The sequence below is a fragment of the Medicago truncatula genome, chromosome 2, assembly GCF_003473485.1.
Source record: "Medicago truncatula cultivar Jemalong A17 chromosome 2, MtrunA17r5.0-ANR, whole genome shotgun sequence".
NCBI classification, from domain to species: Eukaryota; Viridiplantae; Streptophyta; class Magnoliopsida; order Fabales; family Fabaceae; genus Medicago; species Medicago truncatula.
This window is the reverse complement of record NC_053043.1, coordinates 41,071,191-41,215,369: the sequence shown is the minus strand read 5'-3', so window position 1 is coordinate 41,215,369 and position 144,179 is coordinate 41,071,191. Positions and strand designations below refer to the sequence as shown.

At 33.4% G+C, this 144,179-nt stretch overlaps 12 protein-coding genes, 1 long non-coding RNA gene and 2 pseudogenes across 15 annotated transcripts; 9 read left to right on the top strand and 6 right to left on the bottom strand.

Moving 5' to 3' along the window:
• The first annotated feature begins 3,975 nt into the window (after positions 1–3,975).
• LOC11410695 (disease resistance protein RPV1) lies at positions 3,976–10,003 on the top strand. 2 transcript variants are annotated; one of them, XM_024775921.2, is made up of 7 exons: positions 3,976–4,237; positions 4,360–4,930; positions 5,285–6,386; positions 7,065–7,337; positions 7,675–8,565; positions 8,800–9,543; positions 9,671–10,003. In XM_024775921.2, the coding sequence occupies exons 1-6, from the start codon at positions 4,213–4,215 to the stop codon at positions 9,493–9,495; spliced, it is 3,558 nt and encodes a 1,185-aa protein (XP_024631689.1). In that variant the 5' UTR covers positions 3,976–4,212; the 3' UTR covers positions 9,496–9,543; positions 9,671–10,003. The 2 variants fall into 2 exon arrangements, with proteins under 2 accessions (XP_024631689.1, XP_003596687.2); XM_003596639.4 differs by having other exon boundaries at positions 8,800–10,003.
• A 1,295-nt stretch (positions 10,004–11,298) lies between these two features.
• Positions 11,299–12,590, bottom strand: LOC120578247 (uncharacterized). The gene is made up of 4 exons (XR_005644190.1): positions 12,448–12,590; positions 12,190–12,362; positions 11,824–11,933; positions 11,299–11,485 (listed from the first exon to the last, which is right to left on the bottom strand). It is a non-coding gene; the product is annotated as an uncharacterized lncRNA (long non-coding RNA).
• Positions 12,591–52,435: 39,845 nt separating this feature from the next.
• Positions 52,436–60,391, top strand: LOC11409492 (disease resistance protein RPV1). 2 transcript variants are annotated; one of them, XM_024776557.2, is made up of 6 exons: positions 52,436–52,688; positions 55,277–55,850; positions 56,133–57,255; positions 57,842–58,123; positions 58,557–59,483; positions 59,580–60,391. In XM_024776557.2, exons 2-6 carry the CDS (start codon positions 55,279–55,281, stop codon positions 60,255–60,257), a joined length of 3,582 nt encoding a protein of 1,193 aa, XP_024632325.1. In that variant the 5' UTR covers positions 52,436–52,688; positions 55,277–55,278; the 3' UTR covers positions 60,258–60,391. The 2 variants fall into 2 exon arrangements, with proteins under 2 accessions (XP_024632325.1, XP_013464813.1); XM_013609359.3 differs by having other exon boundaries at positions 55,266–55,850.
• A 1,132-nt stretch (positions 60,392–61,523) lies between these two features.
• On the top strand, positions 61,524–66,301 carry LOC11405885 (disease resistance protein RUN1-like; annotated as a pseudogene).
• Positions 66,302–67,549: 1,248 nt separating this feature from the next.
• On the top strand, positions 67,550–69,703 carry LOC112419270 (uncharacterized). Its single transcript, XM_024776559.2, has 2 exons — positions 67,550–68,600; positions 68,913–69,703. Exons 1-2 carry the CDS (start codon positions 68,499–68,501, stop codon positions 69,321–69,323), a joined length of 513 nt encoding a protein of 170 aa, XP_024632327.1. The 5' UTR covers positions 67,550–68,498; the 3' UTR covers positions 69,324–69,703.
• Positions 69,704–72,679: 2,976 nt separating this feature from the next.
• On the top strand, positions 72,680–75,051 carry LOC11405556 (cyanidin 3-O-galactoside 2''-O-xylosyltransferase FGGT1). Its single transcript, XM_003596628.4, has 2 exons — positions 72,680–72,986; positions 73,448–75,051. The coding sequence occupies exon 2, from the start codon at positions 73,533–73,535 to the stop codon at positions 74,910–74,912; it is 1,380 nt and encodes a 459-aa protein (XP_003596676.2). The 5' UTR covers positions 72,680–72,986; positions 73,448–73,532; the 3' UTR covers positions 74,913–75,051.
• A 772-nt stretch (positions 75,052–75,823) lies between these two features.
• LOC11407444 (cyanidin 3-O-galactoside 2''-O-xylosyltransferase FGGT1) lies at positions 75,824–77,483 on the bottom strand. The gene has a single exon (XM_003596627.4). The coding sequence runs from the start codon at positions 77,433–77,435 to the stop codon at positions 76,059–76,061; it is 1,377 nt and encodes a 458-aa protein (XP_003596675.1). The 5' UTR covers positions 77,436–77,483; the 3' UTR covers positions 75,824–76,058.
• A 5,361-nt stretch (positions 77,484–82,844) lies between these two features.
• On the bottom strand, positions 82,845–84,726 carry LOC11408686 (cyanidin 3-O-galactoside 2''-O-xylosyltransferase FGGT1). Its single transcript, XM_003596623.4, has one exon. The coding sequence runs from the start codon at positions 84,438–84,440 to the stop codon at positions 83,064–83,066; it is 1,377 nt and encodes a 458-aa protein (XP_003596671.1). The 5' UTR covers positions 84,441–84,726; the 3' UTR covers positions 82,845–83,063.
• A 6,119-nt stretch (positions 84,727–90,845) lies between these two features.
• Positions 90,846–92,623, top strand: LOC11416616 (cyanidin 3-O-galactoside 2''-O-xylosyltransferase FGGT1). Its single transcript, XM_024775616.2, has one exon. It carries the CDS (start codon positions 91,073–91,075, stop codon positions 92,447–92,449), a length of 1,377 nt encoding a protein of 458 aa, XP_024631384.1. The 5' UTR covers positions 90,846–91,072; the 3' UTR covers positions 92,450–92,623.
• Positions 92,624–97,978: 5,355 nt separating this feature from the next.
• On the top strand, positions 97,979–99,604 carry LOC11426356 (cyanidin 3-O-galactoside 2''-O-xylosyltransferase FGGT1). The gene has a single exon (XM_024777531.2). The coding sequence runs from the start codon at positions 98,099–98,101 to the stop codon at positions 99,482–99,484; it is 1,386 nt and encodes a 461-aa protein (XP_024633299.1). The 5' UTR covers positions 97,979–98,098; the 3' UTR covers positions 99,485–99,604.
• A 455-nt stretch (positions 99,605–100,059) lies between these two features.
• LOC11415616 (cyanidin 3-O-galactoside 2''-O-xylosyltransferase FGGT1) lies at positions 100,060–101,754 on the bottom strand. The gene has a single exon (XM_003596619.4). The coding sequence runs from the start codon at positions 101,751–101,753 to the stop codon at positions 100,323–100,325; it is 1,431 nt and encodes a 476-aa protein (XP_003596667.4). The 5' UTR covers position 101,754; the 3' UTR covers positions 100,060–100,322.
• Positions 101,755–110,830: 9,076 nt separating this feature from the next.
• Positions 110,831–112,891, top strand: LOC11412019 (cyanidin 3-O-galactoside 2''-O-xylosyltransferase FGGT1-like; annotated as a pseudogene).
• Positions 112,892–114,237: 1,346 nt separating this feature from the next.
• LOC11409984 (homeobox-leucine zipper protein ROC1) lies at positions 114,238–117,860 on the bottom strand. Its single transcript, XM_003596617.1, has 7 exons — positions 117,462–117,860; positions 117,037–117,138; positions 116,150–116,350; positions 115,878–116,049; positions 114,967–115,229; positions 114,779–114,874; positions 114,238–114,669 (listed from the first exon to the last, which is right to left on the bottom strand). Exons 1-7 carry the CDS (start codon positions 117,858–117,860, stop codon positions 114,238–114,240), a joined length of 1,665 nt encoding a protein of 554 aa, XP_003596665.1.
• Positions 117,861–122,513: 4,653 nt separating this feature from the next.
• LOC11409491 (homeobox-leucine zipper protein MERISTEM L1) lies at positions 122,514–125,803 on the bottom strand. The gene is made up of 7 exons (XM_003596615.1): positions 125,417–125,803; positions 125,022–125,111; positions 124,514–124,714; positions 124,253–124,424; positions 123,358–123,638; positions 123,174–123,269; positions 122,514–122,924 (listed from the first exon to the last, which is right to left on the bottom strand). The coding sequence occupies exons 1-7, from the start codon at positions 125,801–125,803 to the stop codon at positions 122,514–122,516; spliced, it is 1,638 nt and encodes a 545-aa protein (XP_003596663.1).
• A 12,788-nt stretch (positions 125,804–138,591) lies between these two features.
• Positions 138,592–141,221, top strand: LOC11405555 (vascular-related unknown protein 4). The gene is made up of 3 exons (XM_003596613.4): positions 138,592–139,028; positions 139,119–139,163; positions 140,791–141,221. Exons 1-3 carry the CDS (start codon positions 138,696–138,698, stop codon positions 140,932–140,934), a joined length of 522 nt encoding a protein of 173 aa, XP_003596661.1. The 5' UTR covers positions 138,592–138,695; the 3' UTR covers positions 140,935–141,221.
• The last annotated feature ends 2,958 nt before the right edge of the window (positions 141,222–144,179 follow it).

The following is a 144,179-nucleotide window of genomic DNA, read 5'->3' as shown; positions in this document are numbered from 1 at the left end:
CAACTTTCAAATGATGAGTACTCTTCTCCTTCCATGAAGCAATAACCTTAATCCCAAAATTCTATCCAAATCTCACTTGTACTTTGAAATAGCTTAGCTTAGATGTATAATTTTCTTTATGGGTGCTTGATTTGTTGAATAGATTTCATGATTTGAAAGAAAATTGAAGAAAGAAGAAGTGAAGGATATAAGGAACAGGAGGCTGATGAGGGGAGTTTATGGAGGAGAAATGAATAAATGGAGTGTGTTTGTAGAAAGTTCCACCGTGTTCTATTTTTACTATTATTACTATTTAACTATTTTTTTTTATATTATTATTATTATTATTATTATTATTATAATATATGTGGTATAATGAAACGGTGCGTTTCAGTCTTCCCCCCTTAAAAAAATTCGTCCTCGAATTTTTGCTATATTGCAAACTCTATTAACCTTGATTTTCAAATAAGTGTGGATACTTGACGCGTATAATTTCTTCGGGTTCCCAAGTGGTTTCTTCACCTGACGGACCTTTCCAAAGAACTTCCACTGACACAATATCTTTTGAGCGTCAACGTGTCACTTGCTTATCAACTATAGCTACCGGATGTTCGGTGTATGACAAATTTTCATCCAATTGCAAATCTTCATGACTAGTCACATGATAAAAGGTATAAAGATACTTCCGAAGCTTAAAATTACGAAAGATGACAAACTCTTCAATGGAAGTAGCAAATGATAAGCTACATTTCGACTTTCCAAAATTTCAAACTCTCCAATGAATGTCTAACTAGCTAGTCCCTTGTTGCCAAACCATATAACACTCCACATTACTGAAACACGTAAGAAAACCTGCTCTTCCACCATCAACTCTAAGGGATGGTGCCTCTAGTTAGAAGAAGATCTTTCCTACTCTAAGTTGTTACTAAACAAAAGAGATTAATTCGACCTTTTCAATGGAACTTTTAATCAACTCTAGACTCACTGGTTCAAACTCTCCAATTTCAACCTATCCTATTGACGGCATATATCACCTATCGTACAATGCCTCAAGAGGTGCCACTTGGCTACTGAATTGGTAGCTATTTCTATGCAAATTTCATCATAGACAAACGTATGCCCCACTCTCTCCAATAACAAGACCACAAACACAACATATTCTCTACGATTTGTATAACTTTCCTAGATTGACCATTTGTCTTAGGATGAAAGTTGTAGTGAGGTTCTATTGGGTATCAAATTCATATTCGAAAGACTTTCAAAACGTAACAGTGAATTGAGCCTTATAATCACATGTAGTAGAGATCGGCACACCCAATACTTAGAGATAATTATTTTATTTTATTTTACATCCTCATTCATCCTTTCCCATCAATAAAATCTCCTTAAGTCTATATATATCTTACTAGAACCTAAAATATAAGAAGAATAATGACTCTCATATAATATTATTCTCCTTAATTTAGCGAACACACAATCAAGGCTTCAACCGCAAAACACCCTTAAAATTAACTAAGAAGCTTATAACTTTATCGTTCCACACATTATATACCACCTATCCCAAGTCTAAATCAAATAAGAAGTTTGTAACTTTACTATTCTTCTCATTATCTATCAACTTTACCAAGTCTAAATCTTATTCCTCTCATGAATAAATTTTGAAGACGTATAATAGTAAATAATAATGACCCAATCTCAGAACATGATCGGCGTACATGTTAACATTAACTCGTCATAAGTTTAACCTACCAAACCTAACATATATACACTTTCATAAAACACAGCTATTGAAATATGACAATTTCTCATATATTTTTATGACATCCCTTAACACAAATTTATGATCAAGAAATATATAAAACCATATCCTAATTTGTATAACTCAAAATAGAAGAACAAATCTTATCTTATTCCTATAGTTGTATCAAATTAAGTCACAAACAATGCCCACCGTTCAAGATAAGGACCTACCATAAAGAATAAACTTTTGGCTACATATGAAAATACCAAAAGATTCCTACACTTGTGAATCTAAAAAATAAAATAAAAGACGTGTCACAATGACTTAGTGAGAGCTTACTAAAGATTGTGAACAAAAGAAGAAGAATTAATAAATGAATCTTTATCCAAACAACTATAAAACTAAAAATCTCATCCTTGAAAACTCAGTCATACTTATAAAATAGTTACAATATTCAAGATAGCATTTTTCAGTAAAATGCACGTCATGAACCAATCATTAGTCATACAATTGAAAATATCCCTATGTGCACTTATAGAAATGAAGAGAAAGTTTTTATATATTTTCTTGATAATAAATTTGCATTCTGAGATATCATGAAACTATACGAGAAATTGTCAAATTTTAGTAGCTTTATTTTAGAAAAATATAAATGTTATAGTGTACTTAAACTTGTTAGGCTAAACTTATACCAACGCCCCCCTACGTACTCCTTTTGTCGTATGATGCATAATTAATGAAATATTCCTTTGTTCTGCAAATTTTGATTTTTTAATACCAAAACACACGAATAATATTTTTTTAAAAATGTTGGCTGTGATCCCAATACATAAATAAATGTTGATAGATCGTGTAGTTAACCAACGGGGCAATAAACAAGTCTTGTCCTATGGTTACGTCAAAAAAGAGAATATTGTCCTTTGGCATGCATTTAACAAAGAACATTACATCAACTTCTCCCAACCTTTTTTCCCTTAAAAAAAAAATAACACTACATCAAGAGTTGTTTTATTTTAATGTGAGAGTAGTGTACATATATTATCAAAATATCAAGGACATTTTTAATGATATTGTTACTTTGTGTATTATAATTTTTTTTTTCATTTAAAATTGATTATTTCGTAGTATATGTGGATGATAATGTGAAATTATTGGTTCATGCATGCTTATTGTGAATTCGTTGAAAATCACACCAATAAATACTTGATATGTGGTGCAAGTAATAATCAAGCAATTAAAATAAGTGAGTGACAATTATAAACATAAGTAAAGGTAGAAAAAACAGCGAGAGAAAAGAAAGAGAGAACACAAAAATATTTGTTTACCTATTTCGGTCCAATACTGACCTAGTCTGGGAAAGAGAACAACCATCCGTTCCACTATAATGATGAGTAACATTACAAAAGAGATAACAAAGGTTACAAGAATAAGTCTTCAAAATCTAATTCTACCCAAAGTCACAATCTCTTCCCGTGACCAAGAGACTCAATCCTAATAATGTTTCTCAAGGTGAATCAATCCCAACCCTGTTTGTTGCCAAGAGCAAACTCTATACAAACCCTAGTTTTCTTGTTGACTTCTAAACTCTTGGTTTTAGACTCTCTACCTCAAGGTTTACTATGATACAATGTCTATATTTATAGTAAAAGTATCCCTTAAAATTTGGAACAAATCTGCATTGAAAAATACGATTATGTTATTCGCCTTCAGCGCACCAATGTGACACGTTACGATCCCATCGTGACACGTTTTTTCCAGTAACTTGCTTCAGGAATCTCTTCAACAAACTGACACGTTGTTTCCAAACATGACACGTTTTCTCCATAACCTAATTTTAAGTTAACTCTCACACTTATCTTGATATTAAAAATAATTTGGATATATTTTTATTTATTGTAAGTTGTCAAAAGTTCATAGCGAAAATTATAGAAAATAATAGTAATTTTGGTTCACCGTTTATTTCTATCTATATGAAAATGAAGTGGAGCCTATTTATAGAGTTTAAGGACTCCATGAAGAATCCCTTATATAGTCTTTGAACTATACGAAGAGACTCCACTTCATTTTATCTAAAGTACAAGAGTAAAAGAGACAAATTTATTTTGCATACTATTATTGATTGATACACTTGTAGTGAGTATAAAATTTATGTAAATAATTTTAGCATCTTAAAAAGAGATTAGCCAATCATCTCATTTGCTTCAAGTTAACACAAATAAATAGAGACGAATCAAACCTAAAGCTTAGTATGTCCACACATTCTTTGTAATTGATGTGTAACCTTCATTATATCCATTTTCATCTTGTTCAATTTATTTAGAACCGTTTCCCAACACAATATCTTGTTTTTTTGGCAAAGCCAACACAATATATAACAGACCTGTATACTAGTTGTTCTGTTATTTTGTTGACTTCCCAGATTAATTTCTCAGAATAGTGAGTGAGGCCTTGGCTTTCATGAGTGTATGTAAGCTCCAACTAAATTATTCAAGATGAATTCAATCTCAAACCTTTCAGGTAACAAGAACAAATTCAATACTATGAGCTTTTTCTTGATAAGATCTTAAGCTATTAGCTGTAAGTTAAGTTGTTTATAATTATTCTTATTGTTGTTGTTGCATTTTTCATTTGTATCATAGATACGTTACTCTCATGGAGTTCCTATCTCCTACAACCGGTTCGTGCCATGTTGGATTGTTTGCCATTTTCAAATTTGAGACAAGGAGCTGAAGCTTCCAATTCTTCCATGGATTTTAATAACGATCAAAGCTATAGATACGACGTGTTTATCAGTTTCAGAGGTCCAGACACGCGCAACACTTTTGTCGATCATCTTTATGCTCATCTAAAAAGAAAGGGTATTTTTGCCTTCAAGGATGATCAAAGGCTTGAGAAAGGAGAATCCCTTTCGCCGCAACTTCTTCAAGCAATTCAAAATTCTCGGGTTTCTATTGTTGTCTTCTCTGAAAGATATGCCGAGTCAACATGGTGTTTGGAAGAGATGGCTACTGTTGCTGAATGCCGTAAAAGATTGAAACAAACTGTTTTCCCTGTTTTTTATGATGTTGATCCATCTCATGTTCGAAAGCATATCGGGGTTTTCAAAGCTAATAATTCACACACTAAGACATATGACAGAAACAAGGTCGTTCGGTGGCAGGAAGCCATGACAGAATTGGGAAATTTGGTTGGATTTGATGTGAGATATAAGTAAGTAAAAAATAAAACCCTCTTTTCTCAGCATTTTTTACACACAATTGTTAAGAAAATATGTAATGTTCTGTTACTTTTTTGCGGTCATACTCATGCTTGCGCTCCTGACTCCAGAAGGAACTAACCGGTCATCTAAGTAGCACTGATATTTTAGATTGAATGCATGTAGTTATATTCGATCACTTTCATTTTCTTAAATTGTTACTAGCGTCTGTTATTTTAAGCAAAATTAGATCAACTTTCATGGTTCAACTTGCACTTTTTCCTCAACAAATTATACATGATGCATTCATATATTCCTTTCAACTTAGGTGATAATTTAGTTTAGTGTTCTTGTTTTTCTTCTTTCAGGCCAGAGTTCACAGAGATCGAAAAAATTGTTCAGGCAGTAATAAAAACATTGAATCATAAATTCTCAGGGTTTACCAATGATCTCGTTGGGATGCAACCTCGCATAGAACAATTAGAAAAGCTTCTAAAATTGAGCTCAGAGAATGATGACTTTCGAGTTCTGGGAATTTGGGGGATGGGCGGAGTAGGAAAGACAACTCATGCTACTGTTTTGTACGATAGAATTTCTTATCAGTTTGATGCTCGTTGTTTTATTCATAACACAAGCAAAATTTATATGGATGGTGGCATTGTTTCTGTACAAAAACAAATTCTTGGTCAAACTCTAGATGAAAGAAACCTAGATTCATACGATACTTGTGAAATAGCTGGGATTATGATAAATAGGCTTCAAAGTGGCATTAAGGTCCTTCTTGTTCTTGACAACATTGATCACTTAGAGCAATTACAGGAGTTGGCTATAAATCCCAAATTGCTTTGTCGAGGTAGTAGAATAATTATAACCACAAGGGATGAGCATATTCTAAGAGTATATGGGGCAGATACAGTACATGAAGTTCCATTGTTGAATAGTAATGATGCCTATGAACTTTTTTGTAGAAAAGCCTTCAAAGGTGAAGACCAAACCAGTGATTGTGTCGAGTTGATTCCGGAGGTACTAAAATATGCTCAACATCTTCCATTAGCAATTAAAGTAGTTGGTTCTTTCTTGTGTACCCGAGATGCTACTCAGTGGAAAGATGCTTTGGCTAGTTTGAAGAATAGCCCAGACAGTAAAATTATGGACGTGCTTCAGATGAGCATTGATGGCCTACAGCATGAGGAGAAGGAAATATTTATGCACATTGCTTGTTTCTTTAAAGGGGAGAGGGAAGTTTATGTAAAGAGAATTCTAGATGCTTGTGGATTGCACCCTCACATTGGAATTCAGAGAATCCTTGAGAAATCACTCATTACCATAAAAAACCAGGAGATTCATATGCATGATATGTTACAAGAATTGGGGAAGAAAATTGTTCGGCACCGATTTCCTGAAGAGCCAGGCTCTTGGAGTAGATTATGGCGATACAATGATTTTTATCATGTCTTGATGACAGAAACGGTAACAAATTCTATTTCCTAAACTAGAGGGTGCAGTGTATGCTTTTTGGCGTATCCTTGATGATAATCATTGATTATTTTATGGAGTGTATGTTCTCTTCCTAATCCATAATTTTTGTTTATGTGATTATTTTGTTCATTAAGGATACACCAACTTCAGCTTCAATTCATAAAATCGTTGTTTGGCCGCTTTATGTTCTTGGAACATTGGAAAAGTTGTCTTTGGTCATCTTTGGTACCCTTGATCTGGGTACCATTTCTTACCATGAGATTTCTATCATAAGAGAACAATGTGTTGCTAAGATTTGTTTTTTGCCATGATTTTTATTTTATTTATCATCATTATGATTATCTTCAACATCAAATTGTACATTTCGAGCCATGCCTTGAACCCTTGTTTTAAAACTTGGTATCTGACCAAAGGGGGGTACCAATCCCACCGTCCACTAGTAGGGGGCCAATTGAAGGCAGAGCAAAGATTTGTATGGACTGACCTAATACAAAAATTGCTAGTATCTGGAGGATTCGAGCATAAGATCTAAAGATTAGCATACTCCTAGGTCTCAAGCCTTCACCACTAGGGGTTAATTTAAACACAATTTGATTCCATGATTTTCTTAGTTCAAGTAACTTCATTCCTTTTTCTTTCTAAATTATGCTCATTCTATTGCTTCCCCAGGGAACAAACAATGTTAAAGCTATAGTTCTGGATCAAAAGGAAAATTTCTCCAAATGCAGGACTGAAGGATTTTCAAATATGAGGAACCTTGGACTTCTCATTTTGTATCATAACAATTTTTCTGGAAATCTTAATTTTCTTTCCAACAACCTGCGATATCTTTTGTGGCATGGATATCCTTTTACTTCTCTGCCGTCAAATTTTGAGCCATATTATCTTGTGGAATTGAATATGCCTCATAGTAACATTCAACGACTGTGGGAAGGTCGCAAGGTACTTCAATAGTTCTTTTCCATTTTTCAATTGCTTTAAAAAATTAATGTCATACTTGTATTACATCCGTCCCTACATAGAAACCCACATCGGAAAAAAATAGTATCCTTAAACCAATTAAAGAGTTAGAAGTAAATGTTACAGAAAAATTGAGAGAGCAGGGTTGACTGACTAATATCAAAATAAAAAAGTGCGACCATGTACAAATAACCAAATTTAGAGATAGAGATGGAAATGGCGAAGCCTGACCAATACTAGTAGCCTGACCAATAGTGTGAAGCCAAATGACCTTTAACTGAAGTGACAAAACTTATGATTGCTAATTCCTTTTTGATAGGATCTCCCTTATTTGAAAAGGATGGATTTGAGCAACTCCAAGTTTCTTACAGAGACTCCAAAGTTTTTCTGGACCCCAATACTTGAGCGGCTAGATTTTACCGGATGCACAAACTTAATACAGGTTCATCCATCAATTGGACATCTTACAGAACTTGTTTTCTTAAGTTTGCAAAACTGCAGCAGTTTGGTCAACCTCGATTTTGGTATTGTATCAAATTTATATTCTTTGAGAGTTCTACGCCTCTCTGGTTGCACAAAACTTGAAAAGACGCCAGATTTTACCGGGGCATCAAATCTTGAGTACCTTGACATGGATGGATGTACAAGTTTATCCACAGTCCATGAGTCCATCGGGGCTATTGCAAAGCTTAGATTCTTGAGTTTGAGGGATTGCATTATTCTTGCTGGAATACCCAATAGCATTAATACCATTACTTCTCTTGTAACTCTAGATTTACGTGGCTGCTTGAAACTTACCACTCTTCCGCTGGGACAAAATCTCAGTTCTTCGCATATGGAATCTTTAATCTTTCTTGATGTAAGCTTTTGCAATCTTAATAAAGTACCTGATGCTATCGGAGAGCTACATTGTTTAGAAAGACTAAATCTACAAGGAAACAACTTTGATGCACTACCTTATACCTTCCTTAATCTTGGAAGACTTTCATATTTGAACTTGGCTCATTGCCATAAGCTTCGTGCTTTTCCACATATACCTACACTAAAAGATTTGTCTCTAGTGGGAAGTTATTTCAAACTTGTATCGGGATCGCGTGATCATAGGTCAGGATTATATGTTTTTGACTGCCCCAAAGTGAAGCTCTTCCTATCCAATACCGAAGACTATTTTAGCAAGTATATTTGTCAATGGTTGCACAAACTTCTTAAGGTCGGTATTTTGCATAACATCCCTCTCTCTCTTTATATTTGTAGGTTAGACTTATACAATTTTTCTCTAGCTTTGATATTTGACTGTTTTTTCTCTGATATATCTTGTGCAATCAAGAAGATCAACATTGCAACATAGTTAAACTTGTGTGCTTGAAACCGAAAGGCACTTGGCACTTTTTCCTGATTAAAACTCTCCTGATCTGATTTACCTATGGTTTTTTACTGTTGCCAGGATCCCCGTACCTTTCGGTGTGGTTTTGACTTTATTGTCCCTTGCCAACGTAAATATAATGACGATCCATTCATTCATCCTATTCCAGAGTGGTTCCATCACCAATTTGGTGGGGATTCAATAATAAGGATAGTACAGTCTAATGTGGATGACAACTGGATTGGCTTTTCCTTTTGTGCAGCATTTGAGGTAAACAACCGTCCTACAAATTCAGGTTCATCGCGTGGTTCATTGTCCTCGGCACTGCCACATCCTTTTTATCTTTCTTTTGAAAGTGAACACACGGAAGAACGCTTTGAAATGCCGCTTAGTTTGGAACTTGAAAAAATCGATGGATCAAAACATCTTTGGATAATTTATATCTCTCGAGAGCATTGTCATTTTGTGAAAACAGGAGCACATATCACTTTTAAAGCCTGTCCAGGTTTGGTGATAAAAAAATGGGGACTGCGCATGTTAATCAAGAAGGCGGGTGCAAAAAAGTTATCTTCTTATAGCCATAGCATTATGTTCTTCAATAATGAATTTGAAGAATCTGATGTGCACCATCTTATGTTTGATTACGTGGAAGAAAGTATCAGCAGGTCTGGACCTAAAATTCAGCTTCCCTACAATTGGTTGATTACCGAGGAAGAGGAAGTTGAGAATTCTGAAGCCAAGTCAAAAGAAATTGATCTTTCTAATCTAGGCCTTTAGATATGCCAACCACAGCCGAAATACCTAACGTCGTCCTTCAGTCTTGAGGTAATTACCTCACCTAAGTTGTGACACTTTATTGAGTAATAATTCATCACAACTGTTAATTAATCATTAATTACTATAATTAATGATACGAACAATGAGGCTAAGGTTCTTTGATGAACTTGATCAGGTGAATGAAGACATGATAGGCACTGGTATTCTATATTTGTGGAGGATGAATGTTTTTAATCAGTTGTAATTCAGTTGGTAAAGGGGGATGAGTGTGGTGTCCCCTCTTCTCTTAATCTGCACCTTCCGTCTCTCACACACTGTAGTCTGTAGCTACCTTTTCGTGGATTAAAGGTGTTGTTTATGGCTTGCAGATTAAGTGGATTTCACAAAAATTTTGATTGCTTTTGTGTAACTAATTATATCGTAGTGTTGCCAGTTGTGCATTTCATTCATACTTTTGGTTTATTTTAGCATGTATTACCACTTAAAATGGTTCATAGTAGACTATGAAATTAACTATGAACTTCTTTTTAAATATAGTTTGTAGTTACATGTTACTTAGCAAAATAAAAATTTGTAGTCAACTTGTTAATTTCATGAACCATAATGAATCACATGAAATGAACCACTTAAGTTACACGCTGTTATTGTGTTCTTACATTAAAACAAATATCAGAATCTGTAAACTTAAGATATAATTTTTGACATGCTTACTCGTTCAAATATTTCAAATCATGTCACGTGACTTTGCAAATTTTGTCATCTTTTCCATCAATCTTGATGTAGTTTGGGTCTATTCAGTTGTGTGCTAGGGCGGTGACTTTTTGTTGTTTGCTCATATCTCTTCTATCTATAATAGAAGGCATCGGGCATGCATCATCACATACACTGAACCATTTGGCCCTTAATCAGGCATGTTCTTGTTTTTTTGACTTTACCTTTGAATTTGTGTTTATAGTTTTTCTTGATCATGCCGGCCATTTCAGTCGGTTTGAAGAGGACTTGTTTTGTGGTGTTATGAGACTATAAGTTCATGAGGGCAGCGCTTGGCACATCGGTAAATTTGTTGCCTTGTGACCTGAGGTCCAAATCTTAGAAAAGAGTTTCTCCTCTTGCGGCTGTGTATATCTACCCTCCTCAGACTCCGCATGTTTAAAGCCTCGTGCACTGGCTGGTTCTTTTTAAATTATCATTATTTTTTTACTGATGTTATTAAAAAAGTAACATGCCGGTATGAATTGTCCGAAACTAATCTTATAGCCTCTACGCTTCAAGCATGTCAAAGATCCTTGTACATATCATAGAATATCATAAGCGGCTCGGTTTAGATAAACAGTATAATAAGAACGCTTATTAGATGAACACCGGAGTATAAACTGTTTCTATAACAAAAGATAAAATAAAATCAAAACTATTTTCATTAAAGTTATAAGCTGCTTTCATAAGCTATCCTTGAGAGCTTATGGAAATCGGTTGAAAACTACTGAACATAGGTTATTTTTATTAGCTCTCTCTCACAAATGCTTATGCTAGTAAATAAATTCAGATAAGTGAATCCAACCAAACTCAAATTCTATCAATCGTAAGAAAAGTCTTATCCATAATGGCATGTAACAAAACTTCACATCTCTATTTGACGATTTCCCACAATTTCCTTTCCCATAACCGTGAAAAAACACAAAATCTTTACTAGTAAGCTACTAAGTTTCTAATACGTTATTTATTAATCTCACAATAATCCTTGAACTTCAGAGCCTCAATGACACTAATCCCATTCATAGTTCATTTTCTTCTTCCTCCCTTCTATCTTCATCCACTTCATTTTCTTCATTGTTGATTCCAGCTTCATCTACTCTCCGTTTTAGATTTTGTTCATGAGATTTTTTTGGCTTTTTGTTTTTGGTGCCTTGATCGATTCTTCCAGTAATCTTTCCATTTCTTCTGTCTCCTTTGCATTTAGGAAAAAGTCCGCATCCTTCTTTATGCATTCAAACTTGTATCATGCACACACAATGCAACATTAATTAATTATATTTAAAAAAGAAAAAAAAATAACAAGTGTACAACAATCATAATCAACGGAATAAAGTACAAGTTATAATTCTCATTTTTTTTTGGTGTTGTATAATTCTCATTCTTTGTCCCAATAAAACTATCAATAAAGTTAATAAACATAAAGGAAAATACATTCTCAATTAAATATCTGAACCATATTTTTAAAGTTTATTTACAAAATAAATTAAAACGAGATATGTTTTTTTTTTTTGACAAAAAAAAGAGATATGTTATATGATAAAGAAAAAATAAATGAGATCAAGAAAAACAATATACCTGGCATGTGAGAGAGCAAAAGTAATAAGTATCCACAATATTTCTTTGACGTATCTTACCAATCTTGTTCATCGTAGATTGGGAATAAGACCACTTGTTTATGAATACAACTGTAAAGTTGCAAATCACACACGTTTGAATTCTTAGGATGTCCAAATGCTTGTAAATTTCAATCGTCTTAATGACGTTAGTACTTAGTATAAGATGCAAGTATCAAGGTTCAAATTTACATCCCAAAGTCAAAAAAATTAAATAAAACTTTTTGAATGTAACAAAAATTAAATAAAGAGAAATGAATATCACATAAAGATACATAGATTATTGGGATATTATATAGATCTAGCTATCACTTTAAACAACACTCACTTGGATTGATCTTTGTGATGAGATTTTATGCAAGATCTATAAAATGGATTGTCATTGCAATAGAGAAAAAACATGTTGCGCTCATTTTTTGACTCGTTTGAGTAAACTTCACATGTTGTGAAAAATGCAGTGATTGCAAGCAGATTTTTTAGCCAAGGCATAACCATCATATCCTAAGTGACAAAAACAACAATTGTAATAAGAAATAAAAATAAAAGAATTAAAATTGGCATTGTAATTGAAGTGGGTATACTTTACCATTCTGATAGCGTTGAAAGTTAATTTCGGAGTTTGAAGTGGGGGGGGGGGGGGGGGGGCGAGAGATGAAAACTTTCAGTGAAATGAGTATTGAGAATTGATAAAGCAAGAGTCTATATATTGATAACGGTTCTTGATGCAAGTGAAATGAGTATTGGGAATCGGCAAAGCAAGAGTCTATATAGTGACAACAGTTCTAGAGGCGGTCAAAGAAGATAGTGGTGGGCCAATATGAAATTGAATCTTTTGGATGTAGGCATTCATGCAAGCACACAAATTAAGATAGTCAAGACAAAATATGATTCTTAGATTAAAATTAGACGATCTAGATTTCAAGTTTAGATTTTTTTTTTTTTAATTCACACATAGTGAGCCAGGTGAAGGATATAGAACCAACTAGATTGCTTGACTAATCTATATTTTCAAAGGATAGACATCAAAATCCAACCATTAGATCTACAATAAACAAAACTGTTTGATTAAGATTTAACAGTTATAATTTTGAAATCACATAATCATATTTAAAAAACAAATTTAAGATCTTGTATTGTGTTCTATAATTAAGATCGTACCATCAGTATTATTGCTTCTATAGGTCCAATTTTTCGGAGAAATGGATTAGAGTACACTACAATGGTACTTTTTCATTTTTTTTAGTTATAACAAGTGTCCTAATCTATACATATTTATCACTTTGGGTTAAGAGTGGTTATTAACACTAAGTTTGGTTGTGAAAAGAAGATGAGAAGAGAGAAAGAGGTAAGAAAGAGTGAAAGAAGAGAAAATAGAAAAGAAATATAGTAGATTTGAAATATTGTTTGGTATAAGAGAAAGAAGAGGAAAATAGAAGAGAAAGAGAAGTTACTATTCTTTTAAAAAGACAATAATATCCTCAAGTTAAAACAACATATAATTTATTAGTTAAATCAATTATTAGTTTGATTTGATTTAATTATTTTTAATTTCAATTTTTAACAAGCAACTGTATATTCAATTTATTATTTATTTAATTTTACGAATCAATAATTTCATTTAACGATTTAATTAATTTAATTATTGCGATGGTTGTAACCGTGAAAACGTGATTTACATGTGTGGTCCTATATTTTGCTTTAGAGTAAAATGGCTCACCCAAATAAATCGTAAAATGAAATATGAAGTAGAACAAAAAAAATAAAATCTAAAGAATTGTGAGGAAAAAAAAAGAAGATAAAATATAAGTAAACTTTAAAACCCAATGGTCAATATAGTCAATTCACCATTTCTTCTCACTTTCTCGCATTCTTTTGGATAAAGTAAAAGATGGAGAATAGTTTTTTTTTATTTTATTTATTTTTTATTTTTTATTTTTTTAATAAAAAAGATAGAGAATAGTTTTTTTTTTAAGGAAGATGGAGAATAGTCATTACTATCTATTTTATTTTTCAATATATTTTCTGCTTTTTTTTTCAATATATTTTCCGCTCTTTTTATTGCGCTAACGCATGTAAATTATAAAAGATATTTTATATAAAATTTTGATTTTGATTAAAATTATAAGTACAAATATTTTTTACTTTCAACGACGTAAAACAATATAACTGATGAAATTTCTGGTTCGGATTATATAATCTGAACCTCACTTGCACCCTACAAAACAAGAGTTTTAAAACAGGTAATTGAATTTCAGCGGCGTGCATTAAATATAACAATTTCAAATACATGAAAAACATAATTCAACAATGTAAAACACGTAATAAAATAAAATATGACAGATCACAGATCAACTAAACTAATTTTTTCGTCTGGTTCCTCTAGCAGAGCCCTGATCTCCTCGTAGTTCTTGTATCGAATCAAACTTTTCTGAATTTCTTCAATAGATCTAACCAACGAAGCATAAAACTCGATCGGTCTTTTAGTACGGTTACTTACTTAGCACTCCTAACTGATGGAAAACGTTTTTGAAAGGGTTTTTACCAGCTTTAAGAGCTAGTCAGGTTCTTTGAACACGTTTTTTGACCCATATTTATGAATCGTTATACTCTATGCAACTCATCCTTCACATATTTTCCCTACAAATAATCCCTCTGTCCATTTTTATACGAGTAGTTTACAAAAAAGTTTTGTTCCTAAATATAAGATCATATACAAATTCTTAGATGAAATGATTACTCTTTTTTCAAATATACCATTTTTAATACTACCAATTTATCTTTTTTTTTTAAAAGGTTAAATGTTCAAATTGACTCTGTAATACACACAAAGTTTGAAATATGACTCCTTTATAAAAATATATTTTACCTCTATAATTTGAAATCCTTTTTATTTTTGACTTTATATTTTTTCCATGTAGACATATGAAGTTTAGAAAACTGACTAATATTTTAAATTTTTTCATGATTTTTTGCATGGATATTTAGAACTTTAAAATATGACTTTTTTTTTTTTTTGACAAGTTTAAAATATGACTTAGGTGTCATGTATTCTAATTTTTTTCAATAAGAGACAAATTAATTATTGTATTTGTCTCAAATTAGGTGTTCTATATTCTAATTTTCTTTGTTTTAAATTATTTGTTCCTTTTGAAATACCAATAAAAAAAGAATTATTATTTTCCATCAACATACAATTTCAATTATCCTTTTGAAATACCAATAAAAAAAGAATTATTATTCTTTTGAAATACAAAACTTGTTTTCTTAAGTTTGCAAAACTGCAGCAGTTTGGTCAACCTTGATTTTGGTAGTGTATCAAATTTATGTTCTTTGAGAGTTCTACGCCTCTCTGGTTGCACAAAGCTTGAAAAGACGCCAAATTTCATGGGGGCATCAAATCTTGAGTACCTTGATATGGATGGATGTACAAGTTTATTCAAAGTTCACTAATCTATCGGGCCTCTTTCAAAGCTCAGATTCTTGAGTTTGAGAGATTGCACAAATCTTGTTGTACTACCTAATAGCGTTAGTACCATGTTATTACTTGAAACTCTAGACTTATCCGGCTGCTCTAAACTTACAACTCTTCCCCTGCAAAGTACTTCCTATTCTTCTCACCCAGCTTTGAGTTGTCTCGGTACAGAACAGTCTTCATATCAGCCTCCTTATCTGAGTTCTTTGATTTTTATAGATGTAAGCTTTTGCAAACTTCTTCAAGTACCCGATGCAATTGGAGAGCTACAACATTTAGAAAGACTGAATCTTCAAGGAAACAGTAGATTTGACTCACTTCCTTCCAGCATCAGTAAGCTTATAAGACTGGTATATTTGAACTTGTCTCACTGCCACAAGCTTCAAACCTTTCCGGAGCTACCAACAACGTCATGTTACCGAAGATATTGCGGTCCCAGGTCAGGAATATATTTTTTTGACTGTCCCAAGATCGTGTTCTCCATAGAACAATCCTCAGAATATTTTGGCCATGATAATAGTCAATGGTTACAATCACTGCTTAAGGTACGTACTTTGATAGACAAATGATTAAGGAGTTGCTACACTTCGTTATTGTTATTAACTTTCTATTGAATGTAATTAACTATATATTTGAATGTATTAGCCATCGAAATTGTTGTCGAATTTTGATGACTATTTTGTGTATCAAAATAACAAAATTCTTATTTTATCATGTGATACCTACTACTCTTATATATTACCTGTCCATTATTATAGGAAAAATTATATTCCCTCCATTTCACAATGATTTTTTTCTTGAGTTGTACCGTTAATTAATACGATGTACATTATTCTTTAAACATTATATTTTTCTTTTCATTTTTTGTAGTGGAAAACACATCATTAATAAGGATAGTTTGATAAGGTGAGTATTCTCTTTCTTTTATTTATTTTTATTTCTTAATATGTGTGAAATGAACAAAATTGTCGGTCTCTATTTTTTGTTGAAGGAAAAATTGATCGTCTCTTATGTGTCTCATGTGGAATGTGCATGTTTTTTTAAAGAAAAATATTACTTATACTGACTTTCAATGCAAAATATTTTTGTACTTCATTTAAATTTTGTCTATCATATACTTGAAACTACATTAATACCCCCTCAATCTCATTATAAGTGTTTTATTTGCACTATTTACTTGTTTCATATAACTTCCTTCTTTATATTACCAATGAAGCAATAATTGTTTTTTCCTGCTAATATACCCTTATTTATTGTATCTTTATCCTCTAACAACTAGTCCATGCCTAAATTTTGTTTGTAAGAAAAAAGAATATTTTAAGTGAAACTCATTTTATTATTGAAATCGACACAACTTATCATTTATTAAGAAATATTCACAATTCAAACAGGACACTTATAATAAGATGGAGGAAATAAATATTCAGGGTATTACATTGGAAAAGAGTAATAAATGTTTTTCTTTTTATTATAAAATGACAAATAATTTTTGACGGGAAAATATTCAATAAAGAAGTTCTTTGATGGTCATAATATAAGTAAATGTTAACTATCTGTATCTTATTTAATGTCATTATTCCTAAATTACCTTTTAATTGATAGTATATTATTTTTTAAACAAAACTTTTATTCTCTTGAAACAACTTTTATATCAGACCGGAGGCAGTAATCCTTGCAATTTTCAACTCATTTTCACCAGTTATAGTAAATGTCTTTCCTTACAATCTGTTTCTAGCGCTGATTTAGGTATTTTATTTTCCCTTGGTACCAGACAACTCGAGCCTTTGGATGTGATTTTGACATTATTATTCCTTGGGATTGGAAAAATATTGATTATCCATTAAGTAGTCCTATTCCAGAGTGTTTCCATGACCAATTTGGTGGGGATTCAATAATACGAATAGTTCGGTCTTATTTGGATGTCAATTGGCTTGGCTTTGTCTTTTGTGTTGCATTTGAGGTAAACAATCTTGCTACTGCAAATTCTGGTTCATCACATGGTCCATCGTCCTCGTCATTGCCACATCCTTTTTATCTTTCTTTTGAAAGTGAACACACGGAAGAACGATTTGATATGCCACTTAGTTTGGAACTGGATAAAATTGATGGATCTAAACATCTTTGGATAATTTATATCTCTCGAGACCATTGCCACTTTGTTGAAACAGGATCACATATCACATTTAAAGCCTGCCCAGGTTTGGTGATAGAGAAATGGGGACTGCGCGTGCTAGTCGGGAAGGAAGATGCAGAAAAATCTGATCATATACATAATTTACTTGATCGCTTTGAAACACTTGCTATTATGTTTCGTAACCAAAAGTATTTTGTTGGCTTTGAAGAATCTGATTTTATATTGGATTATGTGGAAGAAAGTATCAGCTGGTCTGGACCTAAAATTCAGCTTCCCTACAATTGGATGGCTACTATAAGGAAGAGGAAGTTGAGAGTTCTCGAGTCAAGTCAAAAGAAATTGATCTTTTTAATATAGGCCTTTAGATATGCCAACCACAGCCAAAACACCCAACATCTTCCTTGAGCCTTGAGGTAATTATTTCACCTAAGCAGTAACATATTATTATGTAATAACTCATTATCATTTGGTTGCGTTGGCTTGAGACCTTGGAGTGAGCTCCTTCTCAAGATCTCAGGTTTGATTCTCCCTAGTGTTAATTTGGGTGGGCTAGTAACATATTACGTAATTAATAATTAATTACTGTAACTAATGACATCTATTATTAGTATAGGACATCCATCTTTTGCATTTCAACTTTCAAGATTTTCTCTTCAATTAATATGTTGAGACACTTGTAATAATTTGATCATTGTTCAATGTAGCCACTTCCTCCTCGAAGAAGTAAAATAGGAAATCACATTGCAGCTTGGCTAGCTTGGATCTCTATGTTATCACAAGAATCGATGATTAATTATTAATTTTTTGAAGATCATTGATTCGGATCGACATTGTAGCCTGTTTGATTTCCAAATGTTTGCATTAGTTTGTCAAATAGAGCTAATACCGAGGTTATGGTTCTGTCATGAACCTGATCAGGTGAATGAAGATATCCTAGTTACTGTTATTGTATGTTTGTGGAGGGTGAATATTGTTATCAGTTGCAACTCGGGAATTTCTTCAACTTCGTAAGTCTGCGTTCGTAGTCTCATGTTGGACAAATTCAGAATGTGATGCTAAAAATTTCCTACAAATAGGATGTCGGTGAAGCAATTCGAGAGGCTGCTCAAGTTTAATCGTACAATAAGAGGTTCGGGGGGACCTGAGAGGGAATAATCAATTTCTGGAATTATGTTTTATTGTCACATAATAGAGATCACTTTCATTCATTTATTGATGCTGCTACATTGGAATAAGGTGCTCTTTGTCATTCCAAGCTTGTTGTCAAATGTTTCTTGGCTTATTTATACAGCTGTAATGGTTGCTGCTTTTGTTTTCTTTGCTGGCTAGTTTCCTTGTATAGTTGGTCCAGTAGCCTTTTTGCTTTTGGGTTCTTTTGCATTTTTGAAATGCCCCTTCTTTGATTTGTACAACATATTTTTGTATTACGTCACTCTTACTGAACTCAGACACATCTTGTGCCTATGTAAAGAAACTAGTAAAGATTCACTATGTCTTCTCGATAAGAGATATACGTTACATGTCATCCGATTTTTAAGAAAAGTACATGATTAACCGATAAAGGTTAGTTCAGTCAGTAAAGGGGGAGGAGACATTGTGGTTTGTCCCCTCTTCGCTTTACCTACACCTTCTGTCTCTCACACACTTTAGCCACCTTTTGGTGGATTAAAGGTGTTGTTGAAGGCTTGCAGATTAAGTGGATTTCACAAGAATTTTGAATGCTTTTGTGTAATTAATCATATTGTAGTATTGCCGGTTGTGCATTTATCCCTCTCTTCCAATTAGACACCTACATTGAGTTGATCTCTTTTTCAACACAAAATTGGTCAATATTTATGTAACCTCTACGCTAATTTTGACTGGAAAGTAACAACAAAAGATATATATGTTGGAATGTTTTATTATTTAATAATATTCCAATATCATTATGTGGGTAAATATCGTAATAATAATTATATTAGCTATTTATCAATTGTGAGCCTTAATTGATTAGTGATCAAATTAAGTAATAAGGCTAATTAGATTTCTATTTTGGATAATTAATTATTTAATTAGTTGATATAGACTCAACATGAGTGGATGTCCGGATGGCCCATTAACGGAATAATGGGAAACCCTAATGGCTATCCAATATAAAAGAGGCTATGGTCCCCAATATACCGTACACGGCAATACTCTCTCTTCTCCCCATCTGAAGAGAACTTGAGGCATAAAGGTACCGGTTGAGGAAGAACCAAATCAGCCGCCGCTAACCCTATTTATTTATTGTTTGTTTCAGATCACCTCTCTGTTTATTGTTGATGCTGAGAGGGCTGCCATGAAAGCTTTATCCAGGTATTCCTAATACACTAATTGTTAATATTCTTGATAAATCAAACATGTCGTAGATCCGATCATAATCATGTTCAATGTTTTGTTTGCTTCCGCTATTGATTCATAATTGTTGAACATGTTTTATGAAATCTGTTTATATTAAGACCTAAATTTCAACAAGTGGTATCAGAGCGGTCTTCATGTTTGATTTATTGAGATTAATTGAATTTTCTGATTGTTTTTCAATTTTATGAAACCTACTTCCATGAATTTTGAAATATCAATTACTCGATCCAGAATTCATGATTTTATTTTTTTTTTCTATCATGGATCCGAGAATCAATTTAATTGATGATCATAGGTTGTTCTCTATTCGCACGTGTGTGTATATATATTAAATATTCATGTTTCCCATTCCCTAATCATTCAGTATATAAACTTGAATATGACACATGAATAAAGTTGATTTTATTTCATAATCGGTTGAATCGATGCTTTTGAGAAAATATGGGTTTAAAACTGTTTATTTTATCTGATTCAGAAATAGTTTTAAATTGGCTGTTTTCTATCCAGTTCAAACCACTTTGGCATCACTTATTGTTCTTTCTAAGCTGATGTGGTTGTTGTCTCGTTTGAACTTTTTTTTTTCTTTTCAAAATTAACTATTTAAAGAGTAGAATAATAATATGATGTGAGACACTAGCGTGAAATGTTTGCTGTCAATGATTTCCAATATAGTTCTCCTTTGCAAAATTTTACGGGTCCAGTTTTTTTTGTTGTTGTTGGGAGTTTCAGTTGTTTTCCCAATTTTCATGAATCACAATGTATTTTGATTTTCACGTTCATTGATCTCATGTAAAAAAGTTTTGTGCTATCTTGTACGAATTTGTGCTATCACGTATGACCTCTTAGCCATACTGAATATACAGTTGTTGCTTCCAAATATTTGGTAACTATTAAATAAGGATTTGGATATGTGAGTGATAAAGTTTTGAATATTGATTTGGTTATTTGATTTTGAATCAAATCGTTTGGTTAATATAATTTTCAAATATCACTATCATATCTTGCAACTTAATTTCTATTTGAAATTAGTTTTGATTTACAAAGATTTTGTACATAAAGTATATTTTGAAAAGTAAACACAAAGATTAAAATATATCTATGATATATGTGTTGCCTTTTAATAATGAATCTCAAAATATTATGAATAAATTTTTAGTACAGAAAGTAAGAATTTGATTCTTTAAAATTTGGGAAATAATAATTCTAGTTTTGTTCGTTTACTTATAAACATGTAAAGTTTGTTTCCTTTATTTAGGAAATATTTATGCTAGAGTTATATTTTATTTTGTTTAAAGAATCATTCAGTTTATATTTGTGAATCAATTATAGCATGAATATTTTTGGAATTTAAAGATTCAATTTTCATTTGATTTGAAATTGAATATTTTTTATAGTATGATTATGATGTTAGAGTTTATTGTTATTAAGTTTTCTACAATAATATTTTGTCTTATCATGCATTTTGAATATATTTCATGCTATGTTTGTTGTTACTTTTATGTGACTTGCATCTTCTTTCAAATTCGTGATTTTGTCTTCACACTTAAGTATTGTCATACACACATTGGTGTGATTTGTGACTTTCAAATTCGTGAATTTGTCTTCACGCTTAAGGGTTGTCGAGTGACCTTATGGTTACTTAGCAACATAAAGGACTAATTCAGCCTACATTATGTCAGTAGTGCTTTGTAAATTTAAGATCATTCCCATTTAATTTGCTGTGAAATGTCTAGTAATTGCGGTTGTTTTGGTTGAAGCAACATGTTGCCAAAGTAACCTCTGTTGTGTAGATTTGATTCAACTGAACTTGCAAAAGACGTAGTATGAAATTATCCATGTGAGTTGTCGTCGGCCCCAAGGAAGGCACAACTTGACCGGATAATTACATACATATGATAGTAAATTTATGGTGATTATAAAGTAATTATCCATGTGAATAATAGGATACCTGAATGTGACTATTATTTGACAGGACTTATCACCTCATTTAATATATATTAAGATTATCTAGTAACTGCAGTTGAGTCGGTTGAAACAATAATTTTGCCCAAGTAACCTCTGTTGCGTAGATTCGATTCAACTGAAGTTACAAAAGATGTAGTGTGTAATTATTTATGCGAGTTGTCGTCGGCCCCAAGGAAGGCACAACTTGGCCGGATAGTTACATACCTGTGATGGTAAATATGTGGTGATTATAACGTAATTATCCATGTGGATAATAGGATGCCCAAAGGTGACTATTATTTGACAGGACTTATCACCAATGTTTGATCATTACATTGAGAGTACCGCTTGCAGTTAATTCTTAGCAATCCAAAGATTGTGTTTTAATGGTGCGCTTGGTATCTTGTTAAGGTCTTTTATTTACAAATAAAGAAGCACATTTCTTTAATATTTTACTGACATGTATGTTGATGTTGTGTTAGTGTAAACTTATTTAATTATTTAAGAGTTTACATTCACATATATTACGATAAACATATGACAATTATAAGAATTTATTCTTTGTCAAAGTAAATTGTCATTGTTTGATCATTTTTTGTAAACTACCACTAGCAATTGATATTAATGTTTGAAGACTTGATATTGATGGTGCACTAGGTATTTTGGTGAGTACTTTTGCTTCTCTTATTCTCTTTAAACTAATATAGTTTATGTATCTGTTAATTTGAGTTAAATTTTAACTCTTAAAAGTTCTTTTAGGAATTAAAGAATAATATTAATATTGTTCTTGGATCTAGACCTTAGATAAGGGTGGTGAAACTCACATTCTCTCACAAATTCAACATCTAATGTGAGAATCAAGTTTGACAAGTGAGTATACACCAAATCTCATAGGTCATATATGATCATAAAGTTAAAATTTCATATGTATTAGAGGTATTGTTTAAGATGACAATTTTTTTTTGTCATATTTTCTTTGCTTAAACTAAGGTGTTTTTAAAGCAATATAGAGAAAGACAAACTCTCATTGGAGAGGGAGTATTTCATAAAGATTGTTAGGCAAAGAAAATGTAAGAAGCACATTATGTAAATATTTAATCTTGCTAAGACACTATAATTTCGACTATCTATGCCTAGTTCGAAAATTCAGTAATTTCGACTATCATATGACTTGTTCGACAATTAAGTATCTAGTATTCTCTTTGCACAATTAAGTTTATAACTATTTCAGTTAGAAATGATCATTTAAATGATCAATTCATAAAGTGTGCAAATAAGGAAAAATTGAAGCAAAAGAAAATAAAATAGTGCTCATTCGGATAATACCTCAAAAGATAAGGGCAAATAAAGAAAGGTATTCTTGACTGACTTATGTCCAATGATGTTGAAAGATATATCAATTTTGGAATGGACAAAGTCGATAAAGATTTCTTTATTCATTTTTGAACTATTTTTTAGATTGTCATTAATGGATTGTTTTTGTATTTAAAAGACAATTTGGTGAATCATTGCTTAGATTGATTTTTTGTTTTAATTTCCCTTTTTGAATGAACCAATATATTTTACGTTTTTTATTTACAAATGATGATTCAATGTGTCTTTTAAGTTCAATTATTAGAGTCAATCCAGTTATGACTTGTGACAATCTATATTTAAGTAAAGGTTTGAAAACTATAAGTTTTTGTCCCACCGACAGAGGAAATTTCGAGACATAAATTGTTAAGTTTTCTTGAGGATATTGAGTTTGGGGGAGAGATATGGTAATAGAACAAAATTGAATGAGGAAGAATTAGTTCTAAACTAGTTCATATAGTTACTATTATTATAGTATTTTTTGGATCCTCGTAAGTGCATTATTGTTCTTCCTCTCAATCAAGTTAAGAAGTTATTTCATCTAGATCAAACTCAACACCCTCAAGAACTAGGGCTTCTAGTGTCATAAAGAGTTGACTTGAAAGAGAAATTCTATTTAGTGTAATTGAAAGACTCTATTAGGACAGTCATGACGCTAGTTTGCTTGTTATAGTTTTGAAGCTACATAAGATGGATGTCAATGCATTGTTTCTCAATGGTGACATTAATGATACTATATGGCGCAACCACATAAAACTTTGTGTCATTAGATACAAAGTAGATGGTTTGCAAAGTCATGAAATCCACTTATAAGTTAAGAAATTTGTCTCTTTAGTGTTACCACAAATTCTCATAAAGTAATTGTCTCATTTAGTTTTGAGATAATATTAAGTAGAGTTGTGGATTTAGTAAGCTTAGTGGGAGTAATTTTATATTGCTAGTTTAATATGTCAATTTTATTTTATTTAGTCAACGATGATATATGTTTGTTATGTGAAACAAGAAAATCTCTAACAAAAGTTAGTGATGAAAGATCCTGGGGAGACCTCTTTTGTATTAGGCATTTCAATACTTAGAGATTCTTCTCAAGGTATTATTTGGATATCACAAGAGTTATATCAATAAAGTTGAAAATAAAATGACATAATTTTTGGATGACCTCAATCATCGAGAGAGACTTTTCAGTCTCAAATATTGCCCATTAGGAAATTTATGTATTCATAAATTTAAAGTATTTTCCTACACTTTGCCTATAGGATTTTTATGTATGATTTTATTATACACATTTGAAAATAACGTATATAATAAGATTGTTTGACAGATACTTGAGCAATTCAAAGTTTGAATTGTTGAAAAGGCAACCATAAGGATTATTAAAGAGAACAAGAGAGTTATTACTCACATTAGAAATCTGACAATTTGGAGATCATTAGTGTGTCAGACTCTTGCTTTTGGATGTTTGTATATAATACCCATCCAACTCAGGAAATTACTGTAAGTATTTATGTCACTTGATTGCATATTGTTAAAGGTATTGAAAGACCACTAAAGTTATATAGTGACATAATTCAGTTGTATATTTATTTGATAACAAAGTTTACAAGCTTCATTACCTTTTGTTGTTAAATGATAGAAGACATAGAGACAAACTTTATGCTAGCTATACCACTAATCAAAGACACGACACATAAGTTCTTTCACGTGGTTGTTGTCATTAAGGATGTCTTGGATTAGTGGGAGTCTCTTATTTTATGTTCTATACTTTTGTTTTGATATTGATACAGACTTTATGTTATGATTTTCTGCAGAAATAAAGTTCATGAGGTTATTATTGCTATAACCATTTATGTATCATCTGTGCAAATTTTAAATTTGCAAAACTTCAGTTTGATCTCATTAAAGACTTCAGTTGGACCAGTTGGAAATAGACATGATTTAGAGATCACATTACATGAAATTTCCATGTCACTCATCCATATCGATCTATGTCATCAAGTGCATTGATATGGTGGTCGTCGGGGTTCCGTCACGTTATATGTCATTGACGACAGCCGCGGTGGTCCCATTATTAATGTATGAGGTGGACCAGATTGTAAAGTTGAAATCTAAAGATAAATAGCATTCAGTTGCGCGCCTAAAGAATTCTGATATAATTATTAAGATATGTAACCCAAGTGGGAGATTGTTGGAATGTTTTATTATTTAATAATATTCCAATATCATTATGTGGGCAAATATCGTAATAATAATTATATTAGCTATTTATCAATTGTGAGCCTTAATTGATTAGTGATCAAATTAAGTAATAAGGCTAATTAGATTTCTATTTTGGATAATTAATTATTTAATTAGTTGATATGGACTCAACATGAGTGGATGTCCGGATGGCCCATTAACGGAATAATGGGAAACCCTAATGGCTATCCAATATAAAAGAGGCTATGGTCCCCAATATACCGTACACGGCAATACTCTCTCTTCTCCCCATCTGAAGAGAACTTGAGGCATAAAGGTACCGGTTGAGGAAGAACCAAATCAGCCGCCGCTAACCCTATTTATTTATTGTTTGTTTCAGATCACCTCTCTGTTTATTGTTGATGCTGAGAGGGCTGCCATGAAAGCTTTATCCAGGTATTCCTAATACACTAATTGTTAATATTCTTGATAAATCAAACATGTCGTAGATCCGATCATAATCATTTTCAATGTTTTGTTTGCTTCCGCTATTGATTCATAATTGTTGAACATGTTTTATGAAATCTGTTTATATTAAGACCTAAATTTGAACAATATAATCAATTTTTGGTTGATTTTAGCATGTATTACCACTTAAAATGGTTCATAGTAGACTACGAAATTAACTATGAACTTGTTTTTAAATATAGTTTCTAGTCAACTTGCTGCTAATTTAGTTTAGTGTTATTATTTTTCATCTTTCTTTCATGGCAGAGTATGCAGATTGCCGAGATTTGAAAACAAATAAAAATGGTTGCTGATAATGTTGATCTAGAGCCCTTGTTTTAGTGTGTTTTGTTGAGTATTTGTAAATTTGATTTTAACTGATCTTAATATTACAAAATTCACCGAATTTTGAGTTTACTCTAAGGTTTAGGCTGTTAGCAGGCATGTCACATGTGATGGTCATAAACATTTTGATCTCTTGTTTTTTCCCCTTGCTGTTAGTGGTCGAAAATGGAGAGAATCAGAGAATAGAAGAGAGAAAATTCATTATTTCACTAACCGAGTTTGTTACAATGGTTAAGCACTTATTTTATAAGCTACAACAAGACTAGCTTAGTTATCATGCACTAATTGCTCTGTCATACCCCAATTTTTGACCTAAAATGCCACTGACACGTGTCTTTTAACCCCAACCGATATCAGCCTTTTCATTAAAAATTTTGGCAAAGAGATATTTTAAAATACCCCATATTTAGTTTAAATCCGTTTTAAAATACCGATATCAGCCCTCTTCTCTCAATTTTCAATTTTTCATTTAATTTCCATCTTTTATTAACTTTAAATCCGTTTTAAATTTTTATCTCATTTTGATTCACTTTAGTCCTTCTATTTTTTTTTTATTGTCAAATTTGGTCTGATAATATCCAAAGTGAACACAGCACAAAGCAACCTCTCAAGCTTCCTCTCCAAGCCACAAAAACAGCTTCCTCTCCAAGCCACAACAGCCTGTCAATTTCCTCTCCAAGCAACAAAATGTTGCTCAAATCAGCTCTATAAATACAACACACAAACACAGCCAGAAAGGGGGCCCAACAACAAAAAACATTCCAAGGAACAATATCTTCGATTCTCAGGGGAGCTAAAAAATCTAGTTAACAAAACAATTTTCCAGCACCAACTCAAACCAACTAAAACTATCAACAACATTCAAACAACAACTGATCCCAAACCATAACACAATAGGCCATTTCCAACATAACTCAAAACCCTCATTCTCAAATCAACCCAAACCACCACAAATCCATATCCCAACCGAATCAAATCCGTACAAAACCGTCACAAGAACACAAACTGTTCTCACCACAACAACAACAATCGAATCCAAACAACACCATCACCAAACCGTCATAAAAACAGTTCAAATCAAAAAAGGTAGTGTTTTCTAATCTTAGATCTAGGACCGTACGTTCTTTCGTTGGAATTTTGAGGGCAGAATCAAATAGAGGACGAAAAAAGAAGTGGGAAAGTTGAAACTTTTTTAAAAAAAAGGGAGTTTCTTCTTTCCGGCGCGGTGGCGCCGCCTAATTGGCCGGCCAACCACAACGCCGGAAGTACCTCCGACACCACTCTTCTCACCGGAGAAGATGAAGAAAGGGAGGAGAGAGGAGAGAGCTTCTCTCTCTAAAAGAAGTTAGAGAGAGAAAAGGGAAGGAAAAGTGAAAGAAAACCGGCCTTACCCCTATTTATAATATCAGTCCGAGCCGGTTTAGTCTCTGAACCGGCCTGAACCGGCCTAAACCCTTCTCAGAGGCCCAGACGCGCCTGCTGTCTCCTTTGGCCCAATTCAACCTTTTTTTCATTACTGCACCCTCCTTTACTGCTCAGACACCCCCCAGCATCTCATTTTTAATTTCTTTTTCATGCATTTTAATTATCTCTCTATCTGTGAATCCAGAGTGCTCTGGTCCTATGCTTTTATTTTCATTACTCCTTTAGTTTGATTTTCATTTACTATTCAAAAACAACAAAAATATTCAAATATCAAAAATCACAAAAAACATTTTCATAACAAACCTTGATTCTCAAATCAAGTGATCGTTCTTTTTATTTTCTTTCTTAATCAAATTTCAAATCAATTCTAATTCAACTTTAAGTCAATTCTCTTCAATCTAAAAAACACAAATCAATTCTCATTTGCCACTTGGCTTTTTCAAACCTTTTTTCAAAAACTAATAAAAAATACAAAATCAATCAAACGTTAATTTCTACCCCGAACTACGAGGTTTTGATCCCTCATGGGTACGTACGCAGAGGACCTTGTCCTTCCAAATCAACTAAAAAAAATCTTTTTTCTCTTCAATTAAAATCAATTTTCTTTTCCTTTTCAACTCATCATTTATTCCATTTTCATCTCTTTAAAAGCAAGCAAGTTTAAGCACAAAAAGTTAAATAAAATCAAGAGGTTCTCGTAGAGTACTACGAATATTTAGGGTGCTAACATCTTCCCTAAATATAACCAACCCCCGAACCCTAAATCTTTTCAAAATGGGGTGCTAACACCTTCCCTAAATATAACCAACCCCCGAACCCTAAATCTTTTCAAAATGGGTTGTTTGGAACGTTTTCCCCTTAGCTAATCAAATGGCATTGACCTCCGAAAAATGGTGCGACATGCTCTATCATAGTTCTCTCTAACTGCCATAGCAGAATCTAAGCTTATGTGGCAAGTTAGTTAGAGCTATGTCAAGTTACTTGCTTCTCAAGTAATCTTTCTTCTTCTTCTTCTGCTTCCTCTTCTTCTGCTTCCTCTTCTTCTTCTTCTCCTCCTCCTCCTCCTCCTCCTTCTTCTTCTTCTTCTTCTTATTATGATATGATGCTGAAGCTTATAGTGATGATTAAAACCAAGACTGAGTAAGGCACTCTTCATGTTAGGAACACAACATATTTTGGAAAATGATACTCAATACAAGTTATTAAGTGTGGTTTAAATTCAGACTATTGAGCATAAATTCAAAGCAACTGCATTAAGTGATGAGAGTTGGATTTGGCATACAAATATGAACGGAACATTTAAACTTTTGAAACTTGAACATATTGAGAAGCAAAAGTATTGTATTGCTAAAGCTACTGTGTGCTGAACGTTGAGTCCAAGAAACCAAGAAATTCTTCCAAGTAAGAATTCCCATCAACTGTGTGTGGGGTCCCTTTAAAGTGAAGTCACTATAAGGTAATAGTTCCTTTGTGTCGTTTATTGATGAATTTACTTGAATAGTGTGGATTTACCAAATCAAGATATAGAGTGAATGTTTGAATTACTGGTTAAATAAGAAGCAAAAAGACAAGATAGTTAAGTGATGGGATAAAACCGCAAGTGCACGGTCTTATCGAAGTAGTAAAATAAGAGTATCGTTCCGACAGGGAGTTATGAATTCAATTATCTTTTAACAATGATTAGAATTAAAGTATAGGAAGTAGAAAGTTGTATTTTTATATATTTAAAAGAAAATAATAATAAAAGATAAAAGCCTTGGGATTATTGGTTCATCCTAACGACAAGTCCTTCTCAAACCAAACTATTAAACTTATAACTTTATGTTAGACCTAATTTCTCAAGACAGTTTCTCTTTTGTTCCTCTAGCAACCAAGCCTATTTCGCTAACTTGATTACTATTAGATTTTGGTTCCTCTAACAACCAAGCCTATTTCGCTGACTTGATCATTATTAGTTCCCTTGAAGATCGAAACTATATGTCTCAAAGATTGTAAAGACTATTTCGCTGCCTTTACAATCTCTGTCTAAATTCACTTGTTCGAATATCAAAGCTCCACTTTCGTTTTATGAATTGATATTTGGAATAATGGATAAACAATTATCAAACCCTCCACTTTCGTTTCCACAGTTTGATAATGGTTGATCCATGTTAAGACGGTGAATTCAGATAAGAAATTAGGGTTACATAAGATTAAGGTTTAAAGCTTGGTTTGATTAGGATTATGTCATTAGACTTATCCAATAATCCCAAGACAAGAGAAGTCTACTCACTGACGTTCATCGTAGACAAGGAGAAGAAGAGAGAAAGCATAAAAGTAAATAACATGAAAGTAAAGGTGAACTTTTATTAGAAAGACAATTGTCACATATTGTATTCCAAGAAAAGATGAATATTTGTGATGGCTAGCTATTCTATTTATAGCACACATTTGACTTAAAATCTAAGCAAGTATATTCTAAGAATATTGATAGATAATTAGCAAGTGTACTAACTTATATCGAAGTAATAAAATTTATAAGATTCGTTTCCACAGGGACTGTTTCAACTTCTACTCGGTAGTAACGTTATTATTAAGGATGTTTGTAAAATGGGGGGTGCACTGAGGCAATTGGTTTAATTTGCAAGTTAAAATAAAATGGTTAAGGAAAAATTGGTTTAAGAAATAATAATATGGAGTGATGACTAGGTCATTCGATTCATCTGCTCATCGCTCATTAGCAACCTGTTTTTCACGCTTACGAACGCTATAAAGTTTACGACAAATTAACAAAATAGCTTAGGTCAATCCCTTGATCCTAAGCCCTCTTTTCTGATTATAATTCCCTAATCCCTTAGGTGAACCTATAGTCATCAAAGGTTTTAAGTCCGTTAATTCAAGTATCACAACCTAACAACGCTCCATCCCTAGATTGTCTGTTAGATTGAACAGTATAAATATGTCAGAGTTAAACGCTAGTGTCAGTAGTCATATATACTCTAAAATCAATTATATTGGGTCAGAATCATAAAAGCTTTAAGAACAATTTATACTGAATAAACTAGAATGGCATTCATAAAGATTAAGAGTTGCAGGTTACATAAACATGAGCTAGAACAAAATCATCTCTTGACCTAATCACAAAGGATCTAGCTACTCATGACTAAAGCACAAATAACTAATGTAAAAGAAGGATTCATTACATGAAATTGGTAACCGAATATGAGTTTCGATGGTCTCACACCTTCTCTCCAGATCTCCAGCTCCAAAAGTCAGTTTCTTTCTCCCAATTTTCCAACCCTTGGCTCAGAAAACAACTTCCCTTTTATAGGAAAATTCTCAGATACGCCAAAATCGTACTCCGATGCTGTAAATCGGAGCACGATGGCTTCATTAAAGTCATATCCTGGCTGGAGCGTCTGCCAAATCGTAGCCCGATTTGGTTCCATCGGAGCACGATTTTTTACGAGACAAAATGTCTCAAATTTGCTGTAAATCGGAGCACGATTTCTTATTTGTTTGCCAACATCAAATGTGTCATTTGAAGCTTCTATCTCATGCAAAATCACCCGAACTCAACCAAAATTACATAAAAACTATAACAAAAGTGATATATGACCTAGTGTCATCACAACCCCAAACTTGCATCGTTACTTGTCCTCAAGGAACTTACTTTAAAATGAAAATTAACAGAAAAATAGCATTTACCTCAACAATGGTAATATCAAAAGTTCATCTTCTTGTTAGCGTTAGTGGGCTAACTTGCTTGCCAGAACATCCATTCCACAACTTCACGCAATATCATGGATAAAAGGGTACACAAGTCGACATACTAATCACTATATTACCAAAACTTGAAAAACTTCTAAACATCAATCAAAGTTACATCACAATACACACTTTTAAGGACTTTCATGGTGTAACGGGGCTAAGGTTACAGGTGGGATTATTTGGGAAGTAGGCTTAAAATAACAAATTGGAGTTAAGCATTTCCTACTTACTTCGGCAACTGGAATACCACAACCTGGAATGATTTGCTCAAATTTGAGAACTAGAGTACACATCAGAAGTTCTGGATCACTCAATTAACAAGTCTTTGTCTCAATTCATTTCATAACTGTATACACACACATTTTTTTTTAAGTTGATTGATTTTTTTTTTGTATCAACTTGATTGAAATTTATTTTTATTTTTTTTCAATTGAGATAATGTGATCTATTTACTCATGTTCTCTATATCCCTCACCCCAAACTTAAGATGTTGCTATCCCATGAGCAACCCCAAACTTAGACTTTTGCAAACACATAACAATGCCTAACTCCAACAAAACTTGGGTTAATAATCTTAAGGTCTCTAGGCTTGTAATATGGTTTGTCACCGAAACAACGGGGTCTAACCTATTGGCTCAAAGTTGGCTTAAAAATGGAAATATTCAATGTAACAGGTAGGCTTCGAAAGCTCAAGGTACAAGCACTTTGCCTTAGTGTGTAAGCAATGTAACCAATTGACATAAAGAAAATTTGCAAGTCCCAGAAATAGTATCAACATGGAACACTCATATTTGTGAAAATTGTAAAACAAAGATTTGGCTTTAGAACTTACTAGCTGAGGTTTATGGAAGTTGTGGTTACCTAAACATTCACACTGTCGTACACTTCACCAACGGAACCTCATGCAAGCTCTACCTCCTTGAACTTTTGATACACCATTGATAAAAAAATGCTACCTGACTTGTAAAACTCAAGACAAAGCAAATTCATTAATAATAAACAAGTGCAGATGCAATTACAAAACATGGGGGAATACATAATTCATAACACTAGCAGCAGTCAGACACATATTTTATTTTACTTTTGAAAAGAAATACCAGCCAAATAAATGAAATTAGAAAATATAATGGGTTGCCTCCCATCAAGCGCTTTCTTTTACGTCATTAAGCTTAACGCCTCAAACACTGTTAGGGTGGCAGATATGAAAGAAAGAATATGTCATCTTTCTTATTCCTCTTCTTTGGTAGGAATTCCATGAACTTCATACAAAGTAGCAGATGCTCCCATGATCCAACTGCTAAACTTTTGACATTTGAGCTATCCCACCATAAAGAAGAATAGATATACCTTTGCAAAGGAATGGTTTCTTTCAACCATGTTGGTTGAGACTTCAAATAGAGACGAACACTCCTCACTTGTGCATTTTCTTCCACCACAACATGACACTCAGTCTCCATCTCAACCAGCTGCTTCTCACACTCATTCGCTTTCTGAACAAGATCACCACACTGAATTTCAAATTTCTCAAATGGAACTTGATTTAATATCAAGAAATCATCTAAAATATTTTGAAGTTGAGTATTGTAATCGATGTTGATAAGCTCTTTCAGCCCTTCACAATCTGTACCCTGATGATTCGCCTCATGAAGATCACATCTCGCATTTAATCTTGAGATTTGATTGTCCCATTGTTTTATCTTCCAAGAAAGCAGATAATTTTCATACTCCAACGTAACAATCTCCTCTGTGTCATAAAGGTGTAACCTGTCTACTAACCTGTTTATCATAGGTGCAAAACTTGGATAAACTTTTTAGCAGCAAAGTACAATGAGATAAACATGAAGAGCATAAATAATATTTTTTTTTCAATTTTTTTAAAATATAGACAAATAAATTAAATAACAGAAATCCTAAACAATAACGAAATTTCCAAGCTGAAATGATTCAACAGTCCCCGGCAGCGGCGCCAAAAACTTGATAGATAATTAGCAAGTGTACTAACTTATATCGAAGTAATAAAATTTATAAGATTCGTTTCCACAGGGACTGTTTCAACTTCTACTCGGTAGTAACGTTATTATTAAGGATGTTTGTAAAATGGGGGGTGCACTGAGGCAATTGGTTTAATTTGCAAGTTAAAATAAAATGGTTAAGGAAAAATTGGTTTAAGAAATAATAATATGGAGTGATGACTAGGTCATTCGATTCATCTGCTCATCGCTCATTAGCAACCTGTTTTTCACGCTTACGAACGCTATAAAGTTTACGACAAATTAACAAAATAGCTTAGGTCAATCCCTTGATCCTAAGCCCTCTTTTCTGATTATAATTCCCTAATCCCTTAGGTGAACCTATAGTCATCAAAGGTTTTAAGTCCGTTAATTCAAGTATCACAACCTAACAACGCTCCATCCCTAGATTGTCTGTTAGATTGAACAGTATAAATATGTCAGAGTTAAACGCTAGTGTCAGTAGTCATATATACTCTAAAATCAATTATATTGGGTCAGAATCATAAAAGTTTTAAGAACAATTTATACTGAATAAACTAGAATGGCATTCATAAAGATTAAGAGTTGCAGGTTACATAAACATGAGCTAGAACAAAATCATCTCTTGACCTAATCACAAAGGATCTAGCTACTCATGACTAAAGCACAAATAACTAATGTAAAAGAAGGATTCATTACATGAAATTGGTAACCGAATATGAGTTTCGATGGTCTCACACCTTCTCTCCAGATCTCCAGCTCCAAAAGTCAGTTTCTTTCTCCCAATTTTCCAACCCTTGGCTCAGAAAACAACTTCCCTTTTATAGGAAAATTCTCAGATACGCCAAAATCGTACTCCGATGCTGTAAATCGGAGCACGATGGCTTCATTAAAGTCATATCCTGGCTGGAGCGTCTGCCAAATCGTAGCCCGATTTGGTTCCATCGGAGCACGATTCTTTACGAGACAAAATGTCTCAAATTTGCTGTAAAATCGGAGCACGATGCTGTAAATCGGAGCACGATTTCTTATTTGTTTGCCAACATCAAATGTGTCATTTGAAGCTTCTATCTCATGCAAAATCACCCGAACTCAACCAAAATTACATAAAAACTATAACAAAAGTGATATATGACCTAGTGTCATCAAATATTCCACGAGAGATTGCGCGCTAAAATAGAATAGCTCAGAATCCAAGCAAAAGCAGCAAAAGGTGTGGAGACGTATTTTGTCTCTCAATCTTCATATTTTCGTGTCCAATCGGCTCCAAATCCCTTTCTTTTGCTCCAAGACTCAATCCATCCAATATTCTTTCCTGAAATATAATAAATTGCAATTTAAAGTAAACTATCCTAAAAAGGAAATAATACTAATATAAAATTATATAAAATCTAAATAAAACTAAACTAAAAAGCATATTAAAATAGTATATAAATGACTCATCATTAAGGTACTTCGATTAGATGGAGGGGTGAATAATTCGGGTCCGAGTCATCCTTCTTCTTGATGAGAATAACGGACTTGAAAAGGCACTCTGGCTAGGTCTGATCACACCGGACAGCAGCAACTCTTTCACTTGTTTCTCGATTTCTGTTTTGTGGTGATGAGGATAGCGATAAGGTCGAACATTAACTGGGCCCTGACCATTCAACAAGTGTATAACATGCTCTTGCTGTCGTCCAGGAGGCAATCCTTGTGGTTCCTTGAAAATGTTATCGAAATTATCCAGTAATAACTTCATTTCCAACTGCTGATTTGGCGTCACCATACCTGGTTGGACATCACAATGCAACTGACCAAAATGATTTTCATCAACATAGTTTTGTAATGGAGTGCACTCTCTAGTACATCCAATTTGTGTCAGCCATGCCATCCCCAATACTAGATCATAACCGCCCAACTCAAAAAGCTTAAGATCTATCTCCCATTCAACCCCTTGAACAAAATTAATAACACCATGGCATTCTCCCAAAGTTGGAGCCACATGTTCGTCACCCAATCTGATACGTCTAGCAGGAGTCTCGATAATTCGCAAACCCAAAGCCAAAGCTAGACGCCTTGACATGAAATTTTTGTTTGCTCCACTGTCAACCAACATCAACACCGATATCTCCCTCACTGTCCTTTGAAACCTGATGCATTGAAGCATATCTTGATAATACTCAGTGTGTCTATCAAAAGTAAACGCATTTTCAAAAGTCAACACATTCAATTGCACGTCACATTCTTGTCACGCCAATTTCCAGTGTTGGCAGTGTGTGTTTTGTTTTGTCGAACATTAAACATTCCACGTGCACCACCTGTGAATTTTCCTCAACTGTTTCCTCCAAGAAAACGATCATGATTGTCTTTGTTATTATGAACCATAACCCGATCGCCATTTCTACCTTCATTCTGTGTGACAACCTTGTTACCAAAAATGGGTCGAGATAGTGAACCATGTGACCTTCGCGATGTCCAGTCTCTTTGCCCCTTCTCCAATTCACGTTCTACTTCTCTAGCCACGTTCATTAACTTTGCTCTTGACATGGGCCCCATAGTGATCATGTTGCGAACCTTTCCTCTGATTTTGTCCTTCAAACCATGAACGAAATAACCCAAATATTGGTCATTGGGTAATCTGGGCAGTTGCGCTACTAACCTCTCAAAATCTTCAATATATTCTTCGATCGTTCCTTCCTATTGAAGTACAGAAAGTTGTTCAAATACATTCCCATCACTAACACCACCATACCTTTCAAGAAGTGCATCTTTCAAATCTTCCCACGTCAGTGTTTCATTCTCCTCCAACAGTTCTTTGAAAAAATGGATTGTAGGACCGTCCATACATAATTGTGCCAAATTCACTTTGATTTCTGGTGTAGTATTCTGCACATTGAAATAAACTTCCGCCCTAGTGATCCAACCAGCGGGATCATCACCATTACACATCGGTAATTCAACCTTTTTAACGGATAGGCGAAATTCATCCAAGGCTTCATCATGTAATTCAGAATTTTTCTTTTTGTTACCAACTGAGTCATTGTGCGATGATTCTCCCACATTCTTCTCCTTACTTGAATTCAATAAAGAGATGATCTTCTCCTGGTTCTCCTTGTTTTGATTCTGCATTTCATGTAAAGAAACCTCCAAAGTTGCGATTTTCTCTTCAAGTGCAGTCACTTTGGCCTCCATCTTCTTCGGTGGCATCCTGTAGGTCGGACCAATTTGATAGAGATCAGAATTATAGAGATGAGGCTTTTGCAAGTAAACTTGCGATTTTCATTGATTAACAAACGGAATCACAGTCTGCAAATGTATCAGAGCAGTTTGCTCTCTCAGAAGATAACTTCTTCTGGAGTAACTTCCTAATAACTTCCCAACAAACAACAAACAACAAACTTAAATATAATCCACAACCACACCCAATAACTAACTATTTGAAATTCAAACTAACACACTAATATTATATTAATTATTTATTTTTTATTTTTGTTTCTCTTTTGATAAACCCTCCAAATGATGAGTTTACTCTTCTCTTTAGTCTGTGCCCTATCAATTTATGTGTTATTTTTCTTCTGGTGGCAGAGTCCTCATCATTTCCGGTGTGGCTTTGACATTGTTGTTCCTGGTGATATAATTCCAGAGTGGTTTGATCATCAATTTAAAGGAAATTCAAGATTAAGGATAACAAACTTTACTAATAAGAATAACAATTGGCTTGGCTTTGCCTTTTGTGTGGTATTCATGGAAAACTGTGGTTCAAATATCTCATATCCTCTTTATCTTTCTTTTGAAAGTGAACATATGGAAGAAACTTTTGATATACCGCTTCGGTTAGACCCGAACACGGTTGATGGCTCAAATTCAGAGCATCTCTGGCTAATCTGTATCTCTAGGCCCCACTGCCATTTTGTTACAACAGAAGCACATATCACATTTAAAGCTCACCCAGATGTGGAGCTGAAAAGATGGGGATTACGAATGGTACTCGAGAATGATATCTCTAATCCATTCAAGTTGAGAACAGACGAGTTTTGTCGACAAGGTTATCTTCAGTTGGATCATGTACATGTAAGTAGCAGAAGCAAGAGGCCCGAAGTCCAGCTACGTTATAATTGGCATGTCACTGAGGAAGAGGAAAATGAGAGTAGAGAAGTGAATTTGAAAAAAAACCACCTCTCGGATATGGGCCTTACCACATAGTTGATGATTATCACGATTTCCATTAAAAAGCCTATTCAGTTATTTATTTTGTTTATTTCTGCCACTTCCTATACACATGAAAAAGTGATTAAATAAACAAGGACATCACATTGAAGGTTATGTAGGTATAATAAGGATTTGAAATGCTTTTGTACAATGAATTATTTTGTGGTTTTTCCAGTTGTGCATATATCCCTCTCTTCAAATTAGAAATCTACATTGAGTTGATCGCATTTTCAACACAAGATTTGACAATGTATATGTACAATCAATTTGAGGTGGATTTTAGCCTGCATTACCACTTTATATGCTTTAAGTAGACTATGAAAATAACTATGAATTTGTTTATAAATATAGTTTGTAGAAGTTAGAACCAAATCTAATATGTACTAATTGTTCATGTTCATTGGCATATAAGATACCAAATCTGTAAAATAGAACCATCATTTAGTCTGAAGATCGAATAGGTGGCAAAATTAGCGTATGAGATCGGGTACGGAAGGCAAGTGAATTAAAACCAAATGTGGAAAATGTGTATTCAACATCATTTCTTACGTGTTTATTCGATTTGTTTTTTATTTTTAATATCAACCGATGAATTGATCTAACAGTCAATAACAGAGCTGCAGAGATGGCTGCAGAGGTTTCAGCTGCCGAGGATCCAAACATATAGAAAAGAGTATTTCACATTTAATTAAACTTATATGTTATTATGTTATTATGATAGTACTATGTGTGATTGCTGAAATGTTTCTACTCCATTGACAGTCTTTTGACAGGTGACATGATACACATTCAGCTATTGACACCCCCCTTGAAGACAATGCTGATACGGTTCTGCCAAAGAGACTCACCAAAAGGCCCGGTTACCTCAAAGACTATGTCACCAGCTTGGGATCCACCAAATAAAGCCCAGAAGCTTCTAGAAGGATTACACAAGGATGCTGCTGAGTCATTATACCTATCTTACAGTCAATCCTTATCTTTTACTGTCCTTTTTTATTTTCTGTCATGAGCTGTCCTCAATTCTACAGAATTGGATCCAATGATTGTAAATGATTTGGCTACCTCTTTGTATAAATAGAGGAGTAATGAATAAAAAGGAATAGGGAAGTTTTCCAAAATTAGTTTCTTAGCATAGTGTAGTAGTTCTCTTAAATTGTTAACGTATCAACTGGTGCTTTCATTGCCATCCTGAACCACCATCACCATGTCCGATGAAAACCCTCCACCCTCACCATTAGAAGCCGCTGTTCTATCCCTCACCGCCAAAATTGATGCACTCACCGATGAAGTAAATAACATCCGCGTTAATGCTTCTGGCTTCTCTTCTCCTTTCAACTCAAACACACCACCACCTCCTCCTCCTCCACCACCACCACCACAACCACCATTCAGACCCCATATGAAACTTGAAGTCCCCAAATTCGACGGTCAAGATGCCATGGGTTGGATCTTCAAAATTAACCAATTCTTTGAATTTCACGGCACACCAGAAAAAGATCGCCTTACCATAGCCTCCTTCTATATGGAAGGACCTGCACTGAGTTGGTTTCAGTGGATGAGTCGCAACCAACTCATTAACTCATGGCATGATTTCCTCCTAACCCTTGAAACCCGTTTCGCACCTTCATATTACGACGACCCTCGCGGCGCCTTATTCAAACTCACCCAAACCAGTACTGTTAACCACTATCTCCATGAATTTGAACGCATAGCTAACCGTGTTGCTGGTCTACCACACCCATTTCTACTAAGCTGTTTCGTTTCCGGACTTTCACCGGAAATACGCCGGGAAGTTCAAGCCTTCCAACCTATATCACTCCCACACGCCACAACCCTCGCCAAAATCCAGGAGGATAAAATCAACGACCGACGTCGTGCTTTCCGACAAAAAAATCCTTTTCCATCTACACCTACCTCAAACCCTACACCACAAACTCTCACCACCACCAACCCGACAACAAACTCAAACCCACCTAAAGTTAATTTCAAAAAACTCACCCAAGAGGAACTGATTTCTCGTCGAGAACGCAATCTATGTTACAATTGCGACGAGAAATTTGTACCAGGCCATCGCTGCAAAGGAAGATTCTTCCTCTTGATTTCAGAAGAAGACGAACAGAACCCCACCACAGATCTCACTCCACCACCCACAATTGAAGAACCAGACACACCCCCATCACCAGATTCCGACCTCACAGCACAACTAAGCTTACATGCTATGACCGGAACAAGCCAACACAACACCATCCGTTTTACCGGAACCATTTCCAACACACCAGTCACAGTGTTAGTCGACGGAGGAAGCACACATAACTTCATTCAGACACGCATAGCTAACTTCATGGGGCTATCACTCACACCCACAACCATCCCTCTTCGTGTCATGGTCGGCAGCGGAGAGACTATAGCTTGCACACACAAAAGTTCTCCGGTCAACCTTTCCATCCAAGGTCAAACATTCCAAGTGGAACTTTACTCACTTCCTCTCGGTGGAGCAGAAGTAGTCTTGGGGGCCCCTTGGCTCGAAAGCATAAGCCCAATTCTAATGGACTATGCCAATCTGTCCATGGCTTTCACCTACATGGGCCGACCCGTCAAATTTCAGTCGGACGCTCCCTTCAAACCAAACCAACTTTCACTCCCTCAGGTAAAACGCTCAACCCAAACAAATTCTGTATCCTCACTTTTCCAATTACAACTCATATCCCCTTCCCCACCCACACCAACACCCACAGTCTCTACTACACCACCACAAATCCTAGACCTTCTCACCAAATTTCAACATCTATTCGATACATCGCCTACATTACCACCACCTCGCAACACAGACCACCAAATCCATCTCCTCCCAAATTCCGCCCCCGTCAATGTTCGTCCTTACCGCTATCCCTACTACCAAAAAACAGAAATTGAAAAACAGGTTAGCGAACTATTATCCTCTGGCCTCATTCAACCCAGCCGCAGCCCTTTCTCTTCTCCCGTACTACTAGTAAAAAAAAAGGATGGTTCATGGCAGTGTTGTGTGGATTACAGAGCCTTAAACTCAATAACCATAAAAGACCGATTCCCAATGCCCACCATCGACGAACTCTTAGATGATTTGGGTCAAGCTTCATGGTTCTCAAAGCTCGACTTACAGCAAGGCTTCCATCAGATTCGTATGGACAGTAACGACATACCAAAGACGGCATTCCGAACACACCATGGTCATTACGAGTATAACGTGATGCCCTTTGGCCTTTCTAACGCCCCGTCTACCTTTCAAGCCACAATGAACGACCTCCTAGCCCCTTTTCTTCGCAAATATGCCGCCGTTTTCTTCGACGACATACTCGTTTACAGCAAAACACTACAAGATCACATCACCCACCTTCACACTATCCTTTCCAAGCTAACCGACGCCCAATTCTTCTTAAAGCGTTCCAAATGCCTGTTCGGACAACGTCAATTGGAATACTTAGGTCACATTATCTCACAACAAGGTATCAAAGCTGATCCGACCAAAGTCCAAGCCATGCTTGATTGGCCAACACCATCTTCTATCACAGCCCTTCGTGGTTTTCTTGGCCTTACAGGTTTTTACCGCAAATTTATCAAAGATTACGCAGCCATAGCCACACCACTCACTTCCCTCCTAAAAAAGGATGCATTTCTTTGGCAATCCGAAGCCCAATCAGCATTTGAAAGACTCAAACAGGCCATGACATCAGCCCCCACTCTAGCCATACCAAATTTCTCAATTCCATTCGACCTTGAAACCGACGCTTCCGGCAAAGCGATGGGTGCCGTCCTAATGCAGCAGAGCCACCCCATAGCATTCTTCAGTAAACAGTTTTGTCCACGTCTTCTTCGCTCCTCTACCTACGTTCGGGAACTACACGCCATCACTACAGCCGTTAAGAAATGGCACCAATACCTTTTAGGCCACCCCTTCACCATACATACAGACCATAAAAGCCTCAAGGAACTCATCTCACAAGTCATCCAGACGCCGGAACAGCAGGTATATCTTTCTAAACTCCTTGGCTTCGATTTTAAAATTCAGTATAAAACCGGGAAAACCAATGTTGTGGCTGATGCGTTATCCCGGTTAGAGAACACAGGCCAATCCCTCACCCTTACCATGCCACACTTCATTTTTCTTGATGATTTACGCTCACACCTCATGGCCACCCCAGAATTCACATCCCTTCTCAATTCAATTCAACAAAAACCCTCCCACTACCTAGACTATAAAATACACCAAGGCCTCATCTTTTACAAAAACAAAATTTGGCTCAATTCATCAAGTACTTTCAAAGACAAAATTCTCCATGAATTCCACAACTCTCCCATTAGCGGCCACATGGGTTTCCAAAAAACATACATCCGACTTCGTGATAATTTTTATTGGAATGGTATGCGTGAGGATGTCAAGACATTTGTAACCCAATGCCCAATTTGCCAAATCACCAAATATGAAACCAAACGGCCAGCTGGCCTCCTCCAACCTCTGCCCCTCCCAACAGCCATATGGGAAGACCTCTCCTTAGACTTCATTACCGGCCTTCCACCTTCAAACGGTTTCAGTGTTATTTTGGTAGTTGTTGACAGGTTTTTCAAAGGAGCTCAATTTGGCGCCCTTCCCACTAGCTTTACAGCTTTCAAAGTGGCCAACTTGTTCCTCAACCTCATTTGTAAGTATCATGGACTTCCTCGTAGCCTTGTGTCCGACAGAGACCCTATCTTCATTAGTCGTTTCTGGCGCGAATTGTTCAAATTATGTGGCACCAAACTCCGCATGAGCACATCCTACCATCCGGAAACCGACGGACAAACCGAAGTTCTCAACCGTGTTTTGGAGCAGTATCTCCGCTCATTCGTGCACACCAAGCCAAACACATGGCACCAATTTCTCCCACTTGCTGAATGGTCATTCAATACGGCAGCTCACTCTTCTACCGGCATTTCTCCGTTTGAAATTATCTACGGCAAAGCCCCTCCATCCATTTCGAACTATATACTTGGCTCCTCATCTGTGGAAGCAGTAGATTCACTACTCTCTTCCCGCACACAGGCCCTCACCACACTTCAACGTAAACTACAAAAAGCTCAAGAAAGAATGAAGTTGTATGCGGATAAAAAACGCAGAGACCATACATTCACCATTGGAGACTTAGTTTATGTCAAACTCCGCCCTTACCGCCAACACTCCATCACCGGAGCAACCTACTCCAAACTTTCCAAACGTTTTTATGGCCCTTACAAAATCCTGGATCAATTCGGGCCTGTAGCCTTCAAACTTGATTTACCTACCAACTCCAAAATACACCCCGTTTTCCACTGCTCCTTACTCAAACCTCACCATGGTCCCATAACCATTGCACCAGATGACCTTCCTAGCGACCCCATCAATAACAACCCACTCATTCACCCACTAGCCATACTTGATTCCAAAATGGACAACACCACCAATCCCCCCCACCGCACAGTTCTTGTTCAATGGACCGGTTCGCCACCAGAAGATGCCACATGGGAAAGCTGGGACACTCTCTCCTCCAATCATCACCTTGAGGACAAGGTGATTTTCCCACCGGATGGTAATGATACACATTCAGCTATTGACACCCCCCTTGAAGACAATGCTGATACGGTTCTGCCAAAGAGACTCACCAAAAGGCCCGGTTACCTCAAAGACTATGTCACCAGCTTGGGATCCACCAAATAAAGCCCAGAAGCTTCTAGAAGGATTACACAAGGATGCTGCTGAGTCATTATACCTATCTTACAGTCAATCCTTATCTTTTACTGTCCTTTTTTATTTTCTGTCATGAGCTGTCCTCAATTCTACAGAATTGGATCCAATGATTGTAAATGATTTGGCTACCTCTTTGTATAAATAGAGGAGTAATGAATAAAAAGGAATAGGGAAGTTTTCCAAAATTAGTTTCTTAGCATAGTGTAGTAGTTCTCTTAAATTGTTAACGTATCATGACACCTAAATTGTCATCATGAACATTCGACTTTGTTAATGAAGCACATCAAAAGATGTTATACTTAAATTTCTCAATTACTAGGCTATTCAAATGGATGAGAAATAGTAGAAGGAAAAAACCTATTATAATTTACGCATGTTAGTTAAATATGAAAAATCGAACAAAAAAGACATGAGTGTCGGTTTGCACGCTAGTATATGCTTTCAGCCTCTCTATTATCTCAATCTAAAAGAAATATCCATCAAATCACACCTCACTACAAGAACAATGGTGTACCTGAAAAACAAACAATAATTTAATTCTTGAAGTAGTTATTCACATTCTCCTTATGGCCCCGCTAAGCTAGGGCTTATCTCTATTGGGCTTCCAGCCATATAGTGTTATAATCATCCCCTTGTTGGTGCCTCTTCTTTCCCTGTGTGTTGCCTTCCTTCTTATCTCTTTTGTTGTGATCGTTGTTTTGTTGCTTGGCATCATTATGTGTTATGCTTTGTTTCTCCCATCGACACAATTCATAATTATGCAGAATGCAAGTTACTTATCCTGGCCAAATTAATAACCCTTTGATACAGTTTTTCTTCTTAGATTGTAAGTTATTTTCTTCATAATTATGCAGAAATTTTGTTGACTGTATTGGTTCTGTCCAGATTTAAAAGTATAGATTTGAACTTAGAAAGAAATGCCAGTTCACAAAGTCATTTTGGAAGTTTGAAGTCCAATTGCAATGTGGTTAAGCTTGACATGTTTATCAAATGAGGAAGTTTATTTATAGAGTACTACTTGAATTAATTAAGCCTTATGATTCTAATTTGCTTTTCTGCATAACTTGGTTTCAAATTTTAGACCATGGGTAACAAATGAAATTATGATATAGAAGTACCAAACCCAAGTTATGCAGAAATCCAAATTAGAGTCCTAAGGTCTTCATCAATTCAATGTATTAATAGGTTGGAAACTGATTTGGGGGTTTAATCATAGAACTAGGAGTTAATTTGTGTAATCTAGTGGTATGAATTGGAACACTGGAGGAGTATTGAAAATGAGGTTCAAGATTTTGATTCCCATTGCTAACAAATTTCCCCAACAAAGTAAGCACCAAGTTCAGGCCCCTTCTGCTGTTTTTTAAAGAAGTTGGAACATCAAAAAAAAAAAGTTTGTTTCTATAAAAAAAAAAAAAAAAATTAACCCATAGTGCACAGAAGGAAAACTATCTTCAAATATGCATAATTTTCAAATCAGTTGGTAGCAAAAATTCAATTTTCAAATTCATTAAATAATTGATGTATATGTTTTATATACAGATAAGATACATTAGCTATTCAATCAATCGAACAAAATGAAATTTTGATTATAATAATAATTTGAGGGAGTATTTTGAAATTGCAGTCCTCGTGAGTTTAACACTTCCAGTTGATAGGAACAATCAATAATATATGCAAGGTTCGAGGTTCAAACCCCGGCCACCACAAAAAAAAAAATAAAAAAAAAAAAATTGAAGGTTTTCTCCTTAAAATTGTAAGAAAGTTTCAATCTAGTCATTCACATTAGCGATCTTCTGAAATGATCCTTAAAAATGAACAATTTTACTAAAATTCATTTTTTTTTGTTTTTTGATATTTTGAAATGATCCTTGAAAATGATTAATTTTAAAAACATGAATTTTTTTTAAGGAAAAAAACATGATTTTTTTTTTTGAAACACAAAAACATGAATTTTATTAGAAAGCACAATGTTAACAAATTTCATTTTTTGAATCGAAAAAAAGTGAAATATGATAAACGAATTTAAAATTAAGTGAATGATGTTACTAAACCGGTTTTTTTTTTTTTTGGTGAAGTTACAAAACCGGTTTAAGAGACAATTAAAAAAAGGGAAATGATGTTTGGTACGGAATTTTATGTACGGGAATTCACGGACGCGTGAATTGTTTCTGTTTTCACGCGCTTCAATTACTCTGTCCAGAAAAAACAATAATAAATTAAATTAAATAATAGTTGAAATTTCTTGGAGCAAGCACACCGTACACCGCCTCTTCAATTTCTTTCCTTGCATGATGTGTTGGATTCACTTCCTCAAAGTTCAACATGTACGCAACTCTTTCATCCTGCGTAACTCAACAAACGTTTGTGATATGCTTACAGAGGTTTCATTAAGGTGGAGGTCACTTGCTTCTGGTCACAACTCACAACTTATCCCATCACATTTGAAGGGTGATACCAATTATCTCTATCTCATAATTCAAGGAATTGTGAAAAAAAAAGAGGCCCAACAGTATATTTCTCCAAATGACATTCCCAGCTTGGTGTGATTTGAGAGAAAGAGATGATGGTTGCAATTTGTTGCACATGGACATGGGTTAAATAGTAGAGGAAAGAAAAGATGAGTTGATGATTGCTTTGCTGAGGAAAATCCAAATCGTCAACGGCCTTGAGAGTATAAGTAAAGAAGATGAATTATTATTTTTTTGTACAATAGAAGATGAATTTTCTGCACGTGTTCGTCGAAATTCGTATGGACAAATGTCGTACCATATAGCACAGCTCTTAAAAAAATTATAATTACAAGAATCATAAAATATAGGGGAAAATGCATTCATCTCCCTTAAAGTTTATTAAAATGACACTAACATCCCCTCTAGTTTTAAAACTCACACTAACTTCCCTTAAATTCTCATCAAATAGATAAATACCTCCCTTATTTGTTAACAAAATTTTAGAAAGCCGCAATGCGAACAATGAAAATGACGACGTGAATGACAAGAGCATATTGTTCACAAACATTCTAACATACATATGTTTTTAGTTTCTCAGAAATCAACCAACACATGAATGCAATTAAATACACGACATTCTAATAACATACATATATTTTTAATTTTCAAGAAATCATCATAGAAAAATCTATAATTCAGAACTGATTTTCAAAACAAATCTGGAGAGAAACTAGTGGAACATTTTAGAACATTTAAATCTCCAAAAGACCTTATATTCCAACGAAATTAGATATACGACTCAAATCAGTTTACTCGATTAATTCCGTTAGAGAAAATTCCAAACAATTCAAGAACAGCATGTGACATTGCGACAGAATATCAAAAGCACCCTCATATCTTTTTCACTTTTTGACACTAGAATTTACCATGTTATTTATGTATGCGTCATTTTTAATGGAATTGTTGTTATTAAACTCATTTTTCATGTTTTGTTGATTTATGAGAAGCTAAAAACATATGTATGTTAGAATGTTCTCTTTCAACAATCATGAAGAATATGTTCTTGCTGCTTGTGTTGCCAATTTCATTGTTCACATTGCTATTCTTCAAACCAGAAAAGATAATGGAAAATTAACAGTGTTAATAGATAAGGGAGATGTTTGTCTATTTCATAAAAACTTAAGGGAGGTTCATGTAAGTTTTAAAACTAGAGGGAGTGTCAGTGACATTTTAATAAACCTCAAGGGAGGTGAGTGTAATTTCCCCTATAATATAATATAATATAATATTGTTAAGGAGTTTTGAAGAGCATAAGAGTAACCACAAACTAATTATCTAATAATTAGAACCACGAAGAGATTGGGACACCCCATATTGACCAAAATCATAATATATTATTGTACATGAGTAATTGCCACATCATATACTCTGATCTCTCTCATACCTAAAGTCGATCCTCCAAATACTTACAAAGATTTTAGACCGATCAGCCTTTGCAATATTGTCTACAAAGTTATTATCAAAGTTTTAGTCCACCGACTAAGACCGATGCTTTATACTATTATTGGACCCTACCAAAGCATTTTTTTGCCAGGTAAGGGAACTTCAGATAATGCCATTGTTTTGCAAGAAATTATCCATTGCATGAGAAGATCTAAAAAGAAGAAAGGACTCGCGGTTTTTAAGCTTGATCTGGAGAAAGCTTTTGATAATGTCAACTGGGATTTCCTCAGGTCTACCGTTCAAGATTTTGGTTTCCCCTGATATCATCATTAAACTTATCATGCATTGTGTTGCCTCATCCACTTTCTTGATCCTCTAGAATGGCAACAAGATGCCTCCACTTAAGCCTACACGTGGTCTTAGACAAGGTGATCCACTATCCCCCTATCTTTTCATCCTTTGTATGGAAAAGCTCTATGTCGCCATCAATAATATTGTAATCCAAGGAACTTGGGAGCCCATCCACATCACTAACTAAGGGCCTAAGCTATCCAAGATTGTCACACTCACATCTATTTCTGGAATTAGAAGCACTACTTCTCTTGCTAAATACTTGGGCTTCCCAATTTTGAAAGGACAGGCGAAGAGGAATGATTTTTATTTTATTATTGAGAAAATGCAATATAGACTTGCTTCTTGGAAGAATAGACTGCTGAATAAACCAGGTAGATTAAGTCTTGCTTCTTCAGCTCTCTCATCCATTCTGGCTTATTACATGCAGACTAGCTGGCTTCTCCAATCAATTTGTGATAGCATTGATAAAACAACCAGAAATTTAATTTAGAGAGGCTCAAATGACAAAGGTATCCATCTGGTAGGTTGGAGTAAAATTTCCCGCACCATGTTTCTTGGTGGACTCGGTATCTAAACAACCAGGGAAACTAATATTTGCCTGCTTGGGAAGCTTGTTTGGGATTTGGTTCAATCAACAAATAAACTGTGCGTTAACCTCCTCTCATATAAATATGCAATCGGCCACAACGTCCTTCAAGCAAATGTTAACTCTAGCAGCTCACCTATATAGTCCTCAATCATTAAAGAAAAAAATGTTCTTAAGGATGGCTATTCTTAGTGAACGGGGTCCGGATCTTCGTCATTTTGGTTCAGCAAGTGGAGCACTCTTGGTATCCTTAGGTCTCTTGTGCCGTCCATTGATATCCATGATTTGCAGCTCACCATAAAAGATGTTCTCACTGCTAATGACCCGCACACTAATATTCTCTATGCCAATCTACCTTATGCGGCTTCTGAACACATAAACCGCATTCGTATGAATTTTAATGATACTGTTAAAGATGTTGTCATCTGGAGCAATAAAAAAATGGTACTTATTCTCCAAAAAGTTGCTACAATTGGCTCCTTCATAGTACCGATTCAGTTGGTCAAGATATGTCTTCTTTCTCTTGGTCTTTGATTTGGAAGCTTTAGCTGCCTGAAAAGTATAAGTTATTGTTTTGGTTGGCTTGTCATAATTATGTACTAACTTTATATATGCTGAATCGTCGAAATTTAGCTCCTTCTGCTACTTGCTCTCGTTGCCGTCTCCAGAACGATACCTTTCTCCATTGTGTTCATGACTGTACTTTCTCCACTTTGTTATGGCACCACTTAGGTTTCACTAATCATGATTTTTTCTCTTTTATGGATGCTTATGATTGGCTTAGGAGGGGAGCTAAGGGTTCTCAGGCTAACACTTTTTCTGTGGGAGTTTGGTGGTCTTGGCGGCATCAAAATCTTATGTGTTTGGGTGGTGAAACTTGGTCCCTACAACGCTAGACTTGTAACAGAAAAAATTCTATTGAGAGCTTTGTAATAAGCTTTTCCTCCTTCTGCTTCTACTGTTATGACTGACAGGTACATCAAATGGAACAATAATAATTTTACGGGTATCATTCTTAATGTTTTGTAAAAAAAAAAAAAAAGGTATTAATCTTAAGGCTTAATAGGTCATTTGGTCCCTTAATTAATTTGAAGTTTTCATTTTGGTCCATAACTAATAAAACTCACGTTTTAGTCCCTTAATTGCTAGGTGAGTTTTATTAGTTATGGGACCAAAATGAAAACTGAAAATTAATTAGGGGATTAAATGACCTATTAAGCCTAATCTTAACGTGGATGGTAGCTGTCATGGTACTCCTGTTAGAACCGGGTTTGGTGGGGTCTTGCGTAATGACACAGGTTTATTCCTTGCAGGCTTCTCCGATTTTATTCCAGGTTCGGATGATATCCTGCTAGGTGAGCTTTCTGCTATATATCATGGGCTAATCATGGCAAAAGATTTGGGTTATGCATAACTTGCTTGCTATTCTGATTCTCTTGCTTGCATCAACCTTATTAATGGTCCCATTGAAAGGTACCATATCTACATTGTTCTCATCCAAGACATAAAACAAATGCTTCAACAAACCAATGTAACAGTTTCTCACACTCTTAGAGAGAGGAACCATTGTGCAAACTACATGGCAAAGTTAGTAGCTTCTTCTGATGTGGAACTCCTTCTTCATGATGTTCCCCCTGATGGTCTTGTTAGTCTCCTTAATAGTGATGCCGCTTCTTAGGGAGTAGTTAGTGTGTGTTGTTTCTTTTCTGTTTTGTTTTTCTAGCCTTTATCTTTGTAACCAGAAAAACTTGTGATACATGGATCCAAATTGAATACATCAGGGTCCTATCCACTCTCCCACTATGCTAAATCAGAATTTTGATACTATTTGTTGAAGAGTTTGGAAGAGCATCGAGAACAATGACAACCTAATGATCTGTTTAATAAATAAGATATTGAAACGTCATATATTTTCATTTAAAACTATAAAATATTAGGTGTATGAGTGATCGACAATCTATATCAAATATTTTATTTATTGATAATTGATATGAGATTGATCACTAGACATTATAGGGGTGGCAAAATGGATGGATTGGGATGGATATGGATTTGGATCCTAATGGATGGATCAAAAAAAATCCATTAGTCCATTAAAATCCATCAATTTTTTATGTCCATCCAATCCATCCATTATTAAATTTAAATGGATGGATTATCCATCCGATCCATTTAATAAAATATATTTTTTAAATTTGTTTTACATAATTTTTTAGTTAGTTAATTGATTTTACATAATTATTTTGTTAATTAATTGGTGCAGAAAGTAATAACATTCAGAAAGCCTTTTTTAATTAAGCCCGATGCTTATTCTTGTCTAAGCCCAAAACATAATTCTTTTTTTTTTACAAAACTGAAATAAAATAAATAAATAAAAAGTGGTGGTGCACCGGCGTTGACCACTAATCACCACCGTTGATCAACGGAGCTTTGGCAACATATACGGCGGAGTACAGCGGCGATATGACCGGAAAATATGATTTTCCGGTGTCACACGACGGAGCTCCGGCAAGCTCGCGGCGGGTGGTGGTTGTCCGGCGGAGCTCCGGTGGCCATATATTATGTTTTTTTTTTTTTTGTTAATGGGCTGTTTTTTTTTTAATTCAGTGGGCTGAATCTTATGGGCCAATCATTTGATTAAAAAATCAGAATATTTCTTTTTAGGCCCCCATAATTAAAAACATAGTTTATTTGTTTATTAACAAAATTAATTTAAATCACGTTTAAAATAATTTTATATCCAATGGATTATTATTAATATTTTAGGTGATCCAATGAATTTTTAAAATAAGGTGGATGGATTGGATGTATACATAATTTTAAATGGATGGATTAAATCCAATCCATTAACTATTTTTTTGTTTGGTGGATGAATTGGATAGATATTATGGTGGATGGATTTGATGGATATGGATTTGATGGATCCTATTGCCACCCATACTAGACATACACAACGATATTGATAATGAGATCACGTAATGGATATATAACCTTACAATGTTAGCTTTTAATACCTACTCTCGAATAAAACACAAAGAAAAATGCCTACATAATAATATATTGTAAGTTGCTGTGATAGTTGGAAAACTCTTGATGAATACAATTATGGATTAAATAGGCAATTACCTCATGAAATTGTAAGTTTTGTCAATTACTCCCCTGAAATTAACAAAACTTCAATTACTCCATGAAATTGTAAGTTTTGTCAATTACCCCCTGAAATTAACAAAACTTCAATTACCCCCCTGAAATTGCACAACGTTAATCAATTTATCCCCTCCGTCAAATTCTTGTGTTAGTCAACATGACGTTTTGCAAATACCCCCTTGAAGTTTTGCACTTATGTGCAAAATGCCCCCCGAACTTGAAAATTTATATTTTTTTTGGACTTGTTGGAAGTGATTACATTGTTTTTTTGGCATGAATAATTCTTGGAAATGGATTCTTTGATCCTTCAAGGATGTCTTTTTGGGTGACTGCACAATAGCAATGTTGCTGATACATGTGAGCCAATGATGCATTCTTTTAAAGTTACTTGAATGAGGCTACTATGTTGATAGAAACTCTCTTAAGTTGAAGATTTGAATTATTATTCATGAGTACTACTTTTAGAGAAAGCAATTTAAGTTCTTTATTTATGGTTGATAATTAACTACCGCATGATTTTAATATTTTTAGTATAGATTTTCTTTAACAAAAGATAAAATGTTATTTTATTAACTAAACGGATATTTTTCCAATATAGAAAAGGAAAAACTTTATTAAGAACACTAACCCATAAACAATGTGTAAAATGATTTCTGATTATATAAAGTTAAAAAAGTAAATTCAAAGTAAATTGATTCAAAGTAAATTCCCTGACAAAAGCAAAGATAACTGTTATACTTCTGCCCTCAACCCACGAAATGATGATACTTCTATCTCTTGACTTGAATCTGTTAAATCACAATCTACAATGTTCTCCAATCAAAATTTGCAGCATTCTTCAATTACTTTAGTCAACAAATTATACAAGTCTTGGCATTTGATTCATGTATCTCCATTTAGCTATTGCACAATGTTCTTCATCTCCTCTTCCACATAGGATAAGAAAAAATTATAAATTTTCAAGTTCGGGGGCATTTTGCACATAAGTGCAAAATTTCAGGGGGATATTTGTAAAACGTCATATTGACTAACAGAAGAATTTGACGGAAGGGGTAAATTGATTAACGTTGTGCAATTTCAGGGGAAAATTGAAGTTTTGTTAATTTTAAGGGGGTAATTAACGAAACTTACAATTTTGGGGAGGAATTGGCTATTTACTCTTATGCTTGGAAGTTCTCGTCTTCTACCTACCTCGATCATCTCAAGATAGAATAGTAATTAATTGGAGAACTATTTGTTGGTTACCTTCGTTGACTCTCTTTCTTGCGATCTTCGGTATATTGATTTCATTTTCATAAAACAATTCATTCATACATCTTCTCAAAATAGTAAGTGAGAGCTCTGTTTTCATCCAGTGGCTTGTGTTGCAGCAAACATTTGAAGTGAGTGAGGTTAAAAAACTTAAACGAATTGAGACAAGTTGAATTCAAGCTCAATACTTCAGGTAACATCAACTTACTAATTTCATCATCATCATCATTTTTTAATTGGATACCCTAGGCCTCACTTTTTTCCATGCTTCACTTACATAGTACTTCCACTATCAAAATATGCTTAATTTACACATTGTTATTTCGTTAATAATTATTCTTCTGTTGTTAGTTCATATTGTTGTTAAAGTGCATAAGCAACAAGTACAATTTCATGCTTAAATCTTTAGACAAAAATAAGTCATTTCACCTTTTCACAATTTCAATTGAGGGGTTGGGTAGTTCAACCGTTCAGAGCTAAGGGTTAAAGAGTGGACACAAAAGGAAATTTAATTACGGAGTTGGTGTTGTACATCTAGACGAGATTAGATTGGAATTCAAGTAATCTTTAAATGACAGTAAAAATCTATTTTTTTTATAAGGGGATAAACCAAACCTGAATTGGATTTAAATAATGGGGGAGTAGGGGTGAAGGATATTCGGGTTATGAATATTAGCTTGTTTTCTAAATGGCGTTGGAGGTTAATTGATGGGGAAAAAGCCTTGTGAAAAAGTGTGTTAGTGAAGAAATATGGTGAAGCGGTAGAGAGTTTAATGGAGTTTAGCAACATGGTGTGTCCAAGGCACTCATCTCTTTGGTCGAAGGATGTGGTGAACCTAGGGGATTTTGGTAATCAAGATTGGTTTAACTTGGTAGTGGTGAGAAAAGTGGGGAATGGTTTGTCTTCTAGCTTTTGGAACTATAGGTGGAGAGGAGAGAAATGTTTCCGTTTAAAATATCCTAGACTTTATTCGGTCTCAAATCAAAAGGAGGCAATGGTGAGGGAAGTTGGGGAGCCTTCGGATGTGGGTTCGGAGTGGAGGTTTATTTGGAGAAGAAATCTTTTCATGTGGGAGGAGGAGTTACTTATAAGCTATGAAGCACGGACACTCCTCAGATTAGGCGTGTTTCCGTGTCGGACACGTGTCGTGTCCGACACCGACACGACACCGACACATATAATTACACTGAATTATATGGTTTTCTCAAGTATAACAGCCTCATTATTCGAGGCCTTTTTTGGTTGTTTTTTTAGGTGTGAAGGTGTTTCCTTATATATGCGGCACCTTGTTGTATTTTTTTTCTTCCCAGCCAGGAGTTTTTTGTGCGTCTTGCATAAACTCGTCGTGAATAAAATTTTCCTTTTCAAAAAAACAAAATTCCTATAAATCCATAAAAAACCTCCTCTAAACAATTTTTGAATTCCCCAAATTAAAAGAATTTTGTATTATATGAAAGAGTACTGCTATTGTACATGACAATTTGCACACACAACACCGCACGTCTCACGTGCTTAAACTCAAAGTCATGCACAGTTTCTTATTTTATTTTTTATTTTTTTATTCTTATTGATTTAGTATAAAAAAAAAAGAAGCAACAGAAATCACTTACACATTTAGGACCTTCTTCCCTGTTAAATTTACAGCGCCGAATGCACTTTAGCCGCCACTAATTGGTTAATCTCACCACCAATTCTACAAGCCGCAATAGTAATCACCAACACCATAGATCAATCGTCATCGTTGCCATCTTTGTTGTTGCCTGCGTCTTTTTTGTTTTCGTCGTTGTTGTCTTTGCCATCGCCGCTGTTACATTCACCGCCACGGTTCTCGCCGCACAACTATAACTGCTTATCATCGCTGCAATTCCATCCTCAAACATCACTTTACTTTGATTCCCCTGTTTCAGCATTCAAAACTAGATAAACAACTTAATTAATTGCTTATAGCATATAAGTGCTTATATATACGTTGTTTCTATTTACAAAAGATAAAACAAAACCATACTGGTTTCATATAATTAATATGTTATGAGAAAGCTGAGTTTGGATTGAGAAAGATGATAACCACTTTTCCTGATTTCATACACGACATGGTGTTCTTTTTTAATCTGTTGTGACCCTGAATATATCAAAACTCATACTTGAAACAGCGTTGAAATCCACCACACACCTTGAACACAACAACTATTCTTAATTAAATATAGTGTTCGGCGGATTTCAAGTTTGGATGGAGAAAAAAGAGTTCGCTGCTTCTGAGAATAAGAACACTGTTTTTTTTTTCTTTGTTGATGTTAAGCGAACTCAAACGTTAATAGTAAAGTCACATCACTACTCGTGTGATCTGCACGACTTACTATGTCGTGCACAACAGCATTTTCCTATAAAAAAAACTAAACATCCCAAAGTCATTCCTTTCAAACTCTTCATTCTTTCCATTTACTTATTTCTTTATTCCAAAGTCTTCCCCTCCTTTCACTTTCAAACTCGCAAACCTCAATAAATTATTATTATTATTATTATTATTATTATTATTATTATTATTATTATTATTATTATTATTATTATTATTTTACTAAAGACTTTCATGCAATGCTATAAACTTTTGAAGTAAGAGAGGTTAAGCTCCAACGACTAATTGATACTTTAAGACTAATTCCGTACTAATTGATACTTTAAGATTAAATTGAAGATAGGATGATACTTTAAACTAAATCGATGGTTTATTCTTTTGTTAATAATTATTCTTATTTTTGTTGTTGAATTTTCAAGTTGTATCATAGATATGTTACTCTCATTGAAGTCCTTTCTCCTGCAACGGTTTCGTGCGCTGTTGGGTCGTTTATCATCTTCCAATTTGAAGCTAGGAGATTCCAAATTTTCCATGGATTATAATCACAATCAGAGCTATAAATACGGGGTGTTCATCAGTTTTAGAGGTCCTGACACTCGCAATAGTTTTGTTGATCATCTTTATGCTCATCTAACAAGAAAAGGTATTTTTGCCTTCAAGGATGACAAAAGTCTTGAGAAAGGAGAATTTATTTCACCGCAGCTTCTACAAGCAATTCGAAATTCGCGAATTTTTATTGTTGTCTTCTCTAAAACATATGCCGAATCAACTTGGTGTTTGGAAGAGATGGCTGCAATTGCTGATTGTTGTGAGTATTTCAAACAAACAGTTTTCCCTATTTTTTATGATGTTGATCCATCTGATGTACGAAAGCAGAGTGGGGTATATCAGAATGATTTTGTTTTACACAAAAAGAAATTCACACGTGATCCAGATAAGGTTGTGAGATGGACGAAAGCAATGGGCAGGTTGGCTGAATTAGTAGGCTGGGATGTCAGGAACAAGTAAGTGGTAATTGTTAAGGGTATTTTTTTCTTGTTTTACACTCTAAATATGAACTTCTGGTGTCCAATTGAGTTTTCAATGTTCCACAAACTATTTTTCAAATCAAGCTTTGGTTTTTTATTATCAATAGAGGTTATTGACTCATTTCATCATCTTAATACTATTCTTAAGATCTATATACAAGTATAAATCCTTATTATATTCATCCTAATTCCTAACATAACTATCTGCTTGTTTAACTTAGGCAATAACATAGGTTTTTATTTCCCTTTATATTACAGGCCAGAGTTTCGAGAAATTGAAAATATTGTTCAGGAGGTGATAAAAACATTGGGTCATAAATTCTCAGGGTTTGCTGATGACCTTATTGCGACACAACCTCGGGTAGAAGAATTAGAAAGTCTTTTGAAATTAAGCTCAGATGATGATGAACTTCGAGTTGTAGGTATTTGGGGGATGGCTGGAATCGGAAAGACAACTCTTGCGTCTGTCTTGTATGATAGAATCTCCTCTCAATTTGATGCAAGCTGTTTTATTGAGAATGTAAGCAAAATCTATAGAGATGGTGGTGCTGTTTCTCTCCAGAAACAAATCCTTCGGCAAACCATAGATGAAAAATATCTAGAGACATACAGCCCTTCTGAAATATCTGGAATTGTACGTAAAAGACTGTGCAACAGAAAGTTTCTTGTAGTTCTTGACAATGTTGATTTACTAGAGCAAGTGGAAGAATTAGCTATAAATCCTGAATTGGTTGGTAAAGGAAGTAGGATGATCATTACAACTAGGAATATGCATATTCTAAGAGTCTATGGAGAACAGTTATCATTATCTCACGGTACATGCGTATCATATGAAGTTCCATTGTTGAATAATAATGATGCTCGCGAACTTTTCTATAGAAAAGCTTTCAAAAGCAAGGATCCCGCTAGCGAATGTTTGAACCTGACTCCTGAAGTACTAAAATATGTCGAAGGTCTACCATTAGCAATTCGAGTAGTGGGTTCTTTCTTGTGTACTCGAAATGCTAACCAGTGGAGAGATGCCTTGTATAGATTGAGGAATAATCCAGACAACAAAGTCATGGATGCGCTTCAGGTATGTTTTGAGGGATTACATTCGGAGGACCGAGAAATATTTTTGCATATTGCTTGTTTCTTTAAAGGGGAGAAAGAAGAATATGTGAAGCGAATTCTAGATGCTTGTGGGTTGCACCCTCACCTTGGAATTCAAGGTTTGATTGAAAGTTCACTCATAACTATTAGAAATCAGGAGATTCATATGCACGAAATGTTGCAAGAGTTGGGGAAGAAAATAGTTCGGCAACAATTTCCTGAAGAACCAGGATCGTGGAGTAGATTGTGGCTTTATGAGGATTTCAATCCAGTCATGATGACAGAAACGGTAACAAGATATGTTTCAAAATTTAAATTTATTTCCCCTTTTATAGAATAAGTTCGGCTTAATTGCAGATTTGGTCCCTCTTTTTTAAAATTGAACTTTTTGGTCCTCTAATTTCACATTTTTTGCAATTTTGGTCCCAAGCCATGCTTTAAGCCCTAAAAAATGTGTATTTTCGTGTCAAAAAGGTGGATTTTGGTCTCAAAAATGATATTTTGTATCTTGATTTAACATTAGGGTAATTAATCTCCTTTTTTGGCGCCTATCACCGTTTCTATAGACCTTACCGTAGAAGCCACCTTATATAATAGTTTAATGTGGTGGATAAAAAAGTACACTTGGATTTGCCACATACTCATCTTTAATGTCACTTCCTTTACTAAAAAGGTGCCACATCATAGATTCTTGAGGCCAAAATGGCGTTGGGAAAAATTATAAAAAATGTGAAAATAGGGGCCAAAATGTTCAATTTTGAATTGAGGCGGACCGATTTTGTGAAAATTATAAAATAGAGGGGGACAAAAGTGCAATTAAGCATCTATTTTGACCTCAAAAACTCCAATTTATTCAAGCAGTTTTATATTTTCAGGGAACAGACAAGGTTAAAGCCATAATTTTAGATAAAAAAGAGGATATCTCGGAATATCCTCTGTTAAAGGCTGAAGGATTGTCAATAATGAGGGGACTTAAAATTCTTATATTATATCATACAAATTTTTCAGGAAGTCTCAACTTCCTTTCTAACAGCTTGCAGTATCTTCTGTGGTATGGTTACCCTTTTGCTTCTTTGCCATTAAATTTTGAGCCACTTCGACTTGTTGAACTGAATATGCCTTGTAGCCTCATCAAACGACTATGGGACGGTCACAAGGTACTGTAATGATGTCTTCCATTTTTCTCTTTTTAGTTTAAGAATAATTTAATATCATGAAATGTTGTAGATTACTTTTTAAATGATAGTCACACATATAGTGATGAGTTTTTGAATAATTAAGGAATAGCTAGCATTCTTTGAAGAAAATCTGGGTGAGATATTTTGTGAACTAATTTTAGTCAGTCGAGATGCTTTTTATGACTATATAAAGCATGATCAGTAAACACAAACTATTGCTTATAAAAAAAATAGTTAACATAAACTACTGCAGAGAAAATAATAATTTTCTCTTATTTAAATATGAATATCAAGTAAACAAATGAAGTATAGATTCTTTATGAAAATTAAAGAAAGCACGCCTAAGTCAATTGATGATGTTCAAAATTTAATACGACATATTAATAGTTGGTTGTTCATTCTCTCTTCACAGAATCTCCCCTGTTTGAAAAGGGTGGATCTGAGCAACTCCAGATGTCTTGTCGAGACTCCAAATTTTACAGGGAGCCAAATAATTGAGAGGCTAGATTTTACAGGATGCATAAACCTGTCGTATGTCCATCCATCCATTGGACTTCTAAAAGAACTTGCTTTCTTGAGTTTGGAAGGTTGCAGGAATTTGGTCAGTCTTGTTCTTGATGGTCACCCTGCATCTAACTTATACTCTCTCAAAGTTCTACACCTCTCAGGCTGCTCTAAACTGGAAATAGTATCAGATTTTAGAGGGGTCTCAAATCTTGAGTATCTTGATATTGATCAATGTGTGAGTTTATCAACGATCAATCAATCTATTGGGGATCTTACACAGCTTAAATTCTTGAGTTTTAGAGAGTGCACGAGTCTTGCCAGTATTCCTGAAAGCATTAATTCCATGACTTCGCTTGAAACTCTAGATTTATGTGGCTGCTTCAAACTAGAGAGTCTACCCTTGCTGGGAAACACATCAGTGTCTGAAATAAATGTTGATCTCTCTAATGATGAACTCATATCTTCATACTATATGAATTCTTTGATTTTTTTGGACCTAAGCTTTTGCAATCTAAGTAGAGTCCCGAATGCTATCGGAGAGTTAAGGCATTTAGAAAGGCTAAATCTTGAAGGAAACAACTTAATTTCACTACCATCTTCAGTGGGGGGGCTTTCCAGTCTAGCTTATTTAAACTTGGCGCATTGCAGCAGGCTTCAATCTTTGCCTGAGCTCCAATTGTGTGCTACTTCTTCATATGGGGGAAGGTATTTTAAAATGGTGTCCGGATCTCATAATCATAGGTCAGGATTATATATTTTCAACTGTCCCCATTTGAAGATGACAGGACAAAGTCTAGACTTGGCAGTTTTGTGGCTGAAAAATTTAGTGAAGGTACAATTTTCACTCCTTCCCTCTCGCATCCTCTTTCTCTCAAGTCCTGATATATTGTGGTTATTTATTTTTTATTCTTTTTTGCACTGGTACCAGAATCCTTGTCATTTCCGCTGTGGCCTTGACATTGTTGTTCCGTCCGACACAATTCCACTGTGGTTTGATCATCAATTTGCAGGAAATTCAAGAGTAAAGATAACAGACTATAATAAGTTTGACAATTGGCTTGGCTTTGCCTTTTGCGTGGCATTTGTGGAAAATTGTTGTCCATCAACTCCTGCTTCTTCACAGCTGCCATATCCTCTTTATCTTTCTTTTGAAAGTGAACAAACAGAAGAAACCTTTGATATACCAATTCAGTTAGACCTGATCAACGTTGATGGCTCAAATGCAGAATATATCTGGCTAATCTATATCTCCAGGCCCCACTGCCATTTTGTAACAACAGGAGCACAAATCACATTTAAAGCTCACCCAGGTTTGGAGTTGAAGACATGGGGATTACACATGGTATTTGAGCATGATATCTATAGTTCATTCGAGTTGAACACAAATGAGGTTCATCAAAACGACTATATTCAGTTGGATCATGTGCATGAATGTAGCAGCAGCAAGAGGCCTGAAGTCCAGCTTCCTTATGATTGGTATGAAGCTGAGGTAAAGCCTAAAGTCCGGTTTTGTTATAATTGGTATGTTACTGAAGAAGAGGAAAACGAGAACAGGGAAGTGAATGGGAAACAAAGTTATCTCTTGGTTACGGGACTTCCCACATAGCTGATGAGACTAAGACTACCATGATTTGTATTAAATAAAACCTTCTTCAATGATTTATTTGTTTATTCTGCCACTTCTATTCACATGAACAAGCAATTAAATAAAAAAACATAAATAAAAATATTTTTATGATATATACTAATTTTGAATCACCATTTAAGAAAAATTAATTAATTTCTTTATGATTAAATGTCAATGATAATTAATTTAAATATTTTTTTTATTAATTTTATAGATTAGAGTATAAAGTTCACTTTTAAATAACCATATTTTATCAACTTTAGTAATTCTCCACATATTTTAATTTTATTTTATGATGTTTCATATTTTATAATAAGATTTAGAATTACATGTTAATGAAATTATGAATAAAAAATAACGAAAAATATGAAAGACTCATTCCATCTTTATTATAAGAAAAAAAATTACTTTTTAAATTAATTGAATAATTGATGTATTTAAATATGTTACGGATAAAATACACTAGTAATTCAATGGATTAACAAGTGATTTTTTTCTCTTGTAATAGGAGTAGCAAATTGTGCACATTCAAACCAATTGAGTTCGTAACAAAAAAAACAAAACCAATTGAGTTCAACTTATCAATGAGCTCCACCAAAGTAAGTTCAATTTATGTGTCAAACAATTATTCAGATTACCAGAGCCCTTTCTTTTAGAATTTCAATAAACTAACGTGAGTTAACTCACACGAGGTATAATACTTACGTAAGTTAACTCATGCGGCATAACTTAAGTCGCGTATGTGTAAAATTAAATCACGTTTGATTTACACATGCGTTAGTTAAGTAGAGCAGGGGAATTTTGGTCAGTTTGGTTGAGTGTGAGCGAAACTTATTAGAAAAAGAGTAGATTTCATGGTTTATATTCAATTGGTTCAAGTTAAAAGAAACCTGAAAATAATTTATAACTTTCCGAACAATTTTTATTTTTTTTTATTTTTATGTTTTAATGTGTTGAATATATAAGTTTTAAAGTAAAATTTTCAATTTAAACTTTAAAAGATATTCAAAAAGCATTTAGGTGGTCACTCGTTAGCATTGCCCATGAATAAATTGTTGAGTCCCATGAGCATAACTCAGTTGGTAGAACAATGCATTATTATATACAAGGTCGGGGTTCGAACCTCGGACACCTAGGGATGGCAATTGGACCCAAACCCTATGGGCACCCGCAAAAAATACCCGGGGGTAAAACCCCGCTTTCATGGGTCCGGGCTTGGGTATGGGTAATTACCCGCAAATTTATATGGGTATGGGCACGGATATGGGCACTGTACTACCCAGCCCCGCCACCCGCATATATGTATTTATGTAATATTATAAATAATTTATTTATTTTTGGTGTACAATTAATTAATAAATTTAACTATTTAAGCCTAACCTTAAACCTAAAAAAGATTGATAAAAACTTTAGTAACAATTTATTATGATTTTAACATGCAACTACAACTTTTTAACATATAACTGATGTAAGGTATCTATTTTTTTTTTTTTCAGGAATAATTTGGATGTTTTTTTATTTGGTTAAATATTACGATTCATATTATTTCGTAAGTTGATTTAAAAAAATTTGGATCGTAGTTTTATTTCAAGTGTGGTGATTTTTATTATCTTTCCATGGCTAAAGTGCGGGTAATGGGTGCGGGTATGGGCACTTAAGTGCCCATAGGATATGGGGAAGGGCACTAAAGTTGTTGCCCACGAGGGTACGGGCACGGGTACGAGCATTTTTTACAAACGCGGGTATGGGGATGGATACTATAGTACCCTACCATTGGGTATCCATTGCCATCCCTACGGACACCCCACTTATTCACTTTAAAAAGTGAATTCCAGCCCCCTAGCTACCGGATAAAAAAAAATGAAAAAATTGTTTGCAGATTCATTTACCCAAACGAAGAAATAAGTCATTTCCGTTATTCACCAAACCCCACTCCCAAACAAATTGTAAGTCAACTTCTCATCAACCTTTAGGGTTTGTTTGAAAGATGAAAGAAAGTTAAAGGAAAGATAGTATGTGGAAAGATTGTTGAAGGAATGAAAGAGAGTAGAAAGTGAATGGAAAGTGAGATGATTATTTAAGTGTTTGGTATCAAAGAAAGTGGAAAGAAAAGTAAAGGATAGATAAATCTATGCTTATTAAAATGACATAAATATCCTTACATTAAAAATTTGAATATTATATACATATGACTTAACATATATTAATAAAAAAAAACAAATAATAACCCCTAAAAAAACAAATAATAAATTACCGGTATTATATTGCATATACATATATAGTAGTAATAAAAGTTGAATGCCTGAAACCAAAGTCACAGATGAGAAAACAAGCACATTAGGATTTTTCAAATATTGGCAATATTGTAATTTTACAATTGTGGCATCCATTTCCAGTGCTTTGAGCGGAAAGTTTTACAACGTGGACCCCCACCAAATTGATACTTTTTTTTCACATTAACAAAGCAACTAAACTAAGGAAAGATTATTAATCCATATACTTTCTATTCTTTCATCAATCTTTCTTTATCCTATCATCCAAAACAAACAGACCCTTAGAGTGTGTTTGGATGGGGGAATGTTTTGAGGAAATGTATTGTTTTAAGGGAATTCAAATACTTTGGGGTGAATTCCAATGTTTGGATAATAATTTGAAGCATTTTCAAAATAATGGAAATTTATAAAGTATTTTGTTCAAGTTAAATTTAGAGAATTTCAAATGACACCTAAAAGCTAAGAATTTCAAATTTTTTCATTGTTGTTATTTTTCATATTTTGCATTTTGGTCCTCAATTTTTTCAAAAATTTCAAATTGACCCCAATAAATCTCCAAAAAATTGCAAATTGGTCCCTCAAATTTTTCGAAAATTATAATTTGACCCCTCAATTTTTTTGAAATTTACATTTTGACCCCTAATTTCAATTTTCAAATTTGGCCCAAAAAAATTAAAATTTATAAAAGTTGGCAAAAAATGATGACAATGAATTTTTTTATTACTTCATCCAAACAAAAGAATTGAGAAATGAAAGTAATTTAATTGAATCATTTAAATTGCCTAGAATTTTAAATTCTTTAAAATTTCTCAATTACCCCATCCAAACACACTCTTAGTCTTTAGTTGGAAATTCAAAGCATTGCATCTCATCTCATCTCTCTCTCCCTCGGAACCATGCTTTCTACATGATGTGTTTATCAGTTTCAGAGGCACCGACACTCGCAACACTTTCATCGATCATCTCTATCATCATCTCATCAGAAAAGGTATCTCTGTCTTCAAGGATGATCAATCTCTCCGGAAAGGAGATTTCATTTCAGAATAACTTCTTCAGGCAATTCGAGATTCAAGGCTTTCTATAGTTGTCTTTTCAGCGAACTATTCTGATTCATCATGGTGTTTGGATGAAATGGTTGCTATTTCAGATTGACGCAGAGAATTGAATCAAACTGTTATCCCCATTTTCTATGATATTGATCCGTCTTATGTTCGAAGTAATCTGAGCTGGGCTTTCAATGGTGATTACAATTCACGCACTAAGAAGTTAAACTACGACCCAGACAAGGTTTCTCGATGGGAGAGAGTTGTGATACAATTGTCGCTTAAGATTTTACACACATGTTAAAAATGCATTAACATTAATTAGTAAGTAGTATACTTAAAAATTAAAAGTTATTATTGCATTGGAAACTAAAAGTGATATTTTGTAATTAGTGTACATATTAATTGAAGGGTATAATTAAAAATTAAAAGTTATTATTGCATTGGAAATTGAAAGTGACATTCATCTTAAAACAATTTTGTTTTTCTAAAACGAAATCATTTTAAAACTGATGGAGTAAAAGATAACACGTTTTTTTATTCATTCTTGTATGATAGTATGTGATCTTTTATTTACATTTTGTGGTGACTCTTATGATTACAACTAAACAATCATCACTAGTACTTTAATTGAAGGTTAAGATTGTCTCCATTTTTTTTCCAACCCTGCATTTTTTTTTCCATTTTACTTTGGAAATGAAGAGGATCCCAACCCCCTTAATTATACCAGTGTCTATTTAGTAGGGTTTTAAATAACGGTCGTGATAACAAATGAAGCACAAATATGTGTCTTGACAGAACACATACTTATTGACCCTGCTAATGTAAAAAATTACAGGACACTACAAGAATACACACATATTTATTTATTATAATTAAAGAAATATGAAATTAATTATAAAATATCTTACTCGAGAAGGCATCTAAACTCTACAACTTGTTTAACAAAGTGGTTGAGTTTAACTTTAAATGGTTAATGGGGTCCACCTAAGAACGAATCATTCTGGGTACCGAGTTTGATTCTTGGATGGAACAATTTTTGACCAATTTACTAACCTCCTAGCCGAATCCGAATTACTACGACCCCTTCCCCACGGCAACACGCCTAATCTCAGACGTGTTCGTGCTTCATAGATTACTGTCGTGATAACAGTTGTGATCGCGATAGCATTACATTTGCTTTGGAATTCTTGAATTAGCGTAGAATCGTGATCAAGTCTGGCCTATACGACCTTAATTGCAGTTGTATTGTGATTTTGGTAACATTAAAAACTGTTATATTGCAGCCTAGATCGAAGTTTTGGAACTTTATTTAAAACCTAATAGTCGGTATCGGTGTGTGTTAGGGTCCATAGCTGGTCATGATATCAACTTTCATTATTCGACTTGAATTTTTTTCCTCAACAAGTTATACACATCCATTAATGTATCTCATGTAACTTAGGTGATCTTGTAGTTTTGTGTTTTTTTTTTTCCCCCACTTTCAGGCTGGAGTTTAGTTTATTTTTCATGTTTTTCCACTTTCAGGCCAGAGTTTACAGAGATTGAAAAAATTGTTCAAGCAGTGATAAAAAAATTGGATCATAAATTCTCAGGGTTTACCAGTGGTCTTGTTGGGATGCAACCTCGCATAGAAGAATTAGAAAAGCTTCTAAAATTGAGCTTAGAGGATGATGACTTTCGAGTTCTGGGAATATGGGGGATGGGTGGAGTAGGAAAGACAACTCATGCTACTGTTTTGTATGACAGAATCTCATATCAGTTTGATGCTCGTTGTTTTATTCATAACACAAGCAAAATTTATATGGATGGTGGCATTGCTGCCGTACAAAAACAAATTCTTCGTCAAGCTCTAGATGAAAGAAATCTAGATTCACATGATGCATGTGAAATAGCTGGAATTATGGTAAATAGGCTTCACAGTGGCATTAAGGTCCTAGTAGTTCTTGACAACATTAATCAATTAGAGCAATTGCAGGAGTTGGCTATAAATCCTAAATTACTTTGTTGAGGTAGTAGAATAATCATAACCTCAAGGGATGAACATATTCTAAGAGTATATGGGGCAGATACAGTACATGAAGTTCCACTGTTGAATAGTAATGATGCCTATGAGCTTTTTCATAGAAATGCCTTCAAAGGTGAAGACCAAAGCTACGATTTTATTGAGTTAATTCCGGAGGTACTAAAATATGCTCAACATCTTCCATTAGCAATTAGAGTAGTTGCTTCTTTCTTGTGTACCCGAGATGCTACTCTGTGGATAGATGCTTTGGATAGATTGAGGAACAATCCAGACAGTAAAATAATGGATGTGCTTCAGATGAGTGTTGATGGACTACAACATGAGGAGAAGGAAATATTTCTGCACATTGCTTGCTTCTTTAAAGGGGAGAGGGAAGATTATGTAAAGCGAATTCTAGATGCTTGTGGATTATACCCTCAAATTGGAATTCAAAGAATCCTTGAGAAATCACTTATTACCATTAAAAACGAGGAGATTCATATGCATGATATGTTACAAGAACTGGGGAAGAAAATTGTTCGGCACCAATTTCCCGAAGAGCCAGGATCATGGAGTAGATTATGGCGATGCAATGATTTCTATCATGTTTTGATGACAAAAACGGTAACAAATTATGTTTCCACAACTAGAGGGTGCAGTTTATTCCTTTTGAGTGAACTTAACTTGCTTGGGGTTATGTAGGATTCAATTTGTATACATTGCAGTGTAAAAATGTTTACACTATTTGTAACGGTCGGATCATTGAAAATGTTTGACTTTATTAATAATTACTTTTAAAGTCATTCATTTGATTGGTTGTGATTTGACGACAATGTAAAACTTTCTACACTGATGATGTATATATACAAATTAAACTCAATATGTTTATGGTCATCAATAATTTAGTTTAGTCTGTGCTGTTTGTCCATAGTCGAATTAATTGTGTAATATGTTGGCAAATACTTTTTTGAGGCAATAAGTATTCTCTGCCTTGTAAGTTGTAACCCTATTTTGAGCCAATAAATATTGCTTAGATTTGTTTTATGCCAAACATTTGATTTTTTTGAAGACTTTTTGTATAATTTTTATTTATTATCATTCTGATTATCTTTTGGTTGTACATTTTTACCAATTTTTCCTAGAACATCATCAAGTAGTACCCAAACTGGAAACTTGTTTTTAATAATTATTATGTAGGTTTTTCACGGTTAATTTAAACACAGTTTGATTTAATGATTTTCTTATTTCCATAAAAAAAAAAAAACCTCTACATTTTAATATAGGATATATAAGTAATTGAAGTTTCTAACATAATTGGTTCAAGTAATTTCATTTGTTTTCTTTCTATATTATGCTTATTCTATTCTTTTCTCAGGGAACAAACAATGTTAAAGCTGTAGTTTTCGATCAAAAGGAAAATATCTCCAAATGTACAGTTGAAGGATTTTCAAATATGACAAACTTTGGACTTCTCATATTGTATCATAAAAAATTCTTGGGAAAATTGTTTATTCATTGATTCTCTCTGATAACAATTTTTTTAAGAAATTGGAGAGAATCTCTCTTTCAAGAGTTTCCTTGACACAATTGGGAAAATTCTTAAAAAATTGTTTATTCATTGGTATTCAATTCTTGGGTTCTTAACACAGAGATTTGATGAAAATGTCAACCGATTTATCGGAGCTGACAAAAGAGGTTTTGATTCTCTCTGATAAAATAACAAATATTTGTGTGTTTAGTCCTCACATGAAAGAAGAGGTTTGAAGAAATATACAATTTAAAATTATTGATTTAAAGAAAATATCCCCATGGGGGTACCTATATGAGTCTTGATAGTACCAATAAAAACTCAACCCATCTAACCCAACACCTAATATTTTTACGAAATGGATCTAACTAAGAATTTTATATCTTTAAATTTCAACAATAATTAATTTATTAAACCCTTTACTAAGTAGGACTTCTTATTCTGTAAAGCAATCCCATTAGAGTTGCTATTATGCACTATATTCAACATCTTAAAATGTGTGCCAGCTTGCATTAGGTTTTTGTTTTAAAGTTTGCACTGAATTTTGAAATCACATGACGACAAATTGATAAAATTCAAGTTTTGGTGGGGATATCTTTACTGATGGTTGCAATTCTCTTTACAGGATCTCCCTTATTTGAAAAGGATGGATTTGAGCAACTCCAAGTATCTTATAGAGACTCCAAAGTTTTTTTGGACCCCAAAACTTGAGCGACTAGATTTTACGGGATGCACAAACTTAATACATGTCCATTCATCAATTGGACATCTTACAGAACTTGTTTTCTTAAGTTTGCAAAACTGCAGCAGTTTGGTTGACCTTGACTTCGGTAGTGTATCAAATTTAAGTTCTTTCCAAGTTCTACGCCTTTGTGGTTGCACAAAACTTGAAAAGATGCCAGATTTTACTGGGGCATGAAATCTTGAGTACCTTGATATGGATGGATGTACAACTTTATCCATGGTTCATGAATCCATTGGGGATCTTGCAAAGCTTAAATTCTTGAGAAACTGCACAAATTTGATTGTAATTCCCGATAGCGTCAATAGGATGATTTCCCTTGTAACTCTAGATTTTTACGGTTGCTTGAAACTTACAACTCTACACCACAAAGGGCTTATGGTTATAGAAGATCTTTGATTTCTCTGGATTTAAGCTTTTGCAATCTTCATGAGGTACCAGATGCTATTGGAGAGCTAAGGTGTTTAGAAAGAGTAAATCTACAAGGAAACAAATTTGATGCACTACCTAATGATTTTTATGATCTTAAGAGTCTATCTTATATAAACTTATCTCATTGCCACGAGCTTCAAACTATTCGTCAATGGCCACTTTCACCAAGTGCTTCTTCTAAAGGAAGAGATTTTAAAATGGCAGGGGGATCTCGTCATAGGTCAGGATTATATATTTTTGACTGCCCCAAGTTCACGAAGAAATCCATAGAATATACATGGTTACGAAGACTACTTCAGGTTTGTATCTTAAAAAATTTCTAGTCTAACTTGTGCAGTCAGGAAAATCTATAATGCAACATATTTTAATCAAATTGTTGCATTTCCATAAGCTCAATTATTTTTTACGTGTTCTCATTATGAAGAAGTTATTCTAGAATTTTTTCCCGATTTGGCAATTATAAAATTACATGTTTTTGGATGCCTTTAGTCGATTAATCATTATCTGCAAGTCGCCAGCTACTTAGCATATTTCGTGGATAATAATTATTTGCCGTTGCCTTGCACTCTCGAGCTCTAATATACTTATGTTTGTTTTTCTTCTGGTATCAGAATACCCATCACTTTCGGCGCAGCTTTGATATTGTTGTTCCTTGGGATTGGAAAAACATTGATTTTCCATCAAGTTGTTGTATTCCAGAATGGTTCAATCATCAATTTGACGGGGGTGCAATAGTAAGGATTGTAGATTCTGCTGTAGATGTTAAGTGGTTTGGCTTTGCCTTCTCTGTGGCATTTGAGGTAAACAATTGTCCTGCAAATTCTGGTTCTCCACAGGATTCATTTTCCTCGGCACTGCCACATCCTTTTTATCTTTCTTTTGAAAGTGAACACACAGAGGAACGCTTCGATATGCCACTCAGTTTGGAACTGAACAAAATTGATGGCTCCAAACATCTTTGGTTAATCTATATATTTCAACAGCATTGCCATTTCTTAAAAACTGGAGCACATATCACATGAGCAAATGCAAGAGTCTCGCTCTAGGTTCTCGGAACACTTCATGGAATCCGATGCGCCCCAACTTGTCTTAGATTATGTACAAGAAACCAGCAGCAACTCTGGACCTAAATACAGCTTCCCTATAATTGGTTGGTTACCGAGGAGGAAGAAATTGAGAATTCTCGAGCCAAGTCAAAAGAAATTGGTCTTTCTAATCTAGGCCTTTAGATATCCTAACAACAGCCAAAATGCGCAACAGGTTCCCTTAGCCTTGAGGTGATTATCTCACCTAAGCAGTGGCATATTATTAAGTAATAAATAATCCATTATCAGTGTTAATTAATAATGAATTGCTATAACCAATGATATGGATTATAGTATAAGATGTCTATCTTTTGCAGTTCAAGTTTATATGAGAATTCCTCTTCAATTAATATGTTGAGACTTATTTAATAATTTGATTATCGTTCAGTGTAGCCACACCCACTCCCTCCATGAAGTAAAATAGGAAATCACATTGCACCAAGTATAACTAAGTGATTACTGATTAATTTTTAAAGATCATTGATTTGGATTGACATTCGAGCTTGTTTGATTTCTTATTGTTTCTATTAAGCTTGTCAAATAGTACTATTAACGAGGTTAAGATGCGGTCAGGTGAATGAAGACATGATAGTCACTGTTATTCTATGTTTGTAGAGGATGAATGTATTTAATCAGTTGTAATTCTGGGTTTTGTCAACTTCATAAACCTGGGGTTCATAGTCTTGTGTAGGAGAAATTCAAAATGAGACCATGCTAAATTAGATGTTGTTGGTGAAGCAATTTGAGAGGCTACTCAAATTCATTTGTACAATTAGAGGTGCAGGGGGAACTAAGAGGGAATAATCAATTTCTTAACTTCTGCGTAGTTACTTTTCATCAATTGGTTTCCCTATGGGTAGTTTTAGGATAATTTAAATGATGGGGTGTGTGCTCGTGATTTTCGGATATCAAACAATTAATTGATTTGAACCGTCAATCTTTGAACTCTCGATTTTTATTCGTGGGAAGGGAAAAAATGAGTAAAAAACCCTTATCGAGACTTTGGATTCGGGGGTTGGTTACGCGAAGGGAAGGTGTTAGCACCCTAAGCGTCTACGGTATTCCGTAGGAACCTCTTACCTAATTTATCTTGTGCTAAATTCATTGCTTATTTGAAAATTATTACCTAAAAATCTAAGTGAAAGAATGGAGGGAGAAGAAGCATTTTTTGGTTATTTTTATTTGATTTGGAAGGATAAAAATCCTATGCCTACATACCCTTAAAGAAAAGGGATCAAAACCAATGTAGTTCATCTAAAAAGTTTCTTTTTGGTGGGTTAGGTTGATTTTAAGATTTTTGAAAATGGGTTTTTAGAAGAGAAAGAGGCCTCAAGGCATGAGATAAAATAAGGTGAGGTTGGTCGGATTTTAATTACAAAGAAATCAAGTCTATTATGAATATTAATTCAATTAAGCATTTGATTAAGAAAATAAAAAGGAAAACACTTGGGTTACAAATCAAGGTTTATTAAGAAAATATTTTTGGAGTTTTGCATATTTGATTTTTTTGAGAAAATGATTTTTTCTAAACTAAACGCTAGCTAAAAAAACTAAACGCAACGACGTAACATGAAAGAAAATAAAAGCGGAAAATAAAGTGTGGTGGTGTTGGTGCGTATGTCGGTGCGTTGTGTTATTACATCAATTCCTAGATACATTCTATGGTCTCAAGAGAAATATAAATAGCAAGAAATAAAATGCACAAAATAAATTACATCAACTTCCTAATTATACATACTAAAAATAATGCCAATGAAATAAAATGACAAAAAATTAAATATGCATGAGATGATTCAAATATACTACAATAATAATGACAAAACAGTAAATAAACAATTAATACAAAGCAAAAACATATTTTTGTAATTTTTAGAGAGATTTTCAAAAGTGAAAGAGGTGCAGAAAGTAAAACAGGGGTATAATTAACAAAACTGTAGTGAATTTTAAAAACAATTGGGCTTAAGCAAAAACGGGTCGGTTCGGGTTACTGGAGCGGGTCATTAGGTTAAACATTAGCCGCATGATTAAGATCAGACAGATTAAGATCGGACAGCTTTGGTTCAATCATGCAGAGGAGCAACATAGACCACAGGATCAAAGATTCAAAGAACAAGGGTGCGTGGGTGCATGGTAAGGCCGTACACCCACGCGTATGAGATCAAAGAGGCCTATATATAGGCTGTAGTTCACAAAATTCATTCATTTCCAAATTTCCTTTCTCTCTCCTCTCCTTTTTTCTCACGTGAAAGCTCTCCTAATTTCTTCATTTTCTCCGACGGAAGGGATGGGGTTCCGGCGCGGTGGCCGGTGGTGCACCACCGTGCCGGAGTTTTCAAAACACTCCTTTTTCAAAAACAATTACATATTATTATATCCTTTTTCGTGTAGATGATAGATCCGGACTTAGATTTCAAAGAAAAGCAACAACACGTTCTAGATCTACAATCAAACAACACGAAAATAAAATACTACCTTCTTTACCTCGGATTCCGATCTGCTCTAACAAGGAGGAGCCGATTCGGTTTGTGCTTCAGCGTTGTAAGGCCGGTTCAGTTTCTTCTTCCTTCACGCTCCGATCCAATCTGCTTCCTCTCTCCGATCCAGTTGCGTTCCAAGCTTGTACCTCTGATTCGGTTTGTTGTTGACGAGTTGTACGGATTCGTGAATCAGTGCTTACTGGATTCACGATCTGAACTGTTTGTGTGCTTGGATTGGAACCTATGATCGAATTCCTTGTATTGGTTATTTGGAGGATTCGTGTTGCTGTGAATCGGTTTGTATGGAGGGGTTTGGAAAATTGTTGGATTGGTTGTTTCAAGTTTGTGTGATCCGAAAATGGGTAGAGAAAAGGAAAATTAGGGGTTTTGTGATTTGACTGTGCGGCTGCTACTTCTCTGGTTTTTTCTCCCCCTTCTCTGTGTTTTGCAGGTTTGATTGTATAGCATTAGGGTTGAGGAAAAAAAGGAAACAACTTGCAGAGGACTGGATTTGGAAACAAAAGTTTGACTCTGAATCTGCCTGAATATGAGGCGTATGAAAAAATATTTTTTGGACCCCTGCTGGGATTTTTTGGACTCATTGACAAAAAACAGAAAATAAACTAAAAAAAAGAGTAACTAATTTTAAAATCAAAACTAAAATTAAAACTAATAAAAGATGGAAATTAAATACTGAAATAAAAAGAAAATAAAGAGGGAAGAGGGCCTGACTCGGAATAAAAAATGAGGTATTTCAAAGTAACCTCTCTATCGAAATTTCGTCTGAAACGACGAAAATTCCCGACTTTAAAAATACGAATAAAATGGGTAAGAATAGAGTTAAAATTTAGGGTATGACAGGGTGTGTTGCTTCGAGGTGTCACTTTTGGGTCGGGGGGCTGTTCGACGGTTTCAATTCAGCTTCCCAGGTTATAAACCGTTGGATCTTTAAGATTCGAACATGTTTTTGTAACTTATTTAAAGGGTGTGTGTTGCTCTTCATTTTTTCATCATTGCTTCTCCCTTCTCTCTCTCACTCTCTCCACATCTTTGCCTCGAAGTCTTTTAGGGAAGATCTATCCCTCTTTTCAGCAGATTTCTCTTGCAACTTTATACTTCTCAGGTAATGTCATTATTTTCACTTCTTTCTATCTCGTTTTACTCTTCCACTTGTGGCTTCCCTTACTCGTGTACTAATGAAATGATTTGATTTAAAAAAAAAATGAAACGATGCATCGCTCAAAAGAAAATTATGGAAAATATAAAATTTGATGATATGGAAACATGTAAAATATTATACTATATATAGCCAATAATACTATCCACGTCGTGTTGGCATAATTATGTAAGAACGCACACGTTCTTTATTATATTTTTTTTCTTCATGAGATGACATATTTTTATAGATCAAATCAATTATGTGAAAAATACTATTTTATAGGAGAATCATTTCAGCGAAACACACGAGTGATTTTTTTACCAGGCTATCACACCCACTACTCTTGTCCAATATGATTATTATATCACACTTGCTACTTTTATATTTGTGATTATTATATGCTTAATTTTTTTATTGTTTTGTAGAGTATGCTAGATCCAGAATTCCTCTTTATTTTATATAGACCTTATAAGCAGAGAAACATTGCTAAGTAGTTCAGACAAAGCAGCCATGGAGTCACCATCTTCTTTGCACATAGCAATGTTTCCATGGTTTGCAATGGGACACTTAACTCCATATCTTCATCTCTCAAACAAATTAGCCAAAAGGGGACACAAAATCTCTTTCTTCATTCCCACGAAAACACAAACCAAATTAGAACAATTCAACCTTTATCCAAATCTCATCACTTTTTACCCTCTCAATGTTCCTCACATTCATGGTCTTCCATTTGGTGCTGAAACCACTTCAGATGTCTCATTCTCTTTAGGTCCACTCATCATGACAGCTATGGATCAAACACAGCCTCAAGTTGAACTTCTTCTCGCTCAACTAAATCCTAAAATGGTTTTCTTTGATTTTGCCTTTTGGATACCAAAAATTGCTCAAAGTTTAGGAATTAAATCATTTCAATACTGGATTGTTAGTCCAGCAACAATTTCATATACTCTATCTCCATCAAGGATGTGTGAAAGTATAAACTTGACTGAATTTGATCTTATGAAACCCCCAAAAGGGTACCCTAATTCATCATTCACTCTTTATTCTCATGAAGCAAAGTATCTTGCTTTAAAAAGAAATTTTGAATTTGGAAGTGGGGTTCTTTTTTATGATAGGCTTTTTAATGGTTTGAGCTTAAGTGATGCAATTGGGTTCAAAGGGTGTAGACAAATTGAAGGGCCTTATGTTGATTACTTAGAACAAGAATTTGGTAAGCCTGTTCTTCTTTCAGGACCTGTTTTACCTGAACCACCTAAAACTGTTTTAGATGAAAAATGGGGTTCTTGGCTTGGTGGATTTAAAGATGGTTCATTAGTTTATTGTGCACTTGGAAGTGAATGCAAATTAACACTAGAACAGTTTCAAGAATTGTTATTAGGACTTGAGCTAACAGGTTATCCATTTTTGGCAATTCTTAAACCTCCTGTTGGTTTTGAAACTGTCGAAGATGCTTTTCCAGAAGAGTTTGAAGAAAGGGTTAAGGAAAAAGGGATTGTTCATAGTGGATGGATACAACAACAATTGATTTTGGAACACTCATCTGTTGGTTGTTTTGTAACACACTGTGGGGCCGGTTCGTTGACAGAGGGGCTGACAAATAATTGTCAGATGGTGTTGATTCCACATTTAGATGCTGATCATATCATTAATGCAAAGATTATGGGTATGAAATTGAAGGTTGGAGTTGAAGTGAAGAAGGGTGAAGAAGATGGATTGTTCACTAAGGAAAGTGTTTGTGAAGCTGTGAAAATTGTTATGGATGATGAGAATGAGATTGGCAGAGAAGTTAGGAATAATCATGATAAACTCAGGAACCTTTTGTTAAACCAAGATTTGGAGTCATCTTGTGTTGATGGTTTCTGTGAGAAGCTTCAAGAATTAGTCAGGTGATTTTCTAATTAGTAGAAACTCTATCAAACTGTTATATATTGTTGTATGATTATATGGTTTCAATAAGAAAATATTATGTGTATTGATAACCTGTAATATGATCCTAACTAGTGAATCAATTTGTTGGGTTATGATGCGACACATAAGTGTCCTAATTTTGGAAAAGAAAGTAATATATATAGACACACACTTTCCATTGATAAAAACACAAGTTTTTATTGAGTCTAATAGACTCAGTTCTGAAGATGACGACTGGAATTGCTTCTGAATTCGAAATTTTGAAGTAAATGAATTAAGGCAGACGAAGCAAAAATATACCTGTTGAGATTTAAAAATGAGATGGAGAGGAATGTATAGATGGCTCACCAAATTGTTCATTAAGATTTAAACTCTGCTCCTTAAGGTTAACGATCAAACTCTTATCATTTAGCTGACATTTCATTTTCATGAACGAACAATTGATAGACCATTCTTATTTATAATCAAACTGAATTGGAAAGATTCATTATCACTGGAACAGAAAATCCTAGAGCAAATTTTGATGTATTATGAAAATTTTGTGCTGGACACGATGGATCTGCATATGAGGAAGACTCAGAATGCTACCGACTTTGTCAGCTCGTTGGTTTCACTGCTCAGTTGTTGGCATGAAAATTTTCTGAAATTTATGGCTTACAGACATACTATCATGTACTATTTTGAGCCAAGTAAGACATACTACTACAGATCAACCAATCGGTATTGTCCTCTTTAGTAACATATCGCCCAAATAATCGAGTATATATGTGCACCTTGAGCATCAACGTACAAAGAATAATTAAATAAGTGAATGTAAAGAATATTTCTCAAGGAGACTATTTCTATTGATATAGTAGGTTAAAATGATACTGTTGAGATACTGTGAACAATAATCAAACCAACATGAAAATTTACTTCCATCAACGAATTCAAAACATTTGGGAGAAAAAGTGGAAAGGCTTAAACCAAGTATCAGGGAAAAATAGTTCTATCATAACAATACATTTAATTTTTTAGTGCGTAAAAATACAAGGCATGTATGAGTGGTGATGAATTGGAATTCATAGATCATTCTTATTTATAACAAACTGAACAAGCAAGAATCATTTATCATTGTAACTAAAAATGCTAGAACAAATGATAAAGTTTCTGACAGAAACTATCAACACATGATGACTCTAAATTGTTGCTGAGGAGGAAGTTTCTCATTTTTGCATGATTTGCTCTCACTTCTCTTCCAATCTCATTCTCGTCATCCATTACAATTTTTGCAGCTTTGCACACACTTTCTTTTGTAAACAACCCATCTTCATCACCTTTCTCAACTTCCACACCAACCTTAAATTTTGAACTCATCACTCTTGCATTCATGATATGATCGGAACCAAGACGTGGCAACAACACCAGCTGACACGTATTAACAAGTCCCTCGGTTATTGAAGCAGCTCCACAATGTGTTATGAAACATCCAACGGAAGGGTGTTCCAGAATCAACTGTTGTTGAATCCAACTTCCATAAACAATCCCTTTTCCTTTAATCCTTTCATTGAACCCTTCTGGTAAAGCTTCTTCAATAGACTCAAATCCAATAGGAGGCTTTAGTGCTGCAAGAAATGGAAAACCTGTTAACTCAAGGCCAAGCAACAACTCTAGAAACTGATTTTTTTCTAATGGACCTTCACTTCCATATGCACAAAAAACCACAGAACCATTTTCAAATCCCTTAAGCCATGAAATCCATTTTTCCTCTAGTGTTGTATTTGTTGGCTCAGGTAACACAGGACCTGAAAGCAGAACAGGTTTTCCAAAAACAGTTTCAATATAATCAGCATATGGTCCATCAACTTCATTGCAACCTTTGAAACCAACTGCATCTGCAGAGGTTGTACCAATGTGCAAACGATCAAATAAGAAAACACCACTTCCAAATGCAATTTTCCTTGTTGAAGCTAGGAATCGAAGTTCGTGTTTATAAAACTTGATGCAAGAATCAGGGAACCCTGAAGGTGGTTTCATGATATCAACATCAGTTAAATCTTTCCCTAGACTTAGTTTTTGTAAACATCCGAGATAAGCTGTTGATACTGGAGTCAATATAATGTATTGCAGACTTTTGATGTCAAGGTTTTTAGTCAACTTTGGAAGCCAATATTGGAAGTCAAAGAAAACTATTTGTGGCTTTATTTCTTTGAGAAGAATTTCAATATCCTTCTCTGTTTGATCCATGGCTGTAGCAATAAGAGGGACTAAAGAAAAGGGCACATCTGAAGTTGTTTCAGCATCAAGAGGAAGACCATTAACATGAGGAACTGTGATAGGGAAAAAGGTAATAAGATTTGGATAAAGATTGAGATATTGTAACTTGTTGAGTGTGTTTTTAGGTATGAAGAATGATATTTTGTGTCCTCTTAATGCTAACTTGTTTGAGAGGTGAAGATATGGAGTTAAGTGTCCCATAGCAAACCATGGAAACATTGCTATGTGTAAAGGAGGAGGAGCATCCATGGTTTATTTGAGACTGAATGGAATGGACCAGGGACACACCTATACAAATACTTATAAAAGACAATTAAATGTGCCCTATGATAAAATTTGTTAGTCAAACAAATCCCGGACCCAAGATTTTCTAGTTAGTTTATTTCTTTTGAAACCATTTTGATAATCCACGATTTTGGTTACCATATATTTAATTCATGATTCCATGTGCCAGCCAAAATAAATTGACAACTCCCAATATTTTTCTCACATATCTATGTTATGTTCTCTATCCCTCTGTCACAACATTTTCCTCGCAATTTTTTATATTATTTTTGAATATCTTGATTAAATATGGAGGCATAACAAAATAAACACATACATGTTTATTATGTGGAACTAAACAAAATAGTGCAAACTATATTTGCTAGAAACTATTTAAGTTATTTAGATCTAACATTGACGAAGATAAAGGAAAATAATAATTCTTCAAAGGATAACAATAGCAACCATATTAAGAATGTTAAGTATGAAGTGGACATCGCGATGGTTTTCTCAGCACAAGATTTTGCATGGGGTAACATTCTTAAACTCAAGCTTCAAAAGGAATGTCATGATGTTAATGATGTAGACAAGATGAAGAACTTAATAAGGTTGATACCTGGTCGGGAAGAGATGTGTTATGAACATGTTTGCAAATGCATGTTTGTTGGCAGAGACATGTTGATTGAATTATGTCTTAATCTTGCATTTTTCACACACCTATAAACTATGTTACATTCAAGATGTGTTGTCCAAAAACTATATAGTATTTTTTTTTTTTGCTGTTGTAACTTGTTGCAAGAAAAAGAAAAATAGTTATTTAAAGTTCCTAGAAGTTTTCAGACGAAACAACGATCAAAAAACGGGACGAAAACACAATAAGTCACACCTGAGGAGCTGCCTCAGGCGCCCATACACTTGTACCATGCGCGCCTGGAACCACATTCCTTGCTGCCTTAGGCACCCCTGTGTGTGACTCTAGGCGTCTAGGCGCCCAGCTGCGGGTTGGAAGCTGATTTTGCTTGTTTTTCAAGCTGGATCGGTGCAAAAAGTTCAGTAAGGGTCTCTATTTATAACATTAGGTTACTTAGGGATTGAGAGAAGAAAGGTGGGCTTTATTCACCGAGCCAACTTAAAAAACAAGCATAAAGCGGTTTTTACCCGCTTCCAGGCGTAGAGGCACATAGCACAGGGGAGCCTGAGGCAGCAAGGAATGATGTCACAGGCGCAGAGGCACACAGTCCCACACATGCGATTTTTTTTATTTGCTCCTTCATGTGATATCTTGATTTGTATATTTATATGATTCCTGACTACAAAACACTCAAAACACCTATGGAATTGCATGATCTAGGATAAAAGTAAGTTACAACGACTCGAGTGAAAACAATACAATATGTTCCTCAAACCATTAACAACTCCTCTATCTCTCATCTTATATGTTATATGATGCTCTATCATCAACCCCCTACTTTCACACCCACCTCCTAAGCCCACTTTGAACCCTCTCTCTTTGTGAACCATCTCTCTTTGTGATGCAACCACGATTTCCAAACAAACTGCACTCATAACACAACAAATAAACATGTCTCTCAAACCCTTTGTGAAAAACATGATATTAATTCTCGTGATTGTAATGTTGTTTATATAGAGCATGAAGATAGCGCTCGTCATCAAAAAGATCACATCACAGCCGGTCAACATTTTAGAGTAAATCTTTTTTATGTTACAATTGATCAGCAATTGCAAGAATTGAATCGTAGGTTTTGTTTGGAAACAACGGAGCTTTTAATTCTAAGAAATAGTTTGGTCCCTAAGGATATGCACAAAGCATTTGATATAGATAATATATGTGCTTTGTAAGTAAATTTTATCCTCTAGATTTTAGTGAGCAAGAGAAAATTAATTTGAGATATCAACTTCGTCACTTCCATCTTGATGTTGTTAGTCATCCAGATTTGAATAAGTTGTTGTGTGAAGCTCTAAGAAAGACAAGGAGGGCGGATAAACATTGATTACTTGGTTGATCGTCTAAGTCGTCTTATCTTAACTCTCCTGGTTTCTACAGCTACTATAGAAAGATCATTTTCAGCAATGAAGTTAATCAAGATAAGATTGTGTAATAGGATGTAGGATGAATTTCTTGCTGACAATATGATGCTTTATTTTGAAAAGGAAATAGATAATCAATTTAGTTCTGATTCAATTATTGACGAGTTCAAATCTTTGAAAGAGTGAAATGTGAAATTTTAGATTGAGGTAAATGTTATATATATATATATATATATATATATATATATATATATATATATATATATATTGAATTTATTTTAAATATTTTCTGATTTGTCTAAGCTTATTATTTAGCTGCTCTGGTGACTTGGTCGGGTTCCAAGCTTTTGCATCAGAGAGTATATGTAGCAGTCTCGTGTGAGGGGTTCTTCTATTCTGCATGTGGTAAGAATCACAATAGGCTGATTCAAATCATCTAAGCCTAGGATAGGCTATATAGTTGATAGATAGTAATTTGGAACTTTAACCTCGTGTTGATACTTTTTTTGGAAAAAATTGTATATGACTTTTATGAATTTTAATTATAATATTTAGTTAACATTTGCGGCTCCCCTGATAATTTGGGCAAGATCCGCCACTGTTTTAAATGATACAAGTTGAAGGTTAGCAAGTTAAATATATGGATCACTAAATAATAGAAGTTCATATATAATATATACAAACTTACAAAAATATATATAGACACAATAACAATAATAATACAATTATATGCAATAACTCACTTTTGAAGCTTCTTTAACTGTCACTCAATGAATCAAATCTTGAAGCTTTTCACAGAAACTATCAACACAAGAGGACTCTAAATTGTCACTTAATAAAAACTTCCTTAATTCATTATGATTTTTCCTCACTTCTCTTCCAACCTCATTCCCTTCATGCATCACAATCTTCACAGCTTTGCACACATTTTCTTTTGTAAACAACCCATCTTCATCACCTTTCTCAACTTCCACACCAACTTTAAACTTTTTACTCATCATTCTTGCATTAATGATATGATCAGAACTTACACGTGGCAAGAACACCAACTGGCACTTGCTAACAAGTCCTTCAGTTATGAAGCAGCTCCACAGTGTAGGTATCGGCATATGATTCGCGATGACTTGGGTGAGTTTGTTCTCGCCTTCACACGGAGTCTATCTTTGCTCCATTTAGGTTTCCTCAATTTACCCCATTTCAAGTCATAGATGTGTGACATGTGGAAAAAAACAAAATCAATGGTTGTGATTAAAAGGTTTGAAAAAAAAAACAATTATTTAATAAAAATAAAGCATACGCACTCTTACTTCCTTCTCTCATAATCTAACAGTTGCCTCTCTCTCTCCCATCGGCGCCGTCGCCGCACCTCTACCTCCATCCACCGGTGCCGCCTTCTGCTCCGTATCAAAAACTTTATGAATTTACAATTTTGTACTTGTAAAAATTGCACATGAGTAATAAAAAAAGGAAATGTCAATCGGTACTTTCGAGACACTGGTTAAGGATACGGAATTTTTTTTTTATATATTATTGCATCAAAGATTGTGTAATTAATCCATAAAAAATCAAAAGAAATAACTTTTTTAATAATAACTTTCTTTTTTAGTACTCTTCAGGGACCTTTTAACATGACCCAGAGAAAGATTCATGAATTGTTTTTGTGTATTTTACTTCTTCTGTTGCTGTGTTTCCGCTTGTGTGAAAATTTTCGCATGGTAACTTCCCTAGCACTTAGTTAAAAAAAGAAAGGGATAATCCAATAAAAAATTCCATATATACGTAAGTTCTACTCACCGATGGTAAATTTAGTACTATTTAGTGATTACTTTCCTTGCCAACAGAATGGAACTAACTATTTTATTTGTTTTTGAATAAGTTAGTGAAACCAACTAGGTTGCACAATATTTTGCAGTATTCTCTGTCTTTCTCATAGGGATATGCATCAGGTCCACATTTTTAATGATACACCAAATCTTAAAAATGAAATAACTTAATTAACTCTCACTTATCTATCTTCTCTTAAAAAAAAACTCACTTATATATCTATATCTATACATGTGATACCATGTGTTTAGGTGTTGGAGTGGAAGTTTGGTTTACCTTTAGATTTGTGGTAAATTCGTTAAAAATCACACCAATAAAATATTTAATGTGTGGAGCAAAATAATCAAACAATCAAAACAACGTGGATAACAATTATAAAAACAAGCAAAATAGAAAACAGTGAAAGAAAGAAAGAGAGAATACAAAAAATTTGTTTAGCCAGTTCGATATACTGACCTAGTAAGGGGGAGAGAGCAGCTCTCCGTTCCACTGCAATGATGAGTAATTTTAGAAAAGAGATATTAAAAGGTTACAAGAATTAGTATTCAAACATAATTCTACCCAAAGTGTCAATCTCTTCTCGTGATCAAGAGACTCAATCATAATAGTGTTTTCCAATGCGAATCAATCTCAACCCTAGTGTTTGTTACCAAGAGCAAACTCTACAAACCCAAATTTTATTGTTGGATTCTAAACCCTGTTTTTCCGGCTCTCTAATTCAAGGTTTACATCTGATACAATGTCTATATTTATAGTAAAAGTATCCCTAAAAAATTGGAACAAATCTCAACCTAAAATATGATTTTATTTTATTTGCTGCGCAAAATTGGACACCGATTTTTGCCGAATGAAAAGGCTGAAAACACAGCCAAAATCTATCACCGTTTTTGGCACATCCAGAATCCATATTTTGAGTCACTTCTACAACAAGATTAATGAATCTTTTTAATTTTATATTTGAATTAGGTCGGAAGGAAATGAGAGGTTAGGTTACTGCTTACATTTTTTTGCTTTGTTTTTTAATCAAGTTCCTGTCTAAATTAATGCCACTAACTTTCGGTGATGATCCCCTAACAAAAAATAAAAAACTTTCAGCGACGATAATATTTTTTTCTCTTTATTTGAAAATGTGCGATGATTATCTTAGCAACGGAAGAACCAATGTGGGGAATGATCTCAATTATACAAATCGATATAGCAAGTAAAATAATGATCTACCGTAAAACATTAAATAATCAGTACATACACCACATCTCTATCCAAAACTTTTAAAAATCAGGTATATAAGTCTCCTCTCTTATATATCCAACATTTCCTTTATTCTTAATCGATGTGGAACATAATCACTAACACTTAAAATCCAACTGTTTTTAGTGTTACATTGACGCTCTAGTATTTCTTGTGCTTCGAGTATTATTTATCAAATTATTCGTTGTAAAAAAAAAAACACGATCTAAATTAAACAACATAAAATTGTATCAAGTAGATTCAGATATTTTTTTTTTAAATGAGTCACTCAAATAGAACCAATCTGCATATGATTTCATCTTTAAATATCATTTGGTTTGAAGCTTCAAAGCAAACACAAACCATCACCAACAAATTTAGTAATGCAAATTATTGGTCAAAAGTTCATAATACAAACTCACAAAGTTATAATAAAACACAATAATAACAGTACAATTATGTGCAATGATTCATTCAGCAACAACAATTTTGTGATATTCAAACTCAAGAAATTTAAATCAAACCTTGAAGCTTTTCACAAAAATTATCAACACACGAAGACTCTAAATTCTCACTCAATAAAAACTTCCTTAATTCACTATGATTTTTTCTCACTTCTCTTCCAACTTTATTCTCATCATCCATCACAATTTTCACAGCTTCACACACACTTTCTTTTGTAAACAACCCATCTTCATCACCTTTCTCAACTTCCACACCAACCTTCATCTTTTCACTCATCATTCTTGCATTCATGATATGATCAACGCCTACACGTGGCAACAAAACCAACTGACACGTGTTAACGAGTGCCTCGGTTATAGAAGCAGCTCCACAGTGTGTTATGAAACATCCAACAGAAGGGTGTTCTAGAATCAATTGTTGTTGAATCCAACTTCCATAAACAATCCCTTTTCCTTTAACTCTTTCATTGAACCCTTCTGGTAAAGCTTCTTCAATAGACTCAAATCCATTAGGTGGTTTAAGTGCTGCAAGAAATGGAAAACCTGTTAACTCAAGACCAAGCAACAACTCTTGAAACTGATTTTTTTCTAATGGACCTTCACTTCCATATGCACAAAACACCACAGAACCAGGTTTGAATCCCTTAAGCCATGATTCCCATTTTTCATCTAAAGTTGTTTTTGGTGTTTCAGGTAACAAAGGACCTGAAAGTAGATAAGGTTTTCCATAAAAATTTCCAAGAAATTCAGCATATGGTTCATCAAGTTCTTTGCAACCTTTGAAACCAATTGCATCAGCTAAACTTGTACCTATATGCAAACGATCGTATAAAAATACACCACTTCCGAAGACAAGTTTCCTTGTTGAAGATAGAAATTGAAGTTCATGTTGATAAAGCTTGATAGAACCATCAGGGTACCCTGAAGGTGGTTTCTTGAGATCATCTACAGTTAATCCTTTTCCTTGGCTATGTCTTGGTCCATTCCAAAAATAAGATATTGAAAATGGACTTGTTATCCAATATTGAAGACTTTTTATGCCAAGTTTTTGAGTCAAATTTGGAAGCCAATATTGAAAATCAAAGAAAACTATTTGTGGGTTTAGTTCCTTAAGAAGATGTTCAATTTGTTTTTCTGTTTGATCCATTGCTGTAGCAATAAGAGGGACTAAAGAAAAGGGTACATCTGAAGATGTTTCAGCACCATCGGGAAGACCATCAATGTGAGGAACATTGAGAGGGTAAAAAGTGATGAGATTTGGGTTTAGGTTGAGATGTTGTAACTTGGTTTGTGTTTTTTTGGGGATGAAGAATGATATTTTGTGACCTTTTTTTGCTAATTTGTTGGAGAGGTGAAGATATGGGGTGAAGTGTCCCATAGCAAACCATGGAAACATTGCTATGTGCAAAGGAGGAAGAGATCCCATGGTTGATACAAGAATGTAATGAACTAGGGACAAAGCTATACAAATATATATATGTAGATGTGTGTGTGTGTAAGTTCAATTATATTCTATGATTTTTGAAATTTTGATGTGTAAGGTTGTTCTACCAAAATAAAAATTGATGTATAATGTTCCGTAAGTATAACTCAAATGGTAAAAAGCTATATAGATATTTGATATATTTAAGAGATAATTTGAATATGTAATACCTCTCTTCTCCGAGGCTAGTGTATATAAATTTTGCTGCTAGCTCTATATAACAAAAAATTGATGTACAATGAAAATTTTGTAGTGTATGTATTTTTTGATCAATAATGAGCTTGGCAAAATCACTATGTAAGTGATTATAAGATGCATTAAAAAATATAATTTCATCTAAGTAGGCAGGTTGGCCTAATCTCTATTGAAGAAAGACAAGGAATATTATTATAGAATTAATGGCCACCTTTTCTCACCAATTAGCATATATAATAGTTCTTGACAATTAATTATATCGCCTTGCCTGATTAGTGGAGATTATTGTATAATTGTTTTCTCTTTTGGTGAGAAAGCAACAAACTGATCGATACAAGACGATTAAAGAAGTCTTACTGATCAAATTTTATAATCAATTAATCGTAGGTTCAAGATTTTCTAGTTTATTTTATGTCTATTGATTAATAGTGTTTGTCAGCATCATTTTAGGTATGTACCATTTTTAGAGTGGTTGGAGAGAAATATTACTGATGCTATCGAGGATATTATAGTCCATATTTTGGCTCTGTTTTATGAAATATGGTGTGTTAGAAATAAGAAATGTTTATGTTAGAAATATGGTGTCCATTTTCTGTATGTTTTATGAAATATTGATTGAGAGATAATGTTGATTCTTAAAGTTGCAGAAGCTTTAACTATGCGGAAGGGTTTGGAATTTACAAAATACATGTTAGGCAAAATCAGATGCTTCTAAGGTGGTCTTGGCACTGAATGCTCATCAACAATCTTCCACCTATGTCGGCTCTATTATTGGAGATTGTATTAGTTTCAATGTTTGTTTTCGTAGTTTAAATTTTTTGCATGTTAGGCGTGAAGCTAACCAGACTACTCATTATTTAGCAAAACATGCTCTTCATAATTTGGATTGCATATAGATCAAAGAGACTCCACCTTATATTTATGCAGTCTTGACTTTTGTTAATGAATTTTTCTTAAATGTAAAAAAAAAAAAAAAAGATTAACTGTGTTTGATCTCTTCTTCAAACTTTAGTCGTTATCACTTTCTTTTTCCTTCTACTTCATCTATGTATGATGGATTAGGGCAATTATGATCCTAAATTATCCTTCCAACTTATTTTTTCCTTTCTTTTTATTTAAATATGAGATATTCACACATGTTTAGTTTCTTTTTACAAGTTTTTATGATTTCGTCGTCTTAGCACGACGATGTTTGTTTTGATTTTCCGTCTTTATGTGTTTTTTTTTTTCTTTCTATTTTCTGCCTTAGCGCGGTGTTTATCTAATTCATATTGAAAGATTAATTTCGACTTAGTGCATATCCAATCACCGACTTTGGCGTCTTCAACGCTACATATATGGATGGACGGGTATTATAAGAATTTGAATATAGGCATCATTGTAGGCTTGTGTATTTTGTTATTTTATACTCCCTCCGTTGTCAATTATAAACAAATTTTGATTTTTTAAGTTCATTCAGTTAATGATGTATATAATCTATATTATAGACCACATACATAATTGATTGAATTAACCTAAAAAGTCAAAATTTTCTTATAATTGACAATGAAGGGAGTAGTATTAACATGGATGTTGTGATTTTATTCACATATTCATCTTTTCTATTTTCTATGACTTTAAGTTTGTATTATATCTATGTATTATATCAGTTTTAATGAATCAATATCATTTTCTTTAGTAAAAAAATAATAATACAAAAATACATGTTTGATAATCCACCGAATTTGGTCATGATACAGTAAAATTTTTCATTTTGGCCTGTCTTTTATAGATGTTATAATTTTGGTCTGCTAATTAAAATTGAATGCAAATAGATTAGACCGACCAACAAGAGTGTAAATTTGAGCCACATCAGCACCTCTTGTGTGAAAAAAAAACATCAAATTATAAGGTAAGATTTATTTTTACGAGGGCTATTTTTAAAATTCACAAATATTAGAGGGACTATTTCAACAATTAACCCAATTTTTTAAATAGAAAAATAAACGATCATCAAGCTTTAGATGACAAAACATCTTATAGGTAGGATGTTCAAATCGAAACCGGTCAAAATAAAAATCGTAAACCAATAAAAAAAAACTAAAACTCGCATAAAATTAAATATTATTGAACAATTTTGGATCTTCTTTAATGAAAAACTAAAAAATTGAGTTTATATCTGTCCAAATATAAAAAAATAGAGAGGGTACAAAATGGAGAGAATCTTGACTCATCTTTTTAACATATAATACACAACGGCAAAGTTAGCCATTTTTTTTTTAAGGGCCAAATATATAAAAAAAAACTAAAAAAAATAATTTTACGAATATTATCTTGACATTTTTTCTTTGTTTACAAAGTTCTTTGTGTACTTACTATGACGTCTAAATATGCCTAAACACGAAAATATAAATGTATCAATCAAATGATAATGTATTATCTTTTATATTTCTACTAATAATTTTAAGAAATAAATTTATCTTAGGTAGCTAAATCTATATTAGAGTAACTAAACACAAAAATACTTAAGTTATCAAAAAAATTAATAGGGTAGCCAATGCCACCCCATGCCAACACTATGCTTCACCCCAGATAATACAACTAAATAATTTCAGCAAATAAGATTATATATATATATATATATATATATATATATGTAGTTTCAGTTATTGTTCTTATTGTCCATTCAACAAAATATATTTTAGTTATTATTGTGGGTTATACCTATTGAAATAAATTTAACTGATTTTTTTAAATATTACAAAAGGGATAAAACTATAAATAAAATAGCTAAAAGAAAACATACTCCCTCCGTTTCAAATTGTAAGAAAAAAAAAATCAATTCACACTTATTAAGAAAACTAAAACATAAGAATTTGGAGTATAATTTTTTGTGTTTTTTTGGAGTAAGTTTCATAGGAAGATGTAAAAACAATTTTCATTTGCTATATTGTTTAAGGAGAAAATGGTAGAGAGAGAAAATTGAATACAATTTGCATTTAATTTAATGAGATAAAACAAAAGATTTTGTTGGAAAAGATAGTTTTTTAAAAAAACAAGATTAAATAGTATAAATGTTTGTCTTTTTTGCTTACATTTTAGGACAAAGAAAGTGAGTTTTTTTCCTTACATTTTAGAACTAAGGGAGTATAATTAAAATAAGGAAAATGTTAACGAGTGTCCCAGGGCACTCTTTAAGGACCATTAATTGTAAGTTTTTATTAAAATATGTGTAATCAATGCATTAAAATTTATAATATTTGACTTTTTTAAGAAATATTTTTTAAATTTTAAATTTTTAAATAATGTCCCGGAGACACTCGTTAACCAGACTCTTGAAATAAAGATAAAGGATACTATAGGAAAAACTAAATATTTAATGGATCCAAAAGACTTGCATAGTGAGGGCAATATTCTTTCTTAGTGTACATTTTGATCATTAATGAGCTTGGTACAATCACCATACTCCTTAATGTACAAATTATATATTATTTTGACAATTTCACGCACATTAAAAAATATGATTAATCTTTTTTAAAAGGATAAACAAGAAATGTAATAAATATTATATATAAACAAATTCATTAATGATATGCAAAAGCAAAATTAAAATAATAGAAAAATTGAAAAATAACAAATAATAAAAAGCATAAAAGAAAAGGAAGCATTGTCCCTATAGACATAATTTTGGTAGGAACAATACGTTATAATATGTTAGGATTAAAGTTTAATCCTGAACACCTTATTTATTTACTTTAAATGTAAATTATATCCATTAGATTATTTGATAAAATTTTTTTTTTTTTTTATTAATATTGTAAAATGATATATCATTTAAAATAAACATATTAAGAAAATGGAGTATAAACTATGTTAGAGGTTCAAGAAAATTACATAACACCGTTTTTTTTTTGTCAAGTAATTTAACGGCTAGAAAAATTTACTTTTAAAGGTGAATAAGTCGGATGTCCAGAATTCAAACTCTGACCCCTATAAATGCATTATCCTTTATCAAATGAGCTGAGTTCACGGGACATAACATCGGTTTTACCAAACTTATCAACGTCACCGATTTATAATCCACTTAAAACATGCTAGTATTACACATGTAAGTAAGTATAATGGATGATTTTTTTTTTTTCGCATTCATGGTTTGGTACGTTGGTTGACTCTTAATCCAAAAAAAGACAAGGAAAGTTTCAGAATTAGGGGCCACACCTACCTAGTGACCTCTTTTTTCACCAATTGGCTGACATGCAAAAGTTATGAAAATAAATTATATCGCCTTTGGAAATTAGTGTATCATTGTATTCTTTTGGTGAGAAAGCCACAGTAATAGAAGACAATGAAATGAGTCATACTAATCAAGGTTTTTAATCAAACAAATCTTGTACCCAAGATTTTTTTCTAGTTATTTTATGTTTGATTAATACCCATTTGATATTCTACTGACTATCATCGTCACCATATAGTAAATTATTCATTTCTTGGACAGAATATAGTAATTTATTCATGTTTGTCTCTATATTTCTCAATTTTTTTAATTTTAGCTAGTTTTATCAATTAATAGTAGGATTGAAATAGGGATATCTACAATTTAACTTAGGCTTAAATGCAGTTTTGCTCTCCCTCTTTTCATCATTTTGCAAAATTGGTCCTCCTATTATAAATTAGACAATTTTGGTCCTTCTATCAAATTTTTTGTCTAAAATATTGTGATATGATATGTTTTAAATGAAGTTTTCAAGAAAATTTTGTCGCAATTTTATCGATGTTGATCTTTTTCTATCTTCAGATCATATTCCACAACATTTAAAATTTATCACATCACATTTTTATAGTTCAAAAATATGATGGAGGATCAAAACTGTCGAATTTTAAAATAGAGGGACCATTTATGTAAAATGGTGAAAATAAGAGGACTAAAACTACAATTAAGCCTTTAACTTACATCAGGTCCAAACTTGATCAAACTCTTTTATCGAAAACAAAGTTAAGAAATTTTAAGGAATTAACTTGGTTAAAATGATCATACTTTAGACCAATTTTTATTTTATTTTATTTTAAGTCTACTAGATCGTTCAACTTAAATAAATATGGGGTTATGTCTCCTTGTGAAAATTGAAATTCTAGTTGAAAGGTTTGCAATTTTGTATAACAAGGTTTACAATTTTATTCTTGTAGAAGTTGCATGTTCATTAAAAGAAAACTTGTGAGTTTTTTTTTTTTACTTCTTTTGTTGATGTGCTTCTGCTTGTGTGAAAGTTTTATCTTCGTGATTTCTCAACAACTGACATCAGAGATGAAGTTTTGATCAAGGGAGGAAGATAATAAATTTAGTGTGTTGCGTCATTTATTTGAAGAGAGTTTAGTTATTATAATATTTATTTTTTGAATATTTGTTATGACTGAATTTACGGACGGGTCAGGAATTAAGTTTGGGGGGGACTAAGTTGAAAGTATGATATAGTGAGAAAAAAAATGAATGTTTAAATGCACAATATTTAAAAGATATTTAAGGATTCCAAGGATATACTCCCTCCGTCCCAGATTATACTTTACAATACCAATGAAACATTAATGTTATTTTTCATATTATATCCTTTATTACTCTTTCTTCTTTCAATTTTTCCATTTGAAATGCCCAAAACATCATACAATTTGGGACGGAGGGAGTAAGAAAGATGAGAGTGTATTGAGGCTTGTCCGAGAATGAAGAGACTAAAGCGAATTTTGAATATATAGCGGTGAAAGTAAATGTGAAACAACAAAAATACGAGCGTATGAGGATGAATTCAGGATAAAATCGCGACCATTGAATTGTTGGTAGTGCACAAAGAAAATCGCAGATAATGATTCGATCTTACTGAATGAAATTACAATGAGGAATCATACATTGGGATTCTAGTTAAGGATTGATTAGTGCAATTAAGCCTAAAAACGTAGTTGTTTTACACACAATATATTGAGTAAAAAAAAAAAGACCATTATACAGACCAAAAATATTTGCGTACCAATTCTATAACACTTGGTTAAACAAAAAAAGCATATCCACTAAAATTTCCGTACATACGTAAGTTCTACACATACAAACCAAGTTCTACTGACCGATAGTAAATTTAGTACTATTTAGTGATTACTTTCCTTGCCAACAGAATGGAACTAACTATTTTATTTATTTTTGAATAAGTTAGTGAAACCAACTAGGTTGCACAATATTTTGTAGTATTCTCTGTCTTTCTCATAGGGATATATGCATCAGGTCCACATTTTTCATGATACACCAAATCTTAAAAATGAAAGAACGTAATTAACTCTCACTTATATATCTATATATGTATTATATGTATAAGTATATGATATTTGTGGCATAGTTTATTTCATTACATTCAATAGCAGTAATGGATGCTCCTTCTCCTTTGCACATAGCAATGTTTCCATGGTTTGCTATGGGACACTTAACTCCATATCTTCACTTCTCCAACAAATTAGCAATAAGAGGTCACAAAATATCGTTCTTCATCCCTAAAAACACACTCAACAAGTTACAACATCTCAATCTTCATCCAAATCTTATTACGTTTTTCCCTATCACAGTTCCTCATGTTAATGGCCTTCCTCATAATGCTGAAACAACTTCAGATGTGCCATTTTCTTTATTCCCTCTTATTGCTACAGCCATGGATCAAACAGATAAACAAATTGAACTTCTTTTGAAGGAGTTAAAGCCACAAATAGTTTTCTTTGATTTTCAATATTGGCTACCTAACTTGACTCAAAAACTTGGTATCAAAAGTCTTCAATACTTGATATGGAATCCCATATCATCAGCTTACCTTGGAAATATACCAAGAAAAAGTCAGGGAAAATATTTAACCAAAGATGATCTCAAAAAACCACCTGCAGGGTTCCCTGATTCATCCATCAAGTTTCATTCACATGAACTTCGCTTCCTAGCTTCAACCAGGAAAATAGAATTTGGCAGTGGTGTTTTACTGTACGATCGCGTTGACACAGGCACAAAGTCTTCAGATGCAGTTTCTTTCAAAGGTTGCAGAGAGATTGATGGTCTATATGCTGATTATCTTGAAACTGTTTTTGGAAAACCTGTTCTGCTTTCAGGTCCTCTGTTACCTGAGCCACCAAAAGCTACTTTAGAGGAGAAATGGTTAACATGGCTTAAGGAATTCAAACATGGTTCTGTGATTTTTTGTGCGTATGGAAGTGAAGGTCCATTAGAAACAAATCAATTTCAAGAGTTGTTACTTGGTCTTGAGTTAACAGGTTTTCCATTTCTTGCAGCACTTAAGCCACCAATTGGATTTGAGTCAATTGAAGAAGCTTTACCAGAAGGGTTCAATGAAAGGATTAAAGGAAAAGGGATTGTGTATGGAAGTTGGATTCAACAACAATTGATTTTAGAACATCCATCTGTTGGATGTTTCATAACACACTGTGGAGCTGCTAGTATAACCGAAGGACTTGTTAACACGTGTCAGTTGGTTCTGTTGCCACGTGCAGGTGCGGATCATATCATGAATGCAAGAATGATGAGTAGTACGTTGAAGGTTGGTATAGAAGTTGAGAGAGGTGAAGAAGATGGGTTGTTTACAAAAGAAAGTGTAGGCAACGCTGTGAGAATTGTGATGGATGATGAGAATGAGGTTGGAAAAGAAGTAAGAGCAAATCATGCCAAAATGAGAAACTTTTTATTGAGCAGCAATTTAGAATCTTCCTGTGTTAATAGTTTCTGTCAGAAGCTTTATGATTTGCTCTAGTATTTTTAGTTACAATGATAATGAATATTGCTAATTCAGTTTGTTTATGAATAAGAATGCTCTATCAATTTCAGTAGATCAAATAATATTACAATTCAACAACTGATTTATGCAATCTTTGCACTCTCATTATAAGCAGTTTAATAAAACAGGCAGGTTAGCAATACACTTGAATTTTAAATGAATCTAGTGCACTAAAGCTCCGCATACGCAGAGTCTGGCAGGGGTCCCACCATTTTGGTGTATTGTAGGCAATTTTACCATGTCTTTTTATATGAGGCTGGCTGTTTTCAGGACTTAAACCCGTGACCTTTCAAGTCACATGACAACAACTTTACCGTTGCGCCAAGGCTCCCTCTTCCATTCATTATACGAGAGACTACACTAAATGATAAATTAATTGCCAAGGTCTACAACAATTCAAGTAGGACATTAGAAATGAATTTCCTAGCCTAAGTTATACATATACATAGAAATGATCCCATAGTTGTAGACTAACCCTTAATAACATGAACCTATACGAAAAAGTTTGGAGTCAAAATATGTATAGGTCAACTATACTATACTTACTGAAATTGGCATAGAAACTTCACCTTCAAATTTATGATTAGGGAATTTTAATGTGACCATTCTCTGTAACAAGTAATTTTCACCTATATGAGCTAATGTTAAAAAGACTGGACTTTGAACAAGGAAGATTAGTTCAATGTCTTATATGAATTCAATCAGATTGATCAAAATACACATACTTTAAATTTTTGGATAGGACTGAGCATTTTTTTATTGGAACCATACAATAATTAATCACTAATCACATTTGAATACAGTTTCTACTAATTAGGAAATCACCTGACTAATTCTCCAAGCTTCTCGCAGAAACCATCAACATAGGATGCGTCAAGAAACAAAAAACTCCTTTAATTTTTTTCACAAAACTCATTTAATTTTGATATGATTATGAACAAAAACCAGAACCAGAACCAGCAAAATTGTGAACATAATCAAGACCGTAAGCAAGATCGGAAGCGATTAACATCCGCGACGTCCATGTATTAAGATCGGTGAAGCTAGGGTTAATCAGAAAGATTAGCACCGGGTACAAATTCATAAACAATATAAATGTAGCTCCCGGAGACAGAAGCTCCGAGGAGTTTCACAAGACTGCTATGGTGGCTCCGGCAGATAAGAGCAAGTCGATCACGAAGCTCAGAGAGGTCAATTTGATGGCGGAATTTCGTTGGAAAACGACGATGTCGCGGTTGTGGAGACAACAGCGGAAGGAGTTGGAGGAGAGACAGTTTGCAGAGAAGTTATTGGTGGCGGTTGAGATATCGGAGAAAGGGTACATGTGAGGGTTTTCAGGAAGAGTATGTTGGAGGCAAGGTTTTAAAAAACCGTCCGTTATCGAGAAAATGGCCGCGACAAAAAGGTATAGGTAGCGAATGTTGCCGTTCTTCACTGTTTTTATAGATTATAGAGTGAACAACACGACAAAATACCATTACAGCTGTGACGAAACACCATTACAGCTGCAAAAAATTGCCATTCTTGACAATAGACATAGAATTCGGATTTTTTTTTTTCCGATTGAGATAGATGAAAATCATATTTTTGATACATATTTGATCATAAATTATATAAGTTATCTCCTTATCTAGTTTAGAATTCCAAATCTTTAACTAGTATAAAAGTTATTTAAGTTTTTTGAACAAGTATAAGTTATTTAAGTTTTTTGAACAAGTATAAGTTATTTAAGTTACTATCATTATTTAAGAGTTGTGTAATGTTGTGATTAATTCACACCGCGACAACCGCAGTTTGTATCGCAACACCTTTAACGGCCGAAATCGCGAAATCCTATACGGGACTGCGATCGTTATTGTTGGAGGCTTGAGAAAGAAGAGTGGGTGGAAATTGAAGAAAATGATGGTGAAGATGTTTTGGACCATTGTTTATGTTTTGAGTTGTTGTTTTATAAGTAACTTCTTGATTATGTGATTGGAACTTCTGTCTTGTTGATCATTCCTTGTTCCTTCCCTTTTCAAATGGGCGAAAATTAGAGGAAGGGTTGTGTGTTGTTTTTTTATTGCTTTTCGGGATTGAATGTTTTTGGGTGCATTTGTTTCGGCTTTTCAAAAAATAGATTTTGAGTTAAAAAAATTTAGAGATTTTTTTTTTTTTTTATAGATTTAAAAAAAAAAAAATTTAAGTTATTTCTGTTTGTTTACTATCATAACAAAGGCTCTGTCTAGGGTGCATGACCCTAATGGGTCTCTCACCCGTAGGAGACCATAAAGACCAGTTTTTTTTTTTTTGGTTACCAAAATGACTTTTAAGTGTGATAATAATATTTTAATTAATAGAAAATTTTAAAATTGACCTTGTATTTAAATGAAAGGTTAAATATGTTTTGATCTTTATAAATATACAAACTTTTCATTTTAGTTAACTCATGTCTAATCTTCATATTTTTTAGGGTTAAATAAGTTTTTGGTTTCTATAAATATAGTTAATTTTACTTTTAATCCTTGTAAAAAAGGTGAAATGTTTTAGTCCATACAAAAAATTTCAGCACGTAGTTTTAGTATCTGTTAAATTAAAATTTATTTAATTATTTTTTGAAGAAAAAATTTTGTTTAATTATACTTAAATTTTTAAATGATTTTTTTACACTTGTTTAAAATATTACAAAATATACACCATCTTTAAAAATAATATACACTGCAAAAAAATACCTCATAAATTGATTTTTAGGTCCAGATTTTTATTAGTTTTATCTTAAAATTTTAACGTTTAAAAAAATCAAATTCGATTTATTATATGTTAAAAAAATTGATTTTTTTTTTTATAAAAGTGTTTCTCCCTAATTTTGGCGGAAAATAATGGATTGTGAAACCAATATAAACATTTCTGCGTTCGTAACTAACTGGCTACTTATATTTACACTAAAAGAGAAATTTTGCTCTTAAAAAACCATGTGAAGTTTTCACTTCATAAACCTTCCTCTTAAAAAATCAAAATTTAATTAGGAAATCAGAATCTTCGGTCCATATTATAATATTTTTAAATGCCAAAATTTTAAGATATAATGAAGATTAGACATGAGTTAACTAAAATGAAAAATTTGTATATTTATAAGGATCAAAACATATTTAACCTTTCATTTAAATACAAGGTCAATTTTGAAATTTCCTATTAATTAACTCATGCACCCTAGACGGAGCCTCATAACAATTATTTTTTTAAATACAAGGTCTTTATAGTCTCCTACGGGTGAGAGACCCATTAGGGTCATGCACCCTAGACGGAGCCTCATAACAATTATTTTTTTAAGAATTGAAACACTTACACTTGAGTTCCTTGCATTTAATTTTTTTTTTTTTTGGAAAAGCTACTTGAAATAGATTTTTATTTTGAGGCTAAAAATGATTTTTTGTAGCAAAAAATTATTTTTTAAAATCTAAATCAAACAAAATAAAAGTTAAAAAAATTGATTTTTTTTTTCTTCAAAAAAATCCAAAACAAACGGGCTTTTTATTAATGATGAAGATTTTTATGGGTTTTAATGGTTGTTGTTGAAGGTTTGGGTGTTGAAGATTGATAATTTTTAGATTTTTGAGAGAGATGATTTGAAGGTTGAAAATGAGAAGATGAAGAAATTGTTGGGAAGAAGCTCACGTGCCATTCTTGTCCATTTACATGTTTTTTTTTATTTATTTTTAAAATGTGGTTTTTTTTAATTATTTTTAATTAAAAAATTATATACGTGGCGTTCTACTCACTTAAGTGAGTGCCACGTGTGTTGATTGGGTCAATATTGGTCCGGAGGGCAAAACTCTAAAATGGACTATACTTAATGGTCTAGGTTGTAATTGTTTTTGTTAGGGGATCAAAATCCTAAGTTCGTGATATTTAGGGGGCCAAAACTGATATTAAACCATATATCTATTAGTGGATGTCTATCCATTACCCTTCCACATCCTTGGAATTCCCACTACTAAGTGTATTGTAATGTGATTATTCATTCTGCCCTATAAATATGACCTATATTGGAGTGTAAAGAGAATTTTTTTTTCTGCCCTAGTTTATGCCAAAAAATACAAAAATGCTCCACTTTTTTGAAAAATTGCACAAATGCCCTATTTTTTCAGATGTCTCTGGTACCACTCCACTTGGAGTTACGGGGTACCCTAAAAAGTGACGAAAATTTTATCTTTATTATACCCCTCTACTTGGAGTTGCGGGGTATTTTTAGATTTTTTTTCAATTTTTTTAAATACCCCTCCATCTTGACTTGCGGGGTATTTTTGGGCTTTTTTATTTTTATTTTTAAATACCCCTATACTTGGAGTAGAGTGGTATAATAAGGACAAATTTTTTTTGAAGGATAGGGATACGTGTATGCATGCATAAATAATAATAATAATAATAATAATAATAATCAATTACAATTATTATAAATGCCCTGCTGTCCCACACCCTCGTCTTCGACGATGTCTTCCGCGAAACCATCGACCATAAAGAAGGATTACCAAAGGAGAATACAAGGTGGACCTGCAAAATAAATGGTGTGACTGTGGACGGTTCAGAGCGTTATACCTACCATGCTCACATGTCATTGCCGCATGTTCTAGCTTTTGTCACAACTACAAGACTTTTGTCGATAACAAATTCACGAATGAGTGTGTATACGCCGTATACAACATCCACTTCGACGTGGTTCACCACCAGTCATATTGGCCTGATTATGAAGGACTGAAGGTGGTTCCCAACAAGTCCATGTGTAGGGCAAAGAAAGGTCGTCCACCAATTACTCGCATTAGGACCGAGATGGACGATGTGGAAACTGAGAGAAGATGCGGCGTTTGTAGGATGCCTAGTCATTCCCGCAAAGATTGCATTAATATTAGACATCAGTAGAAATCTAGTCTTTATTTCAAATTTATTGTATTTCGTAAGTTTTTTATTTTATATATATATATATTATGATTATTATTATAATTACTTTTTTATTAATGCCTAAATTAATATTATTAATATAAGTTGAAATGGTGTGATAAACTGAAAAATGAAATGAAGTATTTATAGTAGATGAAATAATACATGTTTTATAATAATTGTAGATTTTATGGTGTTTTATTTGTTGTATAATTTTAATTAGTTTTTTTAAATTAAATTATTAATATTATTATTTATGCATGCATACACGTATCCCTATCCTTCAAATTTTTTTTTGTCCTTATTATACCACTCTACTCCAAGTAGAGGGATATTTAAAAATTAAAAAAAAAAAGCCCCAAAAATATCCCGCAAGTCAAGATGGAGGGGTATTTAAAAAAATTGAAAAAAAAATCTAAACATACCCCGCAACTCCAAGTAGAGGGGTATAATAAAGACTAAATTTTCGTCACTTTTTAGGATACCCCGCAACTCCAAGTGGAGTGGTACCAGAGACATATGAAAAATTGGGGCATTTTTGTATTTTTTGGCATAAATTAGGGCAGAAAAAAAAAAAATTCTTGAAAGGTTGGTTGATCTACAATAGTATCGTATGTTTTGGTTGGCTCACATTAGCGTACATCCCTATCTTGTTCTTTTCCCTTACTATATTTGTGTCCTTAGTTTGGTCCATTGCATTTAGTAGCAGCCATGGATGCTCTTCCTCCTATGCATATATCAATGTTTCCATGGTTTGCTATGGGACATTTCACCCCATATCTCCACTTCTCAAACAAATTAGCAATAAGAGGTCACAAAATATCGTTCTTCATCCCTAAAAACACACTCAACAAGTTGCAACATCTCAATCTTCATCCAAATCTTATTACATTTTTCCCTATCACAGTTCCTCATGTTAATGGCCTTCCTCATAATGCTGAAACAACTTCAGATGTGCCATTTTCTTTATTCCCTCTTATTGCTACAGCCATGGATCAAACAGATAAACAAATTGAACTTCTTTTGAAGGAGTTAAAGCCACAAATAGTTTTCTTTGATTTTCAATATTGGCTACCTAACTTGACTCAAAAACTTGGTATCAAAAGTCTTCAATACTTGATATGGAGTCCAATATCACCAGCTTACCTTGGAAGTATACCAAGAAAGAGTCAAGGAACATATTTAACCGAAGATGATCTAAAAAAACCACCTACAGGGTTCCCTGATTCATCGATCAAATTTCATTCACATGAACTTCGCTTCCTAGCTTCAACAAGGAAACAAGAATTTGGCAGTGGTGTTTTATTGTATGATCGCGTTGACACCGGTACAAAGTTTTCAGATGCAGTTTCTTTCAAAGGCTGCAGAGAAATTGATGGACTATATGCTGATTATCTTGAAACTGTTTTTGGAAAACCTGTTCTGCTTTCAGGTCCTTTATTACCCGAGGCACCAAAATCTACTTTAGAGGAAAAATGGTTAACATGGCTTGAGGGATTCAAACATGGTTCTGTGGTTTTTTGTGCGTATGGAAGTGAAGGCCCACTACAACATAATCAATTTCAAGAGTTGTTACTTGGTCTTGAATTAACAGGTTTTCCATTTCTTGCAGCACTTAAGCCACCTATTGGATTTGATTCAATTGAAGAAGCTTTACCTGAAGGGTTCAATGAAAGGGTTAATGGAAAAGGGATTGTTTATGGAAATTGGATTCAACAACAGTTGATTCTAGAACACCCTTCTGTAGGATGTTTCATAACACACTGTGGAGCTGCTTCTATTACTGAGGGACTTGTTAACACGTGTCAGTTGGTGCTGTTGCCACGTGCAGGTACTGATCATATCATGAATGCAAGAATGATGAGTAGTAAGTTAAAGGTTGGTGTGGAAGTTGAGAAAGGTGAAGAAGATGGGTTGTTTACAAAAGAAAGTGTGTGCAAAGCTGTGAAGATTGTGATGGATGATGAGAACGAGGTTGGAAAAGCAGTAAGAGCAAATCATGCCAAAATGAGAAACTTTTTATTGAGTAGCAATTTAGAATCTTCATGTGTTGATAGTTTCTGTCAAAAACTTTATGATTTGCTCTATCAATTTTAGTTACAATGATAATTAACCTTTCTAATTCAGTTTGTTTATGAATAAGAATGCTCTATCAATTTCAGTAGAGAGTAATAGAATATTACAATTCATCAACTTATTTATGCCTGTATTTGGACACTCTAAGCAATCTTTGCACAGTCTAATAAAACTGGCAGGTTAGCAATACACTTGATTTTTACATGAATTCAATCAGATTGATCAAAATAGCTTGATTTTGGAGCCTAGGGATTAAATCTCAGTTATACTACTTAGATTGATCTTAAATTTTTATACAAGTTTAGTCTCAACTTATATTAACAGAAGATAAAAGTTAAGGCCATTTCTATATGATTTTAAAAATCAGACCATATAGCCAACTTGTTAAAGCCTTTCAAGTTATGGATTTGCTCCCAGAGGGGTCCAGAATTAGTTTTAGGGATCTATTTAACTTGATATTTTGTAGGCACTTCAAGTCTGATAAGTAACTTTGAAGAGAATCCCTCAGCCCCACTCGCATTCGCAGAGTCTGAGAAGGGGTCCCTGTTTTTTTTATACAAGAGACTGTTTTCAGTCACATGACAACAACTTTACCGTTGCACCAAGGCTCCCCCTTCCATTCATTATACTAGAGACTACACTAAATGTCAAATTAACTGCCAAGAACTACAGCAATTCAAGTAGCACATTAGAAATGAATTTCTTAACCTAATTTATACATACACATTGAAATGATCCCATAGTGGTAGACTACTTACCCTTAATAACATTGAAATTTTTTGATAGGACTCAACATTTTTTTTATTGGAACCATACAACAATATATAACAGTTTGATAGAGTTTCTACTAATTAGAAAATCACCTGACTAATTTTTGAAGCTTCTCACAGAAACCATCAACACAGGATGACTCCAAATCTTGGTTTAACAAAAGGTTCCTGAGTTTATCATGATTATTCCTAACTTCTCTGCCAATCTCATTCTCATCATCCATAACAATTTTCACAGCTTCACAAACACTTTCCTTAGTGAACAATCCATCTTCATCACCCTTGTTCACTTCAACTCCAACCTTCAATTCCCTACCCATAATCTTAGTATTAGTGATATGATCACCATCTAAATGAGGCATCAACACGATCTGACAATTATTTATCAACCCCTCTGTCAACGAACCAGCTCCGCAATGTGTTACGAAACAACCAACCGACGAGTGTTCCAAAATCAATTGTTGCTGTATCCATCCACTATGAACAATCCCTTTTTCCTTAACCCTTTCTTCAAACCCTTCTGGAAAAGCATCTTCGACCGTTTCAAAACCAATAGGAGGTTTAAGAATTGCCAAAAATGGATAACCTGTTAACTCAAGTCCCAACAATAATTCATGAAACTGCTTTTGTGATAATTTAGATTCACTTCCAAGTGCACAATAAACTAATGAACCGTCCTTAAATCCATTAAGCCAAGAACCCCATTTTTCATCTAAAACAGTTTTAGGTGGTTCAGGTAAAACAGGTCCTGAAAGAAGAACAGGTTTACCAAACTCTTGTTCCAAGTAATCAACATAAGGCCCTTCAATTTCTCTAATACCTTTGAACCCAATTGCATCACTTAAGCTTAAACCATAATAGATCCTATCATAGAAAAAAATCCCACTTCCAAATTCCAATTTTCTTTTTAAAGCAAGGTGCTTTGCTTCATGATAATAAAGATTAAAGGATGAAATAGGGTACCCTTTTGGGGGTTTCATAAGATCAAATTCAGTCAAGTTTGTACCTTCACACATCCTTGATGGAGATGCATTATATGAAACTGTTGCTGGACTAACAATCCAGCATTGCAAAGACTTGATTCCTAAATTATGAGCAATTTTTGGTAACCAAAAGGTGAAATCAAAGAAAACAATTTCAGGGTTTAGTTGAGTGAGAAGAAGTTCAACTTGAGGTTGAGTTTGATCCATAGCTGTCATGATGAGTGGACCTAAAGAGAATGAGACATCTGAAGTGGTTTCAGCACCAAATGGAAGACCATGAATATGAGGAACATTGAGAGGGTAAAAAGTGATTAAATTTGGATAAAGGTTGAATTGTTCTAATTTGGTTTGTGTTTTCTTGGGAATGAAGAAAGAGATTTTGTGTCCCCTTTTGGCTAATTTGTTTGAGAGATGAAGATATGGAGTTAAGTGTCCCATTGCAAACCATGGAAACATTGCTATGTGCAAAGAAGATGGTGACTCCATGGCTGAAAGTGTACTATGTTCTATCACTTTCTCAAACGTTTTCCATGTCATAACTTTTATGTACTTTTTTTTTTTTTAAGGAATCTTTTATGTACTTTTGAAATCTTATCTTATCCTTGTCTTGTCTTTTTCTTTTTTTTTTGTTTATTATCATTTTTATTTTTTTTTATAACTTTATCTCCATTTTCACCTAACATTCATAATTCCTTTTTCTTTTCCGCTTGAAAAGTAATAATTCTTTTGTTTTTATGTCTTTTTTATATGTACTAGTGTGTTCCGGCACTTCCGGTAGGTTATTTGTTCTTTTTAATACGTTAATAATACGTATAAATTATAAACATTAATTTTTATAAATATTTGATTTTGATCAAAATTGGTTTGATTTTTTATTAAAATTATAAGTATGGATTGGCCCGAGTCAAATTTTTGCTTTGGATTGGTGAGTCCAATTTCGTCGTACATGAATGAAGGATAATCGATGTGTTTATTGGTTGATTAGTTTTAGCCTTTCTCTAAAGTACTTTTAAATTTTATTAGAATGAATAATTCATCTAGTTATTTATAAGGACTTCTTTTTGATGACATCTTCCATGTCTGGAAATGTCTGTTTAGTTTCTTATTTTTTTGTTCGGCCTTTGGCCATCTTTTGTATCAAAATTAAATATAAGTATGGATATTTTACAATTTTATATTATAACAAATTATGCTTAATTTTCAATAGAGAAATGATATTTGTACAACTTTTGTACAATTTTATTTCTCATACTCACATTATCTTTTTATTCTCTCTCTTCTTTTTTCTCTATCCATTGTGTTTGACCAATGAAAAGAGAGCACAACAAGGTTGTCCCAAAAGTTGTAGTAAAAAAGTTGTTCAAATATCATTACTCTTTTCAATAACACACCAACAATATAACCATTATAATATAAAGGGTTAATAGGATTTTACCCCCTGCAATATAGGTCATTTCTGATTTTTCCTCTTGTAATTTTTTTTTTATTTACCTCTTGTAAAAAAAATTGTTTTGATTTACCCCCTAATAGGCCAAGCAAAAACCAATTTAATTTTTTTCAAGAAATTTTCGTTTTTGTTTGACCTATTAGGGGGTGAATCAAAATATATTTTTTTTTACAGGGGGTAAATAAAATAAAGAAATTTACAGAGGAGAAAATCGAAAATGATCTATATTACAGGGGGTTAAAGACCTATTAATCCTAATATAAATGTTTACATGCAAAATTTAAAGGTATAATTGAAAGTAAAAAAGTCAACTCGAAAACCGGCTTAAGTTGGTGTGGTGGTATTGACTTGAGATCTTATTGGTGCTAATTTAAGTGGATTATTTAGCTTCTTAAAAAAAGTCAACTCAAAACATCATTAATTTTATTTTTTCAAGTTCTTATATATTACTTTAATTATAAAGTAGCTTCAACCTAAAAACAAGTCGAGCCAAACTCGCTTAGTGGCAGAAGGGTAGGTAGAGAGATATAGAAGCTCTCTATTTTTTTTTGAAAAGAAAGTTGTAATTGTTTGAATGCTTCAATGCTTGAATGCCAAAACACTTGCTAGTGAGTCCTATTTCTACCACTCCTTTAAGGTTCTATGTAGAAAGATATAAGCATTTAAATCTACTACTTTATTGCAAGAAATATCTAGAGATACTAGTATCTGGTTGATGTAGCTGGAAAGTTCTAGATATGTTAAGATGATCTTAGTTATTATGACTTTATATGTTAACATTCTTGAAAGTTCTATAATATTCTGTACATCTTGAAAGTTCTATAATATTATATGTCATTCTCCATCATTCTTTTCGGATTGGAAGTTACTCGTCCTCGAGTCAAGATTTTTTTTTTTCATCCTCAATACAACGACTACAACCTTCTAACATAGGATGAAATAACTAAAAAAAAAAACATAGGATGAAATAAGTTATTTTTGAAAATATGTCTTCAACTACTATTTTGGAATCATTTGTTCCAAGGACAATATTTCTACCAAAAATAAAATACATTCGATTGATAGGGACCAAAATTTTATTTAGTCAAAAGTATGCAAACAATGTCTATAATAAATAGCTCAACTGAAAAATATTGATATTGCTAGGTTGGACACCATCCAATGATTTCAAATCTAAAACATCATAATTATGTGCGAGTTTTAGTTCATGATTGATGGTTCGTCTAAAAAAAAAAAACAACAATAAATAATAACAACAATACAATTATGTACAATGATACCCTACAACAATTTTGTAAAACTAAAACTCAGAAATTTAAATAAAAATCTTGAAGAAAACATCGATTGAGCTTGCTTATAGCTTATAGTTTAGATTTTGAGTTTTTCTATTTACACCTCATGTATTTTCGGTTACACCTAAATTTACTTAAAAGTTTACAATAATATCAAAATTGCCCTTTTATAAAAAATGTCAAAACCTTAATTTCATTCATTGTCACTCTAAAATTTCACCATCTTTCATCCACAAACAATCATGGATGTTCAATCAATCTCTATAGAAGATTGAAGAGTGAATCAAAACATCTTTCATCTATATTCGATTGCATATAAGTAAGTGATTTGATGGAAGGTTCATACTTGATATGTTATGCACCGTACGACGACAGTTATTTGATTGTGGCGTGTAATTAACGTTAATTTACATTGTTGAGGTTAACTTAAATTCAGTTTAAGTAGGTTCATGTATTTACATGAACCTACTTAAATTGAGTTTACATGTATATGTTTAAAATAAGATTACGTAGAATTATTAAACAAGGTTGAAAAAGGTTAATGCAAAATTTTACTTTTAGTATGTACACTTAAACTTAGTTTACATGAGCTACTTAAACTAAGTTTACATGACCTACTTAAACTAAGTTTAGATGACCTAATTAAATTGAATTTATGTACGTACACTTAAACTCAATTTACATCATCCACTTAAATTGAATTTTGGAAGAAGAAAAAAGGAAGAGGTGATAGTTTTCTGGGTGAATGGGTGAATTTGAAAATTATATTTTATTTAAAGGTAAATTTGTGATTTTAGGGTGTAATCAGAAATATATGAGTGTAATTAGACAAATTCTTAAGTTTTTTTTACTAAACATCGATTTGTTTGGTTATAAAAAGAACAATAATACCTCTAAAAAAACAATAATAAGAAAAATTCTCATAATATACGTATGCTTTTCATCAATAATTAGATAATGGTTATCCTATGGGCAGAGTACTATAGTACCCCTTCCCAAACAGACGTTTATAAAAAAAATGCTCGTACCCGAACTCTTACCCCCGTGGATAACAACTTTATTGTCTATCCCTGTACCATATTGGCACCTAAGTGCCTATACCCATATCCATTACCCACACTTTAAATATGAAAAGACAATAAACAAACACCACAATTGAAATAAAACTACGATTTTTTTTTTTAATCAACTCATAAAATAGTACGGATCGTAGTATTTAGCAATATAAAAAAACATCCAAAATATCCCTAAAAACTTGTGCATAGGAGGGAGCGGTTACTCTATTAAGCAGTTTTTAGATTTAAGGTTAGACTTAAATAGCTAAATAAATAAAGTCTTTACTTTTTTCTTAGCAATGATTACACCACTTTTCGATGCAAACTTACTTATTTTAGTACTTTAACCAATGCCCCAAGGGTAATGGATAGCATTTCTCATAAACAAATTAATTGTACACCAAAGATAAATAAATTATTTATCATATTATATAAATATGTATATGCGGGTACCGGAGATGGTAGTATAGTATCCATGCCCACGCCGTACCCAATTAAATTTAAGGGTAACTACCCGGACCCAAGCCCGGACCCATCAAAATGGGATTTTACCATATACGTTGATGGTATTTTTTACGGGTATCTGGTCTAGGTCCAATTGCCATCGCTATCAACAAGGTTGGTTGATCTACAATAGCATCACGATTTCTGAACTTTACCCAAAAAATTGCTAATTTCCAAGTGAAATGACCAAAATACTTCTACGCATGTTAACACACGCTGCGTGAGTTAACATGCGCTAGTTTTAATTTCAGCAAGAGTTAACTCACGTTATCATTTGCACTAGTGTGAGTTAACTCACGTTTATAGCAGAAAGCAGAAACTGCATTTAATGTAGTGCAGTACTGAACAAGTTTTTGGAAAGTCATAAATGACCCGTAATCACGCCACATTCATAACTTAACCGAATTACGCCAGTTTAACAACATTATCATATAATACGACATAATCGATCCAAATTACACAAAATTATTGTTTTTCGCACAATCAAATTATTACCAATAAACGATCCAAACGGTTCAAATTACACAAATTCGTCGATAATGACCCGTAATCACTAAAACACACTTAATGACACGTAAACGATCCAAACAATTTGTCCATAAATTTCTAAAATTACATAATATCACATAAACGGTCAAAATTACCCAAATTCGATAATATGGGATTTTCGGATAATACGGACACAAATTCGAATAAATTACGATATTACACGTTAATAAATATTACACTTCAACAGATCGGACATAAAGATGTAGAATGTTATTCTCAACCATCACGCGAAACATGTAATCAACGTCGCTATCATATTTGACAAGTTGTGAAAAATACACGGTCTTCCAAAAGTCTTCTTCCTTATCCTCCCCCAAGTCCACTCCTGGCACTTGTACTACTACATAACATGTTCTATGATTTGAATCAATATGGATAAGAAGTCGTCAAATTTTGACTTCAACTCGTCCAACTTGTCGGTGGTGTTTACAGTGAACCAAGCCTTTTTTTCAAATCTATATAACGAACATGAAGTTTAACTGGATCTTGTGCATCTTCAGACATGTATCACTTCACAAAAATATAATGAAAAATAAATATGAGAGAAATGAGATAAAATAAATAGTTGAATAATTAGAGACAAAGTAATGCGAGCAATAATTGGTGTGACATAACTGGCTACCAAAAAAATATTTCATTTCATATATTTATATAATATTAGTTACATATTGACCACAAATATCCAAATTACATATCCGACCACCAAAAAATACATCGGGGTGTAATACCACCAGAAAATAGGACGAACACCGACGACCTAAAAGTGACATAACCTATCTAACTAGGCTATTGATAGTGCATAATCAACATCATCAACATCTTCATCCATGACTTAGAAATCTTGCTTTGGCTTTTCCGGAGTTGGATTGTCACAAATAATAGGATTGTGCTCATTTGTTGGTTTTTTTGGCGGCTTCGGCTCCTTAGACATGAGCTCATCGAAGGCAGCTTGTCTATCCATAAACTCAAAATGCCATTTCTCTGCCTCACCAATCTTGTTGTTCATCCACTCCTTACAAGGAGGTGGTAACAGACAATCTTCTTTCAAGAAAACATGAAGAAAGTGGTCGGGAGTTAAGCAAAGACACATTATGTTGGAATGTGGCTTAAGTAGTGGAGCACTTCAGATTGGAAAATATTTCTTACATATACCTTTTTCGGGCAAAGTCAATAGAACAATGACTCTATTGTAGCAAGTAGCAATAATGTGACCCATATCTGGAGTGGTCAACGACTTATCTACCGACGCAATGCCACTTTTACTTGTTGGAGGGTGTAAACCATCCAAGATAAGTTTAAAACGCCTCTCGATACCCTATATCGGCAAGTAGTCACTCTTATGATTTTTCAACTCATTAATAAGTGCATGACGAACCAAATCATGACTATCCTCATTCAATACCATGTGCCTAGCTATGACCTGGAAACCACAATTACCACCCCCTCTAACATTCACAATGTCTTCAATGTAAGGTCTAATGAAATTTGGAATTTGTGAAATGTATGGTATTTTCAAATCGTGCTTTGATTTTGAAGTAGGAGTCAGAAGCTTGTGAGCGGGAGCAAGTGCCAAGACGTCCACCTAGAGGGGATTCGACCCGTGGACCTCGTTTTCGGAGTAGAATTCACCCTTTTAGGTGCTCCCTTGGTTACCACTTTTCTCGAAGGTGGCTTCAACATTGTGTCCTCCGAAAATCCTAGTTCACACATCTTTTCTTTGATGTGGAGTTTCATCTTGTAAGGGGCCCTCTTGAGACGTTCTTGAATGGCGATCCATTCCTTCGTAACGAAAAAATGTGCATCAACCTCTTGTCCAATTACACTTAACCTTTGCCAATGAGGGTGTATTTCATCCAAAAGAATAGACAAATTTTTCTTTCTCTTCTCGGCAATAATACAAGCACAAGGCAACCCGAACGTTGTCATTTGCACATAACCACAATCTTCTTTAGCACACCCGAATGTCCTAGAGTGTTGAAATTCTTCATCGATGAAACCCAAAGAGGCCTCAAGGACATACCCCTCCAACTCAGAGAATAATTCGTTTTTTTTTTGTTTGTATTTGTGTACTATGACAGTTATGTTCCTCCCAAAACTCCCTTGTATCTCACCTAATTGGTTTTTCAACATTTTCTATGCCAAATCTCCCACACTACTCCTCGAATATCTTTTCAATTGTGCATGAGCCGGTTCAACAATGTTGGTGGTTCTACACCATAGATGCAAGCATTTATTTGTCCATGCCCTCACAAAATGCTTCTTAAGGGGCAAAACTGTGGTTTCAACATATTTAACAAACTTTGGAAATGGTCTGCATACTTCCTTTTTGAATTTCAACCATTCAATTGCATATGAATCCTCCGTAGGAGAGTGAGCCACATCTCTCCAAGCCCTCATTATTTTCTTAACAAGCTCACAATGCTTGTCATCATCCGCTTCCTTCACATCTTTGTCAACACCTTTTCCACCCGAAGGCTTGGCTTTGAGTCTACAATCCGTGATGCACTTTGATTTCACATTCTTCTCAATATGAAATTAGAAAAGTACATGGTATGCTTTAGGGAGAACTTTGCCAATGACATTCATCAAAGCGGGGTCCCTATCAGTGACAACCACCTTAGGCATGTTGAGTTTTGAGGTCAAAAGACCAACCAACATCTCAAGTGCCCAAGTGAAGTTATTCTCTTGTTCAAAGGAAAGAAAGGCAAACGCAACCAAATACGTCATTTTTGTAGAGGTGACACCAACAATCTCAAATAACGGTATTCGGTAGGTATTGGTTTTGTAAGTGGAGTCCATGACCAAAACGGTTGGAAATGTGTCAAGCATATCAATTGAATTCGGATGAGCAAAAAATAAGTCTTCAAGAGTGGTTTCCTCGCTATTTGCTCTTGTGAAATAGATGTATTGATGCTTCTCCAACTTTGAAATCATGTATTGCATCTCTGTCTTGTCCTCTCTTTACCCCTTGCGCCATCTAGTTCGCGCATTATACACTTGCTTGATGAGTGTCACACTTTCTTTGTTTTTTTTTCATTCAAATCAGTGAGAATATTCCTGGGCGCCGCCAAGCTCTTTGTCATGTCGATAACTCTTTGCTTCTCCTCCACTTTTAGTCGACCCGCAAGAAGGTGGTCGGATAACTTTGGCGCCAAGTCATGGTTGTGAATTCCACAAGCATTGCAATCCACAAATCTTGTTTTTTTTTTCTTTTCAAAGAAGCATTTCAACCTAAACGGAAAATTACATTTCCTTGAGCCCATGCCTTCAAGCTTCGGTTTCTTCCTCGTCTTAGGTGGCTTGTATTCACCACTCCTTTCACATTGCATCGTCATGTATGGCGTTATTGTACTATATTTATCTATAGAAATAGTAAATCCGTCCCTTTCCGCTTGTCGACGAACCCAACCAAGTAATTCTTCTCGATCTCTCCATCTTTCAATTGTTGTAAAAAATGACCCGGTGTTTACTTCAATAACACGAACACCGGTAGGCTTTTCTTCAAAGTTACCGGTAAGTACCGGTTTAGGTTTTCTTGGTTGTGACAAATGTGAGCTTGAAAGGGAATTTTCACTTTAAACTTCACATCTTTGGTTGGATTGACATCGCCAGATGCTACGCCGGAACCTACGCCTACCTCGGAAGCTTCGGCGGAAGCTTTGCTTTTGGTCGGTTTCAGTTCAACGCCATCCTCCGCCACATTTTCAACCATATCACTCAATGTCTATTCAATAAAAAATAACAAAGAAAAAATAAATAAATAACTTGTGTGACAAGCAAAGAAAGGAAAAAAAGTGGCGCAAAAATTCAAAAACTGGGCATCACAGTAGCGTGACTTAAGTCCTTACAACTAGCGTGAGTTAACTCACGCTAAGCCCCATCATCTACTTTAAAAACTGACGAGCCAAGCAATTAAACCAGGAAAATCGGATGAGTTTTGGGGATACATTACCTGTTCTTTGATGCTTGATGAGTGTATAGACTTGCTTCCTGGCGATTTGCAATGATTTGGAACGAAGATTTTGACCCAAAAGTTCGCACTTTTTGGGTTTTTAGAGGTGGAAGGAAAGAAAAAATGGACATGTGTGGTTGTTTGCTGGGTTTTGTTCGAAAATAGTACTCAGCGTGAGTTAAGTCACGTAAGGGCAAAATTGTCCTTTCAGTTGGGAGCGAGCAAATTTCGCTGGGTAAAGAGCAGAATTCTAGCATCAGTATTTCTTGGTGGGCTCACATTAGTGCACATCCCTATTTTGTTCTTTTCACTTACTATTTTGTGTCCTTAGTTTGTTCCATTACATTTAGTACCACAGCCATGGATATGTTTGTTGTTTCAAGACTAAGTTCAAGAATATGTTTGTTGTTTCAAGACTTATAAGTTCAAGAATAAGTTTAAGTTTATGCTTTTGGAAGGTAATGGATTCAATCACGTGTTTTGTTATCAGTTGGGAATGATGCGGGTACAAGGATACGAATAGTTGGTGTTTGCGAAACTTGGAAGTTTAACAACCATTATCTTAACCAAACATGAAGGTCTTGTTTCTTTGGAATTAGCTAGTTATGAGGTGTTTTATGCAACTTGAAATTCCCAAAAGCAACACCATTATAATCTCCTAAACTAAGAGTCTAAGATAACTTGAGTATTTGATTATGCTTCTTTTGAGAATAGTTGGATGGACTGATGTCTTGATGACTAGCTTCCATTAATTGACGATTTTCCACATTTGTGTGACTTGTTGGCTAGGATTATGTGTGTCTTTTTACTAAGATATGTATAGTGAATACTTTGATTGTCCTACTGAGAATATAAATTACTTTTTCCTTGCAGATGGATCTTTCGCCAAACACGGAATATTGCTTCGACGTAAGTATGTCTACACAATGAAATCTAAGATATTAGAAGTGTTAGTATGTTTACTTAAATAATGTTAATGATTTTTCAAATTTTATATGGGAATGAATGTTGTATCATGATTGTTTGTTTCATTTGATTTGATTTTGTATAATGATCAATTTATACACGTCATTGATTTAGATAATTTGATACGAACATTAGACTCTAGTTATAGGGGGACAAGAATATGTTTGTTGTCTTATTCCAATAAACTTTATGCTTAAATTAGATTGAATAATACAACCATTTAAAGTTGCATATTTTTAATATAAATGAAATTAATGTATGAAGGTGATTTCATACTGCAGAAAGCAATGGAAAGTATTTTAGTATTTTTCACAATGGTGGTCTTGTAGGCCGATGTGAAATATGTTAACGAATAAAAAATGGAACCTGAGTTCACATCGGTGGAACATATACCAGATGTGAAATGTATGTATTTGACATCAGTTTCAATGGTTGCACCGAGGTGAAAATATATGCTTTAGTATAAATTATCTCATATCAAATCAGTGATTGGCCGCCGGATGTGGAAAACATCTTGTCACATCTGTTTCCCACCCGATGTGAAATCTTGCTGACATACAACATCATCTTTAATTACATCAGCTGGGACCCGATGTGAAGTGTCATTTCTGAAGTAGTGTCCTTTGCACATAGCAATGTTTCCATGGTTTGCTATGGGACACTCAACTCCATTTATCCGCCTCTCTAACAAATTAGTAATAAGAGGTCACAAAATATCATTCATCATCCCCAAAAACACACTCAACAAGTTACAACATCTCAATCTTCATCCAAATCTTATTACCATTGTCCCTATCACGGTTCCTCATGTTAATTGCCTTCCTCATGATGCTGAAACTACTTCAGATGTACCCTCTTCTTTATTCCCTCTTATTGCTACAGCCATGGACCAAACTGAGAAACAAATTGAATCTCTTCTAAAGGAACTAAAGCCACAAATAGTTTTCTTTGATTTTCAATATTGGCTACCAAACTTGACTCAAAAACTTGGTATCAAAAGTCTTCAATACTTGATATGGAATCCAATATCATCAGCTTACCTTGGAAATATACCAAGACAAAGTCAAGGAAGTTTTTTAACTGAATTTGATCTCATGAAACCACCTTCAGGGTTCCCTGATTCATCCATCAAGTTTTATTCGCATGAACTTCGAGCCCTAGTTTCCCACAGAAACTAGAATTTGGAAGTGGTGTTTTATTACACGATCGCTCTGACAGAGGCACAAAGTTTTCAGATGCAGTTGCTTTCAAAGGTTGCAGAGAAATTGATGGTTTGTATGCTGAATATCTACAAACTGTTTTGGGTAAACCTGTTCTGCTTTCAGGTCCTTTATTACCTGAGGCACCAAAATCTACTTTAGAGGAAAAATGGTTAACGGCTTAAGGGATTCAAACATGGTTTCGTGGTTTATTGTGCATATGGAAGGGCCATGTTTCAAGAGTTGAGTCTATTGAAGAAGCTTTACTAGAAGGGTTCAATGAAAGGATTAAAGGAAAAGGGATTGTATATGGAAGTTGGATTGAACAGCAGTTGATTTTAGAACATCCTTCTGTTGGATGTTTCATAACACACTGTGGAGCTGCTTCTAGAAGGACTTGTTAACATGTGTCAGTTGGTGTTCTTGCCACGTGTGGATCCTGATCATATCATGAATGCAAGAATGATGAGTAATAAGTTGAAGGTTGGTATAAAAGTTGAGAAAGGTGATGAAGATGGGTTGTTTACGAAAGAAAGTGTGTGCAAAGCTGTGAAGATTGTGATGGATGATGAGAATGAGGTTGGAAGGGAAGTGAGAGCTAATCATGCTAAACTGAGAAACTTTTTATTGAGCAGCAATTTAGAATCTTCATGTGTTGATAATTTCTGTCAAAAACTCTATGATTTGCTCTAGCAATTTTAGTTTCATGTGTTTTCATCAATTATGCGTGTTAGATTACATCATTCATTAGATGGGATCATACCATTTTTCACAGCTTCACAAGCACTTTTTTTTGTGAACAACCCAACTTCTTCTATTCTTCAACCTTCTTCATTTAACTTCAACCTTCAAATTGGAATATTTTTTTGTTGATAATGTTTTTTGTCAATTGTTAAAAACTTTTATCACCTGACCGAACATGTTTTTTTTTTTTTTTGGCAAATGACACAACATGTTTTTGTCAGTTAAAATTTAAAACAATTAAAAATCCATTTTGGCTGCTTAAAAAAAAAAAAAAACCATTTTGATAATTAGACACCCAATAGCAATTTTAATCCAATTTATCCATACAACATAAACTTATAAAAATCAATTGAATATATTCAAACATAAATCAATTCACATCCAATTCATTTTTAACAAAAATCAATTTTGTCAAACTAAATTTTATCAAAATCAATTTTCACCGCAGCCAAACCAAACACATACTTATATGCACCAGGGGCGGACAGGAAGGCATCACATGCCCAATTTTTATTTTTGAAAATTGCTCTTCTCCCATTAAAATTTGTTCACTCCCAACCAAACTTCCAAAAATACCTCCGCATGACTTAAGTCACACATGAGTATTTTTGAAAGTTTGGTTGGAAGTCAGCAATTTTTGATGGATGAAGAGGAATTCTCTTTATTTCTTTTATATGTCCGTCCACTTAGCCCAAACCATCAGTATTACACACACTTACTTTCCTAATTTTTCTCATAACACAGGAAAATTTACCTCACACACAACAATTAAATCTGTAGCCGTATAAGTTATAAAAAATATCAATTTAGAAAGAATAAGCTGACCCTTGTTCGACTATAATAATGCTCAGCTAACCTTCTATTAAAGAGGGGAAGCTCTCCTATCTTTAATTACTTTTAGATGTAAATAAAAATTTGTTTAACCCTATCAACTAAAATAACTTTACTTTTCAAGCACCCAATAGCTTCTTGCACAAGCATAAATCAATTGTTGCACCTAAATTTTTTCATAATCCCTTTTCTTTATACACTTATATCATTCATTTGTAACTAATTTTTTTGTAAATAAAAAACAAACTATTTATCTAGTTCTGATTTTTTTTTAGAATAACCTAATTCAGTCTAGCTAAATTTCGTCAATTCAGCCTATAAATATTTAACAAAATATAGCTTAACAAGGAAAGCAATAGTTTATCCCATATTTTAAATTAAAACGTAAAACTCAACAATCATAAGGTAAAATTTGTATGAAATCCAGCTCGATGAATTTAGCAAGGGAGACAAAAAATGATCAGGAAAATGTATGCATGGTTCTACACTACTAATGCTGCCAAGCTATTTGCCACTTCATCTTGATCCCAATTGTTGAGTAGACTATGATACGACACTGCATCTTTTATAGCAGCAACTGTTTCTGTAATGATGTTATAGATGGTTTGAACTGATTCCGGAGCGATAGATGCAACATTGCTGGCGTTATCAATGATATGAAATGACATAGTTAGAAGACTTTCATTGTTAGCAGTACTATTGGCATTTCCTTTTCCTTTATCACCATCTCTTGGTAACCCTCCTGGGATAATAGCAAACCCTGATGGATAGGCAACTACATTGTCTGGGTTTGATGATCCAGTTGCAAGAGATGTCAATGCTGGCTCGTCTAACGGAGCATAAATCACATAGGAAGCAGTTATATCAGCATAACTCTCTTGCAGGTAAAAGATTTCAGTCTTGTCCTCAGAAGTCTATGAATGCCAACAAAAAAATAAAAGAAGCAAAATATATACATAAATATGTATATGATAAGATATGAACTGAAAAGGAATATTGGTGGTAAATAAGGATTGAACTTACACTTGCGCTAAGCAAAGAAACACGATTCTCTGGATGTTTGCCAGTGAGCATGCATGCGAATTCTTGAATAGCAAGGTTTTCTGAAAGTTTATCCCACTACAAGTATTCAATAAAAAAAAAAAAAGAATGTAAATGTGTTAGAACATGTCCTGCTATGCCTTTAATAAGAAAAAAGTGTTAGGGCATACCTTGCTTCTGGATTTCTCGTGCCGAAGGAAGTTGAATAATCGATTTGGGGAGACATTAAGCCAAAGAGTAGTACAAAAAACCAATGATGCAATACCAGCCATATTATTCCCAATCATAACTCTAATATCTTCTGAACCAGCAGGAACTGGATCTAGTCGCATCCATGGATTGTTAGTTGTGGAACTAAGATTGGCACAAAATCTTCTCCTCATTCTTTCAGCCAATTTCAATAAACTTGTCCTCCCAATTTGTGGTATAAGAACTGTTTGTATCAAAAGAAACAAGTATACGTAATGGTAGCAATTAAAATTCTTTATTGAGATAAATAGAAAATTGTAACACAACCGCAGGCTATGTAACAAGTAATGAGTAGGACTTGTATTGAATTAGGTGAAATTGAGAGGATGACCACATAACCAGAAATTGATTTAAAACCCGAGCCTTGTTTAGTTAGATCCCATGCTTATATGTAAATGAATTGTTAAGGATGAGTAATTTAGTTAGATTTTACTTATCTCCCGACCAAACACCGACATTGGGTTTATAGGTCCTCTCACTTATAGATTGTTACTTAACCTTCACTTTTCCAAACAATGTAAAACTTCCAACTCTCACTCGCCACAAATATGAGGCACCGTGATTTTTCTCTGTTTAAATCCTCCAGGTCAGGGGTGGATTCTGCTGATGCAGAGGCAACGACGATGCAAATGTACGTGGATGAAAAAAGTTTTCACTTGAAAGGGAGCATACTAAATGATTGGATGAACTTAATCATTAAAGGGGGGGATTGTTTTTGAAAGTGTGAGTTGAAAGTTTCACATTTCATGAAAAAGTAAAGGTTGAACAACATATAAATAAACCCAATATCTTCGGTGTAGCTGTATAAACCCAACATATAAGTGAAACGTACCTCGAGCATCTGCAATAAGTTTTGTTGCATTCAGTGTTTCAGACCACTCAATGTGCTGGACAATGGAAGCAAGCCAGCGTGGCGCACCAAAAGCCAAACCAGAGGTAACAAATGTCTTAAAAAGACCATTCAATTGACTATGGTCTGCTACTACATGCTCCACCCATATAACCTAATGTAATTATAAAACATCAAACCAAATATAATATGTGAAATTATCAATATGGTTTGCTTATAAAGAAAATTAAAGGGAGTATATGTATGTAAAGAACCTTGGAGTTTCCATTGGGCATTCCTATAATCAAACAGCCTGAAGGTCTTTTATGAAAATTGTTTGAGAAAGAAGGTAAAATGTCCTCCAAAGATACATCAACAACAGCCCATATGTTATGAGTAAATTGTTTGCTATATCTTGCAAACACACACTCCCGAGTTGGTATAAAAGGACTAGGCAAATAAAATTCTGCACTCATCTGCAAATAAAATTATATATATATATCAAGTGAAATGAGAATAGATACAAAGACCAATTTGAGAAAACATAGAAAGGACACGACAAATAAACCTAGCAAGAATTTTCACACTAAAAACGTATTTAACTCTTACGTATATCCTTAACAACCTTTCGAAACGATCTATGAAGCACGGACACGGACACTGATACGCCAACACCGCTAATAATTTGAAACATAATTCAATGTAATTATATGTGTCAGTGTCGAACACGACATGTGTCCGACACTGGGACACGCCTAATTCAAGGAGTGTTCGTGCTTCATAGGACGCGATATATCATGCTATGATTAGTAACATCCACAAACACTCCCACTTTTCTCACATAATTAAATGTTAAGATTAATAGAGATCTTCCAAATGTATAAATGTTAAGAATAATAGAGATCTTCCAAATTTATATTATGCAACCCAAGTCAGTAAGTCATAGAAATTAATGGAGAAAAATCTCAATAATTGCAAAGCATTTATTCATGGAATCAAACACTATCATAAAATCACTTGATGATATTTAATTCTTTGTTTTCTATATATAACTATAATAACACCTATTATGAATGTAATTCACCACAACAAATACATTATCAATTACTTTATTAACATAGTAGTACTTAAAGGATATTTAATAGCATATTATTGAACTAACCACATGCATTTTCTCATTATAGCTTCCATCTACTCCATCTGTAAAGAATCCTATTATCTCTGCTCTTGAGACAATGTTGTGAAATGCCGTACACCATTGATTCTAGTTCATGGTCAAATAATAATACATCAGATAGAGAAAGATATACTATGGTTAATTGTTGAAGTTAATTACACTTAAGATTTAAAATAAAATAAAAAAATGTGTTTGCGACGTTGATCTAAATGGCCTCATCAATATTTCTTATATCTTCATAACCACAAACTAATTGTGATTGATCGAAGTAGCATAAAAAACAGTTGACTACAATTCAAAAATCACGACGCAATTGTCACCGTATGTAAGATTTAAAACCTTAATTGCACCATAAAAATAAGCTAAAACTGTATGAACAAAGTGACGGAAAAATAAATAAAAAAGCTTACCAGATCCATAAGTACTTCAACTAGTTTAGTTGGACTTATCTTAATCAATGCCATATCCCGTGAACCTTCAATCTGCAAACCTTGTCCAAAAACGTCCTTTGTTGACATTGGATCTTGGATTCGACACGAATCAAAACTAGGCAGTGTTTGAAGATCTCCAACTTCAACCATCTTAACAAGCTCCATTAATGATGCATCAACCTGACTAAATTGTTTCAAATATTCAATATTATCGAGAATTTCGTACCTATGTTCCTTATGTTGATGCCATACAGGATTGTTTTCTGCAAGTCCTATCTTGCACAGTTCGTTCATAGCTGAACGTGCACAATCAATGATTTTAATGTTGTTCGGCGCATACATTGAGACCCCAGAAAGAAGGTCACTTGCTCGTTGCATGTTGAGTGATGCGGCAGAGTTTGGGTAGAATGTTCAAAATTCCTAACCCTAGAGTTTTGTTGGTATAAATATTTAAGGGAGCGTATAAGGTGAGAACTAACACTTAATGTGAGAAACGAGAACCATCAATAATAGCAATTTGATTAAACTAATGGACCAAATCCCAATTAAACTAATGGACCAAATCCCAAAACAAATACGGATTTACATTAGGTTTATGAATAATTCACTCCTTCCAACACTATCTTTGTTCACAGCTTAATAATGCATATGCAATTATGTTGAATTACAAACAGACAACAAACTACGCCGTTGAACCTTATGGACAACCATGCAAATCCTAAAAACAACCAAAGAATACAAGGAATTGAAGAAGGTACGAAACAAATGCAAACGTAATTGTGCTAAAAATAATAATACCCTGAACTTAGAAATGAAATAGTAATACCCTGATCTTCTTAAATTTCACCGAACCAATAGCCAAGGGCATGTGTAAGAACCAAAAAACGTTTCTAAGAGAGAAAACTAATTGAGCAAAATAATAGGAGAATTCAACAAAGGGAACGAAAATAATTGACCAAATCTTCTTCTTTTTTTGGTATAAATATACCAAATTTTTTATATAAAAAAAACGTAGACCAAATCAAATAAAAAAAATCAATGAGTGTATAATTGGAGGAAAAATAGTGATATTTTGGTGAAGAATATATTTGATACATTCAAATCAGTAAGAAAGTGGAGCACACCATGCGGTTGTTTACAGTTATTCTCTTCCTATTGTTACGCATAACACACTAAAAATTTGGACTAATTAAGAAAGGGTCAAAAGGATTGTGAAAAAGAAGAAGAAAAAAAAAAAAACATGCAATTGAAGATTTAACCGATTCGAAAAGACAGGACTAAATCGAAAATTCAAACCGAACCAAACTAACTTGGTTTAGTCCTCAACTTTTAATGTCGAGATTCAAAGAACCGACAAACCGAGCAAATGTTAACACCATCCCCTATTTTACTAATATCATCCCTCCTCTCACACACACTTAATCTTAGGCCCAACATTGAGGCTCAACTAAAAAAAGTACACCTCTGTCCCATAATTTCTCACTTCAGTTGACTCATCATCGTAAGTCATTAGTATTGATTGTATTCTCTTAAATATAGGACATTTACCAAATAGCTCAGAAAACACCTTAAAAATCAACACTTTTGAAGTACGATGCTAGTGATTAACAATGATGAGTACCATGAAAAATAACCAATCGAAAAATTGCATCAATTATGTTATCAATTTAGTAAATTACCAATTGAAAAACTCCTAGCAAGTGCAAAATTTGAATGCATATCTTATCAGTCTCACTCAAATTTAAGTAATATATGCTCCAAGGAATATAAATTGCTTTTTTTTTTTAGATCATCAAATAGTCTGGTAATGATATGTAACATTCAAATCAAAGGGCTACTACAAATTCAAACTTGAAATATCCACAAACAAGGCTCAAGTTATCTCAGCACCCTTCTTGCAAATCTTATCCTACAATACATGCTAGAGTTTACATATCTATAAATAACTTCAAGAAAGAAAAACCATTGTAAATACATGCATGAAAGTTCAAATTAAGCATTTATGCTCTGCACTGGTGTATTAACATGCCTTGATTTGTAGTACAAAATCTGCTTTTAGCCTACAAAATACTCTAAGGAATCTGTTCACTTTATACTAGAGTAGAATAACCATTAAAGATACAAAATTTTCATTGACAATATGATCATTTTTAGTCCACTTTCCTCAACAAGAGAAACCTGAAAGTTATCATAATTTGTTCTACAAAGAATTAATAGATGACAGAAAAATGAATCATGTCATGGGGATTAAATTCCTAAGAATCTTTACTAAAAACAACTAAAACAAATGAAAAGAAAACAATAATATCTTTTGGAATAATTTCCTGAATCTTTGCACAGTCTCGACACCAAAACTAATCGCGAATAGGACTTTAAATGTCCTCTTCAGAAGGAGACTTTTTATCCTGATCATTTGCTGCACCAGTTGTTGATGTGGGATTTATGTTTCCATCTGCATCCGGCACATTTGTTGTAAAAGCTTCTAATTCTTCATTGGCCTTTCTGGAATCTGAATTACCAGGTTGTGCAGTAGCAGCAACAGCAGAAGATTCTCCAGCTGATTTCTCTTTCTCCAGTTCTGCAGTAATCTAATTAACCAATAGATAAAGATTGTTAATTCAAAGATACTCACTTTTCATAAAACAAAATATCTGCGACACATTCTCTAACACTCTTTCTCACACTTTATTTATTACCGAAGTGATATTTATGTAAGTTCTACCATTTTGAAATATAAGCCTGTCACAAATTTCAGTCAATATTAAAGAAATTAATGTAAAGATTGTTAACATGGTTTTCTTACTTCAATACGGCCTTTCGCTGCAATGAAATTCACACCAGTCCAGTTGTGAGTTCCGTAATCAGACGTCATTGAAACTGAACATGCTGCCTTATTGCGACATGAATGACCATCTTTGTCAGCGGAACATTGTAGAGATAAAGAAGTTATCTGAAATGTTCCCTGCATGCAAGACATTGAAACAAATAAAAATACTATACAAGAGAAAAAGAACTTTACATATCATAAGATTCAAAGTTTGATTTAATGAGATTTGAAGCTTAATTTAATGAGATTTGGAACTTTACATATACGCTTATACCATCACGAAAGACAATCATTGATACAAAACCAGTCGCAAAAACTATGCTAACATGACGACGATGATCATATGCCTCAGATAGTTGATATACAGCATCCACCAAATCCTGCAAAATAATTAATTAATTGCAAAACCATATAATATTTAATGAATGAAATATAAAATTGCATATGAAAAGTGAAGATTGAACAGTGTTATGCACCTCTCCGTGGTTCAAATTAGTGGTATACAACTTGCCAGAAGTAGTTTCAGTTTTTGCAGGAATCCAGTCAAATTTTCTCTTGATAGGAGAAGCCAATAGCAATCTTGAAGAATCACTCAATTCTAGTTTTCTGCATGCATCATCATTCACTGAAGAATCACTACCAGTGCCTGCCTCATTCATTGATGCATCATCTTTCTGATCAGTGCTTGAAGAATCACTACGTGCCTCCCTCATTCATTGATGCATCATCTTTCTTAAGACCTTTCTGATCAGTAGTTGAAGAATCACTCAATGCTAAATCATTGCCACTTCCTATCTGATGATCCTCCTCCAACTAACTAGTTCTAACCAATCAACTATACCATAACAGAAAACTGCCAACTCATTAACTAACTAGTTATTTTGTTTTTGGTTTTTTAAAATTCTTTAGGTTTTGTTCAATTGTGTGTGTATATATGTATACATATATATACACATATGCATATGCACGTTCTGTTTTATTAGGGCATTTTTTAAAAAATTATTATGACTTTTAAGGTAAAAAAGGTGATAAATAAAATAGCATTATGAATGAAGAGTTTTCTAAGAAGGAATTATGTAACTAACTGGTTATAACTAACTAACTAACTAACTGCTTCTAACTAATCAACTACCTATAACTGAAATGTCCCAACTCATCAATAATATAATTGTTAACAATTGAACATTCTTTAAGTTCCAACTGATAACCTTGAGAGGTATAAATTGATCAAAGCCCATTCAACCTTTATTCTGTGAATTTTCTTTTCTTTTTAGTACTATCTAGTAAATTTCGAAAAATGGTAGCAGACCCTTGCTTTGCAGGTCAAACACTGAACTGTTTAGGCAGCACAAGATCTATTTTTCATGGGACAATTAGGTAGTTGTCATTGTTGTGATCAAGTATTTAGTACTAAATAGTGTATCATGGAAAAATAGTGCCACTATAGCCGCTAAGGTGTTAAGGAACGTAACTAAGTTAGAATTTGAATGCAAAAAAACATCGATGTGAAAATTTAACCGATCAGTGGGCGTGATCTTGAGGCGATGCACCTGTAGATTGTAGTTCTGTTTAACTGTGTTAAGGCACGTAACTAATCACCGACATATACATGGCTGATCTAGCTGTCGTTAAACCCATGAGGGTTGGAACTGGCTTGTAGATTAGACTGTAGTAGAATTGTTGTAGGACTAGACGATAAAAAATGAATGAAAAAAATGCCTCATCCTATATATTGTTTCTTGTTTTCTAAAGTCCATGTTATATGGTCTGCCATACCAATTCAAAATCCATAAAGCATTAAGCCTGTCAAGGCGTAAATATTTGTTCTTCATAGGGTCGACATGTACCAGTCCATTGTCTACCAAGGGTCAAGTCTGTCAAGGTGTAGATGTTTGTTCTTGATAGTGTTGACCTTCTGTACCAGTCAACAGTCCACCAAGTGTCAAGTCCGTTAAGGTGTAGACAATTATTTCTTTATAGGGTTAACTTATATCCAGAACTTAATTTTCAACAATTCAACCTATGCATAGTTAACAAAACATAGTTTAACAAGGAAATTAATTGTTTATTCCACATATAAAATAAATACATTAATATCAACAATCATATGGTCGTAAAATTTGTATGAAATCCAGCACAATATTTATGACTTTAGCAAGGGACAACAAAAAAATGAGGGAGAATGTATATATTGTTCTAAACTACTATGCTGCCAAGCTATTTGCCACTTCATCTTGATCCCAGTTGTTGAGTCGACTATGATACGACACTGCATCTTTTATAGCAGCCATTGTTTCTGTAACCATGTTATAGATGGTTTGAACTGATTCCGGAGGGATTGATGCAGCATTGTTGGCTTTACCAATGATATGAAATGAGATAGTTAGAAGACTTTCATCGTTAGCAGTACTGTTGGCATTTCCTTTTCCTTTATCACCATCTCTTGGTAACCCTCCTGGGATAATAGCAAACCCTGATGGAAAAGCAACTACATCGTCTGGGTTCGATCCAGTTGCAAGATGTGTCAACTTTTGCTCGTCTAAAGGACAATAAATCACGTAGGAAGCTGTTGTATCTTTGTAACTCTCTTGTAGGTAAAATATTTCATTCTTGTCCTTGGAAGTCCATGAATGTAAAAAAAAAAAAAAAAAAATTAGGTTGTATTGTAAGTGCTTAAAATAAAAAACTATCTAGACATTTAATCATATTTTACTGTCATGTCATAATATTATTTCATAAATATATACATAAATATGTATATGATAAGATATGATTGAATGTTTTTATAAAAATTGTTTGCATTGTCTCTATAGAGTAAACAAAATCAAAACGGAATATGAGTGGTAAATAAGGATTAAACTTACCCTTGCTCTAAGCAAAGAAACACGATTCTCTGGATGTTTGCCGGTGAGAATGCATGCGAATTCTCGAATAGAAAGGTTTTGTGAATGTTTATCCCACTATAATTATTCAATAAAAACAAAGAATGTAAATGTGTTAGAACATGTCCTGCTATGCCTTTAATAAGAAAAAAGTGTTAGGGCATACCTTGCTTCTGGATTTCTCATGCCGAAGGAAGTTGAATAATCGATTTGGGGAGACATTAAGCCAAAGAGTAGTACAAAAAAACAGTGATGTTCCAATAGGCTCATTTGTACTACCAGCCATATCATTTGCAATCATAACTCTAATATCTGCTGAACCAGCAGGAAGAGGAGCTAGTCGAATCCATGGATTCTTAGTGGTGGAACCAAGATTGGCACAGAATCTTCTCATCATTCTATCGGCCAATTTCAAGAAACTTGTCCTCCCAATTTGTGGTATAAGAACTGTTTGTATCAAAAGAGACAAATACAAGTAATGGAAGCAATTAAAATGCGTTATTAAGATAAATACAACGACTTAAATAACATTAAGTCGTTGCGGACTTGCTATTAAAATCTCACATTATATTACTAATGTAACAATGTGTAAAACAAATAAGTTATTTCACGTCTCAAAATTTGGAAAAATTTCTTCTTCTTCCATCTTTAGGTATGCATGATGAGTTAAATTTTGTATGAGACAATATTCTTATTAGAAATATATTTAACCTCCTATCAATTGTTTCTCAAGCAGTATGTTCTTAATTAGCTCTGCATATGCACTCTTGTGTATGAGCTCTCTCCCAGCTTTCTAGGTTCTCCAAACATAGGGTTCATATTTTTCGCAAGTTGAGTTTAGATAGGCTTTTGCCTAGGTCAACCTAAGCCCTAGGAGGGCCATAATAGATGTTGGTGTTCATTGGTGTCTTCTGTGAGGATTTTCAAGAGTCAATGGTCTTAGATGAGTTTGGGAAACGATTATGTTTATCAAAATGATATTTATTATCTTAAATATTCCTCTACTTTTAAGTTATCCAAAAATGTCTTTAAAAAGTTTTGTAAAAGAAAAATAAACATACCTCCAGCATCTGCAATAAGTTTTGGAGCCTTCAGTGTTTCAGACCACTCAATGTATCGGACAATGGAAGTTAGCCAACGTGTTGCACCAAAAGCCAAAGCTGAGGTAACTAATGGCCTAAAAAGATCACTCAATTTACTATAGTCTGCTTCCACGTGCTCCAACCATATAACCTAAGGTAATTAAAACATCAAAACTGAACTATTATACTCCATTTTTTGTTTATAATCAAAACTAAAAGCAGTATATGTATGTATCAAACCTTGGAGTTTCCATCGGGCATTCCTTCAATCAAACAGCCAGAAGGTCTTTTATGAAAATTGTTAGAAGGAGATTGTAAAATGTCCTCCAAAGATACATCAACAACAGCCCATATGTTATGAGTGAATTGTTTGCTATATCTTGCAAAAACACACTTCCGAGTTGGTATAACAGGACTTGGTAAATGAAATTCTGCACTCATCTGCAAATATAAATAAAAGGATGTAACATTATGTTAATTTTGAAATTCTGATAGCCAACATGAATATTTTTTGACAATCCAATTTTTTTTATTAACAATGACATAAAAGACCAATTTGACAATACATACAAAGGACAAGACAAGTTAAACTAGCAAGAATTTTTTAGGAGGTTTAATTCTTGGTTTTCTCAATTTCTTTATTAACACAGTTCTTAAAATCACTTGATCATATTTAATTCTTTGTTTTCTCAATTTCTTTATTAACAAATTTCTTAAAGGAAAATTAATAGCATATTATAGAACTTACCACATGCATTTTTTCATCATAGCTTCCTTCTATGCTTCCTAGAATCCTTGCTCCTGAGACAATGTTGTAAAATGCCGTCGACCATTGATTCTAATTCATATCCAAATAAAAATACATCAGATAGAGAAAGATATACTATGGTTAAATGTTGAAGTTAATTACACTTTAGAATTAAAATAAATAAAAAATGCCTTCACGGTAAGTTGATCTAAATCGTGTCATCAATGTTTCTAATGTCTTCGCATAAAGAACAGTTGACGACAATTAAAAAATTACAGTTGAAATTGTCACCGTAATATGAGATTTTAAACCTTGATTGCACTATAACAATTCACTAAAACTGTATACACAACGTGACCGAAAAAAGAAAATAGAAAAAGAAAACGAAAACTTACCACATCCATAAGTAATTCAACTAGTTTAGTTGGACTTATCTTAATCAATGCCTTGTCCCGAGAAGCTTCAATCTGCAAACCTTGTTCAAAAACTTCCATTGTATACATTGAATTTTGGTTTCGACACAAATCAAAACTAGGTAAAGTTTGAAGCTCTCCAACTTCAACCAACTTAACAATCTCCAATAATGTTGCATCAACACAGCCAAATTGTTTCAAATATTCAAAATCATCGAGAATTTCGTACCTATGTTCCCTATGTTGATGCCATACATTGTTTTCTGCAATTCCTATTTTGCACAGTTCGTTCATAGCTGAACGTGCACGATCAATGATTTTATTCGCAATAAATATTGAGACTGCAGGAAGGTCACTTGCTCGTTGCATGTTGAGGGATGCGATGTTTGGGTAGAATGTTCAAAATTCCTAACCCTAGAGTGAGAACTTATACTTAATGTGAGAAACGATAACCATCAATAATAGTCGTTGGATTAAATTAACGGACCAGATTCTAAACCTAACTTAATTTTTGGTTAGGTTTGCGAATAATTAACTTTGTTATCAGCCTAATAATGCTTATGCAACTATGTTTTTAAATAATCTTCTTACTGGATAACCACACAAATCCTCACAAACACCCAAAGGATTCAAGGAATGGAAGAAGGTAAGAAACAAATCCAACCGTAATTTGGGTGATATGGAGAGCAAGGAATAATTGTATCTTCAATAATTGAGGTACTACGGTGGAGGAAATGGTTGACGAGGTCAAAATTGAAGATTCCGGCTTGCTTATACTATATATGAATGGTGCTGGAATCCAAAGTTTTGACTCGGCCGTTAGTGTTTGGAGGTCCCTGTGGTGGTTTAGTTTTTTTTGGGATCAAGGATGTTTTTTGCGCTTTTGTAATCAACAACAAATGGAGCGGAACATGTGTTTTTTCATAATATTTTTCTGTTTTTGTTTTGAGAGATGTGTTTTTCATAATTATTCTCCTTGTATTGTTACCCATAGCACTCAAATAATATGGACAAGAGAAGGCTAAAGGCATTATAAAAACTAGCGAAAAGACGGGCACGAGCCATTTTTCTGTTTTTTTTTATTGCGCTGACGCGCGTGTATATTATCAACGATATTTTACCAAAATTTGCTGGTAAATTACAAACAACATTTTATATATATATATATATATATATATATATATATATATATATATATATATATATATATATATATATTGATATAGATTAAAATTATAACTATAGATATTTGTGACTTTTAAATGTAACAAACTCAACAAATTGTATTTATCTTTTCATATTAAAACAATAATATAACAAATATAATAAAAATTATTTTCTTTTTTAATAACACCAACAATATAATATTATTATAAGGATATAATTGGAATAACAAGAAAGTCAATAATTGGAATACGTTGATAGGTTAGCTTCTTAGTCACACAAGAAACAATAAAACACTTATATAAGGGATAACATTGATAGGCAGTGGCGGAGCCTGAAAAAAATGTCAGGGTGGGCCACAAAAATTAACTATTGAAAAATTGTTTAAAGTCTCGCAAATTAGACCTATAATTGAATTATTTAAATTTTTTGGGTGGGTCACTACACCAATTTGCTGGAATTTGGATCAACCGAAACCTAAAACCGACATAAAATTGTATAAAATCTCGCAAAATAGACCTATAATTGAATTATTTAAATTTTTGGATGGGCCACTACACCACTTTGCAGGAATTTGGATCAACCAAAACATAAAACCGACACAAAATTGCATAAAATCTCGCAAAATAGACCTATAATCGTTGATTTTTCAATTTTTCCGGGTGGGCCGTGGCCCACCCCAGCCCATGAAGGGCTCCGCCACGGTTGATAGGTGCCTAAAATGGATCAAAACAAAGTGTCAATATACAAAGAATAAAACCGTCCAAAATTCGTCGTTACATATTAGCATAACCAAGATAAAGTGACAGATTAGACCACCAAGAAATAGGACAACTAAATCATCTGAAGTTGAACCTAATATCCTTCTTGAAGACATATGCGCACCACCAAACTAAAAAGCATCGGAAATGATATCAGCTGGATGAATGGTAGAAACACCTGACCAACTAAAAATTAGGCGCCAAGTACCATTAAAGAATTAACAATCCATGTAGAATTGATTAATTGGTTTCTCTTGACTGAAACTCTTAACACATAGCGAGTCAGAAGGTATCACTCCTTGAAGAATCAAACTATCCTTTATAGTTTTCCACACGAAGAGAGACAATTTAAGAGACACTACTTTATTCCAAATTATATGAATGTGCATTGATGTGAAGATTATCATTAGGCATGAGAATACGATAAGCCCTTTTACAAAGTATCCTTCATTGGGGTTATATGTTGCCAGATTCATTTGTCTATTCTATTAACCTGAAAAAAAACAATATCAAGAAGCAAAACCCATTCCGCGAAAAATTTATGTTCCCAAGCAAAGTCTCCTTATCTACCTACAACCACTCCCATGTACCCCTAAGCTTAAGTGCCTCACCTGAAAATTGAATCTAGACCGCAAAACACCACTATCTAACCAAACATCACACCAAAATGATGTTGATTAAAATTTCACTAGAATATTTGTAGATGTTGATTAAAATGTTTTTTTTTTGCAAGATAATATATTTTTAGAAAGGGAGTACTTCTTTTTTATTTTGGAATTGTTTATGAAATAATACCATCTTTTTGCTCGCCCTGTCAAAAATCGGGTCATGATATGTCAAGTGTAAGAAATTGTAAGAATGATAACATAAGTTATCTGAAATATTGCCTGCATGCAGGACATTGAAACAAACAAACAAATAAATAAATAATATTATACAAGAGAAAAAGAACTTACATATTATAAGATTCAAAATTTAATTTAATGAGATTTGAAACTTTACATATGCATTTAAACCATCACGGAAGATAATCTCTGATACAGAATTAGACATAAAAATTATCTTTTATGATGGTTTAAACGCATATGTAAAGTTCCAAATCTCATTAAATTAAAATTTAAATCTCATTAAATCATATTTTAAATCTTATAATATGTAAAGTTCTTTTTCTCTTGTATAGTATCATTTATTTATTTATTTGTTTGTTTATGTCCTACATGCAGGGAATATTTCAGATAACTTCTGTTATCATTCTACACATATATACAACATATATCACATCTCATGATGTCTATACATGATCCATATCATTAACCGATCCCCTAATTTCTTCAGCATTTAAACTTTCTTGTAGTTTGTAATGTTTCTAGTTTTATAGGATATCCATTTTTTTATTTTAATCCCCGTCACTTTTTGACAAATTGTAGTCTCTTTTTTAGAGATAGTGACTAAACTACTCTAAAAATATGAACTAAAACTGACCACAATTTTTATAGAAACCAAACTTGAAAGAATAAAAAAAAAATTTAATTGCATTTTTAGACCCCTATCTTTTCAAAAGTTGCGGTTATGGACCTCTAACTAATTTAAATACAAAACAGCCCCTATGTTTTGATTCTTTGGCAGTTTTGGACCCCCAAGGCAAAAAATAAAAAAAAATTGACACGTGGCACCTCACTCAGGGTGCCACGTCAGCATTGACTGAGTCAACAATGGACTGGGGATCCAAAACTGCCAAAGAATCAAAACATAGGGGACTGTTTTGTATTTAAATTAGTTAAGGGTCTATAACCGCAACTTTTGAAAAGATAGGGTCCAAAAATGCAATTAAGCGTAAAAAAAAATTATTGGACTTAAAGCATATTTAACTCTTACGTATATGTTTAACAATCTTTTCAACCCTTACGTATATGTTTAACAATCTTTTGACACATAATCCTTCAAAATAATCTTTTGACACAATATATCTGATATGATTAGTTCATCCACAAACAATCCCACGTTTTTAGTAAGAAAAAACTCCCACTTTTCTCACAGAATTAAATGCTGAGTATAATAGAGAAGATATCTTCCAAATATATATTATTCAAACAAGTCAGAAAAGTCATAGAACTGTTGGAGAAAAATCTCATCGATTGCAAAGCATTAGTTCATGGTATAAATTACTATCAGTATCATATCATAAAGTAACTTGATGATATTCTTTGTTTTCTCAATTTTCTTGTTAACAAAGTTCTTAAAGAAAAATTAATAACATATTATAGAACTTACCACATGCATTTGTTTTATCCTAGCTTCCTTCTACTCCATCTGAAAAGCTTCCTAGAATTCTTGCTCTTGGGACAATGTTGTAAAATTCCGTCGACCATTGATTCTAATTCATATCCAAATAAAAATACATCAGATAGAGAAAGATAAAAGAAAAATCACGTTGCAATTGTCATCGTAATGTGAGATTTTAAACAAAATGACAGAAAAAAGAAAAAGAAAAAGAAAACTTGCCACATCCATAAGTAATTCAACTAGTTTAGTTGGTCTTATCTTAATCAATTCCATGTCCCGAGAAGCTTCAATCGGAAAACCTTGTCCAAAAACTTCCTTTGTTGACATTGGATTTTGATTTCGACACAAATCAAAACTAGGTATAGTTTCAAGATCTCCAACTTCAACCATCTTAACAATTGCAATTAACGATGCATCAACCTGACTAAATTGTTTCAAATATTCAATATAATCAAGAATTTCGTACCTATGTTCCTTATGTTGATGCCATACAGGATTGTTTTCTGCAAATGTATCTTGTACAGTTCCTTCATAGTTGAACGTGCACGATCAATGATTTTATTGTTAATCAGTGCAGCAAATATTGCTCCAGGAAGCTCACTTGCTCGTTGCATGTTGAGTGATGCGGCGGTGTTTGGGTACAATGTTCAAAATTCATAACCCTAAGTTAACTTGGCTGGCAATATTTTTCACCATATTCTAGTCATCCATTTGTATTTTGATGATTCTAATGTTTCATTTTCATCTCCATCTTCTACTCCATCTGTTACTCCTCCTTCACCCATCACTAGTCATACTATTGTGAAAATGCCTCAAAATTGAAGAAATTAGAATTCTAGAAGCTGAAAATCGGTGGCCGATTTTTAGGACACGGTGGCCGATTTTGACCTGCTTTATTTGAGCTTTAGGTTTGGCAAAAATCGGGGCCCAATTTGGAGCATTCGGTGGCCGATTTTCACAGCAGAAAATAAAACAGAAACGTATCTTCGGGCCTAGATTTGTTCCAGTTTTATTGAGGATTCTTTGGCCATAAATATAGACATTGTATTAGTGTAAACCTTGAGATAGAGGGGGCTGAAACAAGCGTTTAGAAAGGTAACAAAAAAACTAGGGTTTGTATAAAGTTTGTCTCTTTGGAACAAACACTAGGGTTTGAGGGTTGATTCACCTTGGGAAACACTATTAAGATTGAGTCTCTTGGTTACGGGAAGAGATTCGGACTTTCGGTAGAATTAGGCGGGAGACTTATTCTTGTAATCCATTTATATCTCTTTTGTAAGGTTCCTCATCATTATAGTGGAACGAAGGGCTACTCTCCCCCCCCAAACTAGGTCAATTTGGATCGAACTGGGTCAACAAATTCTTTTGTGTTCTCTCTCGCTGTTTTCTACTTTTGACTTATGTTTATAATTGTTCCATACACTTTATTTTGGTTGCTTTATTATTCCTTACTCCACACATCAAGTTTGTTATTGGTGTGTTTTCTCATTGAATTCACAGCACATACTCATATCCCTACTACTTCACCATCTCCACCTATTACCAAAACTTCACCATCTCCACCTTTTATTCCTCCACCTATTAGAATTACTACTAGAAATAAAATCACCCCTACTTATATGTAGGATTACATATGCAATATTCCCACTACTTCTACTACTAATAACAGTCATGTCCAATACCCTATTTCTAATTTTCTTTCTCATACATATTTATCTAAATCCCATTCCATTTTTGCTATGTCTCTTGTGTCTTACACTGAACCAAAATCCTATGATGAGGCTATCAAACATGACTGCTGGAAACAAGTAATGCAAAATGAACTGACTACTCTTGATCAGACTGGAACTTGGAAAATAGTGGATCTTCCTCCATCAAGCAAACCCATAGGGTGCATATGGGTTTCTAAAGTGAAGCACAATGTTGATGGGTCCATTGAAAGGTACAAAGTATGTTTAGTTGCAAAGGGGTACAATCAAATTGAAGGCTTAGATTACTTTGATACTTTTTCTCTAGTTGCTAAAGTGACTACAATTAGATTAGTTATAGCTCTTGCATCCATTAATTACTAGTTCTTGCATCAATTGGATGTAAACAATGCCTTTCTTCATGGAGATCTTCATGAAGATGTTTACATGGCCATTCCTCCAGGAGTTTCTACTTCAAAACCAAACCAAGTTTGCAAGCTATCCAAATCTTTATATGGTCTTAAACCGGCTAGTAGAAAATGGTATGAGAAACTCACTTGTCTGCCCATTACTAATGGATATCAACAAGCTACTTCTAATGCTTCCTTGTTCACTAAGAAAAATCTTGACAGTTTTATTATGCTTCTTGTCTATGTGTATGACATAACTCTTGCTGGTGATTTTCTTTCTGAGATAACTTTTATCAAGAATGCATTGAATCAAGCTTCAAAATCAAAAATCTTGGTATCCTTAAATATTTCTTAGGCCTTGAAGTTTGTCATCCCCAAAGTGGTATTTCTCTATATCATAGAAAGTATTGTCTGGACTTATTACAAGATTCATGTCTCCTTGGTTCTAAACCAATCACTACACCTTCTGATCCATCTATCAAGTTACATAATGATAATTAAAATGCATTCACTGATGTTTCTGCTTATAGAAGGTTAATAGGAAGGTTGATTTATCTGAATACAACAAGCCGATACATCACTTTCATAACTCAACAACTCAGCCAGTTTTTGAGTAAACCTACTCAAACTCACTACAATAATGCTCTAAGAGTTCTTAAATATCTCAATGGTTTACCAAGTCGTGGCATTTTCTTCCCCAGAGATTCAGGTTTACATCTTCAAGGCTATAATGATGCTGACTGGGCAAGTTGTAAAGATACTAGACGTTCAATTTCAGGACATTGTTTCTTTCTAGAACAATCCCTCATATCATGGAGAACAAAGAAACAACCTACTGTATCCGGGTCTTCTTTTGAATCTGGGTATAGGGTCATGGCATCTGCTACCTGTGAGAATCAAAGGCTGCTTTATTTACTCAGGGATCTATTTATTACATGTGTTCAACTTCCAGTTTTTTACTGTGACAACCAAAGTTCTATGCACATTGCAGCCAACCCAGTCTTCCATGAGAGAACCATACATCTAGAGATTGACTGCCACATTGTGAGGGAAAAACTTCAAGCGGGCCTCTTCAAGCTTTTACCAGTCACTACTCATGATCAACTAGCAGATTTTTTTACCAAATCCTTATTTCCTCAGCCTTTTAATCTCTTGTTATCCAAGTTGGGGTTGATGGATATCTACCAACCTCCTATTTGTAGGGGGATATTACATAATGATAATTCAAATGATAATAAAGATGATAGTAAGAAAACTTGTACTACAAGTAACTAGTTTTTACATTGTACTTTAGCTTGAGAATAGTAAATCCTTTTCAGATAGCACAATTAGCCTATAGTATAAATACTATCTTGTAATCCCTTTTCATCTTAATGAATCATTTCACATTTTTACAATTTCTTAATATCAGCAGCGGCCTTCCTTTTCTGTTTCTATTGCTGTTGGTGTTTTTGATTGCATGGCAGCGTGTTTATCTGTTTGCTGGGGGTATTCAGTTGTATTCCCTATTGTATTTTTCCGTTTATCATGCCTTGTGCCGAGTTTTTTTTTTTATTTTTTTATGGTGGCCGGGGTTTAAACTCCGGACCTTGCATATATTATGCATTGTCCATACCAACTGAGTTAAGCTCACGAGGACCGGGTTGTTTAATATTATATGCTACTCAACAAAAAAAAATATAAAGAGGAGACCCAAGAAAAAATTTAAATGGATGTGTAATGGTTTTAGTTGACCTATTGGTTTTAAAAAAAAATATATTGATGGATTGTGATCCATTCATATTATTAAATAGATGGATTCAATCCAATCTATTAACTAGTTGTTTTTTTGACAAGTTATCTAGTTTTTTTATGAAAGAAATAAATTTGTCTAGTTCTTTGTTAGTTGGGTGAAGTAATGAGTGAATTGATTGGATGGATGCTGAATCAAATACCCCAAGAACACATATCTAAAATGTTTAAGACTTGGCTTGCATAACAATACTTTCAAGGACCACTTATGATAATGGTATTGATCCATATGGGAAGGAGTTACAAAATGTTCAGTGTTTATTATAACTTCCCTGCATGTATATCAATTTTATAATCAATATATCTCCTGTGACATTATAATGGGAATAAAAAAAATAAAGTTCAATGTTTGTTGAATTAATTTATTGGTCAAATGCATTAAAATGCACCTGACATTTGGCATTTGTTAATCACATGATCATTATTTCTGTTGGTGTCATAATTTAGCTAACACTGATCATCAGTAGTGGGATTCCATGACAAAGAAACATTGCCATGTTTTGTCCTTTGACAAAATGGTCACACAATATATTCAACTTTTAGAAATTTTGCATGTGTTTTGTGGTCCATATTTACTTTTTGGTCAAATAACTTTCTCTTCTTCATTTTGAAGTGATCATTAATTATGTGGTTTATTTTAAATTGCAGGGTGGTCCTTCATTTTACTGAAACTGTTTCAATGCATATTGCATCATTTTATGAATTTGTCACACTTTGGGGTATTAGTACTTTCATGTTGTCAGAATGCTACCAACAGCAACTGTAGTAGTGCTATAGTTGGGCACTTGGGCTATCATGTGCTACTTTAAAACTTGTGTCCTTTCCAATTTTATTTATCTATAAGTTGAATCAATTCAAAATGACATTAGAGAATGTATTATTATAAAGAAATAAACCATGATCTAGATTATGGTTTAATTTATATACGCATTTCCTAATGTGATTGCTCTTATTTCTTACTCATAACACACACAATGAAAATTATGTCTTATTAAAGAAAATAATTTTTCAAAAGAAAAAAAGTTAAAATCTAAGTACATAACATGTTACTTAGATTTTTCCCAATAAATATTGAAACATTATCTGAATCCAAAATAGACACCTGAGGTATATATAAGAACAATTACCCTACATTCTCTAATTTCATTCATTAAATAAGAAAAGACAGTTGTTAATATCTAGTTTCTAATGAAAGATTAGTTAATTACAACTTTTGAAGTAGGTTTTGTGGGGCAAGGCTGCTGGGCCAATAGTTAAATTATCAGGTGAAAGATCAACATGAAGTTATTTTTGGAAGATTTAGAAACCAAACACTTTAAGCAATTGATCAAATGTTTGATTACATCACATCATCACTAAAATGTTCTCCATCCCCATTTTATTCCGCGTCTAGGAATTTTTCTCCTTGTTCTCATCACGAAAATCTTCCAGCATGCAACATAGATTAATCCTTCGAATCTTATACAACTTAAATGTACGATAAACTCTCCCAAGTTTTAACATTGTTGCATGTACAAGACTGAATTCAAACCGAGAACCTTCGTTAAATTAAAAAGATTCATGTCATCTCATCCTATCGTTATTGGATAGACCCCATCAACTTAACATAATACCTACGAATCTATTATTTCAATCAAATGGGGTAAAACAAATAAAATTCAACCATAAAATTATATATATAGACATTATTGTGGAACATCATATAATATAAACTTATATGTATACCGTGTGAAAAGACAAATAAATTTAAGGTTTTTTTTCAGCAAATAAATTTAAGGTAATTAGATAAGTGTTTTTTTTTTAAAAAATATAACGAATTTACTTTAGTCCCTAAAAATAAAAACGGGGCATTTTTACCCTCTTAAAATTTTATGTTTAACTTTTGGTCTTTAATGGTAGGTTTATGTTCATATTAGTTGTTAAGGTTATGATTTTTCATGTTAAAGAGGTGTCCAGGTCATATTCATCCATTATATCCAACACATGGATGTCTATATTATTATGTTCATGAAATATCAATGATATATATCCATTAAAGAACCAAAAACGAAACAGAAAATTTTGGAAGCATGAAAATCTCATTATTATTTTAATGGACAAACACTTTTTTTTTAGGGATTAATGGACTAAAACTTGTGATATTTTTAATGGAAAAAACTTATTTAACCCATAAATATAGCATATAAAACATTTATAGAAAGGTGTTTTGTGTATACACCTTAAAACAAAGAGAGAAAAAATGAGTGGCGTGATAGTTTGATAATATGATAGGATGGAGAGGGAGAGGGGGGAGAGAGAGATGTTGAATTGGTGTAGAAAAACAAAAGGTGTCTATTTATCATTATTGATATTTATATATGCATGTATATAGTCTACATCGATAAACTTAACCAGATGGATCCCATTGGAAGAAGGCCAAGAGGTATGATATGTGTCTTCGACCCCTAACTACCCCGAAGAGATTTCCTCCTCCGTACATACAAATAAAAACTTCCTCCAATATATTTTATAAATAAAAAAATAAAAAAAGTTTGACGGCAGAACTTATTACTCATTTGCCGTCTATTCAAATGTAAATAATATTTTATATAAAAAAAAAAAAAAAAAAAAAAACACTAATGAAACAAAACAAAAATATATACTAGAAGTCACTAGCCCGTGGGTCCCTAAATTGACATCCTTGTTCTATATACCCAATAGAAATTATTTGTTTCTTCTAAATTGTAGTTGATACATCGTATCTAGACCACATTATAAAAAATAAAAAAAAGTTGTTAAATTTAAAATGTGTCTCTCAAAATACTACGTGTGGAGTGGAGACTCTCAACAGAGTCAGTAATGACCTACTTTCGATAGGGCAAGATAATGAAACAATAATAAAGCAACGTGAGCAAATAAAGAAAGAAAGAAAGAAAAAAAAAAAAAAAAGTGTCTAACCAAATGACTAACAACAAATGCCAAAGTCATCTAGTATTTTTATTCTTTTCAAAACGATTCCTTCTTTACTTATATGTTTGTTTATGGCTTATAAGTCAATAGACTCAAATTCTCGTTACATCATTCCATCCAATGATCATGTCTTGTTTATCTTTTTCAACAGGAATGAGTGCTCCTAAATAATAAATTAATAAAAAGATGAAACCTAAGGTGAGAAAATAAAGGCTAGCTTGATCTTATGAATTTCTCTTTAGAGTTCGATTTTAGCTTCTATATATCGTGAGATTTTCAAGATGCTTTCATGAAGAAATGAATGATGCTGAGGCTTTAGTTTTTATCCTCTTCTTCCTTTCTTATAGATATAGAAATTGAAAATACATTAGAGGAGTGGGTGCAATATCCCTTGTTATTAAAATAAATAAATAAATAGTATGACAGAAAAATAAATAAATAAAATTGGATTGAAGTATATATCTTGCACAATTTATGATTCAGTTTTTAAGAGTTTTTTTTCTTCAAGAGAATACAATTTATGATTACATTAAAAATGAGTTATATAACCAATTACGGTTGACACCGATGGTTAGACTACCCACTCATGCAAGTTGTGATATTAGTCCAAGATTTTATAATTGGTAAATTATTCATCAATTTCATTATAAATCATTAATAATAGATAAATGTAATTGAAAATCGTCAATGAAATTGATGGTTCTCTCAGCCTTACAGGGAGGTATGTCTATAGTAATCTAAACTTTTTATTTATAAAAAAATGAGTTTTTATAAACATATTTAGCTACTTTTAAGCATAAAAGAATCTTTAAAAAAAGCTGAAAAGAAATTACCATTTTGAATTGTTTCGTGTATGATATATTGTTTATAGGAAAATAATTATCCCTACATCTCTTTTTTATAAGACCTTGTACAAAAATCATTTATATTAAGAAAAGTTGTTGAAGTAATAAATTTATCTTTAATGTGTGTGTATATATACATATGTGGGTAAAACAAAATTTATTAATGGCATGTGTAATATTATAAAGTTTGTCATATGTTGTTATGTCTTATAATGTGTTATTTTGTCTTGTGTTATTACGTTCAATACATACCTTTTAACAAAATCAAACTACCTATAGTCTTCACATAATTATATTGTTAGTTGAAAAGAATGAATGGAGTATATATATAATTTAACCCATAAATTATTCATTTTTTTTCTTACTTTAGGTATAGAAATTACAATTTGGAGATGGTGAGCATAACCCCAATATTAGAATTAGAATATAAATTAGTCTACACGTGAGCTCAGCTCAGTTAAAAGGGATATTTTATAATATATGTAGGGGTCGGGGTTTGAATCTCAAACACTCCACTTAATCATTCCAAAATGTGAATTTCTCTTGCTATTAGGCTACTTGACCCAAAAAAATAATTATAATATAATTTCTATATATAAACTTTTTTTATATATACTAACGTTCAAATGGACACTTTATATCTATCTATCCACTCTTTTTATTTTGTCGATGCGTATAAATTACGATCAATAATTTTTATGAAAATTTTAGTTTTGATTAAAATTATAGGTATGAATATTTTGCCTTTTTATATTGTTTTAAACAATAATTATCTTTTTCAAAGACACCAAGAATATATAAGAATATTATATGGAAAAATTGATTTAACGGTGTAATTAGAAGTGAAAATTTTTCTCTAAAACCATGTATTTTCTTTATCTATAGTATATAGATATAGATAAATTAATTTACTTTTTTTTAGAGTAAATTAACTAACTTCTTTGGTCTTTAAGATAAGAGAATGAGTTAGCCAAAAGAACATTTCCAAACTTCTCTAGTCTATGGTGACTAAATTAAACTAATGACTAATTCAAAGCCTTAGTGGAAAGTTAAGTCCACCATAAAGAAAACTTTGGCATATCTTTGTTGGCACATGCCCTATCTGTCACCATAAAGGTCAAACTCTCTCTTCTTATTTTAACTTTCCCAACTTCTTTTTCAAGATTCCTAAGTCGTCATATATTTCATCATCATATTTATCTATATTAATTAATTCTTCATAATTATTTTGGAATATACTCTATATATGTGCTTTATGTTAGAGACATTCCCTCTTTAGAACTAGCCACCAAACTCAACTAATTACATCATATATATATTCTTTATCTTCTCTTGTTGGCTTTTCAAAATTAAATTAAACAATAGCTTCAATGAGTTCAATAAGCAAAGCTCCATCCAACAATAACATGATAAGTTTTGAGTCTTCTGAGGAGAGTAGTTGGACCAAGTATTTTGAGGATTTCTTTAACAATGATCAGAAATGTTCTATTAATTCTTTCTCTGATTTTGATGATGGCTCTTCTTCCCTTGTCTCTGATGCTGCTAATTCCTTGGTTGGTGAAAAAAAATTAGCTGATCAAAGTGCACAAGGTGGTATGGAATATATTAAGAAATTGAGTTTCAAGAAGAGGAAGAAAATCATAACTAGTTTGGTTGATCATGATTTGGAAGATACTGCAAGTTCTCCTATCAATAGCCCTAAGGTTTTTACTTTTGTTTTTCTTCCTACATATTTGAATTAGTTTATATTTATAATTGTTCATTCAATTATGATTTTATAATTAATATTTTAGGTATTCAAAGCAAAAGAGAAGGAAGAAATAGACCACTTTTATCAGGTTAGTTTGATAAATTCAGTTAGCATTTGTTAATCTATTGCAGTTGATCAACCACATTAAACTTGTTAGTTGAAAGTGATTTTGGCTAAAATTAAATGTAGTCCTTGTCTATGCTATGAATGATGTATAGACCCTCTTGCTTGTATATTTGTAAAAAGTGGTGTCTGCATGTTTTGGTCAGATGATGATTGGTTTCTTGTTCCTTTCTATCTTTTCTCATTTTGGTGTTACTGCTTGAGTATTATACTTCCATTTGGATAGATGCTCGCATTTATTTCAATAATATATAGAGTTGGAGTATATGAGACTATTGTACTCTTTTCTTTTAAATGTTTGAAAGAGGTTTTATAAATACAAACTTATTTGATAGCTTAATAGGTAAGTATGGTGCGAGTGTGGAATTTTTGTCATTACAAATTAAGGTGTGGGTAATCAGTAAAATTATAAATTTTGTTATAGTATAATATAACATGGAAATAAATTCTTCGATTCACAACAAAAACATCATGATAAAAGTTTTAAAAGTCAAAATTTATAGTTGGTTAAAAGAAACTCAAAAGTACCAATTATATTATATTATAATATATCATCGTATTAATATACAAGAGAAAGCCACAAATTTCAACCATAATACAATCATGAGCTAAAATAGAGTTTCACAAATGTTGTACGCGTAACCGATACGAGTACAATCATAAGTTAAAATAGTTCGCAAAATTGACATTTAAGAGAATCAAATATGAGACCTTGTGAGAAGCACTTCAAGGTTTCAAACCAATACGATTAGACAAATCCAAGTGGGTTAATCATGTGTGTATATTGAAATTGTTGTTGGTAATGTCTATATATATTATATGAATGGACACTTTCAGCTGAGTGGGACACGAAAATTCACGGTTGTGCATGTCAATCTATAAGGTTTGAATCCCTTGCATTAGGGATTCTCAACATTTACACATTTATGACATTAGTGGTTGTTTGATCGAGATTGAACAAATCTATATTTAAGTTTGTTTCCTGAATAAAGATAAAATTAAGAGGCATCAATTTAAAAAATTAAAACCGCATGATTAAGAGAAGTATGAATTATGAATTTGATATGAAGATGAAATTTCATTTCATGAAACTATTAATTGTTCATAGTTCATACTATCTCATGACCAACAACTGTTACAAAGTCGCTTTAAGGATAATATAAACAGTATAATATTAATTCTTTTGGTTGATATGGGACTATTTCTGGTGTTCCTTTTCTTGCATCCTTAAGCTTTAGAAGAAGAAGAAGAAGAAACACAAACCAATAATTCAGCAATACATAATCATAAGCAAGCATTTATCCAATGTTTACTATATTGTCAATGATGCAAAAAAAATAAAAAATACAATGTCATTATGTGTGGTTTTAAAAATATGTTATGATTGAAGTCAAACATTTTAAATTATTTGATAAATATGATTGATTGACGGTATAAAAAATCTTTCCATTGACCATGTATATATTAAATCATTGCAATTTCAGTTTCCTTCTCCTTATTCTTCCTATTCTTTTACCTATAGGCTGAAATAGAGAGGTACTCATTTTTTTTCCAACTAACAAGTTGCCATTCTAATATTTTATGTTTTGTAGGAGAAAGGAAATACCCCAAGAGAAAAAGATGAGAGGAAGGAAGTGGGATTGAATGAAAGAGATACTAGTAGGGACCACACAGAATTAAATAAAAAAGGCCTTTGCTTAGTTCCAAGGTCTATGGTATTGAACTATGTAGGTTGATTATAAGATTTTAATGACACCACCTCCATATATGCATTCCTTTCTCTTAATTCTATTGTTGGAATCATTTCTCTCTCTCTCTTTGAAAATAGCCTAGTAGTGAGAATCTCGCACCTTAAGTGTGTAAAAATTAAAGGAGGATTGCTAGTTTGAACATGCGCTTCAACAAATATCAAATGTTCTATTATAAAATTAAATTGTATTTTCAGGACATCATTTCTTTTAATGTAGTGTATATTTGCACCTTGTAAATATATAATGAGATGCATAATTATTTTTCGTTTTTACTCTTTTTAACAATTAAAAAAATATATTTGTGTATTATTTTGTAGTGATGAAGAATCGAATTAGGCAATTTGAAATTTACAACACTCACATATTTTGTATATAAACTACTTGTGCTAGACTTCGGTGATATAAAATTTGTGTTTATAATCGCCTCTCAAGTTTTCCATGGCCTATGTGGGTGGAGAAGTTAACTAGTTTCTGGATTTTCTTACTTACATCTGAATTAACGGGTTTCATGAAATTACGGTTGACATATTGTTTTATTTTTTAAAATGAGATATTATTTTATTTGTAGGTTTAATTGTAATTTTGATCCTCAATTTTAACTTAATCAAGATTTTAATCCCCCAATTTTTAAAGCAACTATTTTGGTCGTCCTATTTTATATTTATTGGAGTTTTTAATCTCCCATCAATTTTGATGACTTGTCACTGGATGTGTGAGTGAAGTGTCATTGTGTTAGATAATTCATTTTCCATGTCATTACTAGCATTTCCATGTCATTTATTAATTGAAATACATAATAAAAAACTAATTATAAAATAAATTAAAATCTGCATTTTTAAGTATCGATGTGATCTTGACCGAACAACCATCAACCTCATAAATGTGTAACTGCATAATTCCATCAATGCACGAAATTTGAATTTGCAACATAATGAAAGATTCATAATCCATATTTGATTTTTAAAAAAAGAAAAAATTTATGTCTTATTAGCGATCGCAATCACACCAGAATTTAAAACACACATTCTGAATTTTTTAAACTACACCCACATTAATAAAAAAAAAAATGGTTGTTAAAAAAGAGAATGGGAAAGTAAGAAGAATTTGATATCAATGACATTATTTTGTTCATACCTCCTCATGACCATTTACAATTAGTCAAGAACTTCAAAATTTCAAATATAATATAAACAATATTAGATTATTTCTTTCAGTTGATGTGGGACTATTTCCCTTTTTCTAGCTTCTTAAAGCTTTACAAGAAGAAAGAAACATAAACCAATAATTCAGCGGCTCATAATTGTATATTGGAAGCAAACATTTATCCAACTTGGAAGTTGAATTCTTGAATTCTGGTATAACTGCAACTTAATCCAACTTTCGGTTGTGCTTGATCCTCTTCGGTAATTGCCAAGCTATTCGCTTCCCTGAACACATGAGAAAACGTTACATTTTTTAATGTCAGTGGAAATTTTAGAATGTTATTCAATTTATTGCTTGCGAAATGCAGGTTACAAGGACAGTATCTTTATATATCATCCGACTGAGAGCATTCTTTGAGTCGGATTCTACAATTATAGGGCCTTTCAATAACCAATCCTTATCCAGGATTGTTTCAAAGCAAAATGTCGCAGTATCCTTGTTGAAATTAATAAAAAATCACATAAATCCTAATCAAAATCGCAGTATCCTTGTTGAAATTAATAAAAAATCTTCGAGAACACCGTCAAAAGTTTGATGGTCAATTTCGGAAGTTTACTAAATTGTCATTAATAAAATATATAAGTTCATCGCCACATGGATTGTGAAATTTCTACTCAACTTCTATGATGATAGTTAGGATCTGTAAATTGGGGATTGCTCTTGGCAATGATTTGTCTGATATTAACACAGTAAAAGCAGATTAAAGAGTGATTAGGTCATATTTGATACCCTTCTCTTTCACTACTTGGTAACAATTGCCTACTTAGTTTACGATATTCTAACAAGCTAGCTAAGCCCAATGTCTTGGTACTTGACCTGTTTCTTTCCTCACGATCCCCTTATATCTTAAGTGAGACCGTGACCATTGAAAGTTTTACTGCGTGTTAAAACTATTGTCACAAATGCGACATTATAATATGTCTTAAGGTATTACAGATTGAACAATTAATATTAGGTCAAGTCCCAAAATCTATGGTTAATAGTCATTCAGATCTAGATCTATTTATGAACATTTGTAAACGCATAAAAAAACATTAAGAACAACTATTAACTGAATAAAACTAAGCAATTCAATTGTATTCAAAGGTACTCAACATATTACATGGTTCAAGTATCTACGTAGAAGGTCATCTACATGATCGAACCTAGGAAACTAACTACTCATGATAACTAAACATAAACAACATATGTGAAGAAATATATGAATAAAAGATCACCGCGATATGATTATGTGCCTCCGAGATGTTTCCATAAGCTCTTAGCCCTACTAATCATGTTTCTCCGCTTTTATGATATTCCAGAGGTGTTACTCAATTGAAATATGGCATTTCAATTTATAGATTTGTGTTTCCCTCAATTTTCGAAAATGTTTGTGCACAACACGCAAAGCCTTGCACGTGTCACACATCTACCAATAGTGATGCACTGCTGATTTCACTTCAACTTCGTGACGCGCAGCTCAAAGAACATGTCACACATGCAACTGTAGTGACTATACCCCTAGATATCACTTGATACATCTTGAAAGAAGTATAACACAACCACAAAGTTGTCTTCTTTGGGTGATTCGTCATGGTTCCAAGGTCTTGTGCACATAAATATTCCTTCCATGATCCTTCCTTCGATTTATTATAAAAATCAAGTAAAACGTTGAAAATTGCTAAAATGAATGTAAAATGACTCCTAATAATTGCTAAAAATACGATATGACAAATTGTAATCAGATTTCTCTTATCTGGAAGAAGCAAGACATTGTTACTACCCTCTGCAGCCAGAGTGAGGAAGGGAAACATATCAATCCAAGGGACGATCTATAGGACTCAAAGGGGGACCCGCACCATAATTGGAAGAGCCAAAACTAGGCGTACCCCCATCACCATAATCCTTGAGTTGTTCACTATCAGAAGAAATAAGGGTACGAGGGAACATAGATTTTGTTCCTTAAATGTAAAATAAATGGTTGTAATGATCAATAAAGGGGTGAAAGAAAAATCCTCTCAGCTCGAGTCAAGGCCCAATCCATAAAA

Coding starts and splice junctions, on each gene's coding strand:
- LOC11410695 (XM_024775921.2), top strand. CDS start 4,213: ATGAATTCAATCTCAAACCTTTCAG. Junction 6,387..7,064: donor ATGTCTTGATGACAGAAACG/GTAACAAATTCT, acceptor TTGCTTCCCCAG/GGAACAAACAATGTTAAAGC. Junction 8,566..8,799: donor GGTTGCACAAACTTCTTAAG/GTCGGTATTTTG, acceptor TACTGTTGCCAG/GATCCCCGTACCTTTCGGTG.
- LOC11409492 (XM_024776557.2), top strand. CDS start 55,279: ATGTTACTCTCATTGAAGTCCTTTCTCCTGCAACGGTTTCGTGCGCTG. Junction 58,124..58,556: donor GACTATGGGACGGTCACAAG/GTACTGTAATGA, acceptor CTCTCTTCACAG/AATCTCCCCTGTTTGAAAAG. Junction 59,484..59,579: donor GGCTGAAAAATTTAGTGAAG/GTACAATTTTCA, acceptor CACTGGTACCAG/AATCCTTGTCATTTCCGCTG.
- LOC112419270 (XM_024776559.2), top strand. CDS start 68,499: ATGGCAGGGGGATCTCGTCATAGGTCAGGATTATATATTTTTGACTGC. Junction 68,601..68,912: donor GGTTACGAAGACTACTTCAG/GTTTGTATCTTA, acceptor TTCTGGTATCAG/AATACCCATCACTTTCGGCG.
- LOC11405556 (XM_003596628.4), top strand. CDS start 73,533: ATGGAGTCACCATCTTCTTTGCACATAGCAATGTTTCCATGGTTTGCA.
- LOC11407444 (XM_003596627.4), bottom strand. CDS start 77,435: ATGGATGCTCCTCCTCCTTTACACATAGCAATGTTTCCATGGTTTGCT.
- LOC11408686 (XM_003596623.4), bottom strand. CDS start 84,440: ATGGGATCTCTTCCTCCTTTGCACATAGCAATGTTTCCATGGTTTGCT.
- LOC11416616 (XM_024775616.2), top strand. CDS start 91,073: ATGGATGCTCCTTCTCCTTTGCACATAGCAATGTTTCCATGGTTTGCT.
- LOC11426356 (XM_024777531.2), top strand. CDS start 98,099: ATGGATGCTCTTCCTCCTATGCATATATCAATGTTTCCATGGTTTGCT.
- LOC11415616 (XM_003596619.4), bottom strand. CDS start 101,753: ATGACATGGAAAACGTTTGAGAAAGTGATAGAACATAGTACACTTTCA.
- LOC11409984 (XM_003596617.1), bottom strand. CDS start 117,860: ATGCAACGAGCAAGTGACCTTCTTTCTGGGGTCTCAATGTATGCGCCG. Junction 117,139..117,461: donor TTGAAGTACTTATGGATCTG/GTAAGCTTTTTT, acceptor ACCATGAACTAG/AATCAATGGTGTACGGCATT. Junction 115,230..115,877: donor ACTTATTGCAGATGCTCGAG/GTACGTTTCACT, acceptor TGATACAAACAG/TTCTTATACCACAAATTGGG.
- LOC11409491 (XM_003596615.1), bottom strand. CDS start 125,803: ATGCAACGAGCAAGTGACCTTCCTGCAGTCTCAATATTTATTGCGAAT. Junction 124,425..124,513: donor TGCCCGATGGAAACTCCAAG/GTTTGATACATA, acceptor TAATTACCTTAG/GTTATATGGTTGGAGCACGT. Junction 122,925..123,173: donor TTTCTTTGCTTAGAGCAAGG/GTAAGTTTAATC, acceptor TGGACTTCCAAG/GACAAGAATGAAATATTTTA.
- LOC11405555 (XM_003596613.4), top strand. CDS start 138,696: ATGAGTTCAATAAGCAAAGCTCCATCCAACAATAACATGATAAGTTTT. Junction 139,029..139,118: donor CTCCTATCAATAGCCCTAAG/GTTTTTACTTTT, acceptor TTAATATTTTAG/GTATTCAAAGCAAAAGAGAA. Junction 139,164..140,790: donor AAATAGACCACTTTTATCAG/GTTAGTTTGATA, acceptor TATGTTTTGTAG/GAGAAAGGAAATACCCCAAG.